The following is a 143754-nucleotide window of genomic DNA, read 5'->3' as shown; positions in this document are numbered from 1 at the left end:
AGGATCATGCTCACTCTCACGGAATGAAAGGAGGCAGAAATTCTTTGATGTCTTGATTACAGACCAGGATTAGAGACTGTGATTCAGCTAGGGTCATCTCAGCCTCACAGGGAGACTCACTCAGTCCCTTCTCCGCTCCCCCACCACCTCTGGAATCTCTCTTTCTAATTCTCCAAGGTCCAAGACTTCAAGTCTTCCACGTGAAGGAGTTAGAAAGCATGGGTGTGTTTGTTTTGTTAAACAGAGACACTTCCTTTTCTGGAAAAAAATATCAATTTTAAGAATCCAATTTTAGATTTGGTTATATGAGAACTGTCAAAACTTGGGGAACAAAATCCTTCAATGTACATCAGCAGGGAAATGAAGAAGTCAAAAATGATGTGTCTGTACTATAGACTACTAATATCATGTATTTTAAAAAAGAATGAAGTACAACTGAATGTTAGAAGTTGGGAATTATTCACAACATTTTCAATTTTTCTTTAAGTATTCAGTAGACACAAAATTATAAATATACATAAAGTATAATGAATAGCCAACTAATGGTCTTGAACTCACTTGACAAGTTAGGAAAACCAGCTGCATCATTACTTTGAGGGGCTCCCTCCTCATCTCATCTCCTATGGTCCTTATGTTCTTTGGAAAATTATTCTTATGTCTCAGCATCTATAAATAATATATTTAAGTTTTATGTCTTTGGACTTTACAGGACTAGAAACAAACCTTTTATATTCTTTGTGACTTGCTTTTTCCATTAAAGAATAAGTTCATGACATTCTTTTACATCAGTGTGTAATGTACAGTTATTTCATTTTAACTACTATGTAGTACATCCTCATAAGCATGTGCCAGTTTTTAAAAATATTCATTAGCCAGTGGACATTCTTGTCTCTTATAGTTTTGTTTTTACAAAGAGTGACACTATTCTTTATATTCTTGAATATTTTAATTTTCCAATCTGGTAATATGATTTTAATTTGCATTTACCTAATTACTAGTGAGGTTGAACATCTTTTCATGTATTCAGTCATTTACGTTCTCTTTTATAAATACCTATTCAAGCCTTTTGTTATTTTGCTACTGTTTTATTATCAACTTTAAAAATCTGAGCTTATGTATATATTTTGAAAATGAGTAGTAAACCATCTTTATATCTTCTGGAAATAACTATGATATGTATTTATATGTACTTGTGAGAAAATCCCTCAGTTTGGAGCTTGTCTTTTTACTCTTTTTATAGAGGTTTTGAATATTTTCCTTTTTGAAATGTGCTTTTTGTGTCAAAACTTCCTGACCTTAAGATTATGAAGAGATTTTTCTATATTGTCTTCTGAAATAAAAGTTTCAATATGCTTCACAATTTGGTTTTTAATGGTTTGATTTGGGGCTTCCCATGTGGCACTAGCGGTAAAGAATGTGCCTGCCAATGCAGGAGGCATGAGAGGCGGGAAGAGCCCCAGTAGGAGGATAGGCCCACTCCAGTGTTCTTGCCTAGAGAATCCCCATGGACAGAGGAGCCTGGGGGGCTACAGTCCATAGGGCTGCACAGTCAGACTCGACTAAAGCAACAGATCACTCACACACGCGCTGTTGGGTTTTAAAAGAATGGATTGAGCCAAGTGTTAACTTTCTTTTTTTTCTTAGTCCTGCTGTAGACAACAAATTATTCTCTGATCATGACTTACTGAAAAATCTTTCCTTCTCCATCATTTTCAATTTTAGCTCCATTATAAATTGTTTCCCCATATGTATGAGTCTATTTCTATACTCTCTATTCTGTTCCATTGATCCATTTGTATCAATATACTAAGACCACATCATATTAGTCACTATATTATTCCTAATAATTCTTGTTAACTGGTCAGGAAAATGGTCCCATAGTTTGGATCAGAATTTTCTTAACTACTCTTAACTTTTGAATCCCTTTCACATAAATCTTAGACTCATCTTTTTTAATTCTTTAAAAAGATACAGATTTGGTTGGGATTGAATTGACCTCCTCAATCAATCTGGAAAATTGACGTCTTTAAAATATTGAGTTATTCAATCCATGAACATGGTACACCACTTTACTTGTTTAAAGCTATGATAGTAAAGGCATCTATTTATCTATTTTAGTCCTATATGTACAATTGTATTGCTAATAATATACTATATTCTATATTAAAATTATTATATTTTTCTGACAGTGATATAGTAACTCTTATTCCCTGTACCTTAAAGTCTCTTTTGATAGGAATATAGCTGCTCTTGCTTATTTGTTTGTTTTTGATCTCTATTTTGGCTACTGTATCTTTTCCCGTAGTTTCATTTTCAATCCTTCTGAAATCTCTGCCTATGTCTATTGTTAAAAGCCCATAGCTTGGTTTATTTTTAAAGTCTACCCTCAAAATCTAGTTTAATCTCAACTAGAAAATTAAGCCAATTAAAATTTACTTTAAGTAATGACATATTGTGATTTATTTCTATCATTTTTCATTTTTTCTTTACTATTTTCTTGTTTGCTTTTGAATTCAGTGCTTTTTCTTTACTAATAGTTTGACAGTTACATACCTTATTCCTGTCTTTGCTTTTTTGTGTGTGTGTGGTCATCATAGAAGTTTTACTATGCACACTTAACACATAAAATTAATAAATATTTTAACCTCAATTCAGAGAATGTTAGGACCTGAAACACCTCAGCATCACATCTTCTTGTTTCTGGTTTACAGGCTAGTGTTGTAGCTGGAGCCCAGCAAAGCCTGGACCAAGGCTTTAGAGGTCATCTGCGTGATGTTTCTTTCTGAAGCTGAAGTTCACTTCTAAGATTTTCTGTTCTCCCAGGATCTTCTATCACCAGTTTTGGATGGAACCAGAGAGCTCATGTATAGACGTTTGTGAAACCAAGGCAAGTGGTGAGAGGAAAACACTTCCAGGGTGAAAATGCACAGGGAATATTCTCCCTATACTTTCCCTCCCCCCAGGTAAATCCAATCCATGTGGACTCAGAGGGTAGAGCAATGAAAGGCTGTGATTATTAGCATCTTCTAGGTTGGGTGAGGGTGGACCTCAATGTAGTTGTACGAATATTAAGTCCTTTTCAGAGAGGGGAACTCTGAGGCTGTGAGAGGAAGTGACTGAGGTCACCCAGGAGTCAGTTGGCAGGACCAGAAATAGACTTCAGGTCTCGCTCAGTTCAGACAAAGCAGCGTGTTCTGCTTTGATGATGCTAGAGAGAGAGGTTCAACAGATACCATAGTTGTGAAGTCAATACAAGAGAATTGTTCACCTGAGAGTGGTCCTTTCTTCCCGCCTCCCACTCAAGCCCATCTAAAAGTCCTCTCCTCCTCAGGTCACTGTTAAGATAGTCCTGATGCAGGAAGCCCTGAGTGGTAAGCCTGCAGCTGCCTCCCCTGACAGCTGTGAGCACGTCTTGTGATTTCCGCAGGCCTCAGCCCGTGCCTCTTGGTTGCTCCTTGCCTTGCTGCTGAGTGTGGGAAAACTCTGCGTGGGAGAAATTCTGTCTTGAACCATGGGGCGTGTGCCACTGCCGGCTTTTTCCTTCCAAGGACACCAGAAGTGTCTGTGTCTGCAGGAGGGGTGGCTGTGAAACAGCTTGAAAGCATAGGGAGGAGGCACACTCATGACTTGCCTCTCACCCAACTCTGAAGTCCCAAAGGCAGGGCCTCAAAGAGCAGAGAGATTCTGGAGACAGATCAGGCTTCCTTTGGTTTCCTCCGCGGCAGGGCAGCTTGAGGCCCTACCTGCCCTCCTCCAAGAGACCAAGGCCCACCCAGCAAGGTAAAGCTTGCCTTCGGATTTTCTCTTCTTCCCAGAAATAAGAGGGTGCAGAGAAAACACAAATGGAATCTAAATCTGGTAAGATTTGCAGAACCATGAGGTTTCGCTGGGTCAGGAAGAGAGTAAAAATAGTCTCTCGGGATGAATCTTGGCCAGAAAAAGAGAGACAAGCGAAGGACAAGAAATGCATAGTAAAATTTCACTTTTTTCCAACTTCCTATTTGGTTTCACTGTTTTTTTCCCCAAACCAGTCATTTCTCCCACCGCCTTCATGCCATTTCTGATGAGCAGACGAGAAAACCAGAATCCACGGGATTGGGGGGGGGGTGAGGGAATTTCACAGATGGGCTCATAAAACCTGTGATGAAGATGGATCCCAGAAGAGGACACTCTACCCACAGAGCCAGCCAGACCAACTGCTGCAACTCAGACCTCAGCCCTCAGCGGCAGTATGGCCACAAAACAAGACTGGAGGGCAGACTCCAGAGGCTGAGGAGGAAGAGCAACTGAGCGTGCTCCCAGCTGTCCCTAACAAGCAACGGCTCTCTCAGTTCTGGAAATCTCCAGGATGGAGACATCCCTGTTTTCCCCAGACAGCTAGTTCCTCTCTGTCTGACATTTACGACCATTTCCTTTGGGGTGATCCAGCCTGCTCTCACGCAGTTCCTCCTTATCTCCAGATGCTCTTGTAATATCCTAGCATCGTGACTTAAAGATCCCATTCACCTCTCATTGCAGTCATAATTTCCTTTTAAAGGACTGTCTAAAGAAACTCAACTGTTCAAGGTCAGCAATCATGAGAATAACTCACACTTTGAGATTCTCTCTTAGGACACTAAGTCAAGTTCTTCAGGTTGCAAGTAACAGAGACCCACTCAAGGAGGGGACATGGGTAAACCTATGGCTGATTCATGTTGATGTTTGGTAGAAAACCAATGCAATACTGTTTCTTGCTCCTTGGAAGAAAAGGTATGACAAACCTAGACAATGTATTACAAAGCAGAGACATTGCCAACAAAGGTCCATCTAGTCTGTCCAGTGGTCATGTATGGATGTGAGAGTTGAACCATAAAGAAGGCTGAGCACCGAAGAATTGATGCTTTTGAACTGTGGTGCTGGGGAAGACTCTTGAGAGTCCCTTGGACTGCAAAGAGATCCAACCAGTCCATCCTAAAGGAGATCAGTCCTGGGTGTTCATTGGAAGCACTGATGTGGAAGCTGAAACTCCAGTACTTTGGCCACCTGATGTGAAGAGCTGACTCATATGAAAACACCCTGATGCTGGGAAAGCTTGAAGGCAGGAGAAGGGGACGACAGAGGATGAGATGATTGGATGGCATCACTGACTCAATGGACATGGGTTTGGGTGGACTCCGGGAGGTGGTGATGGACAGGGAGGCCTGGCGTTCTGTAGTCCATGGGGTCGCAAAGAGTTGAACACGACTGAGCGGCTGAACAACAATGCAATGGTGTAAAGCAATTGTCCTTCAGTTAAATAAATTAAAAAAAAAAAAAAAAAAAAAAAAAAACAAGTAAAAAGAGACCACTCAGGCTTCTTTAAGTAAAAAGTGTGTTCTCATTTTCTTTTCTTTCTTTGTTTCTTTCCTCATAAGGAATAAGGGATATCTTGTGTTACCCAAGGGCAAAGAAGACCCTGGGACTTATCAGAAGTTAGGACGAGGAACAGGGAAGCCCCAGGTGAACCCAGAAAGGTACCTCAGCTGCTCTCTCCTCCATGCCAGGTCTCACCACGTCTTCCCTCTTCCTCCCTGAGTGCCCCCCATTCCCAGGACTTTGCAAAATGCACTTCCCTGTTGAGACGTCTATGTGCACAACCAAACAGAACCACCCTAACCTCAGTCTCACAATCTTTCTTGGATATCAGTCACCATGGCAGGTAACAATTTCAAATTTATGGGGGTGAAAATTGAAGTGGCTTATTTTGGGTTAGGAGACAAACCCGAGTCCAATTAATTATGCCCTGAAAGAGGAGGGACTCATGGTTGAAATAAAGATATGTGCCCACCTTGTGTGGGTGAGAGCCAGGAGAGCCAGATCCCAGCACCTATCTGCTATGGAGTCTAGCAAATGGCTTTCATAGACTTAAAGGAATTAATCAGCTCTGTCCAGGCCACTGTATAAGGAAACAGCACCTCGGGAACCTTGGAGGAGAGATGCACTTGCATTCTTCCCAGACATTCTTTACTTTGTTAGGACTATATTTCCCCAGGGGGAGGCCGTCCTAGAGGGGTGTCCTTGTAGGTAATTGTCTGGTTTGGGGGATTTAGAATCAGAGGGATAGGGAGCTGAATGCCTCCTACCATTTTTTTTTTCCCCAATATCTCACATCAGTCGGGCTTTTCTCTACCCTGATATCACTTATCAGATGCTGGCATCAGTGGTCTGGATGTTTGTTGAAGATTTATGAAGTCCAGAAAAGAAGCAGAAAGTGTTCCCAGGCTTTGTGGACAGAAGGCAAAAGAAGAAATCAAAAATTTTTCTGCCTGTCTGTCATCTCTGTGTAAACTCTGACCCTCCTCTTCCCCAAACTATTGATACAACCACCATCTCCACCTTCCCCAGCCCTCAGTCTCCTTAACTTCTGGAGTTGTATCAGGTTTAATTTGAGGGTAGGGAGCCAAAACTGTTGATATGCCATTTTGTAACCTACCCTGGGAATTATAACTCCATAAGTCTTGAGATCTAATGTTCCAGAACAATTCACCTGTGGCATTCTAAATAATCTACCATGTATAGGCTTCTTGAAATTTGAAGTTTATTTTTTATTAAATTACAGTTGATTTATCATGTTGTGTTAGTTTTAGGTGTACAGAAAACTTATTCTGAAAAGAATATATATATATTCTTTTCCAGATTCTTTTCCATTCAGTCAGTTCAGTTCAGTCGCTCAGTCGTGTCCGACTCTTTGCGACTCCATGGACTGTAGCATGCCAGGCCTCCCTGTCCATCACCAACTCCTGGAGTTTACCCAAACTCATGTCCATTGAGTCAGTAATGCCATCCAACCATCTCATCCTCTGTCGTCCCCTTCTCCTCCTGCCCCCAATCCCTCCCAGCATCAGGGTCTTTTCAAATGAGTCAGCTCTTCGCATGAGGTGGCCAAAGTATTGGAGCTTCAGCTTTAGCATTAGTCCTTCCAAAGAACACCCAGGACTGATCTCCTTTAGAATGGACTGGTTGGATCTCCTTGCAGTCCAAGGGACTCTCAAGAGTCTTCTCCAACACCACAGTTCAAAAGCATCAGTTCTTCGGCGCTCAGCTTTCTTCACAGTCCAACTCTCACATCCATACATGACTACTGGAAAAAGCATAGCCTTGACTAGACGGACCTTTGTTGGCAAAGTAACATTTCTGCTTTTTAATATGCTGCCTAGGTTGGTCATAACTTTTTTCCCAAAGAGTAACTGTCTTTTAATTTCATGGCTGCAGTCACCATCTGCAGTGATTTTGGAGCACCCCAAAAATAAAGTCAACTTCTGTTTCCACTGTTTCCCCATCTATTTCCCATGAAGTGATTGGACTGGATGCCATGATCTTAGTTTTCTGAATGTTGAGCTTTAAGCCAACTTTTTCATTCTCCTCTTTCACTTTCATCAAGAGGCTCTATAGTTCTTCACTTTCTGCCATAAGGGTGGTATTATCTGTGTATCTGAGGTTACTGATATTTCTCCCGGCAACCTTGATTCCAGCTTGTACTTCGTCCAGCCCAGCGTTTCTCATGATGTATTCTGCATATAAGTTAAATAAGCAGGGTGACAATATCCAACCTTGACGTACTCCTCTTCCTATTTGGAACCAGTCTGTTGTTCCATGTCCAGTTCTAACTGTTGCTTCCTGACCTGCATACAGATTCCTCAGGAGGCAGGTCAGGTGGTCTGGTATTCCCATCTCTTTCAGAATTTTCCACAGTTTATTGTGATCCACACAGTCAAAGGCTTTGGCATAGTCAATAAAGCAGAAATGGATGTTTTTCTGGAACTCTCTTGCTTTTTCGATGATCCAGTGGATATTGGCAATTTGGTCTCTGGTTCCTCTGACTTTTCTAAAACCAGCTTGAACATCAGGAAATTCATGGTTCACATATTGTTGAAGCCTGGCTTGGAAAATTTTGAGCATTACTTTACTAGCCTGTGAAACGAGTGCACCTGTGTGGTAGTTTGAGCATTCTTTGGCATTGCCTTTCTTAGGATTGGAATGAAAACGGACCTTTTCCAGTCCTGTGGCCACTGCTGAGTTTTCCAAATTTGCTGGCATATTGAGTGCAGCATTTTACAGCATCATCTTTTAGGATTTGAAATAGCTCAACTGGAATTTCATCACTTCCACTAGCTTTGTTCATAATGATGCTTCCTAAGGCCGACTTGACTTTACATTCCAGGATATCTGGCTCTAGGTGAGTGATCAAAAGACTGTGATTATCTGGCTTGTGAAGATCTTTTTTATATAGTTCTTCTATGTATTCTTGCCACCTCTTCTTAATATCTTCTGCTTCGGTTAGGTCCATGCCACTTCTGTCCTTTATTGAGCCCATCTTTGCATGAAGTGCTCCCTTGGTATCTCTAATTTTCTTGAAGAGATCTCTAGTCTTTCCCTTTCTATTGTTCTCCTCTGTTGTATGTCACTAAAAGATATTGAACACAGTTCCCTGTGCTATACAGTAGGCCTTTATTATTTATCTATTTTATATACAGAAGTGTGTATCTCTTGGCCCCAAACTGCTAATTTATCCCTCTCTCCCCAGCCCAGATCTTACTTTTAAAGCAGTTTTAAGTTGAGCAGAAGGCATCAAGATGCCCTTATCCTTCCTGCTGCATGTGGTCACAGCCTCCCTGGCCATCAACATCTCCAGCAGATGGTACATTTATTACAATCTATGAACCTAGGCTGACACATCATTGTCACCCAGAGTCCGTAGTTTATATTAGCGTTCACTCTTGATGTTGTGTATTTTATGGATTTTGACAAATGTATTGTGACATGTATCCACCATTACATGTTCCGAAGAGTAGTTTCCCTGCCTTAAAGCTCTCTGTGTCCTGTTTATTTCTCCCTGCCCTCTAACCCTTGGTAACCATTGATTTTTTTTTTTTTAACCTCTCTCTGCATTTTTACGTTTTCCAGAAGGTCCTATAGGGACACATACAGTAGCCTTTTCAGATTGGCTTCTTTCACTTAGTAATAACATACATTTAAAATTCTTCTGTGTCTTTACATGGCTTGATAACTTATTCCTTTCTAGTGCTGAGCACTGTCAATGTCTGAATGGACTGCAGTTTATTTAAACACTCCTTTATCAAGGGACACTTTGGTTGCTTCCAAGTTTTGCCAACTATGGATAAAATTGCTGTATATACACACATGCAGGTTTTTGTGTGGACCTTTGATGGACAGGGAGGCCTGGTGTGCTGCGGTTCATGGGGTCGCAATGAGTCGCACATGACAGAGCGATTGAACTGAACTGAACTGAAGATTCCAACTCATTTGGTAAAGGGCACAATGGCTGGATGGTACGCTGAGAGAACCTTTAGGTTTGCCAGAAACCTCCACAGTGGCTGCACCACCTGCGTCTGCACCAGCCGTGGGTGAGTGTTCTTCCTGCTCCATGTCCTCGCCAGCACTTAGTGCTGCTAGTGTTCCAGATTTTGGTCATTTAAATAGATCTGTAGCAGTATCTGTGAAAAGAAGAGAAGCAAAAAGCAAAGGAGAAAAGGAAAGATATAAGCATCTGAATGCAGAGTTCCAAAGAACAGCAAGGAAAGATAAGAAAGCCTTCCTCAGCAATCAATGCAAAGAAATAGAGGAAAACAACAGAATGGGAAAGACTAGAGATCTCTTCAAGAAAATTAGAGATACCAAGGGAACATTTCATGCAAAGATGGGCTCGATAAAGGACAGAAATGGTATGGACCTAACAGAAGCTGAAGATATTAAGAAGAGGTGGCAAAAATACACAGAAGAACTGTACAAAAAAGATCTTCACGACCCAGATAATCACGATGGTGTGATCACTGACCTAGAGCCAGACATTCTGGAATGTAAAGTCAAGTGGGAAAAAATCTTCACGACCAAGATAATCATGATGGTATGATCATTCACCTAGAGCCAGACATCCTGGAATGTAAAGTCAAGTGGTCCTTAGAAAGCATCACTATGAACAAAGCTAGTGGAGGTGATGGAATTCCAGTTGAGCTATTCCGAATCCTGAAAGATGATGCTGTGAAATGCTGCACTCAATATGCCAGCAAATTAGGAAAACTCAGCAGTGGCCACAGGACTGGAAAAAGTCCGTTTTCATTCTAATCCCAAAGAAACGCAAGGCCAAAGAATGCTCCAACTACTGCACAGTTGCACTCATCTCACAGGCTAGAAAGTAATACTCAAAATTCTCCAAGCCAGGCTTCAGCAATAAGTGAACCGTGAACTTCCTGATGTTCAAGTTGGTTTTAGAAAAGGCAGAGGAACCAGAGATCAAATTGCCAACATCCTCTGGATCATCAAAAAAGCAAGAGAGTTCCAGAAAAACATCTATTTCTGCTTTATTGACTATGCCAAAGCCTTTGACTGTGTGGATCACAATAAACTGTGGAAAATTCTGAAAGAGATGGGAATACCAGACCACCTGACCTGCCTCTTGAGAAACCTATATGCAGGTCAGGAAGCAACAGTTAGAACTGGACATGGAACAACAGACTGGTTCCAAATAGGAAAAGGAGTATGCCAAGGCTGTATATTGTCACCCTGCTTATTTAACTTATATGCAGAGTACATCATGAGAAACGCTGGGCTGGAAGAAGCACAAGCTGGAATCAAGATTGCCGGGAGAAATATCAATAACCTCAGATATGCAGATGACATCACCCTTATGGCAGAAAGTGAAGAGGAACTAAAAAGCCTCTTGATGAAGGTGAAAGAGGAGAGTGAAAAAGTTGGCTTAAAGCTCAACATTCAGAAAACAAAGATCATGGCATCTGGTTCCATCACTTCATGGGAAATAGATGGGGAAACAGTGGCAGACTTTATTTTTGGGGGCTCCAAAATCACTGCAGATGGTGACTGCAGCCATGAAATTAAAAGACACTTACTCCTTGGAAGGAAAGTTATGACCAACCTAGGCAGCATATTGAAAAGCAGAGACATTACTTTGCCAACAAAGGTCCGTCTAGTCAAGGCTATGCTTTTTCCAGTAGTCATGTATGGATGTGAGAGTTGGACTGTGAAGAAAGCTGAGCGCCAAAGAATTGATGCTTTTGAACTGTGGTGTTGGAGAAGACTCTTGAGAGTCCCATGGACTGCAAGGAGATCCAACCAGTCCATTCTAAAAGAGATCAGCCTTGGGTGTTCTTTGGAAGGAATGATGCTAAAGCTGAAACTCCAGTACTTTGGCCACCTCATGCGAAGAGTTGACTCATTGGAAAAGACTCTCTAATGCTCGGAGGGATTGGGGGCAGGAGGAGAAGGGGACGACAAGGATGAGATGGCTGGATGGCATCACTGACTCGATGGACGTGAGTCTGAGTGAACTCTGGGGGTTGGTGATGGACAGGGAGGCCTGGCGTGCTGTGATTCATGGGGTCACAAAGAATTGGACACGACTGAATGACTGAACTGAACTGAACTCTAGGGGTATCACATTGTTGTTTCAATTTGCAAATATGTAATGACATATTATATCGAATACATTTATATATGCTTATTTGCTATCTGTATCTCTTCTGCAGTGATGTGTCTGTACTTCCTCACTGTTTATTCTAATAACATTTCTGAGAAGAAATTCCGTAAGGATGTTTCTGCATGGAATTACTGTAAGGCTCCCTTGTTAGCTTTTATTTGGGATCAATTTTCTCCAAAATTAAAATTTCATCCCCATTTTATAGAACTAAAAACAAAATGAACTCAAGTATTGGATTCCTCACCAGTAACATAGCTGATTACTATTTTTAGAGTCCACGAATTGATATTGTTAATCACATTATCATTTTTAGAATCACTTTGAATCCCTTTTTAAAGTTGGAAACAATGTTTATATTTTTCTTTAATGAATAAGTAATGATTCCATACATGCTGCTGCTGCTGCTAAGTTGCTTCAGTCGGGTCTGACTCTGTGTGACTCCATAGACAGCAGCCCTCCAGGCTCCGCCGTCCCTGGGATTCTCCAGGCAAGAACACTGGAGTGGGTTGCCATTTCCTTCTCCAATTCATGAAAGTGAAAAGTGAAAGTGACGGCGCTCAGTCGTGTCCGACTCTTCGTGACCCCATGAACTCCAGCCTACCAGGCTCCTCCGTCTATGGGATTTGCCAGGCAAGAGTACTAGAGTGGGTTGCCACTGCTTCTTTTTTTTTTTTTTTTTTAATTTTATTTTATTTTTAAACTTTACATAATTGTATTAGTTTTGCCAAATATCAAAATGAATCCGCCACAGGTATACATGTGCCATTGCTTCTAATTTCTTAAGTATAAGAAAACAGAAGCCATTGTACTAAACTGCACTGACTAAAATCACATTTTACTTTCAAAAGTACTTTTCAGTTGCTTTCCTTCCACTCATAGCACATACATCTCACCTTTGTAATATAGAAAGCTTTAGCTTTTAGGTCATGGGTTTTTTTTTTTTTTTAAAGAAAACAAGTAAAACCCATGAAAAGCTTCCAACTTCTGAACTTTACACTAAGGTTTTATTTTCACAAACTAGATGAAGAACATGAAATTTTTAAACAACAACAAAAATGGAAACAGACATTTTAATACAAATTGTTCCAGGTAAGAGAATACATTTAAGAAAATAATCATGGATGATAAAACACATCAGTTCAGTTCAGTTCAGTTGCTCAGTCGTGTCCAACTCTTTGCAACCCCATGGACTGCATTGCGCCAGGCCTCCCTGTCCATCACCAACTCCCAGAGTCCACCCAAACCCATGTCCATTGAGTCGGTGATGCCATCCAACCATCTCATTCTCTGTCCTCCCCTTCTCCTCCTGCCCTCAATCTTTCCCAGCATCAGGGTCTTTTCAAATGAGTCAGCTCTTGGCATCAGGTGGCCAAAGTATTGGAGTTTCAGCTTCAAAATCAGTCCTTGCAGTTAACACCCAGGACTGATCTTCTTTAGGATGGACTGGTTGGATCTCCTTGCAGTCCATGGGACTCTCAAAAGTCTTCTCCAACACCACAGTTCAAACGAATCAATTTTTCTGCGCTCAGCTTTCTTCATAGTCCAACTCTCACATCCATACATGACCACTGAAAAAACCATAGCCTTGACTAGTCAGACCTTTGTTGACAAAGTAATGTCTCTGCTTTTTAATATGCTGCCTAGGTTGGTCATAACTTTCCTTCCAAGGAATAAGCATCTTTAAACACATGAGAGTTCCTCTTATGGATAAATTTTAATATCTCAAAATACAATGATATTTGATATCAATAAAAGAAAAAAATAGGTAAGTTGGACTTCATCAAAAATTTAAAGAACAATAAATCAGAACATCAATAAATCAGGACACTATCCAGAGAGTGAAAAGACAACCCACAGGATGGCCCAAAATACTTGAAAATTGTGTATCTAGTATGATTCTGGATACTAGAAAATATGGACAGGTGTATATTCAGAATATCCTGAATGTTCAGAACACCTATAACAACAAAAAGACACACAATTAAATGTTTAAAAATTAATGAAGGCTTTGAATAGACTTTTCTCCAAAGAAGATATACAAATGTCCACCAAGCATATGAAAAGATGCTCGATGTCATTAGTCATCAGGGAAATGAAAATTAAAACCACAATGAGATATCATTTCACAACCAATAAAATAGATATAATCCTCCAAATGGAAATTCATGAGCATCAGTGAGGATGTGAAGAAAATGGAACAGTTATACATTGTTGGTAGGAATTTTAGATGGTACAGCAACTATGGAAAACAGTTTAACAGCTCTCCAATAAGTTAAACATGGAATTACACTATATCCCAGCAATTCCACTCCTGTCTGTACCTGAATAATTCAAAACGGGTGTTCAAACAAAATCTTGTACACGAATGTTCATAACAGTTCTACTCATACTCGCCAAAAAGTACAAACAACCCAAATGTTTACCAACAGATGAATGGATAAGTGAAATACCACACGGGGGACATTGCTCAGCTATAAAAAGGAGTGAAATATAGATACATGCTACAACATAGATGAACACTATTCTCAACAACTTTCTCAGTGAAAGAAACCAGACACAAAAGGCCACATATTATATGATTCCACTTATAGAGAATGTCCACAATAGACAAATCAATGGAGATGGAAGTAGATTAGCAGCTGCCAGGGGCTTTGGGAGTGGTGGATGGGAGCAGCTGCTTAATGGGTTTGGGCTTCCCATGGGGTGATGAGAAAGTTCTAGAGCTGATGGTGGTGATGCCTGCACAGCATTGCCAATATACTTAAACACCCCTGAACTGCACACATTAAACTGCTCATGATGTAAATGTTATGTAGTGCTATGCTTTACCACAGTAAAAAGGGCAAGTGCTGCAAAAGCATCATTTAAGTTTGTTTCATTAGTCAATCTCATGGCAGAAACTAGTGCTTCCACTGTGTAAAAATAGAATTTTTCTGAGTTTAAGCCTCTTTCCATGGGAGAGTTGTAACATTTCAAATGTTTCTTACCTTCATCCCACGTTCTAAAAAGGTATATTATTTGTTACACTGGTTTGAAAAGTATGTCTACTTTTCACAGTTAATTTGGCATCCACAGGTGTGTGTTAAATCTTGGAGATCAAGATGTATGATTTGTTCAGTAGCTCAGTCATGTCTGACTTTTATGACCCCATGGACTGCAGCATGACACGCTTTTCTGTCCTTCACTATCTCCCAGAATTTGCTCAAACTCATGCCCATTGAGTTAATGATCCCATCCAACCATCTCATCCTCTGTCATCCCCTTCTCCTCCTGCCTTCGATCTTTCCCAGCAACAGGGTCTTTTCCAATGAATCAGTTCTTCACCTCAGGTGGCCAAAGTACTGGAGTTTCAGCTTCAGCATCAGTCCTTCCAATGAATAATCAGGGTTGATTTCCTTTAGGATGGACTGGTTGGATCTCCTTGTTTCCCAACAGATTCTCATGAGTCTTCTCCAGCACCACAATTCAAAAGCATCAATTCTTCAACACACAGCCTTCTTTATGGTCCAACTCTCACATCCATACATGACTCCTAGAAAAACTGTAGCTTTGACTATACATATCTTTGTTGACAAAGTAATGTCTCTGCTTTTTAATACGATGTCTAGGTTTGTCATAGCTTTTCTTCCAAGGAGCAAGTGTCTTTTAATTTCATGGCTACAGTCATCATCCCCAGTGATTTTGAAGCCCCCAAAAATAAAGTCTATCACTGTTTCCATTTTTTTCCCATCTATTTGCCATGAAGTGATGGGACTGGATGCCCTGATCTCAGTGCTGTTGGATACAAATAACAAGTGGTGGAGAGGGTGTGGAGGAAAGGTAATCCTTGTATACTGTTGGTGAGAATGCAAGTTGATGCAGCCACTATGGAGAATACTATCTGGGCATATCTCCGACAAAACTTTAATTCAAAAAGATACATGAACCCCAATAGCAGCACTGTTCACAATAGCCAAGACATGGAAGCTATCTAATGCCCATCGACAGATGAGTGGATAAAGAAGAAGTGGTACATATATACAGTGGAATACTATCAGCCATAAAAAAAATGAAATAATGCCATTTTCGGCAACATGGATAGACCTAGAGATTATCATACTAAGTGAAGTCAAAGATAGAATGCCAAATATCACATAATATCACTTACATGTGGAATCTAAAAGAAGATGATACAAATGAAGTTATTTACAAAACAGAAACAGACTCAGACAGAGAGAACAAACCTGTGACTGCCAGGGGGAGAGGGTTGCGGGAAGGGTGGAGTGAATATTTGGGATTAGCAGGTGCAAACTCTTATATAGAGAATGGATAAACAACAAGGTCCTACTTCATAAGCACAGAGAGTTATACTGACTATCCTAAGATAAACCATAATGAAAAAGAATATTTTAAAAATAACGTATGGTTATATATAACTGAATCAATTTGACACAATATTATAAATCAACTATCCTTCTTTAAAAAAAAATAAAAAAATAAGCACTGTTGGAGACATATTTCTGGGTCTTCCTAGATTTTATAGTTTGGGGCTTTATTTCCCAGTGTACAATAAACTATCTTTCATTTTTCCAATAAAGCCGATGATCAAGCTATCAAAATACCTGCATCTAGCACTCTTGGATTCATGGGTATCTTAGATTTAAATTGATTTTCAAAACTATCTTTACTTATTGTATATTTTTTCCTTACAAATGAATCAGTTATCATGATCATTTCCCATATAATTTTGACCCAACTTAGGTTCTTGTTAACACTTTTTAAATTCTATGCTCATGCTCAATCACTCAGTCGTGTCTGACTCTTTGCAACCCCATGGACTGTAGCCCATCAGGCTCCTCCGTCCATGGGATTTTCCAAGCAAGAATACTGGAGTGGGTTGCCATTTCCAACTCCATTTTAATTCTATAAAGTGAGTCAAACGAGGCCTCTTAACTAAAAATTTTTACATGTATTTAGATTAGTTGATAATATTATGTATTATTAATAAATACCACTGTAATACAGTTAAAGAATGTAGAAAATTATCTAGAAGAAAGTATAAGTCACTCAAAAACTTCTCACCCACATGTAATGTTAACATTTTAGTGAAAAGCCATGTAGATATATACATAAAATACCTTTGGAATGCTTAAACTTATGATTTGCCCATTCTTATTGAGTTAGCTTCTTTCTCTTTTTTTATTAATTTGTAACAGTTCTTTGGCCACCTCATGCGAAGAGTTGACTCATTGGAAAAGACCCTGATGCTGGGAAACATTGAAGGCAGGAAGAGAAGGGGACAACACAGGCTGAGATGGTTGGATGGCATCACTGACTCAAAGGACGTGAGTTTGAGCAAGCTCCAGTAGTTGGTGATGGAAAGGGAAGCCAGGCATCCTGCAGCCCATGGAGTCACAGAGAGTCGGACATGACTGAGCCACTGAACTGACTGATATAGAGACCTTTTTCCATATTCATTACAAATACGATCTCAAAATATCATTTGGATTTAAATAGTGGTCTCCTCATCATTTTTCTTCCTTTCTTAAGAAATATTATCACAAAATTTTCAAATATATATGAAAATAATCATACAATGAATCCCTATATATCCATTGCCCTCATCAATAATTATCAAAGATACTACCGACCTGGTTCTATTGCTCAACTGCTTTTATTTATTTATAATTGTTGTTTTGCTGGAGTATTTTAAAGCATGGCTCATCTTACCCATAAATACACCAGTAGCCACCTCTAATTGATAAGGACATTTTGGTACATAACTATAAGCCATTTTCCAATGTGAAATTATTTTGGATGATACATCTCCAGTTCAAAATACCAACCCCAGGTCATTTTCCTTAGCCTGTTTTGCCTATTTCACTGGAGACAATCTCATCTACTTACTTTGCATACTTTCTGGCACATTTCTATCATTGTTATCAGACTCTCCTTTCCTACAAAGAGTTTTTTTCCTACTCAAACGTTCTCTGCGCATTCACCACAATCTCTTTCCTGAGCGTCGAATGACTGTAGGCCTTTGAACCTACAGGGAGCTGTAGTTCTGATCTTCATGGCCTCTCTTCAGTTTCTGCTCAATATTTCTAGTTGTAGTGAGAGCATGTGCTGAGATCTCAGGTCTCCCTGCTAATTTTCCACATTGTAGGCATTTACACAGGCATCTGGGGGAAGTTATGGGTTTTCCCCAAAGCATTTCCTACTTACTGACTGCCTACCTCACAGTAGAGTGTAGAATTCCCCCAGATCAATACACTGACTTTAGTTTGATGTTAACTCATCTTCCTTAAACCTCCCCCTTGCTTATGCGGGAGGAAGCCTTTTCCTGAGAGTTCTGTCTTTACCAGGCACCTCTCTCCTTTTACTCAGAAGGACTTTCCCAGGAAAATCTTGCTGTAAGCAAGAAACACCCAACCTCTCTGTGAGGGCACTGCAAGATCAAAGGTTGGGGGATCTTGCTGTCCAGCACACATCTGTCTTAAAAACATTCCAGGTAGGAGAACTGTCCACTTCTTCACTCCTACTCACACAGTCCTGAAGTCACACCATCCAGGCTGAAGGAGTTCAGTCTGTGTAGGTTAGCAGGTGATGGAGAGAGGGGTTGTGTTTGTGCATGTTTCCGGGTGTGCTAAGTTCTGACTGCTTTTAGCAGTGCTTGCTCTCAATGTCCGGGACCTTCTGGGAAGGCACCGCAAGACAGGGGTGGGGGACAGACTTAGAGATCAGGGGCCAAGAACCTGCAGAGTCATTCTCCTAGGCTCTTCTCAGGTCCGTGCAAGTCCACAGGAAAACTCTCCCAAACCTAAATCAGTCATGGAGGATCATTAAGGGAGACTGAAGATACCATCTTGTCAACCACGCCAATCTTAGGAATGAAGGAACCAGAACTTAGGAAGATGACCTGAATGACTTACCTGAGGCTGGAGAGAGAATCATGGCCAGAGCCAGGTCCCCTGACTCTTATGAGCAACATTCTCCACCTACCCAACCAAACCACTCTGTCCCCAGCTGGTAACACTCTCTACCTACCCAACCTATACCAAAACTCAGAAGACCAGTGATGCTTCTCTCAAGTATCTCTTCTTGTCCTCAGCCTAAAACCACCTTGACAGGGTTGACCACCATGGTCAAGCTAATTCCAAGGGACTTCAAAGATTACTTGTTCCATCTTGGGTCCCATCAACTGCAATTGTAGAAGTCTCTCATCATGGACATCAGGAAGATGGCATCAGATACGGGTCTGTTGGATGAGATAAGGTCTACTGAAACAAAAGAAAATGGTGTGCATAGGATAAGAAGAAAAATACACTTCAGGGGGAATCAATTACTAACCCTGGTATGCTCGGGAGGCCCCAGTCCAACACTTTAATTTCATTCTACCCTTGACCTGCCTTAGTTCTTTAAGTACTCAGTCTTTTGTCTGTGAAAAGGCAACAGTATTGGGTCTTTAAGAGAAGAAATAAATACTAAGTCGTTCTCCAGGTTTTCTGCAGCTATGTCTCATATTTGACAATCTCACACTCACCGACTTGACAGTCTGCTTTCACTAATCCATATGCATATAAGGTGTATATTACCCCCACGTCTACGAGATTCTCACTTAGCCAACGACATCTGTCTGTGAACTGTCATGAAATGCTAGAATGATTCTTTTTCTTTTGTGGTGTCAATTCCTTTTTCTGTCATTATGAACCTTGTTAAATACCCTCTTTCCTCCCCTTATGAAAGGCATGAACTGAGTGCTAAGTTTCAAACATACCCCCTTAGCACATCCAGATGGGGAGAAAAAAAAGCACATCTAGCTATCTACTTAATCAAACATCTACTTTTCCTCCATCAACGGGGAGGAGGCCCTTTTGTACATTTAACAAATTCAAGCAATTTAGCAACTGGGTTAAAGCCTATGTAAAGTACTTCAACAACATGGGGAATAAAGACACTGGTCTTCTGTCTTAGAATTGGTTAATGGAAGACGTGAAGTCTCAAAGCACGCACAACCGTGAGTTCTTACCGAGCTGCCTAATGCACTGCTGGGAAAACCTTGTGAAGTTTTCCATCACGGTGGGGGGAGGGGGGCTGACAGTTTTTGCCTTTGCTGTCAGTTCCACTGTGGGAGGCTCCTAAATTTATTATATCTAGGAAGTAATTCTGCTGCAAGCCTGTCCTGGAGGAAGCTAGGCATGTAGTACACTCTTCTGAATATATTGTCGGTTATCACTTCAAGGCTGTGGGGGCTGAGCTTTGGTAACTCCATAAGCGGTGACCGTGGGTGCGTCTCTGTCCAACTTGGTCAAGGGGACAGACTTCCCTGGTGGTCCAGTAGCTAAGACTCTGAGCTTCCCCTGTAGGGAGCACGGGGTCGATCCCTGATCAGGGAGCTAAGACCCCAAATACTGCAGTCAAAAAATTAAATTTAAAAAAAAGTTGTAACTTGATCAAGAGGAAGCAGAGCAAGAAATAGATCCCATCAGCCTTTCTACGTCAACCAGCTTGCCAAGCCTTAGATGAAAAAATATATTCAGAGAGTAAAATGGTATCATCAGAGTGGGCAGCAGTGTTTTCCACTGGTGTGCATATCTCCACAAGGTACCATTTCTTCCAAGCCTTCAAAATGCTCAACACCACCTGTTAGAAGATTAGATGTCAAATGTCACTTTCAGATCATCTAGAAGGAATTTTGCCTCTTTTTGCAATCTCCTCATTTTGGGAGGCTCCTTCACCTCAGTTTCCTCATCCACAAGATAAGAACAATAACGTGGTCCAGCTTCCTGGGGAGGAGAAGGAAGATGGATGGGAGCTTTTTGCTGACTAGCTGATAAACCATGCAAACATCAATCGCTGAGCACTGCCCATTGCCTCACTGCTGCCATAGGCACCCGTAGCTGGCACCGAAGCTGACGGGCGCTCCAGGAGCCTGCAAGAAATATGGGCTGGAGAGCCGAGGATAGCTGCTGTAGCGGAGGGGCAGATTTAAGTGTATGATTATCGACCACCAGACTTGGACCTGCTCTAAGAACGCTGCTCCATCAGGCTCTCCAGCTCAAAGGACATCAATCATTGAGTGCAACACTGGAATCCAAAGGGCCAGAGGCTGCCCTTGGAAGTGAACAACGCTCACAGACCAGAGGAGTAAGGAGCAAGGTTGACCTCACTTTTGCTTCACAAATCATCTGATAATAAAGGGATTAAACCTACACCCAGTTCCTATTGATCTATAATAGTGATTGAGTGACGATAAATGCACATCTGCACTCTACACCTGAGCCAATGGGGCCATATCTCTCAGTTGCATCCTCAGGTTAGTCACCTAGCTTGCCATCTTTCAATGACTGCGGACTACGTCTCCAACTACCATCAATCGTCTTACAAACATACAAAATCCCCCATCTCAACTTGTACCAACAAGTATTAACAGTGGCTCTTGCTACATTATCTATCAATCAATCAATACAACATTATCCCTTCTCATAAAATGCAGGGACATTTACTACAATGTACTGGAAACACGCTGCTTGGCAGAGAATGTTTATAAGATATAATCATAGAAAATAACGGGATATTGTAATGAGAAGCCAACCCTTCAGTTTAATTGCAAAAGACTGTTTAAGCTAAAGGAAATTGTGTATTTGAGCTCTGAAGTGGAAATAAAGTTGCCAGTTTCTGAGATGCATATCATAGTAAATGAGTTCTTTTTCTTCATTAGGAAACCATAACTGCAAGTAATAAGAATATTGCAAATAAATACTAAAAGAATACATATCCATCAGTCTGTGAGTAGCTATGGAATATATTGTATCTTTAAATAATTCTTAAATCACTGACTTAGATAAATACTGACTCCTGTCCCTGTATTCTGATCCTATAGAAATGAAAGATCATCACCCCACACAACACAACTCGAATAGGATTAGAAAAAGTTCATTATGAATCTGGAGTTGCATTTTTACATTATTCTTTGTCTCCTTTTTGGAAAATAGCTTAAAATGAACAGAATAATATATGCATAAGGCTAGCGTGAAATAAAACGTCAAATTCCCTACAGGCCCAAGAAGGAAAGAAAGGCGGAACTTTCTGTGCTGCGGTTATCACCGCTGAGGAAGCACTAGAACAAGTGAAGATGAAACCCTACGACGTGCATGAGCTTGGTGCCCCAGATGGACTGATGAACAAAGAGAAGGCGGGTCCTTTGCAGTCTAAGGCCAATGAAAAGTAGTTTCTATGCAGACTGGAAAACGAAGATGACAGCTCTTTGTTGTTTGATTTAAATAGAATATTTTTTGCTGAGTTAGAGAAGCCAGATTAAGCCTTCAAAGTTGTACTCATAAATGGAAACAGTGGTTAGCTGTTCTGGTCACTGTTCAGGCACTAAGGGAACAAAGGGGGAAATCTCTGTCTTCCTAGAGAGTGAACAAGAGATGCTGAAGGACAGGGAAGCCTGGTGTGCTGCAGTCCATGGGGTGGCAAAGAGTCAGACACGACTTAGTGACTGAACAAGAAAGCAAGGTAAGTGTTAACTTTACAACACGTTACAGATGATAAGGGCTGTAGGAAAAAAATGTAAAGGAGAGCAGGAGATGTTTGGGCAGGGTGGGGGGAGTGTCGCTATATCTTATAGAGGGTAGAAGTGATGGTCTTTAAGCCAAGATAACATCGGAGCAAAGATCTGAAGGTAGGAGGGCAGGCAGGCAAGTACCCAGAGGATAGTGAGCTGGTCTAGATGCTTGAGGAGCAGCCGAGCAAAGTGGCTGGAGACCAGTGGGCAAGGGGCACGGAGTTGCACGTGAGACACAGAGGAGAGCTGTGAGGATGGAGAGAAAAATCACACATCCTCAGGACTTCCTTCCTCAGAGTCGGCACACCAATCAGCAAAGAAGTGTGACCTCGGAGTTTCCCGGACTCTCCCCAAGTGCTGTTACGGACAAGGACAGAAACAGAGTGACTGGGAGGGACCACAGCTTGCAGATGGAAGGTGACAGTAATTTGGACCAGTGTGGTTGCCATGGAGATGAGAGGGGGTTGGGTTCTGGATGCCTGTCAGAGGCAGAGCTGGCAGAAGGCACTGGTAGATGGCATGGGAAGAGAAGGACACATGTAGGATGCCTTCAAGATTTTTTGGCCCCAGCAGTTTTCATTTGCTATTACATAAGATAAAGCAGGTTTGAGGGGAAAGATCAGGGATTTGGTTTGAGAACATGGTAAATGTGAGAAGCCAATTAGACCAAGCCAATTTGTGCATCCAAGTAAGATGCACAAATTCTGATTTCAGAGGAAGATGTGAGCCTCAGATGTCAAGATACACATTACATTGAAAACTATGTCCAGGGCCTTGTCTGAGGAACTCTGGCATTTCAGTAAGGAGACTGAGAAGCCCTTGACATAGTAAAAAACCTGGCAGACATGGCCTCATGAACTTCTACCTCCTGATATCATCAGGGTCAAAAGAAACGTTTATGGGCATTTTTGCCCATAAACCCTAGATCAGTGCTCACTTACTATTCCTGGAATCAGCCTCACTTTGCACCAATCACTTTGAATTACTTCTTCCCAGATCTTCTCAGATAAAGAAACAATTGATTTGCAGCTTGGTCAAGGTGAGTCCCAGCTATGAATCTGCCAACCCCTCTGGGCACTGGGCCTTCTTTCTCACCTGTTTTCTGCTGGTTATCACCTTCTAAGAAACCTCATGGACCCCTCCATTTAGAGGAAAGGGAACAGGGGGTACTATCACAGATACTTAGGATTAAAGACTTAGATCCAGGCTCTTAATCTTTAAGTCAACTCCATGATGCAGGATTGGCTCTCTGTTGTAGATACAAATGAGAATATGATGCTTAGAGTGGTGACATAATTCAACCAAGATCCCACTGTGGCTTTACATGGGCCTGGGAGAGATACCAAGATTTTCAGGATGGTTTCCTCTGTAGAGTCCCAAAGCTTAATCCCCTCTCCAAAACCAACCCACTTCCTCTACAGACTGGATAGGAAAGATCTATGACTTTTTAACACTGAAAAGGGCAAGTTGCTATACAATACAGAAATAACTAGATTCCTGAGAGTCCCTTGGACAGCAAAGAGATCAGATCAGTCAATGTTAAAGAAAATCAATATTGAATACTCATTGGAAGGACTGATGCTAAGGCTGAAGCTCTAGTATTTTGGTCATCTGATGCAAACAGCCGACTCATTGGAAAAGTCCCTGATGCAGGGAAAGATAGAGGGCAGAAGGAGAAGAGGGTGTCAGAGCATGAGGTGGCTGGATGGCATTACTGATGCAATGAACATGAACTTGGGCAAGCTCCAGGAGATGGTGAGGGACAGAGAAGCCTGGCGTGCTGCAGTCCATGGGGTCGCAAAGAGTCGGACACAACTGGGTGACTGAACAACAACATACTCGATGTCTATGCACTTTACAGATTGGAAAGCCCATTCACAAAACTTCATCTTTTCTGGATATGTTGATCTGATCCCTTTACCAAGACTGGTGCTGCAAAGCACCATGGGTAGACCTAGAGATGATCCTGCTAAGTGAAGTAAGTCAGACAAAGACAAATATCATGTGATGTCATTAAATGTAGAATCTAAAATAATAGTACGAATGAGCTTGCTTACAAAACAGAAACAGATTCACAGACATAGAAAACTATGGTTACCAAAGGGGAAAGGTTTCAGAGGGGAAAGGTTTCAGAGGAGGGATAAGTTAGGAGGCTGGGATTAACATATACAAACCGCTAAATATAAAATAGATAACAGATACAGCACAGGGAACTCTACTCAACATTCAGTGATCATTGTATGAAAAAAGAATCCTAAAAAGAATGGATACGTGTGTGTGTGTGTGTGCATAACTCAGTCACTTTACTGTACACTTGAAACTAGCACAATATTGTAAATCAACTATGCTGCTGCTAAGTCCTTCAGTCGTGTCCGACTCTGTGTGACCCCACAGATGGCAGCCCACCAGGCTCCCCCATCCCTGGGATTCTCCAGGCAAGAACACTGGAGTGGGTTGCCATTTCCTTCTCCAATACATGAAAGTGAAAAGTGAAAGTGAAGTCGCTCAGTCGTGTCTGACTCTTAGCGACCCCATGGACTGCAGCCCACCAGGCTCCTCCGTCCATGGGATTTTCCAGGCAAGAATAATGGAGTGGGGTGCCATTGCCTTCTCCAGAGTAAAATACAAAAAAAAAAAAAAAGGACTCGTGCTGCCAAGATTGGTTATTTGGTCTTGCTGTTGTTGTTCGGTTGCTAAGTCATGTGAGATTCTTTGCAACCCCGTGAACTCCAGCACGCCAGGCTTCACTGTCCTTCACTATCTCCTGGAGCTTGCTCAAACTCATGTCCATTGAGTCAGTCATGCCATCCAGCCATCTCATCCTCTGTTGCCCCCTTCTCCTCCTGCCCTCAATGTTTCCCAGCATCAGTCTTAGAGGAAATAAAACACTGAAAGTTAGCTGGAAAGAAACATTTCCCACCAATGGGAGGAGGATGTCTTAAAGGACCTTAATGAATCCTGGGAGGGATCTTAGTTCTTTGCTGGGAAACAGGGCATAAATTGGGGGAAAGGGGCGACAGGTGCATAGCTGAGAGAGGTGACCAAGATTTGTATTCCAGCCCAAGAACTTAGAAACTGAATACTTCAGAAATATCAAACACTGATTCAGGGTTAAGTATCCACCCAAGGATGCCTAGAAAGCTCTAAATCATTGAGACCACAGATATTACTCATTAAGCTATGACTCTTAGTGGTATTCGGAGAAGGCAATGGCAACCCACTCCAGTACTCTTGCCTGGAAAATCCCATGGACGGAGGAACCTGGTAGGCTGCAGTCCATGGGGTCTCTAAGAGTCGGACACGACTGAGAGACTTCACTTTCACTTTTCACTTTCATGTATTGGAGAAGGCAATGGCAACCCACTCCAGTGTTCTTGCTTGGAGAATCCCAGGGACGGGGAAGCCCGGTGGGCTGCCATCTATGGGGTTGCACAGAGTCAGACACGACTGAAGCAACTTAGCAGCAGCAGCAGTTGGTGGTATTGGTGTATTCCCACATTACAGAAGAGGAAACTGAGGCATGGGGAAGCCTAGGAGTTTGCCAAACTCCCAAACTCAAGTAGATTGGCTCCAGAGTCTGATCATTAATCTTCAACCCCAGGCAAGCCACTCTGTCTGAACTTGAGTGTCTGCATTGCATCGTTAGATGGAAAACAATGTTCTAGCCATGTCCTCCGCAGAGTTAGGCTCAACAGGGCTGTTTTTTAAATATGATTATTAGTCTTTGGCCACCGGGTGCAAATAGCTGACTCCCTGGAAAAGACCCTGATGCTGGGAAAGATTGAGGGTAAAAGGAGAAAGGGGCAGCAAAGGATGAGATGGTTGGATGGCATCACCGACTCAATGGACATGAGTTTGAGCAAACTCCAGGGGGTCACGAAGTGTCAGACATGACTTAGCGATTGAACAACAACATATCAGTTTTTGGCTAATTGAGTTTTTTGAGAAAGCTCTTCTGAAGCCCCCACAGGGAGAGAAGCTCAGCATTTCCTCCACCAGCTCAAGTACCACTGAGCAGCTTCACCCTCTGTGTGTCTGCAGGCTTTGTGTTTGAATTTACCACCACACGTTTCACATTGAAATGCAATTGTTTCTGCTTGTCTGGATTAGCAGCAGGAGGTCCTTTAGGGATAAGATCACATCTGATGTTTTATTGGGACTCCCTGTCTCTCAAATTTTGTCACCCACAATGGTAGGCACTTGATAGATACATGCTCTTTGACTAAATGAATAAACACATCCCAACAGAAGGTGTGATACCTCCAGAAGTAGAGCTTCAACCCTACTACTAAACAATCCACAGTCGGGTGGGGTAGGCGGAATGCGTGACATTCAGCCCTCTGGTGTTCTTTATTCTGGTCTGTTCTGGTCACATCAATATCTACTTTTTTTTTTTACTTATACAGAATATTCACACAAAACATTTTTTTAAAACCTTTTCACCAGAAAGTTTTTGAGTGAATCTATCATCCAAATCATTACATCAGACTCAATTTGTTTTTCAGTTGTTTCTAACCAAACAATATTGATTGAAAGTCACTGTTTTTTATAATCTAAGCATTTTCTCCTTACAATACCAAAGGGAATAAGGTGAAAGAAATATCATAAAGTGAGGAGGATTTGGTTGTCACTTAGTTCACGTCCTTGATTCAAAACTCAGAGTCAGAGTTGTGAATGATCAGCAGAACTACTGAACTTCTCAGGTTTCAAAGCCAGGAGTCATGGAGTCTTCCTTTCCAGGTGGCGCTAGTGGTAAAGAACCCGCCTGCCAATGCAGGAGACATAAGAGATGCGGGCTCAATCCCTGTGTCAGGAAGATCTCCTGTAGGAGGGCCTGGCAATCCACTCCAGCATTCTTGCCTGGAGAATCCCTTGGACAGAGGAGCCTGGTGGGCTACAGGCAATAGGGTTGCACAGAGTCAGACACGATGGAGCAACTGAGCACACACGGAGACTCCGGAGAGGACACAGTGCACCCTGAGGGGCCTCCTTCTGGGTCCCTGCCAGCTGGACAGTCTTGGTTCTGCACGAGCTCCCCGCCCTGCCCCATTTCTGCATCCTGGTTCTTCACTTCCAGAAATAAAGTGAGAACCAGCAGTTGGTGATTACAAAGAGCCAAACTCAAGGAGTGAGCCCTAAGAAAAAGGATTGAGGACCTTGGCCCAGGCTGGAAAGTTTTGGTTTTCAAAAATGGAAGAAGCAGAAGCTGGAGATGATAAAAAACTGAGGAAAAGAAACCAAAGCAGCAGGGCCCTTATTGCAGAAGTTTTATCAAAGTCTTTGGTCTCGTTCCTCAAATCCATGATCCTTTTCAGGCAAAACCATGTGTTCTGTATGAGTTTCACGTTACAGAAAGATAAATAGAATTTCAGGTTTTCTTTTTAACAAAAATCTTTTTCTGTTATTTAACAATATACTTACTGCTACTCAACTGCTGGAGGAAAAAGGATGCTCATTTCATTGCTATTTAACAGATTTTTCTTAAACAAAAAAATGCCATCATTATAATAGCTACTTACATACATCATTTAATTTAATTTCACTATATTCTGGCACCATCATTCGAGAAGTAGGTACGCTCCAAGATGACAAACTGAAACTCAGAGAGGTTAAGAATTTGTGAAGACTCACATAGCTAGTGTGAAACAAAACTATCAATTATATCTTATCACCTCCCCTATCCTTTTCCTCCATAAAACTCACTCTCCTTTAAAATGCCATCCAGGCTCTGCCAGAACAGAAGTGCCTGACTCCATTATTATAGTAAATTCTGAATAAGTAGACTTTGATTAATTCTATAGGTGCTTTTTTTCTTTTGATAAGATTATCTCATAACAAAAACATGGTAATTTGACAATTATTGTCTGAATGAAGGAAGCTATTTTTTAATACTCTAACATTATGGAAACAGCTACATATATGTATTCCTAAAGAAACAAAATTAATTGAGACCTATAAATTTTTAAAGGATCACACCTGTTTCAATTTCCACTGGTATATTTTCTCTCCAGTGTGCTTTTATTTAAAAAAATTATCATTTTAAAATTTTACTTTATATTGAATGATTCTTTAAATTCTATGGTGCTTTGCAATTTTCAAAAGTTTCACACACATGGTTTCATATAATACTATAATAACCTTTTTTTTAAATCCCCTACCCCAATATAGACCCTCTGCTGCTGCTGCTGCTAAGTCGCTTCAGTCATGTCCCATTCTGTGCGACCCCATAGACAGCAGCCCACCAGGCTCCCCCGTCCCTGGGATTCTCCAGGCAAGGACACTGGAGTGGGTTGCCATTTCCTTCTCCAATGCATGAAAGTGAAAAGTGAAAGTAAAGCCGCTCATATATAGACTCTCTAATATGCTTGTATCATTATCTATATCAGTTTTAAGTTTTGATGGAAGGGTTCTCCGTGGCCCCATGGAGTCTATCCACAGACCCAGATTATATACCAGGTTCCTTCTGGTCCACCTCTTTGAGTGGTACACAAGACAGGTCAATAACAGTAGGGTTAATAATAAATATTAATCACTGCTCACAGAGTCCTCCTCTACCTAGGCATATGAAAAAATCCTCCATATAGAGTGAGCTTTATCCACCAACAATTCCAGGAAGTAGCATATATGATTACCATCAATGTATAGATGGGGAAACTGAGGCTCAGAGAGGTTAAGGACCTAGGCCGATATCACAAGGTCAAACCATCTGGGCTCCTAGCCTCATGCTCTATTGCTTCAGAATGTGCTTTGCATTGGTCATATGAGGGTGAGCCTGTCAGTCCTTGACATACAGTCCTGGGGACCACGGCACACATTTAAAGAGATGAGCCTGGGGGCCAGGACTAAGGGTGCCACACTCATTCAAGACCTGGAGGGGTGTCAGGACCCTTTCGCTGCATCATCTGTCTCCTTTGGGGCCCCACAACGTTTATTGTCTCATTTAATCTTGACAAGGACTCTAGGATAAAGTAGATTTCTCTTGCACGTAAAAAGACTATGATCACAGAGTTTCAATAACTTGGCAGAAGTCATATAGGTAAGGGAAGGACTAGGAATTAAATCAATGAACCTTTAAAGCCCACCCCCCGCCCCTGGGCTTTAAGCAGGGAGTTAACTGGCTCCTTTCAGCACAGGGGAATTTCAGGAGGAGCTGAGCAGTGTTCTTGCTGAAGTGGTTGAGGAAGAGTTCGGTAGAACTTGTTTGTAGCTCCAAGACTTCATCCAGGAATGGCAGAGGCCAAGGTGGTCCACAGGGCCCCTAGCGCTGCCACCAGCAGCCTCCTTATATGCTCCTCAGCCTTCCCTGGCCTCACTCAGCTGCACTTTGCCCCACTTGGAAGGCCTGCCCGGCCCCTTTCTTGAGGCCACAACGCCCTTTCTCACTCTTCCCACGGAAAGACCCGGTGTGTCTATCCTGCTGTTAGGGATGCTCCAGCATTTATCTTCGCTTTATGTCCCAGCAAGTCTTGAAGGGCCGAGACCTTGGCTCTTGCAGCTCCGTTCCTAAGGTGGCACCTGGGGGGTGGGGGTGGGGGGGCGGGTGGCACTATCTTCTACTCAAACACTCTCGCCAGGCTCCTGTGGGGGGGTGGGGTGGGGGGGGGCGGTGCTGACTAATCAGAATGATGGATTCTTCGTGGAGGGCGAAGAGGTGAAACTCAGAGCTGCCATTCTTGTTTGAACTGATACACAGCGCCTCACACTCGTGCTTCGGGGCTCTCGGAGGGAGCGGCTGAGGCTCAGAGACACCCGGAGGGGGATTACAGGTCTCCCTTCCGTGTCCCCTCCACCGACGCCGCCCTTTCACACTCGCGTGTGCACACAGGCCAAAACTGAAGGCGCGATCCTAACTTCTGCCTCCAGCGGGTGGGAGGGAAGAGAGACGAGAGGTATTCCATTGGTTGTCTGGGAAAATGAATCGCACCTTCCCCTCACTTGCGAAGGATCAACTTTTCCCACCCCCTCGGGTGGGCACTCATAAACTGGGGTCGCAGCCAGAACCAGGGAGCCAAGTGGGCCCAGCTGGAGGGAAGCGAAGCCGGGCGGGCAGTGGAAAAGGGCATCACTGGGTTCCGAGTCCCGGGGTAGGGCGAGCACGCGGGTGCCCCGACGAGCGGCCCGGGGCGCAAGGCTGCCGGTCGCCGGGAGGACGCCCCAGATCCGGCAGTCCTCCACACGCCATCCGCGCCGGACCCCCAGGGGTTAAGCGCGGGTCCTGCGGCGCGGTGGCGGACCCTCTGGCTATGCCTGGCAGCGGTGGGATGAGGAAGCACGGCGGCGCGGGGAGGGCAGGGGCGCGCAGCGCGCGGGGTGGCGGCGGCGCGCCCAGCGGGCCCAGTGCCGGCGAGCGGGATGCAGCGGGCGGCTGCGCGAGCAGGTACGGCCCGTGCCTGCCGCTTCCCTCGTCGCCTGTGTTGGGGCAGGCCAGGGTCCAGCCCCGCGCGGCGCCAAAGTTTGCGCACGCTGCCCCGGAGTTGCGCTCGGGACGGCGCCGCGTGAGCGGGCGACGGGCGGCTGGGGCGGCGCGCCCCGACCGGAATCCCTCTCCAAGTCCCGCTCGGAGTCCCGCACCGTGCCGGGTTCGGCGTCCAGTCCCGCTCCCCGTCTCAGTCCCTCTGCTAGTCCTGCTCGCGCCACGCCCCGGGCCCCGCTCCTCGCTTCTGTCCTGTTTGGTGCCGGAGCGTGCACGCGGGGCGAGGCAGGGGCGAGGCAGCGGCGGGGCAGGGCGCGCCGGGACCGGTGTGGCGCGCAGCCACAAAGTTTGCGGAGCGCGGGTAACGGGCGCGCGCTCGGGCCCGGGCGCTCGGAGCAAGCGGCCGCAGGTGACTGAGCGCTGGCTCGCGGGGGCGCGGCGCGGGGCACAGGTGCGCAGCCCGTGGGCGGCGCTGTGCACGCGGGACGGGCAGACCGGCCGCGAGCGCGAAAGCCGGGTGGCGGCCGGCTGGGGGTGGGGATCGCGGCGGAGAAATGGGGAACAATGAGAGTGAGCAACTTCAGGAAGTCATTGTGAAAGAAAGCTGGGAAGAGCTGGGCAGCCGAGCAAGCCGGGCGCTCTAACAAGTGCCTGCGCGGCCCGCGCCCCGGCAACCGCTGCGGCGAAGGTCCTGGGTCCCCGCGGAGCGCAGCCGAGCCGGGGCGGGACGATTGACCGCGACAAGGGGGCCCACCGGGCGAGCTCGGATCCGAGGTTACTCTTCGCGCTTGAGGATCAGTCTTGGACCTGCAAAGTGCGACGCACACATCCACGTGAGTGTTTTCAGACTGAATGTCCGTAGAAAAACTTGGATTTGAAAAGAAGGAAAGAAGGAAAAGACGGAGGCGGTCACATTTGTGAGTCCTGGTTTCGCTCGGGTCCACCTCTCCTTTCTGGGGACGGTGGGAGCGCTGACTTTCGTCAAAGCCGTGGCCATTTCGTGCTGTGACCGCAGGTGCAGGGCAGGCCGGCCGTGGGACGCTGTGAGCCGCCCCTCTGTCCCCCGGAGGAGGACGTGATCTTGTTTAAGTCGATCCACGCTTTTATAGTGAGATCACGGAAGTCAGCCTTTATAAAGTCATTCATAACGAGCTTTCTTTTCTTATTTTTGACGCGAGAGCTTTTTGCTTATACTGTAAAATAATTAGGTTGAATCTGAACTTGCTTTCTGCAGAATAGGAATTATTCCGGTTTGAAAAGTTGGTAATACTTTTGCTGAGTGCAGTTTTGGCTCTCGGATTAGGAAACCGCTCGGCCAAAAGGTGTCAGGTTACTTGGGGCTGTCTTTGAAATAGGCTTGAAAAATTAGGATGCTTGGTGATTCCTATGGAATCTCCAGAAGGTGTGATTTTTTTTAATTTTCTTCTGATTTGGAGGCACGGGGTGTGACATCTGGAGAAGTGAAAAGGGTTAGGATTCGATTCGCGTGTCTGATCTGGCACTTCCAAGTGTAGCTTTCAAATGCGGTTTCCTTTCTCCCTGGCTGCAGCCCCCCCGGAGTGAATGTCAAACCTCTGTTCTTCCCTCAATTTCCACACTCAAATTCCCCACCCTACACCCCAACGGGTAGTTCAGTTGTTTAAACTTGGGAAGACACACTGGTGTTGAAGAAATATCTCCTAACCCATCAGATCAACTTCTGTTGAAAGTTTATTTAAAAAAAAAAAAAAGGAAGCTTAAAATATTTAATATGCATAACGTTTAAACTTTCATGGAAATTTAAGTGATTTTAAGACTTGGTTCACTTTGGTTCTGAGGTGAGAGGAGAGTGAGGCATACAGGAAAGGTCCAAGCCTCTTGAATTCATTGCTTTGTTGGAAGATATTTATTTGATGAGATTATTGGGACTCATCTTTTATGTGGGATTTTAAAAGGAACAATTCAAGTATAATGTATATTGTATGTGTCAGAATTGTTTCAGTAAGAAATTAAATTATTGTATACGTGGCTTAAAATTTAAGTAGTCACAAATATCTCTGACCAGAAGACGACTTGCCTACATCATGGTTATACAGAAAGTGTTAAAAAATAATTTGTGTGCACAAATACACATAATGAGGCCGTGTTTAAAAATTCTGTACAGTTTGGGTTTGATGTAGTGTATTCAGTTTCAAAACTTCTCATGATCATACATGTTTATATTTTTTTTACCTGGGAAAAAATGTATTTCCCAGCCTCAAAGTCCCCAGAGCTGAAGACCAAAAGATGTAACTGAGTTAAACCGTCTGGTTTTCTTCCCTTCCCTGCCCTACCTCCCATCCCCATTTCATGGTGATAGTTGAAGGCAGGAGTTTCAGAAACTCCACCAGGCTTCTATAATTCATCAGTATTTTAATTAAAGCACTGCATCTTGGGAAACGACATATCCTCCAAAATTCAGGAGCATCAGGACAATAAAAGCCCATCATCACGGTCTCACAGGAATCGAAGGTCCATGAATACAAGTGTGTGTGTGTGTTATGTTTGGGTCTTTTGAGAAGTTTGTCTAAAGTCTCCGGAGAGAAGGTAACTAGTGGTTTCCTTGCAGCCATTTCCCTTGTTGAAAATTAAGATCACAGCCAATTTCCTGGCCAAGAGGCCTGCAGCCAGTACTGCTAGGGCCACTGCATCTTCCTCACTGGAGCCTTAGAGTCTGAGGATCATGGTTCTGTAGTTTGGGGAGCTTTCCCCTTGGCTTGGATGTGTGTCTGTCATGTTGGGTCAGTGTCGACATAAATGTCAAACTCTGGAAGTTTAAGAGAACCTGATGCATATATACACTGTCTACTACATGTCATTGCTAAGAAACGCTGCCAAGCCGCCCGCACACGTGTTGTGTATATCCTTCACGGTTACGTGTGTATTAATAGATACAGGAAATAAAGACATTATGTGATAGAATGCACACAGACACACAGAGAGCGTACGCATAGCATGGGCAGACACAGAGGCCAGGGGGGAAAGGGTTTTAACAATCAAACACACCTGACCTGAGTAATAAAGACCCTCCTTTCTGGCTTGGTTGGTTGGTTGGTTTGATTTTTACCTTTTAGTAAAACAAAAGAGATTTTCCTAGTTGGAATGGTGAATGTAAGCATCAATGATGCCAGTTCTTTGTGTGTCTGCCTAACATACTTGCAGTTAACCCAGAACTGGTCAAGGGCAGAAGCATTCAGAGGTGGTTTTTATTCCTTTTCCCTCCTCTGATCTTTGTAATTATGAAATAATTTCACTACAACATAACTCTTGGTTTTGTTGTCTTATTTGAATGGGCACTTACGTCAGTGGATCCAGTTCACAGGGAACAGCTGTTTGGGGCAGCCTTTGCTATTTCTTTTTAAAAAATACTATTTTTAAAATTGTATTGAAATATAGTTGATTTACAATGTTGTGTTCATTGCTGCTATTTCTACCTGCGTTTTCGGGTGCTCCTGTACTGTGTGAGTCCCGCCTGTGGCTCTGAGATGCTGCGCCTCCTGCCCCGACGGTTACCGTTAGCCCCTGCCTGGTGTCGGTCTATTTGTGTCTGAAGAGCCCTCAGGCGCGCGTGTGTAACATAGTCCATCTCATGGGAGAAAACACAAGATGTAAAAGCGACAAGTGACCCATTCTTTGTGGCTGACAAGGGGAGAACCGTTGATCCAGTTGACACCTTGAGACCAATCATTTTGGTTTTGCTTAGAAAAGGCACATGTGCACACATGTGATCCAGACCTTGGGCAGATTGTGTTTCAGAGCATAGGCCTTACACACACACACACACACATACACACACTTAAAATCCAGATAAGGAAGGAGACAGGAATGGAGTTCATCAGGGACGTGGGCCCCCCCAAACTAGACTCAAGCAACAGCAACCAAACTGATTTTACTATGGGGTCGACCAGATGCCCATACTGTTGTTTGTTTGTTTGTTTGTTTCCCCACAGAGACTTAGGCATGTTGTTCTGGCAGTTTAATAAGTGATTCCACACCATAGCTTATCTTTCTGCAGCTCCTTCCATCTTCAGTGTTGTTGCTTTAATAGCTTGTGTTTGACACTGTTTTGAAACATTTGATGATATTCTAACAAATATTTGTAAGACATTATGAAACATTAAAAGTGAAATGCTGCATGATTACAAGTGAAACAGAGCAAACAAAAGGAGCTTTGCAGAGCACGCTGGAGAGGAGAGGTGGGTAGGGCCCAGGGCTCACCCTGCTTTGGTTTGTCCTGGGTGAGTGGTGTGTAGGGGGCCCACTGCTGAGGAGGGCCTGGTGGGGAGGCAGCCCAGACTTCTCTGTAGCAAATGGCCTTGTTCCTTCCATCCAGCCTTTTTTCCTTCTCCTATTTTGCTGTGATGAACAGGTGGGTGAATGCTTTGGGTGCCTCCCATTACCTGCCTGGGGATGAACCATGAAAAATGGTGAAAACTCCAAATCCCAGGCCTGGGGGCCCCTTGCCTTCCTGTCACAGCCTGTCTGTGTCTCTCTTCTTCTGGGCTGATTGTCTGCCTCTGGGGAGCCCATCATGCCTGGTGACTCAAAGAGGTCCCTCTCCCACCTACCTCAAGCCCGCCAAGTCAGACGTCCTAATAATCTCTGAACCCATTTTGGTCGGGACAGGAAGCACGGGCTCCCTTTCTGCCTGTGTTTTCCTGAGAGAAAACCATCTTCCCTCCTTTTTTGCATATTTGGCAAATGGGTCCACCTTCCTCTCCGCCCCAGTGGAAGGAGAGGAGGGTGGTGGCGAAGGAGGCAACAGGGTCCCTTCCAGGTGGCTGAGTCCAGGGGGCTCCGAAGGCCCCAGGCCTCCAAGGTAGGACTGGGGGTAAGGCCCGCCCCTCGGGTCTCTGGGGGGCACAGGCTTCTGGGTGAGGTCACTGGTTTCTTTGCTGTTCTGCACAGATGGGTACTTGCAGAGTGCACTCTCCTCCCTCCCCGGGGTAGCCTGTGCCCCCAGCCCCTGCCGGCTTCCCACTGACTGTCTTGGGTGATGGAGAGTCTCATTACCTTCCATGTGCTCTCTCTGCTTTCGGGGTCCCCTGCTCCACCTCCTGATGGCTCACGGAGCAGGGCCACAGCTTAACGAATTGCTGAAAATGGGTCCTAATTAGTGGGAAAGCGCCTTCTTCATCTTTTCTCATTCAAGTGTGCAGTGGTTCGTTTTTCTTCAGCAATCAAGTCACTGCTGAAGGACATCTGACTCTCTTCCTGCCACATTCGCGTCAAAAGTTAGCTCCATTGGACATGCAGTTGGTGCGGGTCTTCTGGGGGCTGTTGAGGATGGGTGCAGTGTGCTGGGGTCCCAGCGTTGTTCCTTAGTCTCTTCCTTTCCCTCTCTCCCTCCTTCCTTTCTGCCTCTGTCTCTCATGTGTGTGGTATTTGCAGAAATAACTATGAACTGCATCAAGAATTTGTAAACGACCTTACACATACTGAAATAGACTTCTGGCCTCCATTATTGAGCTCACATGGTAAAATGACACTCCAAAGCTTTATTGGGTAGTACGAAGCTGGCTAAAACTGAACAAGATGGTTTGGTTTAGAGCCCTCTTCTAAAGCTAGGAGTCCTGTGGTGAATACAGATTCATTGGTTTTGGGTAAATTTTCATTGTTACATCAGATTTTCACTGGCGCACTTGGAGCAAATGAAATAGCATGTAAGATACCTCTTTAGTCCAAATGGAGAAAATGTTGAATCTAGAATCTTTAGGAGAAATGAAAATGAGGGATTGATCTTTTATAAACTGACTTTGGAAGCACTCTGATGAACTCCAGTGCTTTTAATGGAAACTAGAAAGAGCCAGCGACCCCCTGGTGCGAGCCCCACTTTGAGCCTGAAAAAGTGACCTTTTCCTCCTCCTTGTGCTGAGTTTTGTGTCGGGCAGAAAATTAAAGTGATATTCAGAGAGATCCACAGTGAAAACATTGATAAATTGTGTATCCTACTTCATTAAACTAAAACTCATACTGCTAATTATTGCAGGTTGTTAAGAGATAAGGCAATTAATTACCATTTAAAAATGATTGGGGAATTTCTAATGCGTTTCTACCTGCGTTTTCTCACTTCTGTCTGGAGTTTGTGTATGTTTAACCTGAATTTCAAGACTTTTCAGTTTAATATAGAGCAGAGAGGTTTTTGTAAAAGACGATAATTTACTGGGGGGGAAAAAAAAACATTGAAAATAAGCTCATTTAAGGGCTGCAGAAAAATCTGACTGTAGTGTTTAAGAGTTTTCCTGTACTTGGTTCCCTGATGGATATGAACATTTTCTGCCTGATTTTAAATAAAGATGTGCTGATTTTTGTAGGCCGAAAACGAGGAAGTTGTAAGCCTCTGTGAGGTTCTGCTCATGACACCCCCACACCCCCTGGGTTTGCATGAGGACTTCGTGGGCTAAAGGTTGTGGATGACAGGCAGTCCTGGTTGGGCCTGATGCCCACTGGGAGCATGTGTACATATGGACTTTGTTATGTGTGGGGCATTTTTTCCTTGGGAGCCTATGTTGGGTTATAGGACATCTAAGCTGTCTGTCCATCGTCGAATACTATGGAAATCTAGAACTTTTTTTGCTAATTTGGTCCAACTAAAGAGCCTATTCAGAATAGCAAATGTTATTCTTTTCAGTGATTATCATATTTACTGTCCATAGCAATCACTTGCCAAATCATTGATACATTTGTATTCCTTTAACCCTTCTCAGACACAGCTGAACTCACTTCAGCCAACCCGTTTTAGGTTGGGGAAGCCAAAGTAAATTCCCAAAGAGTGCTGAAGTTGCTACAATTTAAGGAGCCAGATTTTTTATTTTTCATTCTGTATGCTCTGAACATGGTTTTGAAACGTGAATAGAGATGATTTTTTAAAGAATCTTTGTAAGAAGTTGCTTCATTTTAACTCATTGCTGCTGATAACCTTAATCATTACAACTGATAATTTGGGGATGTTGTGAACAGAACTGAGCTCAGAATGCAAGTCCTTCAGGGCGAATTTCCAGTAGCTTAGAAACCACGTGGCCATAACACAGAGAGTCAACCATCGATGTTCACACCCGTTCCTCTCTGGAGCCGCCACCCTGTGAGGCTGCCTTAGAACACATTTTCTCTCTCTGTTTCTAGATTTGTAGCTCTAGTCTCCCCACCAGCTTGGTAGGAGTCAGTTTTCTAAATACAAAAAAAAAAAAAGGAAAAAAAGATTGTGCAGCACTGGGATGGTGTCCTCAATAGAAAAATAAAAAATAGCTTTTCAGTTGTTGTTGATAAATAGGTATGTCTGGGCTGTAAACACCAGACCTTCCTGGGGATTAGAGTAATTGTATTTCCCTGGGTCTAAATAACATATAACTTTAAAAAGAAGTCCAGAGGCATTTGTAGAAACCTTGGTATGACAGGTATATTTTGGGGAGTGCTATAGGACTTCCCTGGTGGCTCAGACAATAAAGCGTCTGCCTGCAATGCAAGAGACCCGGGTTTGATCCCTGGGTTGGGAAGATCCCCTGGAGAAGGAAACAGCAACCCACTCCAGTACTCTTGCCTGGAAAATCCCATGGACAGAGGAGCCTGGAGAAGGAAACACCAACCCACTCCAGTACTCTTGCCTGGAAAATCCCATGGACGGAGGAGCCTGATAGGCTACAGTCTGTGGGGTCACAAAGAGTCGGACACAACTAAGCAACTTCACTTTCTTTCTTTCTTTTCTTTATAGGTATATAAGTGGATTTTTTCTACCATGTACAGTATTAAGTTTGAATTTTTCACGTCCACATAAAGTGATACTGGTATGTTAAGATAGCTTCACTACTAAGAAGGCAAGAGGAGATACTGTATGTATTCTTTATGCCAGCATCTTACCTTGCTGAGTGAAAACTGAGTTCGGATTTGTGTTTATCTGTAATTTATGTTACAGTAACTTAGCTATCAGTAACTTTGTGCTTATCTGTTTTATAAAAAACGAGAAAAAAAATCTTTGAAAATAATAGGAACACAAAAGTTCTCCCTGGGCTCCTCTGTCTCTTCACTTCGTGAGGATAAGAGGTCAGCACTTCTGAGAATATCCCTGTAAATCATTATTTGGGCCCAGTTCCTGCTTTTTTTTAAAAAACAGAGGTGTCACTTTCGTTGCACAGTTGCTGGCCAAGCATGAAGGCTTCTAAAATCGGGACGAGGGTAGAAGAAAATGATTCTAAAGTTAGCCTTTTTACTTAAGTGATGAAGTGTAAAAGGCCATTTATATTTGAGGAAGCTACTTAGGAAATGGCCTCTGATGAGGGCCAGCATCAGGAAAAGTCCTCTAAAAGCATATGTAAATTCGGAGTGTCTGCCTCTCCGGGGCTGCTGAATAAACAGCAGTTCCTGTTAGCGGTTTGAGAGCCAGTGTACAGCGGGGCACACGAGCGGACCCGGACACACGATAGGCATGCAGCGCGGGGACCTCTCCTGGGCCGCTCGAAACCCAGCCCCGGAGCTGCTGTGAAAGCACAGATTGTCCCCAGCTCCATTTGCCGTATTATTTTCCGATTTCTAACGTCTCACGTCTTTTTTCTTGGCCTCACTTCTAGGCAGGTGGCCCCGTGATGGCTTTTACAAACAGCCTCGTGGTTCTGTTCGTTCTGTATTCAATCCTTCCTCGCTGAGAATGTTTTCAGACAGCAGGATTTTCAGCTGTATTTTGAAAAGGCTTCCTGAGTTCCCCCTGACCCTTCCTCTTTTGCATATCAGTTCCTGCCCCTCGGGGGGGAAAAAAATGTGAGGACAGAATTGCACATGGGAGCTAATTTGCCCTCAAAAAGCAGGTTCACAGTAGAACAAACCACTGGAGGAAGAGTTCTCTGTGGCTCAGTTAAAAAAAAAAAGTGTCCGTGTGTGTGTGTGTGTGTGTGTGTGTGTGTGTGTGTGTGAATGGCTCAGTTAAATATGGGGGGAGGATGTGAAAGCCAAATTGTATTCCCTGCCATCCTGTTTAAATCTTGTTTTTCATTGTTATTTGTGCCAGCCCTAATCTCTGTGGAATAATCATGAAAACGTGTAGATTGGCAGCTAATTTTGAAAAAATGAAAAGACTCAGAAATGAAATAAGAGGACTCTGAAGTTGTTAGCTTCTCCCAATCTGTTTTGTCAAGTTGTTAGGAAAACCTCTAAGGTCTCCGGAATCAGACACAAAGATCCTGCATATTACCCTTGCTTTCTCGTGGAACATTTCCTTTTTTAAGATATGGTGTAATTCACAGCAATAGGGTAGATTTTCAAAAATAAAATCTACCAGCCTGAAGATGAAAAGACTTTCTCTCAACAGGAAGAATGAGTGTTATTAAAGAGGTCTGTGACCTAACGCATCTTAAATAGATTTTAGGTTTGGCCTGTTTCCCCCTTCAAAATAAGTATTGTTTAAAACATAAGGAAATAACCCCAAAGGTATCTCTAGTGCAACCTCACTCATCAGGGAGGAAAATAATCAATAGCATCCATTTGACCAAATAACCAGAATTTAACTGTATTGTAGAAGTTTTGTCATGGAGTTCGCCTTAATTGCAAAGTATTACCAAGAGCTTGCTTATTTTCTGTGGCGATACGGGTAATACCCATTTCTGGTCCATTTGTACTTTTAAACTTGGGGACCACTGCCTGAGTGGTCCTGGGCTCACATCTCAGCTCTGTTGTCTGTTGAGATGTGAGACCTTGGGCGGGACACTTCTTTCTTAGCCTTGGTTTTCTCGTCTATAAAATAGAAAGAATAATGTGGATCATGTATCAGAAGAACACAGTTTCGATGTAAGGATTAAAGTCGCACACATAGCAGATGGGGATTGAAAACCCGATCGGCCCTGGACGTTCTGCCGGGCGCTCAGATGGAACAGGGGACGAGGTGGCTGCTGTCCACGCCTGTGGGGTTTAGCAGCTAAATGCCAGGCACGTGGTAGTTCCTTCAAGAAGGCTGACTAACACCAACGTCCTTTCCTTTACCTTCTTTTTCTGGCGTTATATAAGGTACTCAAGAAATGCTATGAAATATTACTGGACAGAAACACACAAAAAAGGAAAAACAGTGTATGCTGTTTAAACCCCAAAGAATGGTCTTTTGAAAAGTTTGGAGAAGAACTGTGTGCTCCCAGCAAATGGGCTGACTTTGAGGGACCATCTGTGGTTCATCACAGCTCGTTTGGCGGGCTATGAACTCAACTCTTTAACCGCCCTTAATCGGGGTGCTTTGGGAGGTCACCAAGTCGGGGTTCTTGACCTGGCTTTTACTTCTGACTTCATTAATCCAGACTCAGCTTTCTTGGATTATGGGAAAGTCCTGTCATCTCAGAGCAAGTGCTAGGAAGAGAGAAAAGAAGAGATGGGGTGTGAGGAGGCTAAGAGGGCCTGGGGACCATCCTGGCCTTTCCCCAGAGCAGCAGCCCCCGCAAGATCCCCGGCTCTGGCTGAGCCTTTGTCCAGGCTGCTCGCTCTCTGGCGGGTAGGAATGGGCCAGTTGTCCTGGAGACATGCCCAGAAGCCACAACTGCCCAGGGCTGTTGGATGCTTCTCCTCGGAGGCAGCCAGGCTCCAGCTCCCGTGGGTGGGAAGGAGGAAAGGCAGCTGAGGTCGAGGAGGGGGCTTCCCGAAGGTTTCGCTGTCCCCCGCAGGCTCCATCTCCACTGGCCCTGGGCGCCTGGGCGCAGAGGTGCAGTGGGCCTCTGTGTGTGGTCCCCACCGTCCCCCGTTCTCCAGACTCGTCCTGTGCCAGCTTCAGAGAGGGTGGCTGCTGCGGGGGAGACGGGGCTCCTGGCTTGGGGACCCCGTCCCAGCAGGAGTAGGACGAGTGAGGGGCCTGACTCCTGCTCTGCCTCCTGGAGGGACGGCCTATGACCGGCCTGTCACGCTGGCTGTCCTTTATCTCTGCATCTGTTTCCCCATGTGCGAGATTCAGGACTGCGCGCTCCAGAGGCACAATAAAAGCATTCATGTCTGTAAGAAGCACCCGGTGACAGGTATTTACTGACACTGCTGCGTTCTTTCGTTTGTATGTGAGCTGCAGCCTCGGGTCACTTGGGTTCCCCATACAGAGCAGAAGATGGCAGAGCTCCTTGGTGTCTCCCTGGACAGGCCTGCCGTGCTTGGTTTGGGCTTAGGTGCAGGTTTGTGAAAATGTGGGGTTAAGTCACTCTGGGGATGAGCGCTTCTTCCTGACGGCCAACTTTTGTACTGAGATCGGACCAAGCCTGAATCCCTTTTGCACTCAACACTGGACACTGCTTCCACGTGTCTAAAGAGAAGCACAGTGCCTGGGTGGTGCCTGTTCCCGGCGGTGGGGTTACTTCACTGTCCCCCTTGGTGGCTAGGTCTTGGGGTGGGGGCTGGTGTTTCCTCTCCTTCAGATAGTTCTCCATTGTCAAATTATTTCTTGGTCTTTGCATAAGAGCAAAGTCACCTTTACAAAAAAAAAAAAAAAAAAAAACCTTACTACTTTTTAGTCCCAAGAAATGCAAATTTAGATCTTGAGGAAGTTTGAGGGAGTTTGTCAAACTACCCCACCCTCCCACCTCGTGATGTCAGAAAGACAGGCCATGGAATCACAGGACTGCCATGGACTGTGCCCTAATTCTTAGGAATTTCAAAACGATGGTGACAGCTGAGCATTCGTCCAAGCATGGGGGACCCCCAGGTACAGCTCCAGCCCTGGTGCGGACCACAGGCTGGCTGACTGGGTCCATGCAGGCCTGGTTGAGGAGCTGTTTGAAAGGCTAAGTGAGGCTGATGAGCTAACAGAGTTCCATGCAGACATTCCGTGAAAATGGAGACAGGCCTGCAACACAGATCCTGGGTGCTCTGCTCTCGGGGTCTGCTCTCCACCGTGCCCACTGTCCACTGCCGAGGGGTGCTAAGGCAGGGCGGGGTTCAGGGAGGTGCCCTCACTCTGCCCCGTCGGGACACATGGACACAGCAGAGCCGGGTCTGGGCCTCAGCTGCAGGCCCAGGCATCCTCTCGCTGCTGCGTGACCTGTCCTCACATCTCCCCCCGGAAAGGACTGATCACACGGGGCAGTGTGGTGTGGATAGATCCTGCCCAACAAGAAACCTGGAGGATCCTTGCAGCAGCTGGAAGGCACCTTCTCTGGCAGCACTGGGCTGGGGACCCATCACCTAGCTGGGCTTTAGGAAACATTTTTTCCTTTTATTTATTATATATGATATAATATATAATATAATTATATCATATATAATAATATATATATTATTATATATTATTTATATAATTTCCTTTTCAGAAATTACTTGAAAATACAGTTGGGTGTTGATGAAATCAATCGCTGCCATCAAACACTGCATGAACTTTAAAACGAGAATGTCGGTGCACATTTGTCAATGAAAAAGATACATACAGTATTAGATGAAGAAAATATTTTACAACAGTTTGTTTGCAGTACATTCAGTGTCCTCTTTTTCTAAAAAGTTCTGTGTGTATACACACACACACACAAAAAATGTAGTAGTCTTAAGTAGTGGAAAAGTGTGTTCGTCACTCAATCAGGTACAAGTCTTTGCAACCCCGTAGACTGTAGCCCTCCAGGCTCCTCTGTCCATGGGATTCTTCAGGCAAGAACACTGGAGTGGGTTGCTGTGCCCTCCTCCAGCGGGTCGTACCGACTCAGGTATGGGCATTTACTGGCCTTTATTTAAAAAGTTGTAAAATATAATCACTTGCATAGAAAAAAAGAAGTTCAAAGTCAACATGATAAAAACTGGGAGTTTAGAGTAGTATTTGTTGCAGCAAGATTCGCGTTCTGTCCACAGTCTGCTGCGTGTGCGTGCTCAGTCATGTCTGAGCAACCCCATGGGCTGGGGTCCACCAGGCTCCTCTGTCCAAGGAATTCTCCAGGTAAGAATACTGGAGTAGATTGCCATTTCCCTTTCCAGAGGATCTTCCCAACCCAGGGGTCGAATCCTGGTCTCTTGCGCCTCCTGTGCCTCCTGCATTGGCAGGCAGATTCTTTACCACTGAGCTCCCTGGGAAGCCGTCTGTCTACTATACATTTCCCCTATCAATCCGGGGATACCTTAGAACTGGTTGGTGATGTTTCACCTTAAAATACTACATTTGTCTTCAGAAAACTGAATCTCATATTAATGTTGCAGAGCAAACACAAAGGTTTTTCTCCTTTGAGTCTTATTTCTTTATTAATAGAATTGTTTGGACAGTTTCAGAAAAATCATAGGTGTTTTACGTTTTTTCCTGTAGAAGGATGTGAGACTTTGGACCCGTTGGTTTTTGGCAACACTAAGCACTAGACTGGTAAAGAACCTGCCTGTAATATGGGAGACCTGGGTTCAGTCCCAGGTCTTCAATCCTGGAGAAGGAAATGGCAACCCATTCTAGTATTCTTGGCTGGAGAATCCCATGCACAGAGGAGCCTGGCGGGCTACAGTCCATGAAGTCACAAAGAGTGGGATGTGATTGAAGTGACTGCACGCGTACACACAGACTGGTCTCAGGTTTGCTTCTCGAGCTGGTTTGTCTGCCTTGCTTCTTGGTGAACCCTCATCTTGGGGCTGAAACACATGTGGGCCATGGATCCTTTTGCCCTTCTGTGGTCATGAACTGTACCCCTAAGGCCCACACTGGCCCTGGAAATTCATGTCACAACCCAGAGTCGTGCCATGGCTTGCAGAAAGAGATGCAAACCTATCTGCATCCAGAACAGGGCCGATCATCCATGTCTTCTTTGTGACCAATACCAGCATGACTGAAACTCAGAGTATGTGTGCCAAAGGCACCGTGAGAGCTGTTATACACACACACACACACACACACGCACACACACACGCCTCGTCTGCTCAGACCCGGGGCGGGTCAGGCTGTCTAAGTGTCCATCACAGAGCAGGCATCTGCTGGAAACAGGCCTGAAAGCTCACACTCACACATCTGGACTGGAGGGACAGAGGCGTCCCCCAGAAAGAAGCAACCTGATTTCAAGTCAACACACAGGCTCTGGTGGCTGGTCGGGGAAGATGCTCCTGTGGGTTGTCCAGCAGAGCATAAATGAGCAGACTCCATGGCGCTCACCTGCTGCTGGGCCCCAGCTTTCTTATCCTCAGAGCCTCCAGATGCACCTGGTGGGGAGGGGCGCAGGCCGAGAGACCTGAGAGGTGGAGGCTGGGGCCTTGAGTGAAAAACGCAGCCCACCCCGCCCTCCTGCTTGGCCGAAGTGGCCTCTCCCCGGGGTGTTCATGGTGGCCACAAACAGTGATCCCCACCGCCACCCGCAGGCAGCTCCAAAGGCTAGCTTTCTTTTTTCCCACTGCTCCGAGGAGCCAGCTGTCTGTCTGCCCACAGCAAGGTCTGGGCGCTCTCCGAGCCTGGTGTGGCAGCCACTGTGGGCCTTCCTTCTCCTCGCGTCAGAGTCTGGAGGAGTCAGAGGCAGGGGCCTGAAAAAGTGGGGGACAAAGCCAGCGGCGGCGCGGCCCATCTGCCAGGCTGGAGGTGTATTTATTATTGATGGGGGGAGCGCCGCGGCGGCTCAGCTATGCAGCCCTGCCTGGGTAAATGAGACATTCTTCAGCAAATTGCTTCGTTTTTTGATTGCTGATTGTACGCGTGTCACCAAGCTGACTCAAGGTTCATCGATGCATGCTCAGTAAATTAGAAAGAACATAACTATGGATCAGCCAAGAGAATGAATTCTGTGCCTACAATGACCCAGGGCCATTTAATTTTCTGCTTAATTTTGTTGCAGTCAGTTTGCATTTTGGGTTATTATGCAGTAGGAAATTAACAATAAATAACAAATTTGGTCCTCCTGTGCTTGTAATGATATTTTTATAAATCTTTGTAATGCCGTTTTTAAAAGGATCAAGGTCTGTGCCAGTCTGATACTCCAGAGAGTGTGTGAAGAGGAAAATGCATTCTTCTTGGTAGATAGCCTTGTTGTTAAATAGCTCGGGCCTTCTTTATCTCTCTTTCTCTCTCATATCTTAGGAGTAATTTGCTTTCAACTAAAATCCCTTCCTCTGTTTTCTCAGATAATCCAAGGACCATGGACGCTGACGAGGGTCAAGACATGTCCCAAGTTTCAGGTGAGAACTGGTGATTGACCTATATGGGGAGTCCAGGCTTTGCTAGGTAGCAAAGCCAAGGAGCTTATGGGATGGTGGGCGAGGAAGAAGGCTGTCCTGCTAAAAAGGACAAGATGGACTTGGAGTCAGTGTCTCACTTCAGTGCTGAGAGATTATCCAGGTGTGACAGCCTGCTTAGAAAATTCTCCAAGAGAAAACGAGTTTTCCTGTTACACCCAAAACGACTTGGAAAAGATACAGTCTATGTTGATATTCTTGGGGAGGAAAAAGGACAGATTGACCTCCCCTAGATCCCAAACACAGGCCAACAAACGCGTTTAAAAAGAGAAAGAAAGAGGGAGGGAGGGAGGAGGGGGAAGGGACAAAAGGAAAAAGCAGATTGGAAAACAAAGTTTGGGGAATAATCCCGAATGCTTGTTAAGTGTGGAGACACCACTTCCCATCATCATATGTTTATTCCAAGCCATACTGGACACAGCTCTTACCATCCCAGGAGACCCAGGGCTGGGGACGGTCCACAGCCCTGGGTCTGTGGAGATGGGAGATGAGGCCCACAGCCAGATCACACTGTCCCACCGGGTGAGGCTGGGGAGGGCGGACCTCCAGCCAGTCTAGCCAAGCCTGCCCAGCGCCATATCACAGTCCTAGGAAACCCGTGCTGGCTAGCCCTGAACTTGGACGTGTCGGCAGCAGTCGGGCTCACAGTATTTTATATTTTCCAGTCTCAGGACAGCGGGCAATCCTGGGTAGCCTCTGTACTAGAATGGCCCATGTGGTTCTCTGGGAGTGGCCAGCATGTCGCCACCGATTTCCAAGTTATGACTCAATTCTGGCCCTGGGACTCTGTCCATTCTGGTGATGGAGCCCAGGGCTGAGACTGTGGCTGCAGCCCTGCCTGCTTGCTCTTAGGAGATATGCAGGACTGGGGATTCAAGTTCTCTCAACCTGAAGATGGCCTGCTGCAGACCACGGCACTGTCCCAGCCACGCCTGTCATATAGAGAGTCTGCATTGAACTCTCCAGGCTGTGAGGTAAAGGCCAACGCTTGGCTTTCTGGCTGTGGCATGTAGGCACCTGATGGGCCATTGGTAGACAGCACATCAGTCAGCACGCTTGGCCATATCTGTAGGAAGTGAAGCTGTGTTGGGGGAGTCGGCTGTGGAGACATGCTCTCCCATGGGCATGGGCAGTCTCCAGGGATGCTCCCTGCAGCCTGGTGCTGACACTGGAGAAGTTGGTTCCCGCCATGCCCTTGTTCACACAGCACTGAGCAGGAAGGACCATAGGAACAGAGGTATGTGGAAAGACATCAAAGATGTATGTAAAGGTGAGAAGAATGTGTCTCAGGATGGTTTGCAAAGTGTGAATCCATCCTTTAAAATGAAAACATCACACGCGCATGCGCACACAGACACACACACTTTCCACATGCCTGTGTATCCCTTTAGGAAAATTCTGGAGTGATTATTTTAAATGTGTGCTTCCTCTTAGAAGATTGAGGGTGGAAGGCAGGGATGGGTTAGGGGAGAGGGTGGGGAATTTGGTTTTTCATCTTCTCCCTTTCAGGATTATTTGAATTCATTTCCCTTAAGCACATACTTTTGTTCTGAAATCTGAGTACAATGACAACAATAAAACTATTAAAAAACAAAACTTTGGCCCTTTGAAGCCTGTCCTTTGGCTTGGCCAGGATGTGGTAGCAGCTGGTAGATGAAGCCTGAGCTGAAGGAGAAGTGGGTCCTGCCAGAGGAAGCAGGGTCCCATCCCCAGATTGTAGACCATGGCTGGAGGCGATAAGAGGGTCAGAAACGCTGGATGGTAAACGTCCCAGAAGGTGCAAAGAGACCCCTTCGTTGTCTCTGGTCCTCTGTGTCCCCTCGCTGCATTCCTCTTAGGTGGCTTCTAGAGGGACATCTTACATGATACACTGAGGATCCAGGCATACTCTGCTGTCCCAAAGACAAAGCCGAAAGCCCGACGCCGGGCTGGCATCTCCAAAAAGTTTTGTAGGAGGAACAGCCAGTCAGTACTCTGATCCCCTATGCTGGTAACAAACGTAACAAAAGCCTCGTTTTCTTCTATTCTTTTTGCCCTTAACATTATGTGGAACACTCAATTTGAATAGTGGCTCTTTGAAGACAAAGGTGTCAGGGAGTGGAGATGAGGGTGAAAGTTGGCCTGAAAAAGATTCAAGATTTGTTCTAAAATTTAGTTTTGTATACTCCTAGCAAAGGAAATGGTGCTTCCAGTCCTTTACACGATTATTCCTTTGGTTTATGTTAAACCTGGAGTGTTCCAAACAGAGATTAGGGCATTTAAAGAGTTGTGCCATTTTCTCTAAAGATTTGAAGAATACTTTTTCTGTGTTTTGCTGTTTTTGCAGTAAATACCCAGTCATATCAGTTTTCATTTTCCATTTCTAAAATAGAGAGAAGTTGGCAGTTAGTTGTATTATAAGGATGTGCATTTAGCAAAACAGAAGTTGATGTTCTTGATGCAAAATATGAGGAATGTGTTCTGAATCATCCCCTTTTCCCATGAAACTATTCCTTGTTATGCCCTGTTCCCAAAAAAGAAAAACAGATTTGAGTCAAACTCTATGAAATTGCCATTATCATAGATGAAAAAAAAGTTCCGATATCAGCGATTTCATAGGAGTGCACCTAATCTGTGTGAAATACTCGCTTGAAAAACAGACAAATACTTAATATCTAACTTTCTTTTTTCAAACTACCTGGTTCTTTCTTCCCTGGGATTTATCCTGAATGTGGACTGAGCCCTGGTTTACAGTGTCCTATAGATAAAAACCACTCTATAAATATGTGCCCTCTTAGATCTCCTCTAGTTGGGAATGCTGTTGAATGGGCCTGGAGGAAAGTCTGTCTAAAGCAGGCCGTCCTGTCCTTTAGGGCCCCTCTCCTTCATTCTTTTGCTGAGTTTTTGTTTGTTTGTTTGTTCTTTCTCTCTTCTTCGGCACTCATTCTAAATTATTGGTTATGTACTGTGAATTGTTGTCTGTTTTGGTCTCCACGGGAAGAGTCAGCCTGTGGGAGAGCGGGAGTTGTGAGGCCTGCATCAGCGTCTCCTCTCCGCCTCCATCCCTGGGACCTGAGACGGTTCTCCTTGCCTCCTGGACCACTGTGTGTCCTCTGCAAAATGGGGGACTGGAGCCAGTTGAGCTTATGCGATGTTCAGGCTCCTGGGGCCCTACTGGACGTTTTCTTCCTGATCATCTATAATGTTTGTTGAAGCAGAGAAACAACAAATATCCTCTGTAGACATCCTTTCCCTGCCTGGGAAACGAGGCTCATCCATATCCATGTGTCAGTGCAAATGTCAATCACGGGAAATCACACTGATTGAATGCTTTAAATTTACCCAACACCTCCGTAAGCATTTTTTCTCATTTCAACTTTATAAGACCCCAGTGAGGAAGATACAGGCAAGCATCTTAAGTTCTCAGGGAGCTGAGACTCAGAGAGTTTCAATAACCAAACAGAAGTCCCATGAAAGCCAGACCTGGTGTAGGGTAGGAGCTTCCCCACTGTTCTGGAGAGTGGACAGTCTATATTCTGAGTTTTATTTACACCACCCCCCCCAGAAATTGTTTTTTTCTGAGTAATTGTACACAGTACAAACTCATGCACTGGAGACATGAGGAACCACAGAACTTTGTTGGTTGAATTATAATTTACTTGAGGAATTATTCACTTCCTGTTGATAAGCTAATTAAACAATTTTCTCATCTCAGTTGCCCAAAACACTTTTCATAGGTAAAGCTTTATTTGAAACATAGGCAGTAAGTAGATTAAACAGAAATTGGTGAGAAGTTTCTTTCATTTTTCTAAGTAAAATGACATCACACCTCCTAAATCCTTCCATTTAAATCCTTGCTTGCTCGCTGTCTGCAGTTCTTTATGTTTGTGGGGCGCTATCCATGCCCTTGGCCATATGGGCACTTGGGGCTGTGCACACCTGTTTCTAGAAGATGTTTCAGTTTACAAAATAACACTGTGAGCTTATTTAGCATATTAGATTCCACACACATTGTTATTTTATTCTCACAACAACCTTTTAAGCTAAGCCAAAATCATGTTCTTTAACCTCATTTTACTCCTGAGGAAAGAGTGTAAAGAAGGTGACTTGCTGTGGAAACTGTCTTCTCGTTGGTCAAACCAGAGCTGTACCCTGGGTCAACTGATTTCCAGTCACGGTGTGTTAGTATCTCCTGTGCACTGACTTGGTTTAATAACTTTATTTACTTATCATTTATCATCTTTTCATGGTTTTGTATTTTCAATGGTGAACTAGGTGGGTCTAAATAGGTCTTGTTGCTGTTCAGTCGCTAAGTCATGTCCGACTCTTTGTGGCCCCATGGACTGCAGCACACCAGGCTCCCCTGTTCTTCACCATCTCCCGGAGTTTGCTCAAACTCATGTCCTTTGAATTGGTGATGCCAGACTCTAAATAATCCTAAAATCAACACACAAAGATATGTTTGCTCCTCATGAGGATTTTGACAAAGTGATGGAAGGTCTCTGTGGACATTTCCAGCAGGGAGAGGATCCCAGGGTTGCTGAGTACAGAGGCTCAAGCCAGTGATTGATGGCTCAGCAGCCACTGCTCAAACATGGGGGCTTTTAGGCAAATCAGATGCGCTCTTACGAGCTGTCACAGTGGCGGCAAGGCAAGGCTGCGTTCCAGCAAGCATGTGGGTGGCCATTCCACTCACTCTCTTACAGTCCTGACTTTTTACCTTGTTCCACTGCACACGCCGGGGCTGTGCTTTATTCTCTCATATCTTCACAGGGAGCTCCTACTGATCGACCTGACCCCAGGATATTTACAATCATGGTCCCTACTGTTTCCATTATTCCTTTTTCTGCATCGTATATGAAGCAGTGAAAACTGCTGAGATGCTGGCATGTAGCTCAGCACAGGGACCAGACAGACAGAAGCACACCTAGCATCTCAGCAAGTTCTAGTTGGTCTTGTTCCCAATAGACGGAGCGGATAAATTTGAAGAAAAGTGACTTGGATACATTTTCACATGAACTGAGCAGAGGGATGACAGCCCTTCACTGGACAAGTCCCAATTCTTTCTGACCCTCTCATGGGTCCTGCATACCTGACTGTCTAGATCGATCCCAGAGTTCTCCAAAGTTATCCTCAGGAAGCCCAGAATTAAAAAAAAAAAAAAAAAAAGAAAGAAAGAAACAATAATACAGGAATTCAGTCTAGTTTCTCAACCTTCTGCTTCCACCTGTCACCATGGCAGCTGGTTAATCAGAAAGGTGTACATGCACACCCCTCACTGTGCATCTTTCAGGATCCCATCACTTTGTTAAGCTGGGGTCCCCAGAGTCAGTTCTGTGGGAGCTCCCCGGGGGTCTTCACAGAAGCAAGTGGTCTGAGTCTCTGGCGTTTCAGCCTCCTTACCCTGCAGTGTCCCCACTTCACCTACGAGACAGGTTTCATGTATTAAAGTTCTGTGTAAGAACTAGAGATTTTCATCCATAGTGAAGTCAGACAGAGAAGATAGGTATCATATGATATAACTTATATGTATAATCTAAAAAAAAATGATACAAATGAACTTATTTACAAAACAGAATCAGACCCACAGACTTATGGTTACCAAGTGTTGTTGTTGTTTGGTCACTAAGTTGTGTCCGACTCTTTGCAACCCCATGGACTGTAGCCTGCCAGGCTCCTCTGTCCCTGGGATTTCCCAGGCAAGAATACTGGAGTGGGTTGCCATTTCCTACTCCAGAGGATCTTCCTGACCCAGGGATCAAACCTGTATCTCCTGCATTGGCAGGCAGATTCTTTACCACTGAACCACCTGGGAAAACCATAGTTACCAAAAGGGGGGATAAATTAGGAGTTTGTGATTAACAGATACATGCTACTGTATATAAAATGTATAAACAGCAGGACCCTACTGTACAGCATGGAGAACTATACTCAATACCTTGTAATAACCTATAATGGAAAGGAATCTGTAAAAGAATGTTATGTGTGTGTGTAAGTGAATCACTGTGCTGTACATCTGAAACTAATACAATACTATAAATCAACTATATCTCAATATTAAATGTCGATATTATTGAATATTAATATTAAATGTCAATACAAATATTTTAATTATATATTAAATAATTTAATTAATATTAAAATGTCAATATAATTTAATATGTCAATATTAAAAAGCAGAGACATTACTTTACCAACAAAGGTCCATCTAGTCAAAGCTATGGTTTTTCCAGTAGTCATGTATGGATGTGAGAGTTGGACTATAAAGAAAGCTGAGCGTCAAAGAATTGATGCTTTTGAACTGTGGTGTTGGAGAAGACTCTTGAGAGTCCCTTGGACTGCAAGGAGATCCAACCAGTCAATCCTAAAGGAAATCAACCATGAATATTCACTGGAAGGACTGATGCTGAAGCTCTAATACTTTGGCCACCTGATGTGAAGAACCACTCATTGGAAAAGGCCCTGATGCTGGGAAAGATTGAAGGCAGGAGGAGAAGGGGACGACAGAGGATGAGATGGTTGGATGGCATCACCGACTCAATGGACATGAGTTTGAGTGAACTCTGGGAGTTGGTGATGGACAAGGAGGCCTGGCATGCTGCAGTCCATGGTGTCACAAAGAGTCGGACACAACTGAGCAATTGAAGTAACAATACGTCAATAATTTTAAAAAGATTATTCTTACCTAAAAAGAAAACAAAAAAAGAGTCCTCTGACAAACTCCCTAAAGTCCTCAAGATTTGAAGATGATTACTTTAGGAAATCAGAAGGAGAAAAAAGAGTCATCAGGTGGTTCATAGGCCTCCTGCAGGCTCCTATTCAGAGCTCTTTGCACTTATGAAGTAGGTGAAAGTAACACTGAGTCTTCCTTCAGCTGTTGCTCCTTTTAAAGTGGTCTACTTAGGGCAATGAGATTATTACTGATGTCATGCACATTTAGTGTAACACAAGAACTGCGATCAGTTTCCCTCTGGCTTTTGGTTTTTCCCTGGGAAATTCTTACCACGCTGCCCCCTCTCTAACGCTCCATCTTATATTGGCTATCCAAATATATCCAATAATGCTCTTTCTGAAAATATGCCAGTTGAGGTAATTACAGCTAAGCTGAGATATTAAACTGTGATGTCTCTTTGCCAGAGAATGCTATACTCTTCCCCAAAGCCGAGGTGCCTGGCAGTTTCTGTTTTAATTATTCCCCGAAGGGTCATCTCCTGTGCTGGGAATACTCCCACTGCACCTGCCTGTCCCCTGAAGGGCTGTGTTGGTCTTTCAGGTGGTTTATGCAAAGACGCAATACAGTTTCCCACTCTGCCTCGCCCTGTCTCCCAGACATGCTTTCTTCATCATCAGTACACTTTCCTGCAGGCCTGGGCTTCTGGGTGGGACTATCCTCTGTCTGTGAAGCCAGCTTGCCAGCCCAGCCAGCAGCACACAACCCCAGCCTGTCCCTTTCCCACTAATCTTCTTTGATGCTCCTCATCCCTGTGTGTCTTCCATGGCAGCGCTCATGGGCTATTCTGCCTCTGCTAGGGGCCTCACTAGCTCTTTCCCTGCCTGGGTTTATTGTCTCCTGACTCAATTTTAGGTTACATCTATCTTAGAAGATACAGGGGCTTCAATTTCACAAAAGAGGAGCATTTTCTCCCTGTCTTGGCTTCCCAGTGTTGAATTTCTGGGAGTGGGAGTGAGTTTCCCATTTCTGGAGTTTCTGGTGAAACTTACTAGATACAGGCATCCTGTAAAACCCTATCTCACTGGTAAATCCTACTTTGTGAAGCAACTTCTGGAGTTGCGTGGGTTCTATTTCATTTTCATATTTTGAAGATAAGAATTGCTAGTAGAAGACTCACCATGCACATGGGGTGGGAATTGTGTGAATTCCTTGTCCATCCTTCTTTCGTTTCCCGACCCCACTGAGTTAATCAAATTGGGCAGTTGGCTAAATATTCTCTGGCTCTGGAAAGTGAACAGACCCAGAATGTGTCGCTGTGAGTAGGATGCCCAGTCTGGTGACCTTAATACAGAGGTGTGATGAACAGGCTTGTCGGAGGGTAAGGTGGAACAAACGTACAGGCAAAATTTGGCCTGACACATGAAGAGTCTTAAAAACATTCATGCCTTTTGACCGGGCCATAAAATTCCCCAGGGTTTATACTGTGGTGATTCTTAAGAACATGGGCAAAGGCTGGCTATTAGGAGGTTTACCACTGTGTTGTTTCACTGAAAAAAAAAAAAAAAAAAAAAAAATTGAATACAATCTAGGTTCAAAAGCAGAAAAAGGATTTAAATAAATCCTACTGTGCCAATGCAATCAAGTGTTATACAGACATCACAGATAAGAGTCATGGAAGCAAGGCTATGCTGCTAAGTCGCTTCAGTCATGTCCAACTCTGTGCGACCCCATGGACGGCAGCCCACCAGGCTCCCCCGTCCCTGGGATTCTCCAGGCAAGAACACTGGAGTGGGTTGCCATTTCCTTCTCCAAGCAAGGCCATAAGAATGTCTAAAAACTAGTTTATTTTGATCAAGAAGGTATGTCACCACATATTATCCATAGTATATAAGTGTCTGTGTGTGTATACACACGCACACACATCACAATTTTAATAGTGGGTGATCTCTAGGTGATTGAGGGCTTCCCTGGTGGCTCAGAGGTTAAAGCGCCTGCCTTCAATGCGGGAGACCTGGGTTCGATCCCTGGGTTGGGAAGATCCCCTGGAGAAGGAAATGGTAACCTACTCCATATGCATTTTTCATGTCTCTGTTGTCTCATGTTTTGGTGTGGCAATGATATTCTTTTATAAACAGGATAGCAGGTTCCAATCCCCACAGAGAAGCATAAACTCAGTCCATAACTTGAAGCGAAGCCATGTTGCTGGTGGGTTGCAGTGACCACCACCCTCAGGGCTGACCACGTCCCCAGAAACTCCAGCTCTTGCTTATGTCCTCAGGGAAGGAGAGCCCGCCAGTGAGTGACACCCCAGATGACAGCGATGAACCCATGCCTGTCCCTGAAGACCTCTCTACCACGTCTGGAGGCCAGCAGAGCTCCAAGAGTGAGCGCGGACTGGGTAAGTGGGCCGCCCGCCTCTCACTCACAGGCCGTCACGGGCTCGAGGCCAGCACCCTTGTCTCTCTACGTCCCTCCAAAGACCACAATGAGCGTGTGTGAGTCCCGTCACCTGCGGTTTCCCCTCAGCCCCCATGTGAAGGGAACACGCAGTGCAGGGCGGGGCCCCGTGGTGGGGCTCTCAGCCCCACGTGGGGTGCAGTGTGGCCGAGCTGAAGAGCATCCCTGAAGGCGGGCACGTCACTGGTCCCCCATCCTCAGAGCACTGCAGCAATGTGCAGTTTACGGATTGTACTCACAGATGGGAAATTTATCCACTTCATGTGTTATGGCAGTAGGGCTATTTATTTTCATAGCTTTGATGTAGAAGGAGCCAAACCTGGCCCTTCTGTGTTATCCCTCTCAGACATTCACATACCTTTCCCACAGAACAATGGGTGTGGAGGTATTTGCAGTCTCTCCCCTGGTGAGCCTGCCTAGGCTATGGAGTCCATGGTGAGAAGTCTGAATCCACCCTCTCTAGGAAAACGGAGACCCAGAGAAGTTCAGGGAATTATCCAGGGTCACAGAGCAGAGTCAGAAGCAGACACCATTTCTGACTAAAGACTGGTGTTTATTCCAGTAGACCCTGTTCTCATCAGCTAATGAGTCAGCAGTTCCTTGGAATACCTATTTTCTTTTGCATTTTATAAAGAACCAAGTGTGAAGTTGAGAGCCCCTTATCTGCAGCAAAGAGTGTCCTGAGCGGTGCATAGGTGGCCATGAGACCGGACAGGCAGGAGAGATCTCACAGCATCAGCTTGTAAGACCCACAGCCGAGGAGGGCACTTGTCTGAAGTTCTGAAACTCACAAGTTATTTTCCTGTAGGACATCCTGATGTGATGACAGAGAAATGTATTTTGTATGTTTTCATGTGCCTTGGAAACCAGATAGACTCTGGGTAATTTTTTTTAAACTTAGCTATATAGTTCGCTGAACAAACGGGGATAGTGGCTAAAGTCTTGTGACATAGGTGAACCAAGAAAACAAGGGCATTTCTGAATTCCTTTTCCCTGTTAGATAGTGGCTACTGTATGTGGGCAAGTAGATGAAGAGTGTGCCCTCTTTCTATACACATCCTCTCGGGGTTTCCCAAAGCTAGGACGCAGAAGAGCATGCATTGTTGTAATTGATGTATTTGTGTTTAAGATTGTCTTCTGTTTATTGCAAGAGATACTGGTTTGTCATTCACTTGTACTGCTGCAGTTTCCTTTCAAGACACGTTTACAGAAATTAAAAGATCAAATTTAAATAAAAACATTAGGACAATGAGGGTGTGTATACATGATAAAGACTTCGAAAACCTCAGGGACTGACTGAAAGGCAGAAGAAATTATGTGGATAGGTACAGGTTAACCGTTTAAATGAGCGGAGAGCGCAGACACCAGGGTTAGGACTCTGGGGTCACTATGGAGAAACTGGGGAGACCCCCCCACTCCCCGAAATCCCCGCAGCTGACAGCCAAGGTCACCTGGGGCGTCCAGTAGAGAACTGAAAGTCGGGCTGGTTCCTGGAGAGTGAAGAACAGTCCTCCTGGTGCAGTCAAGCAAGTTTTTGTTATAAATGCCCTCACAGCCTAAATACACCTCCTCCCGTAAACTTCAGGTTGTGGGAGCTCTGCGCTGGTAGGAGGTCACCGAGCCCCTGGCTCCCAGGCTTCGTTCTCTGGGTGAGACGCGGTCTGGGTCCTAAAGGAGTCCCTGCAGGTGTGGCTGGTGGAGCCTGGGTGAGGTGAGGGGTGGGGTCGGGGCGGCCTGAGATCTGCGGGCTCTTCTCTGCCTCCCCACCGCCATGGGACACGACGCTCACTCCTTTCCGCATCCGATTTCTAAACACTGAATTTTAGAGTTGTAAAACTTCAGACATCTGAGAGCCATCTTTCCTTGGCTTGTGAATGGCAGCTGCCACGGGGACAGGCAGGGAAAGAGGTTGGCAGTGGTGGAGGGGACAGGGAAAGAGGTTGGCAGTGGGGGAGGGGACAGAGGAGTGACGGGTCACTCCCGGGAAAGCAGGAAGGACAGAAGCACAGATGGGGAGTGGGGGAGTGGCGGGGGCGGGGGGTGGGGAGTGGGGGGGCGGGGGAAGGTTTGTGGAGACAGGTGAGCGAGGGAGGGAAGCCCTGAGACCAGGGAGCACAGAAAAGCACCAAGGAAATGGGCTCCCCTTCACACTGGGCGCTGAGCTTTAGGCACTCGGCTTTCTGGCTGTTGAAGAGTCAGCCAGCTCAGGTGCGCAGTGAAGGCTGCCTGGGCAGCACTGAGAGCATGAAGTACGTTATGTTGATAGCATTACGGTGATGGTGGTTTAGTTGTTCAGGCGTGTCCGGGTCTTATGATCCCATGAACTGTAGGCCGCCAGGCTCCTCTGTACAGGGGATTCTCCAGGCAGGAATACTGGAGTGGGTTGCCATTTCCTTCTCCAGGGGATCTTCCTGACCCTGGGTTTGAACCCAGGTCTCCTGCATTGCAGGCAGATTGTTTACCAACTGTGCCACGAGGGAAGCCCTTGATAGCATTAGGACTTAAAAGATGAAGGGATTAGTAGCTGAAAGGAAATGCACTTTAAGGCCTATTTCATCAGCACACTGGGAAGAAGGCAAAGAACCCAGGGCCTGAGACCCACAACAGGAAGCAGGGCCCCTCCCTAAGCGGGCCCCTCCCTGCCAGGGCTCCTCCCTGAACGGCAGCAGGAGCAGCGTAGCGGGGAGAGAAGGGCCTCGGGGGAGGCGCAGGGGCTGTAGAGGGCAGGGCTGGGCGGAGGCCGGCCCTGGAGACCCTGCACCTGGGCGAGGAAGGGTGGAGTTGGGCCCCTCCCCTCCAGGTTCTTACCTCCCTCATTTCAAACTGGCCAGAGCATTGGAACTCAGCTCGTCTCACAGGATAGTCTCCAGGGTTAACTGAAAACACGCACACAGGCTTTGCTGAAGACAACAGCAAAGACACAAGTAGAAACACAGTAAGAGGCAGAAAAAGGTCTCTTAAAGATTTTTAAAGGAGTCTGTTGTAGCTTCCCTGGAGAGAAGGAAAGAGAATGTATAAGATTTGCAGAACCAGGAATAGAAGAGGAATTTATTAATTAAAAAAAAAAAAGTGATCCAGAGAATAGGCAAGCTGAAAACAGAGCCAAGAAGATGGGGAGGAATCCGTTAGGAGAGGGCAAGACCAAGAGAGAGACTGAGGTGCCAGCCACTCCTAGACCAAGATCAAGTTGGGGGTGCTGGCTCCTCCATTGGGAACATCAGAGAGAAATGGCGAGAGGGTAAAAGATGGTAAAATATGTGAAAGTCTTTGGTGATAATAGACCACCAGGTGTCTGTTTTAGGAAAAAAAAAAAAGATGCTTTTGAAAAACTCAGAGCCCCCACTCCCAGTCCTAGACAAGTGTGACCTCAACCAGGAGAACAGACGAGAGCAATGAACAAGTTGTTGGGAAAGAGTAGAAACCATCCCCTTAAGATGGGGAGAAGTGTCTCACTCACTGGTGGAGGGTCGTTCTCAGAAATAAGAAGAGTAATGGTTTTGTACCGCAAGACTTCCCTCCGTGTTGACGGAGCTGCTCTAGGACTGTGTGCCAAGGTGAGCTCCTGAATTAAAAAAAAAAAAAGATATGGGAAAGAGGTGTCGAGGCAATAACTTGTCAGGACAAGGGGTCTGAATAAGAGGAAGCGAGGATCTAATGTACAATGTGAAGGATTTAAGCTAGACACAGGAGAGAACTTCCTGGCCCTGAAGGATTCAGTATTTAGTCATCAGGACAGTCTATTCAATCAGATGCTAGCTTGTTCTTCTGAAGTGGTCTCTTTAATAATGAGAGAAATCTCGCCTCTCTGAAGTGGTTGTGTATGAAACTGCTAAAAGGAGGATGTACCCAGTGACCTCCTACGGCAACCCCCAAATTTACCCACTCATCCATGGCAGGTGCCTTCGAGAAGTGGAAAATGGGTCAAGAGTCTTCTGACAGCTGTTGACCAGGGGCAATTAAAAGTGTCTCACATAGAAATGATGCCAAGACTGGCATCTAACAGAGCAGATAAGTGCTGTTAGTGAAGGAATGAAAAACTTTTTTTCTTCCTTTATTCAATAATCTATAGTTTCTTTCTTCCTTTGAGCATGGATTTTTGCCTATCACTGTTTTGTTCTCCTTTTGCTTGTGTGTGGGCTTCCCTTGTGGCTCAGTTGGTAGAGAATCTGCCTGCCATGCCAGAGACCTGGATTCAATCCCCGGGTTGGGAAGATCCCCTGGAGAAGGGAACGGCTACCCACTGCAGTATTCTGGCCTGGAGAATTCCATGGACTGTATAGTCCATGGGGTTGCAAAGAGTCAGACATGACTGAGCGACTTTGACTTTGCTTGTGTGAGTGGCCTTGTCCTAAAATTGGGTAGGGGTCCTCTAGCTCTCTGATGCTGTCAGTGAGCACACAGTCCTGGAGTGGAGGCGGGCTGCAAGCTGGCTGATCCCAGCAGAAAATCAGGCTGTGAATAAGGTGAATCAGGTTGTGAATAAGGTGGGGGGTAGGAGCCCTCACCCCCTTTGACTGTAGATGGTGGGCAGGGGGAGGGGAGGCTTACCTGGCTGGAGCAGGGAGAGGCCATGGGTAGAGAAGAGAGGTTCGGGGCCGGAAAACCAAATGACACCCTGAGAGAGATGCCTGGCAAGTTTAGGATTTAGAATGGAATCACAGGGAAAACCCAGGGGCAGAAGCACAGCAATGCCCTGGGACTGAAAAGGAGAGATGATTGACAGGAGCCACATGGGGTGGTTGAATTAGCAGAGGACCAAAGACTTGCGGTTGAGGAAGACTTTCCAAAAGGCTCAGCTCTGTGGACAGACAGTCAGGATGACCTTGTGTAGTAGTCATTCTAATGCTGAGAGAGATGTGAGGGGTGGATGCCTCTAAATATGGGGTACTAATGTGTGTTTGTACAAGCTCCTCCATGTTCTAGAATGTTCTTCCTTCACCTCTACTCACTTTCATGACCTCATCTCCAAAGAGGGAGGGAGGTGACAGCCAGCCTTTCCTGGTGGTTTATTGTAGGCCCTGATTCCTGCAGGTTGCATCCTCCAGCGTGGGGTTTAGAGCATTCTTGAAGCTGAATTCTCACACCTCGAGTCCTTCGCTTGGAAGGCTTTGACCATGATTTGATTTACCCTGGTAGAAAAAGAAAAGGGAAAAAAAAAGTAGAAAAAAATCTGACTTTCTTCCCTGTGGCATCCAGGAAAATGATTAAGTGTGTCTACACATAAATTTTTTTTTTGATCCATTCACTCAAAATAAGCATTCCTTCACTCCTTCGTGAGTTGCAGGACTGGAGTGTAAATTGTAAGAGGATTCATATGTTTTTCCCTGGTGCTTCTGTTACCAGATCTCTCTTTAGTTCTAGGGAAGACACCAAGCCAGTCCGGAGGGGAAGAGTGGGTGAGGATGGGTGGAGGGCATTAATGCAGCCTGGGAATGAGAGATGCTGGAGAGACCTTTTCATGATGGAAAACCATGGGGCTTGAGTCTAATTGGAGCTGGGGCACTGGCGTCTGAGTACGGATGCTGCACCCGCTTATCTAATCAGCAGTTAGAGGAAGTCGTTTTTATCTGTGCAATGCATCTCCTCTGAACCGAGAAACCCTGCTTGAGCTCAGGAGAATTATTATCTGGCAGCATCTGAGCACTGGCTGCAGCTGAGCTCAAGCTCGCTCTGATGGGATGTGTGCTGTGAGAATCTCACAGAGAAAACCATCCAGGCCCGAGCTCCGTCCAGGGTCCAGGTTTCTCAGTTTCCAGTCTTCTTCTGAGGAACAACTCAAAGTGTGTCATTTCCATTCGTGTTCGCCTCTCTGTTGCAGTTACTTAGTCCTTTTCATAGTTGACACCCTGCTCAGTGCTTTGGGAGCCAAACCCAGAGGAGACCAAAATCCTAATTTTCCTCAGTTTCCCAAAACATGAGACATGGTATCAGAGAAAAATCATTTTGCCTACTCCCAAAATCTTTTAAGTTTGAAAAGAGGGGCTCTTATGATGTAACAGTTTCATTGCTGCCCGTTTAAAACTAAATGTTAAGTTTTTCCTGACCTCGGTTTTGTAGGTCAGTGCCAAACATTTGGAAATCATGGTCTTTGCGGACCATTAGGACACATTGGTACATTAAACTAAACTGGAGACTGTGTGCTGCATGGGGTGCCATCCTATCCTGGGTTTTGGTATAGAAGGTGGGGCCAGATGGCAGAGGCTTAGGAATCTTCCTGGGGGAAAACTGAAACTGGAGTGTGTGTGTGTAATGCCTGTAGTGTGTGTGTGTGTGTCTGTGTGTCCTGAGTGGCAGTTGACAAGACCCCACAGTTGGTCACTCTGGGGAGCATCTCTCTGCTGGGACCCGGCTGCAGGGACTCTGCTGCCCCCTTGCCTTCTGGCCCTGGCAGGTGGCTTCCCGGTTGGGGAAGGCCATCACCTTGCCCATCGCTGTCACATAGGACGAGCGAAGCAGGGTGAGGCAGGCTGCGAGGTGGAGGGCATCTGTGCGGCTGCTGTGGGTGGCACCGTCATTTGCATCAGGCGAGTTCCCTGGGAGACACCCTGGGGATCTGGAGATGGGCTGGCCAGGTGCTGGGGTCACCTCCTGGCTGGTGACTTCAGGGAGAAGCACCGAGGTAGTGACCTCACAGAACGCCTAAAATTCCCAAGAAAGAAAGCAAACTCAGGGAGCAGCGCACGATCAGCGTGGGAAGACAGAAAAGTGTCAGGGTCCTTCCCAGCGGCGGGAGAGACTGGGATGCAAAGAAAGGCCTGGCTGGAGGATGGAGGGGTCGTGATGCCCCCACAGAAGTGAGGGCGGGCCCGCCAGAAGGTCAGGGATGAGGGGTCACACACTGCCCTGTTCTGCCCTGTGGGGGCCGCTGTGTCCTTGCCTGCTTGTCCTTGGAGGTCAGTGACCATAGTGCTGGAAGTTGTCAAGGCATGTGTGGCTCCAAGCAGAGCCTCCTGGAGGTCAGGCTGCCCTGGGCCCTGCCCTGCAGGCACCTCCCCCATAGAGGTCACTGTAGGATTTGGGACCATACCGTTTAGGTTGACTTTGTGCTTTGTTTGGACTTGAGTTTCTCTAACTCTTAAGAAATGAAGAAATTCCATCCAAAAGGAGTAATATTGACCAAGTCCTTCTCCCTGGCAGGCTGATGCAGCCGCTGCCTTGAAGAGCTGAGCAGTTGAAGCCTGAAGCCCAGTGACCATAAGGGACTGCATAGCACATTCATGGGACTTCAGGGCTCCTCCATGGAAAGCACAAAGGCTGGTTCCCAGCTGGGCTGTGGGGGGCTGATGGGGAGACTCAGGGAGCTGAAGGTCTCACAGGGGCGAGGAGGTGTCACGTTTGACCTTAGGAAATGGTGGTAGGTGGGTGAAGGGGACGGGGTGGGCACAGTCCCAGCAAGGCCCCTGGGTTCTGGGAGGGGGGTGTGGGTTTCAGAGGGACCCTGCAAAGTGTTTCCTCCGGAGCTGAGGGCTGGAGTGACCATCGGGGACAGCACACAGCGTGTGTCCACGTGGCGTGGGCATGTGAGGGAAGTGGCTAGGGCTGCCCCGTGGCAGTTAGGGTGGCAGGGATTCTCTTGGAACAGCATGGGAAATGGACACAGAGTTGGCAGTTGGGGTGGACTTGAAGTTCATTGACAGTGTGTGGCCTGTCCAGCTGTGCTGAGGGATGCTGCGCTCCAGGGCTTTGGGAGTAAATGTGTAAGACTGTCTGAGAGAGAGAGAGCAAGGGAGGAGGCAAAGACTGAGCCGTTTGATTCAGATGAAATTTCTGGAAAGAAGCATGGCATGAAAGTCCACGCGGGAGGGAGGAAGACTTTAAGGAAGATGGGGAGAGCTGGCACTAGTGATAAAGAACCAGCCTGCCAATGCCGGAGACCCGGGTTCAGTCCCTGGGTTGGGAAAAACCCCTGGAGAAGAAAATGGCCACCCACTCTGGTATTCTTGCCTGGGAAATCCCATGGACAGAGGAGCCTGATGGGCTACCGTCCATGGGGTCACAAAGAGCTAGACACAGCTTACTGAGTGAGCAAGCAAGCATGGGGAAAGTAGAAGGGTGGGCTTGAAGAGGGGCTGGGAAGGGGCTTCGGGAGGATGGAGCTTCCCCAAGGCAGCTGGGCAGGGGAGGAGGCCCAGGTCAGAATGTAGGGGAGCGCGAGGGGCCGAGGGCTCAGGCAGCCCTGCGCATGAAAGAATACTGGGAGGAGAGCTGGCAGCAGCCCTGGAGGATGCTCAGTGGCCTGTGTGAGACAAGGGGGAGTTTAAGTCTGTTAGAAGGCGGGTAGGATGGAGCGAGAGGAGAGAAAGAACTAGAAAGTCACCGCCCAAGTGGTGTCCCCAGGGAAGGAGGACCAGACATGCAGGAGCTGGGCAGGGGGGCTCTGCCTCAGCCTGCCCACACCCCGGGGACCCTGAGACTGTCCCCCACTGGATTCAGTCTGCATTTGGGAGCCCCACATAAGAGGGGCCGTCCCTGACTCCCACTCCTCACCTGGCCCCGCTTACAGGGAAAGCGTGCCTCTGGGATCTGTTCACTGCCTCCTCGGCATCCGGTAGGTGTCCGAGATGTGTGGACCGAAGGAATGGGATGCTGGCCCCGCTTTCTCAGGGGGAGGGCAAGCAGGACAGTAGAGAGACCTTTTAAATTAAGGTTGAGGGAGAGGAATGTAAGGCTGTATCTGAATTTAAGGTTTGTCCCGTGGATTATTTTAGGCCCCTTTTCTCAAGAGGGACCATTGGTATTTGGGGCCCAGAGGCTTTCCCAGGCTGAGACTGCCCCCAGGGGCTACTGGGCCAGTTGTACCACACCCCAACTCATCATGCCACCCTACATCTTCAAGTTTCTCGGCTGAGAACGATTTGTCCCTGAGAACACAGTCATCCTCACGTGGCTCCGTGTGTCCATTCGCACGAACTTCACAGTCAGATGGGTGTTTTGTGGCTGATTGTTTAAGAGTTTTTAATAGAGTCAGTGGGGGCTTTCCAGGTGCATCGGTGGTAAAGAATCCACCAGCCAGTGCAGGAGGCACAAGAGTCTTGGGTTCAATCCCTGGGTTGGGAAGATCCCTTGGAATAGAAAATAGCAACCCGCTCCAGTATCGTTGCCTGGAAAATTCCACAGACAGAGGAATCTGGTGGGCTACAGTCCATGGGATTGCAAAGAGTCAACCATGACCAAGCCCACACACACACAATGGAGTCAGTAGTGTTCCAGAACTCATAGTAGTCTTTTTCAAAAAGGGAATAGCATGTAGAAAAACAGGGCCCCGGAGAGGCTGGAACAGCTGAGCCTGGCATTTCCAGCCACACTTCTAGCTTTCATTTTGTCACTCCAGAGGAGCAGGTGAACTCAGCAAAGCTGGTAATTTTTTACAAAGAGAAAGCGGCGATCATCTTATCTCCATCTCTTCTGACAACCTAAATTCAGGATCACATTGTACCTAGTTGGTTTACCAAGGGAAGCAACAACAGATTCTTATCTGCGGGAGCAGAGAGATCAACAGTAGTTTCTGTTCTAGGGTTTCTGGTCCCAGTTTTATTCTCCACTTTGTTCCATCTGTGCTGAAAGCATAGTTAGCTCTGGGTATAAAGCAGCCAACCGACATTTCGTTAACTTTCCTTCTACATGGGGTTTCAGAAAGAAATGGAAAAAAAAAAAAAAACTTTTGAGCTGTGGTTGCCAGTTACCACCTGTCCTGTCTGGTTAGGACATTTCTGATTTGGGAAGTGTAAATATAACCCAGAAAAAAAAAAAAAAGCTTCCCCTCCTTTTATGCAAAAGTAGAAAGGCTTAAGCACAGTGAGCCCTAACCATTGCCCTGTGAAGTTTCCACAGCACCAGGTTGATGAGATGAGAACACTTGCCTGGTGGAGCCAGGCCCCAGGAAACTGCCTTCCTGGCTCCCACAGCCTGGGGCGGGGTTGAAGCCGAGCCACTGTGGCCTCCAGATAAGCCCAGCGCCCTGCAAAGTCTTAGCAGGAACTACAGTTCACACGTTACTGCAGAGCCAGCCGCTCAGAATTTTAAGCCCTTTGCCTCCTAGGACTGGAGGGGAACAGGAGCTTACAGGAGCTCAGAGACTGTGTTCAGGTTCTCAGGCTGGAGCCAGAACTGCCAGGACTGGGGAAGTGGGGGCGGAACAGGAGCTCATAGGCAGCTTGGAGACTGTGTTCAGGTTCTCAGGCTGGAGCCAGAACTGCCAGGACTGGCGGGGAACAGGAGCTCATAGGCAGCTTGGAGACTGTGTTCAGGTTCTCAGGCTGGAGCCTGAGAGCTGAGTTCTTGTTATCTGTTGGTAGCTGAAGGCCTACTGCGGTTGGAAGATTTACACTCGAGAAATGGGCAAACACTACAAGTTAGGAGTTTGGGTTTTGTTTCTTTCTGAGAGCTGGTTTACCTGCATACAGGTGCTAATCTATGGTTGTAATGTCTTGACAGCACCAATGGAAAGCAGGAATTTTCTTGCTGATGGGGCTTTGGATGTGTCTGTTTCTGTCGGGGGTGTTAGAAGACCCAGCCTGTCAGGGAGACCGGGGTCAGTGAGGGGTACATGCAGCTTGTCCAACATGACTTGATTGCAAATGACGCTTTGCTGTTGGTATCACACACTAGAAATGACACAGCGACTAGATTCTCTGTATTAACAAGCAGAATGCTGCCTTAGCGATTTAGTTTTGTTGCTGCAGGGAGTGTGATTAGAAAGGATTCTGTATCTTATTTATGACACAGCATTATTATTCTTATTGCCGTTATTTGGAAGAACTGTAAATGCAATGGGAGACTTGTCTGCATCCCATCGATTTGTCACTAAATTACAGTGACTTTTCCAGGAAAGCATTGGCCCGATGCTCTCCTACAAAACACGTGGGACTCCATCTTCTCTTTGTATTGAGTTCCCTGGATGAAAGACAGCTCTGAGATGTGGGCACAGATGTCACAGGAGACCTCTTCAGTGGTCCCTATGTTGTGGCTTCCTTGGGACATTTCCTCAGCCAGGGCCCAGCAGTGTGAGTGGCCCAGGGAGCAATCAGAAAGCTAATCACAGCTGGAAGACCAAAGTGGCACTTTCCAGCATTCGTGCCCCGAAGCACCTGACCGAGACAGCAGCTAGATTAATGAAAGAGTCTTGGTGGCTTAGTGGTAAAGATTCTGCCTGCCAGTGCAGGAGACATGGGTTCAATTCCTGGGTCGCGAAGATTCCCTGGAAGAGGAAATGACAACCATTCCAGTATTCTTGCCTGGGAAATCACGGGGACAGAGGAGCCTGGCAGGCTACAGTCCATGGGGTCGCAAGAGTCAGACATGACTGATCGACTCAACAGCAGCAACTTGGTGTCCTCCGTTCAGGAGTGAGTTTAGCGGCAGGGATCTTTGGGCAGGTCCAGGGCGTGTCTCTGTGAGGCCGCCTGCCAGGAGAGAACTTCCCCTGCAGGGGATGTGGCTGCAGGCTGCTGATTTCCACTGAAATCACCCGGGCCTGATTCTGGTGAAGCCCTGAACGTCCGGTGTCCTCCCCGCAGGGTGGGGTGCGATGGACGGAGCCTGCAGCACACGGCCGCACTGCACTCACAGAGCTCCTGGGGCAGGCGGCCACGCTCCTTTTCAGAGTGAAGGACTGCCACACTAGAGGTGAAACCCTGCTGAAATGAGAAAAGGACTTTTATGACAGCCTTGCAGGCAGCTCTATGATTATTTTTATTATTATTCTTGGAATCCAGCAGCAATTTCCTGCCTTCTTAATATCTCTAAGTCTCTCCAGTTAAACACAGTAACGGTAAAAATATGACTTCGCCAATACCCCCTCAGCACTTCTGACGTCCGTTTTCTCCCCATCATGTGAAATGATGACAATTAACTATTGTCCGGTATAGAGAGCACTTCGGTAACTTCAGCATTATGGTTCACGCGGTCTGGCAAAATTCATGTTCAGTCGACAACGCTGTGGTTTTAAGTGAAGTGGTTTTCATTCTGAGATGAGAACAGAGTGAGTTGGTTACGATCAGCACGGCACTTACAGTTTTACAAAAGGACTATTACTACAAATATGTGGACTCAGGGCTGAGTTTTATACCTGAAGCTGGAGATGCTGGTGTTAACAGTTCTGTTAAGGGTTTGTATTTGTTCATTTGTGTGGCTTTCCCATTTCAGTAACTTTTTTTTCTTTTTTTGTAATTACTGAGGGAGTGTCTCCTAACAACACATCCTTAAAAGCAGCCTGCCCTGTGCATGGACATACACACACACTCTCTGCAGTGTGTGAGAGTGTCCTCCTGGGCAGCTTGGCCACAAGATTCTCAAGCCTCTTGAGCCACAGTGACCTTGAACAGGCCTTGGGTGGGGAAAGGTTTCGTGGATGGAATGACAGCCAGCATTTCTGGAACATATTTGTGAAGTCTGGGAATCCCCTACTCTAGAGTCCACGGAATATAATGAGACACATGTAGGTAATTCTCAATTCTCTAGGAGTCACATTAAAAAAGAAAAATGACACAGGCGGAACGCATTTTCATATATTTTATTTAACCAAGTGTGCCCCAAATTTTATTGTTTAAACATGCACTTATAGAAAATCAGTGACTATTTTACCCTTTTTTTTTTTTTTTATACTGAGTGTTTGAGCCCCTGTGTGTATTTGAGGCTAACAGCGCATCTCAGTTTGAATCACCCACATTTCAAGGCTCAGAAGCCTCCTGTGTCTAGGGGCTACCTGGTGGTTCAGACAGTAAAGAATCTGCCTGCAATGCAGGAGACCTGGGTTCAATCCCTGGGTCAGGGAGCTTCCACTCCAGTTTTCTTGCCTAGAGAATCCCATGGACAGAGGAGCAGCCTGGTGGGCTATAATCCATGGGGTCAGGAAGAGTTGGACATGACCGATCGACTTTCACTTTCACATACTTTTCAGAAGTGTGTCATTATATCATAGCAAAAATTAATTCTTGCAGAAATGAAGCCTTAGACTAGTTATTCATCCACTTTCTAAAGTAGTCTTTAACTCAGTTTTATCTTCAAAACATTTTCCCAATTGTCATCACAAAGGAATTGGAAATTTTGTATTTTAGTTCTTCTGGTTTTGGCCACATTTGATTTAGAGAAAATCTAGGTCCAGTTCAATGTTTTACATCATTTGGATTTATTTAATGTAGTTTGGTTTCAACCATAGATTTTGTAGGTGTTTGATTAAATGTGTAAAACAAAACAGTTTTCCAAAGCATAGAGGCTAAGTTAAACACAGGAATTTATTATTTTTTTAGTTTTCGTTTTCATCCATTCATTTTATTCTCATGCACTTTTTATGGTCACTCGGGTGGTGGGAAATCCCTTTTAATTTTTTGAAGTTTTTTGAAGTTTTTGAAATTTTGAAATTTTTGAAGTTTTCTAGATGGAAAGGATATCCCATGAGAGTGCCAATGAGACTGGCACCACGTGAACTGATCTCCAAAAATGGGCAGCATCACATGGTGGGCTTGTTTGCCAAAATTGTGGAGAAGGAAGCTTCTTGAAAGCTTCCTAGGACTGATATGTATACACTACTGTGTGTAAAGCAGGCAGCTAGTGGGAAGCGCTGTATAACACAGGGATCTCTGCAAACTGTTCTGAAATGACCTAGAGGGTGGAGATGGTGGAAGGGAGGTCCAAGAGGGAAGGGATATATGTATACATATAGCTGATTCACTTCTTTGTACAGTAGAAAATAATGCAACATTATACAGCAATTGTACTCCAAAGGGAAAAAAAAAAAATGCTGCTGCACTGTGCTGAGGCAATGGGGCAGAGGTGGTAAAGGAGAGGCTTTTTTTTTTTTTTTTTCACTGTAATAGGGGAAAGGGAAGCAGCCAGCTGCCTCTACTGCACCCTGAGAAAACAAGCCTGGGGTGTCACCTCGGCACCACGTCCTGATGCCCCTGCTTGAGGCACCCTGGCACCCGGCCAGGCTGAGCTTTTCGCAAGCCAGACCCCAGCCTTCCTGTGCAGGGACGCCTCGTGCTCACTTACTGGCACGCGGCTTGTGCTTCGGGAGACAGCGGTGCCTGTGTGGCTGCGAGGCTTCCTGAGCTCAGCGCCATCCAGGGAGCCGCAGGCAGAGCTGTGGCTTCGATTGTGCTATCTCTCTTTTGGCTGCTTTCTTTCTCTCCTCCTGTCTTTCTTTCCTTCTCTCTCTCTTTTTTCCTTTCCTTTTTCCTTTCTCTGTCTTTCTCTTTTCTTTCTTTTCCTCCCTCCTCCACTCCCTCTCCTCACCTCCCTCCCTCCCCTCTTCCTTCTTTCCTACCTGCGTTTTTTTCCTTCTTTACTCTTTTTATTGAATCAGTTTCAGAGTGTGAGGAAGGGTAGCAGCCTTTAGTTCAGGAACAAGGGGGCCTCAATGAGAGGCTGCCCCAGTGCCCTAGGTGCCACCCGCCTGTGTGATGGGTAACCTCACTTAGTAGTATGGTTGGCAGTGAGGGAAAGACTCAGAGCCGCCGAAGTCCATGGTCACTAGCTCTTGCTTTTTGCTGCTTGTTAAAGGGAACAAACGGGGGCTATCTGGTTCATGATTTTTTGACAAGAGCTACATCTTTGTGCAAAAGGGTTGTAGCAGGAAGAAATCACCGTGAGGAAAGGTTGCCATCTGGAACCGAAGAAAACAGCTTTCCCAGGTGTGCGGGGAGAGATGCTAGTGTGCAGGGTGGTGCACCCAAGCGAAGGCACCAGGACTTGTTCCGAGGGATCCAGATATTTACATCAGTCACACAGACGTTGCAGCTTCTCTGCTGGCATCCCCTGCCGAGCCCCAAGACTTACTTTCGAATATTTGAGGGGAGACTTTCTTTTTTACTTTAGGAATAGTTAAAAGTGCATCTGGAGCCTTAGACCTTGGTGTGAAAATGTTGAGTTCATCTGGGAAGAGCTGTTGTTTGGTTCAAAAACAAGGTTTAATTGTAACGTAGTGAGAAGTGTTTTCTGGGTTGATTTGTAAGTTCACCCTGAGAAATCACCCCTGGCAGATGACGAGCCCGAGTGTTGTAGGATCTGAGGCGGAGCGCCCTGCCTGCACTCCTTTGCCTGCAGATGCACTGAATCAGATGCTTCTCCTGGTTCATTCCGTGTACAGTGGTCTTTCAAACAGTCTTTAAGTTCTTAGCTGGCTTGGGAAGGATGACCAGTCTGTTTGCTTCGCGCGGCTCCTCGTGCCTGTGGTATGGACAGGCTACATCCTTTGTTATTCTAAGTTAATCTCTTTGTCCCTCCCTGTGAGTCCCTGATGAAGCCCTGTGGAGCCTGTCTCCCTCCTTCTCCTTCCAAGTAGGTGCCATAAGGACCCATCACCCACGTCTCAGCTCTGTATCCACTGTGCTCAAGGAAATGTGTTTCCCAGCTTCCACACTATGCACCTCAGCTCACCTGCGCACACATGCCTCCCTCTGCGCCACCGGTACCGCAGGTGCAAGACCAGCATGCAGATGTCGTGAGGCGCGTGCGCGGGTGACGGGCCGCCCGAGGCACCGGGTGTCCTGTGCCCGTGTGCTGCAGCCGGCTAGAAGGAGGGGTTCTCGCAGGCTGCCCCTCTCCCACTGCTTCAGCTTCTGCTCCAGCCTGAAACACAGTATGAGGAAAAGCAAACCGTCGTGAACAGCCTGCCACTGGGAAGTAACGAAGCGCAGTGTCTTGTGAAAATTGTCTTTACTGTGTCTCTTCCTGAGACTGGCTGTAGAAATAGAAAATCATCTCAGTTGAAAGTTTGGAATAACTATTTTAAGTATTGAAGGAAAATAATGAACACAAACGGGAAGGAAGCAATGCTTAACACGGTCGACGGGAAATATCTATAAAATGTGTCATCTAAAACTTTAAATAAAATATATATGGGAAGAAAATGGGAAATGAGTATTTTCACTTTTGCTGTGTAGTTAGGATTTATTTTGCTGCCTAGAGTCTGAAGGTCACTCCCTCTGAACTTCTCCCAACCTTCAGAGAGACAAAGAATCCACATTAACAGCATCCTGGGATCTCAGAAATTATCAATGTGCCTTACGTGGAAGTGCCACCTTTTTAAATGTTTACCGGCATAGACTATGGGTTCGTTTGATCCTCTTCAGTCTTGAAAATTGAAAAGAAGTCAGATGGCTCATTGACATGTTACTGAAAACCATATCTTCAGAGTGTGTCACTGCATCTAGACAGGCTGCTAGACTAGTTGTAGTGGGAAGTCAAAGCCTGGGAGAAGTGGTGTCCACAGGGGTTAAGTGCACAGCAGGGACCTACAGGGTCCCTGGTAGGTTTGCGGCTAAGTGACCAGCCTCAGTTCTAAGTGGTGTCAGCATTCCAGAGTGCAAGGGAGCAGGCTGGAGGTGGGATTAACAGAGGATCAGTTGAGGAGACAAATGCTTGTAACATACTTGCTCTGTCCCAGCACCCTGCTAGGCAAAGGGTGACCAAGAAAGGTGAGATTCTGGGGCCCAAAGTGAGAGAAAGGATGCTGCCGAGCAGAGAGAGAAAAATAGTAAAAAGGGAAAAGATAGAAATAAAATAGACAACAAACTGTCTTCTTGTCCAGCAGACAATTCTGCCTGGTTATAAACCTCAGCTCCCTAGACATGAAAACATTTAGCTTGATTCACTGAAGTCCATGGCAGCTCCTATTGATGGCACGGACCGCAATGTGACTAGTCCCCAGGGGAGAAGGTGAATGAGCATCTCCATCTGCACGTTGTTGAAGCCAGAACAGTTTAGGAAAGCTTCTGAGGCCGACACCTTCCCCCACCCCAGCACCCACTGAACCAGCCATGCACACAAGTTGTTTTCCCTGTGCTTGGTGGCTGAATTTGGATGGGTTCCCAACCCTCTAAAGCACTCCAGACCAGGACCCCTGAGCAGCCCTGAGCCCAAGACTCTGCAGCCTTAATAGGGAATAGCCAGCCTGTTTGGATACCTTATAAGACAACCTGCATGAGGTTTAAAGAGGCCCTGAACATTAGAAAAGACTCAAAAGAATCCTCTGTCCAGAGCCAACTCTGCAGCTGTCTGCTATAGCCATACTTTTTCCTAAGCATGGGAGCCCCTCCAGTCATGGAGACAGTAAGTAGACCAGGCCCTCTCAGCATCCCCTTCTCCTAGCCAACATGTCCTGGCTCCTTCCAAGTGTGATGAAGTAAACAGAATCCTGTATTTGCACTCCATCTCCCTACTACTCTCACGGTCCCCGGGCATGTGCAGTGTGCCCAAGCCTCCTGAACCCAGCACTGAAGGACCTTGCTGGCTTTGGACCAGGATGCAGGTGAGAGAGAAAGCCCAGTCCCTGCCGGGATGTCTAGGCCTGTCTCTGCCCTTGGAGTGCGCAGGGAGACCACGTGACAAAGCCAGTTTCATAACCACATAGGACTCTCCACTGTTAGTTTATAAACGCATGGGCATCAAACATATCTTCCGTGCTTTTGGACTTTAATGTTCTACTTCTTAAGGGCAGGGAGCCAATGTGATTAAGGTCTTCCTTGCTTTGGCATGGACTCCTCCTGGATGCACTGTAGGGTCAGCAGAGGCCCAGGTTGAGGGCCAACTAAGAACTCAGCATCAGTTTTCAGAGCAGTTCTGAAGACTGTCTCCCTCCTGTTGCATCTCCGCCTTTGGTGTTTGGAGTCTCACGTGCTGCTGGGTGCAGTGTTTCCCTGCAACCTGTCAGTGTCCTTCTGGAAGCACTGTGGGTGCCTCCTGCAAGTACAGTGGAAAAGAAGAGGGTGTTTCCCTTGACACGTTGGTTCCACAGCAACTTTGTGAGATGTCTGCTGAAAACGTAGCCTTTAAAAAAAAAATTTCAGATAATCTAGTGCTTTTTTTTTAAGATGAAACTAGCATACATGTGCTGCTAAGGACTCCACTGTGTCTGATCCCTGATTCCCTTAGCACCCCTGGCCTTGCTGTCAGGACAAACTGGTACAAAAGCGTGCAGTTCATGATCGTTTGTCAGCAAACCAGGCCTAAGGTGAAAGTCTTGCTTTTAAGCCAGAATTTGCAAATTTCTTAAGAGGGGCAAAGGGCACGCTGTGCATCAAAGCAGAAGCAGAAAAATATGCTATTGTTCCCACGGGCACACTCCCTCCATCCTACTTGATTCTACATAAAGCTAGACTTGCAAACAGCTGGGTCTATCAGAGCGTTCATTGGGTCTGTTTTACTTTTGTAAATGGAAACGTTATCTTACAACAGATCGGTCCGTTCCTTCGATCCAGAATTTTCCACGGCTCAGTTGAAAGGTCCTGTGTCCTGCCCCGTGATTCTGTGAGTCACTCACGTGCGGGTGGCACACCATGGAGACAGAAAGATTTCTCAGGAAGTTTTAAGCGAAAGGGAAGTCGGGTAGAAAGAGTTGCTTTGCAACACTTGTCCTCTTAGTGACACTTTGTGCAGTCCTCACGGCGTTGCTGCTGGGATCAGAGTCAGGAAGGCTCACATGCTAAGACGTCAGAGAGACAGGGGGAGTCTGGAGGGAGGGTGGGATGCTTTACTGTCCTCAAAGGATAAATTCAACCCATTCCTTCGTTTAAGAATGAAGAAAATGCCAAGATTTCCCTATGAGGTCCCAGAGGCACTTCGGGGAGAATTCCCTTCAGAGGGACACACCTGTTGATGCCCGTCAATTGACTATATCTTGCAAATTGTCAATAGGAAAAGACACTCATTTGTTGAGTCTGCCAGAAAATTTTAATTCTTCTTTTAGTATTGTATTTTATTTGCGTGTTTGGCTGCCCTGAGTCCTGGTTGCGGCACACAGGATGTTCATTGCATCATGCGGGACCTTTCATTGTGGTACGTGGGCTTCTCTCTAGTCATGGTGTGCGGGCTTAGTTACCCTGCAGCATGCAGGATCTTAGTTACCCAACCAGGGATCAAACCTGTGTCCCCCACATTGCAAGGTGGATCCCTAATCCCTGGACCACCAAGGAAGTCCCAAAATTTCATTCTTTGAAGTCTTCCAGGGCTGCCCCTGGGAATGACAGCCCTGACTTTTCAGAGTCCACGGAAAGAGCATGTGATTCCTACAGGAAACAGAAAAAGAAGAGGCAGGGTGGCTGATGAGGGTGGCTGTAAGACATCAGGAGATGTCTTAGAAACTGACTGTTAGCAAATGTTCTCGCCTCAAAAAAAAAAAAAAAAAAAGGAGTGGGGTATGTACACGAGAAACAGATATTTTTGGCACATTCTTTGAGGTCAAACACCTCTGTGAGGGGCTGCTTCCTCACTACTATGGCACCAAGGTCAGAACTAGAACGAGGTGTCTCTGAAACCATCGGTGGCGATGAGACCAGCTGGAGAGGACCCGGCCTCCTGCGCAAGGAGCCGGCCCCCGTGTTGGTTCAGAGAGACCTGCGCCTGGTGTGACCAAAGCAGGCAGTTCCTCCGAAGACACACCAAGGGAAACATAAAGAAAGCACTTCTTGAGATGGTGCAAAAGAATTTCAGTAAGTGGACTGTTATCTTGCACATCATACCCACTCACTCCATAAAACACCCCGGAATCATGCCCTGCAAGACCCTGCTCTTGGATGACGCACCATCATTGGAGGGAGATGGAGTGCGCATCGTGGAGACAGGTGGGCAGGTGGGCATCATGCAGTTTTACAGAGGAGAGTGTTCCCAGCACCTGCCCGGACCCTAACACTGCTTAGAAGGGTGGTTGGTACTTGCAGTCTTCACCTTGGGTAGGTAGTTTGTTATACAGTTAATGAGGTTAATTAACTGATCTTCAAATCAGACAACCCATGTGAACCCAAGTTTGTTGATTTTAAATCTTTTCATTCTTTTGACTTTCACCTTTTTTTTAATTTTACATTTTTAAGCCTGCATGTTTATGATATTTGTCACCATTCAGAACACAAGCGTTAGCTGCGTGACATTAAACAGTACTGTCTTAGATTCTCAGTGGGACTGAGCTGGTGGGAGAAAGTGGTCCCGATGGCTGTGCTCCGACCGGCGTCACTGTGCAGCATTCACAGAGCCCAGAGGGGAGAAGAGGACGGCACACGGGCTGCAGGAGGGTCACTGTGCAGCGTTCACAGAGCCCAGAGGGGAGAAGAGGGCGGCGCAAGGGCTGCAGGAGGGTCACTGTGCAGCGTTCACAGAGCCCAGAGGGGAGAAGAGGGCGGCGCACGGGCTGCAGGAGGGTCACTGTGCAGTGTTCACAGAGCCCAGAGGGGAGAAGAGGGCGGCGCACGGGCTGCAGGAGGGTGCGGAACACGTGCAGTGCTGCCGGAGCCAGAAACCCCGCAGCAGGCCAGGAGGGGGCCAACTGTGAAGAGAGCAGTGCAGGACATGACATACACTCTGTCCCTTCAAGAATGGGTAGAGTTTTCAGAGCTTGATGGGAGAGGGGATCAGTGGGGGGCAGACAGCACTGCAGCTGTGGGGTCTGCGTGGGCCGAGGGGGGTCTTGATCTGACCTCAGAGGAGGCGCTCGGAAATGTATTCCCTGGGCAGACACAGTTGTGGTGATACCCGCTGGGGTGGGTGTGGGGTCACTGGCTTACCTTAGTCCCCAGATGATTGCAAATTTGGATCTTTTATTCCATTGCCTTTCACCAAGAGATCTTGTAGCCTGGATCACCCTAATTAAAACCCTACCAATTCAAGGCATTCATTCTTCTGTGTTATGTCATGTTCTCGAAGCTGTGGGAAAGGAGTTGTGGGCAGTTTGGGACCCCACCCCCCTCCCCACCACCATGCAGTTTGAGTCAAGGCTTTGGAAACCAGACAACTTATCTTATCTCTCTTACAGATTCATCCAGAAAGCTGTCGGTTTGAGAATACCAAAGTTAGGGATGAGAACCCATGTGAGAAACCCCCAAGGTCATTTCATGAGAAATGACCCCCAACTCGGACTGAGGTGTCAGAGCAGAGCTTACTGGGTGCAGTGGCAGTGAGGAGGGGGTGGCCCTGGGTGGGCCCTGCGGATGGGCGGGCCTGGGTATGACTCACCATCGCCGTGGCAACGGCATGGCTTTAAGGCAGCTCCTCCCTCCTCCTCCGTCCCCCTACACCAAGCGCCTGGCACTGCTGCCCTTGGCTCCAGAGGGCACAGCGGGAAATTCTGGGACATGGAAGCCCCTTTGGGGGTCCCAGTGGTCGTGGCCACGCTGTGTTTCTCAGGAAGACAGCACAGACCTCTTCCTTTCCCTGTTGCCACCTCCATGGGTTTTCCCGATGTGGATGCCAGTCGACTCTCAGGGCCCATTTGGAAATTGAGTGAGCTGAGCAGGTCAGCCAAGTAAAGTCTCTGAACCCATCGTAACCCAGGCTGTGGTCCATCCTGCGACCTCGAGACAGCGCGCAGGTGATTCTGCAGGTGGGGAGAGACCCGCCCAGGATGTGGAGGCAGACAAATGAACAGGAGGATGATTCTGAGTGCTTGTGTCCCTAGCAGACTCTAACATGGGTGCACACCACGCACAGAGAACCGCCCTGACCTGGGCCATTGGAAGTGTGTCACTGAAGTGTAAAAACACTTATGCTGTTCGGTTTCCCGTCATTTTCTCTTCTTTCACTTCCTCTCGTTTGCATTGGTTACTCACAGGTGGAAACTGACAGTGTGATTTGTACAACTGCTCCGTGTGCCAGGCTGTAAAAAAAATCTTGGGGCCAGCCGAGCCGTCGGGGCCACTCTGCCCCTTATGCCAAGTGCCAGTGGGGTCACAGTGGGCGGCCCCATCAGCACACGGAGGACATGGCTGCTGGCTCACCCACTCACCGTGGAGGAGCTGCTTTGGAGCATTGAGCTGGGTCTTTTAGCAGGAGCGTCTGGAGTTTTCACACAGTGGCTCTAGTCGTTTAATTCAATTTGTGGATTACACCTCTGAGCAAACCCAGTGATTATAAACTTTATATGTTCTGATTTGAGATCATTGAAACACTCATTGTGTCACAGTTGCCCATTAGATACTTTCCCTTTTTTTATTATCTAGTAATAAGAAAATACCCAAGCATCCAGTACCTTAACCATTGTATAGTTGTTTTAAGTTTAAAAAGTCATTAATCATGATGAGATATCGTATGCCTTAACCTTGATAAACCATGTTTTGCATGATTACACCTTAAGGTTGAAACACATTTCATTTCATCATTTCCCAGAAGGGGCACCGAATTCACCCATTTCCTGTTTTTAATCTCAGAATGTTCTGTATTTCCTCCATACCTGCTTTCCTGGCAGCAAGACCCTGGAAGCAGCTGACACCAAATGCATTTACCTCAGGTGTTTGCACTTTGTATGAAGTTGCAGTCAGATACACAAGACTTTTGCACAGAAATGGAGGCATGAGGCCAATTCACTCTCCCCACCAGGCATTAATCATTCAGTGAACTGGTCCCTGAGTGCCTGTGATGTGGGTCTGACCCTCACAGCCAACAGTTCACAGCCACAGGCCGCCTCAGCCAGCAGCACATTCACACATTTGGGGAGGGAACATTTCTTCAGTATGTTCCAAACTACTCAAGTCTACTCCATTTTACTTTCAGTGTGTTTTAACCCTTCTGACTAAGGAATCTTTCTGGAGTTGCTAAACCACCCCCCTGCCCAAGATCCTTTGAAGAATATCTTGAAAATGCTTTAGCCTTTTTATTTTCAGTCCAGCTCACTGTAGTAAATGCTTAGACCCAGTATGATGGACAGAGGATTGCATGCATACACCTGGCAAAGCCTGCCAGCAGGGAGGTTTGTATTGTCGGGGCGTTCGTCATTCATTTATTCAGGCCCTCAGGAGACATTTCCCATGCCTGCGATGTACCGTGCAGACCACAGGTGTGTATTTTTCTTGCGTCTGGTGGCCAGAAAACTCACTTGTACATGTCTGACCCCTGGGTCTTGAACATGGCTTCAGAAACAGTCACTGTGTGTATGGAGCTTATCATTCACCGCTCCTTAAATGACCCCGGCTGTGAATTCTCTTATCTGTTTGCATAGTATTTTCAGTCTCTTCCTCAACTTTCTAATTTGCAGCTTTGAATCTGCTGAAGATAAGAAAGAACCATTTAATCGTTTTCACGACAGTGAAGGGCAGATGCCCCCGGCAGGTGTGGAGGGGCTCACCCACGAGTAGACAAGTGGATTTTAGTTCAGAGGTTTCTCAGTTCCCTTTCATTGGTTGTCTCAGAGGCCAGTCTTGCTTTGCTTTCTCATTCCTGACCTGCTGCCGTGGGTCATTGTGGACAATAGCTTCGCCTCTGAGTGAGGGTAATGTCACTGGCGTGAGGTCAGCTATGGACAGTGATGCTCTTGAGTTCCCCAAGCTTATATTTTTATGTTTTCATTCTCTCTCTCCTTTTCTGTGGCTGTGCTGTGAGGCATCTTAGTTCCCCGACCAGGGATTGAGCCTGCTCCCTGCTGCACCAGGAGCACAGATTCCTAACCACTGGATCACTAGGGAAGCCCAGTCAATCTCTTTAATCTATATTTCCATCCTTCCAGCTTTTGTTGCACTTCTTCCAATCACTTAAATCAGAAGCCTCCAATCGAAATGAATGGCTCATAACAATTCTTTATCTCAAGGGCAAATGTGTCTTCTTAGTTTTTTCACTGGAAATGTTATTTTACTTGGCTCTCAACCATGACATACGTGGGAATAATTGGCAACCTAAATGTGAGTGTTCTGTCTTTACAGGGAGTAAAACTTTCTGTGAATTCCAAGGAGTGTCTATTTTTCCATCTTATGTATTTAGACTTTTTGAATACTTAGTTGTCTGAAAATAAACTTTTGCTCCTCAGCAAGGTTTGTCTTGCTCTTGTGCTTAGTCACTCAGTCATGTCAGATCCTTTGCAACCCTTTGGACTGTAGCCCTCCAGGCTCCTCTGTCCGTGGAATTTTCCTGGCAAGTATACTGGAGCGGGTTGCCATTTCCTTCCCTAGGGGCTCTTCCCAACCCAGGGCTTGAACCCACATCCCCTGTGTCCCCGGCATTACAGGTGGATTGCTTATCTGCTGAGCCATCGGGGAAGCCGCTGAGTCCCCTTTTCTTGCCTCGATGGCAGAATCTCCTCACGGGAGTTGAGCTGGAGAGCCGGAGTCCAGAGGGGAGATAGGAGGGGCCGGCAGGAATGTCACCCCGTGGGAGGAGCCTGGGCTCTCCACTTTCCCGCATCCCATGGAAGTTGTGGTTTCACTCTTCCCAGACTTCCAAGGCACTCGGCAGAAGAACTTGCCTTTCTGCCCCCTCACCTCTGCTGATCACACCTCTGTGCATAACGTGCTGTCCTTGTCTGCAGACCTTTGACCACCACTGCCCCTCCCCAGGGTGGGGGCTGATGTCAGTCACCCACCCGCTGCACAGACGTCTGTTACTCTTTGCTTTGTCCTTGGCCTGTGAACTTAAGGCTGGATTCCTGCAAGGCTTGCCTGTGAGGGAGAAAAGCACCCTGCCCCCTCCCTGCTCAGGCCACAGCGCTCGGGCTCTCTGATGTCACCAGATGCTGCAACTGACCCTCGAAGCCATTCCTCTGGTGGGGACACCGAGTCTCCTTTGGCCCACAGAGGCTGCAGAAACCTGACTGCCCGGGTTCGGGGGCTGCAGCTCTGGCTCCATGATCCGTCGCATGTGTATGCTCAGTTATTCAGTCATGTCCGACCCTTTGCGACCCCATGGACTGTAGCCTTTAGTGAGTCTCTAAGTTTCTTCATCTGTTGAAAAGTGTCAAAAACCCTTTTCCCTGTTTCTCCCTGGGCCTCTGTTACAAGGAGGGAGACCCATTCATCCCAGGGACCCAGCCTGTCCCAGAACCAGGATGCGGAGCTGTATGAAAACTCTGAATGAAAAGATGATCCAGGGAAGGGGAAATTCCCTCCCCTCTGGGAGCTGGTGGGTTCTGCCCGTGCTTATCTGTAACGCAGAACTCACATCCCCATGGCGACTGTGTGCAGATGAGCTGCTTCTGGGCTAGAGCCCCTCATCTGGAAGAGCTCAGTGGCCCTCCCAGCCCAGGTTCCCTCTGGGGCCGCCCAGCATGAGTGCTGTGAGCAGGCATTTCATTTCACTTAAAAGATGAGCCTGGGGAGGGGGCACAGAGGAAGGCGCTGGGCAAACGGAGAAGAGAGAACCTGCACACAGGCAACCACCGTGCCTCCAGGGTGCTCTGGGTGCCAGGCTGGGTGCGGGAGGGGTGTGTGAGGTGCCTGCCGAGGGCTGCCCTGCGGGAGGCGGGGGGGGGAGCGGGGAGCCTCCCGTTACCGATATCAGAAACCAAAGCACCAAAATACAGGGTTGAAAAAGGACTCAGACTCCAGGAGTCCTGAGCCTTAAGTGGCCCTCTAGCCTTTCTGCTCGTTGTCCTTGACTTGGAAGGGACTTAAAAGTCAACAGTGCCCTTGATGATAGGCTGTGGTCCCTGGTGGCTGTGGCATCCTGGGTGACGCAGAGAGTTGGCTCAGCGGGTGTTCGGTGAGAGCTGGTTGAGCAAGTTTGCCTAGCACTGAGTCTTGGTTTGAGGTGAACACTTGGCCAGTGTCAGGATGAAAGCATCATGTGGGGGTAGGAATGATGGGTGATGCACAGAGTCATCTAGAATGTTCACCCAGAAGGCCTGGAGGTGGAGTCCTGGGGTCCTGCACCCCAGGGGGCATGCCCAGGAGTGAGGTGATGCCTGCAGGTTAATTGGCCACCATGTCCTTGGGACGTGGCCTGTCTTGTTTTAGATTCGTGGTTACAGCTTGCAGGGTTGTGAAGAATAACTGGGAAGATGCTCCTCAAACGTAGTCTCAGGAGATAACCAGTAGTTTTCTGGAAGAACAATCATAGTTCCTGGAAAATAAGGAAGATGAAAGACAGTATGTTCATTTTAAAACCTGTGCCTGGAAGGGAACTTTCCATCTGAATTCAGAGACCTCAGAGACTGGCGGACAGGGCTCCCCACCTCCACCCTGGAGCCGCACACGTTGGAAACTCTAGATAAGCAGCCTCCAGGCTCCTCCGGTGGGAATGCCTGGTGCAGGGCTCATCCGCTGCTTATCTCCACGCACAGAAGATGCCGCAAACGGGTTCATTCCGTCTCTTTCTCAGTTTTCCCTAGATTTCATGCTTTTCTCTCTCAGCCTGTTCTCATCTCTTAAATGCTATTTGGGGGTCCCAGAGGGGAGCTGCCTACATATGCTTTCTATACCTTTGGTCCACTGTTTTGGTCTCAACTCCAAAATTATGTGTGTGATGATGCAAGGCAGTGTGACCATGTTTTACTCCTGCTTTTTAAATACAAGAGAAAAAAAGATTGTCCCCCACTAATTTGTGGGGGTTTCTGAATCTAGAACAATATAGGGCAGACATGCAGGTACCCTGGACCACCCCCCTAAACACTGGGTGCAGGACAGACGGCTCCTTCCCACCAGGGCTCAGAACTAGGAGACGGCCCTGCCTGCAAGCTTGACTGGAATGCAGTGAAGTGTGTGAGCCTTTGTGTCTGGGGTGTGTGCATATGTCTGTGTGTGTGTATGTGTGCACCTGTGTGTATGTGAGTGTATAGCTGTGTGTGTGTGTGTGTGTGTATGTATGTCTGTGGGTTGGGTGTCTTTGTAGCTGTGTGTGTGTGTGTATGGTGTATGTGAGTGTGTTTTCGTATGTGTGTGTGTGTGTGTATGGAGATGTCTGTGTCTATGTCAATGTGAGTCTGTCTGTTTGTGTATGTGCAGGGGGCATGCGTGTGTATGTGAGTGTATCTGGCTCTTTGTGTGTATGTGTGTATGTCTGTGTGAAGGGGGGCGTGTGTGTGTGTCTATATATGTGAGTGTGAGTATGTGTATGTGTGTCTGTGTATCTATGGGGTATGTAGGCATGTTTGTGTGTGAGTGTGTATATGTGTATCTGTGTGTATGGGGTATGTGGGCATGTGTGTGTGTCTGTGTGTGTATGGGGTATGTTGGCGTGTGTGTGTATATGTATGTCTGTGTGTGTGTGTGGGGTATGTCAGCATGTGTGTGTGAGTGTGTGTCTGTGTGTGGGGGTATGTCGGTGTGTGGGTGTGTGTGAGTGTGTATATGTGTGTCTGTGTGTATGGGGTATGTCGGCATGTGTGTCTGTGTGTGTGAGTGTGTGTCTGTGTGTGTGTGAGTGTGTGTCTGTGTGTGTATGGGGTATGTCGGTGTGTGTGTGTGTGTCTGTGTGTGTATGGGGTGTGTCGGCATGTGTGTGTGTGTGTGTGTCTGTGTGTATGGGGTGTGTCGGTGTGTGTGTGTGTGTGTGTGTGTCTGTGTGTGTATGGGGTGTATCGGCATGTGTGTGTGTGTCTGTGTGTATGGGGTATGTTGGCGTGTGTGTGTGTGTGCATGTGTGTCTGTGTGTATATGGGGTATGTCGGCGTGTGTGTCTGTGAGTGTATATATATGTGTCTGTGTACGGGGTATGTCGGCATGTATGTGTGTGTATATGTGTGTCTGTGTGTATGGGGTATGTTGGCATGTGTGTCTGTGAGTATATATGTGTGCGTGTATAGGGTATGTCGGTATGTGTGTGTGAGTGTGTGTCTGTGTGTGTATGGGGTATGTCGGTGTGTGTGTGTGTGTGTGTGTGTCTGCGTGTGTATGGGGTATGTCAGTATGTGTGTGTGAGTGTGTGTCTGTGTGTGGGGGTATGTCGGTGTGTGGGTGTGTGTGAGTGTGTATATGTGTGTCTGTGTGTATGGGGTATGTCGGCATGTGTGTCTGTGTGTGTGAGTGTGTGTCTGTGTGTGTATGGGGTATGTCGGTGTGTGTGTGTGTGTGTGTGTCTGTGTGTGTATGGGGTGTGTTGGCATGTGTGTGTGTGTGTGTCTGTGTGTGTATGGGGTGTGTCGGCATGTGTGTGTGTGTGTGTGTCTGTGTGTATGGGGTGTGTTGGTGTGTGTGTGTGTGTGTGTCTGTGTGTGTATGGGGTGTATCGGCATGTGTGTGTGTGTCTGTGTGTATGGGGTATGTTGGCATGTGTGTGTGTGCATGTGTGTCTGTGTGTATATGGGGTATGTCGGCGTGTGTGTCTGTGAGTGTATATATATGTGTCTGTGTGTGTATGGGGTATGTCGGCATGTGTGTCTGTGAGTGTATATATATGTGTCTGTGTGTGTACGGGGTATGTCGGCATGTATGTGTGTGTATATGTGTGTCTGTGTGTATGGGGTATGTTGGCATGTGTGTCTGTGAGTATATATATATGTGTGTGTGTATAGGGTATGTTGGTATGTGTGTGTGAGTGTGTGTCTGTGTGTGTATGGGGTATGTCGGTGTGTGTGTGTGTGTGTGTGTGTGTGTGTGTGTGTGTATGGGGTATGTCAGTATGTGTGTGTGAGTGTGTGTCTGTGTGTGTATGGGGTGTGTTGGCATGTGTGTGTGTGTGCACAGGCTCCACCCGGCCGCCCCCCCATGCAATTCCTGCTCTGCTTCCCTTTCTGTCACTTCTCCATAACTCTCTGCTTTTCGGTTGGGCTGCTGTCCCCGGCTTCCTCTTTTCCTGCATTCCTATATTTCATTATTCGCCCTTGTTCCTCTTCTCGGGCTTGTACAACACAGCCAGGAGGATGTGGAAACGCAGTTACAATATGACACCCGAGCCACGGTGTCACAATCGTGCTTGGTGGGGCCTGCGTCCCGGCGGCTTCGGGATGAGGCGGGAGAGGGGAGCTGGCAGAATGCAGAAGTCCTGGCGATGCTGGGATGATTTTCCCCTAAAGCCCCGCGTTTCCGATTAGCCGAGGCCGTGGAAGCCGTTGGCCACCGTTTTTGCCTCGGGAGCCTGAGGCACCTCAGAAATGCCTTCCTGAGTCACCCCCTCCTCGCCCTGGGCCACCGCTGAATCCCAGCTTCACTGTCTGTCTGTCTGTAGGCTTTTTGTCTCCTCAGCATCCCGTCTGCCCAGCCCACGGCTGCAGCCCCTCATTCTCACACCTACCAAGGCCCCCCCCCATGACGTGGCCTCCTGAGCAGGGACCTCGATGGCCCCCTCTGGCCTGGGAGCCTCATCTCAGCTTCCAGAAGCCTCCATAGCCTCATCTCCCCCATCCCCCACTGTCCGGAGGACCCCCGCCCTGCGTGTCCTCTGGGAATGCCTTCCTTCTGCTTCGTGTTTTGAACATGATCCTCCGAGGCGGCCAGGCCCCGTGTCACTCACCCAGCTCCAAGCAGGAGGATTCCCCGGTGCTGGACCACCTGAGGTGGGGGGCTCCCTCCTCTTGCCCCTCTTAGACTGAACCCTCTTGCCCTCAGAGACCCTATTCCCCACTCAGGGCTCTGCACGCACGCTCTGCACGGCCTGAGCATAAACCATCTTGGAGTGCTAGATGCCACATCTCCTCCGAGGACTCCCTCCACAGCCTCCTTCCCTACTGGCCCCGGAGGGTCTGCAGAGGCTGGTGCAGCCCTGGGGCCTCAGGGAGGATGGCGTGCAGTGGCCCTGCCCAGTGACCCCCGATCTCAGGCACCGCGGTTCAGTCCCTTTCACCATCGTGCAGGCATGAGCTGAGTCAGGTGAGCTGCCGAAAGCAGGCATGGGGTGGGAAGAGGCAGGCTCTGCTCCGCCCCATCCGTATCACCGCTGGCGGCCCTGGGCAGGGCAGGGGTACTGTCTGAGGCTCATTTCTCGGTTTGTAAAGTGGGTTTGTAGGGCTCCAGGATAGTTCCCAGCTGGGAAATGGAGGGGGCAGTTTCCTCGTGTGATTTCCTCACAGGACTGCTTCAGAAAGGAAAGAAATGGGTGCCCAGAAAGTATTTCACGTGTTCGCTGCCCCTAGTGACAAGCACAGAGCAGAGGGGACTCTGGGCGGTGGCCGGGCCACCTTTGGATTTTACACGGGAGGAACGTGTGACCTGAACTGGTCCTTTTCACACGGTTCTCAGTAAATGGCGTTGAATCATAAAGCTAGGAGGGGCGGACAAAGGGGGAAGGAGAAACCTTCCTTATTTCAGAGAAACGTTGCCTGAGGGAAGGACAGGACTTTTTGAGAGATCCTAGTCCTAAGAAACAGCTGAAACCTACTAGGAAAAATGTGATGCTTCAGGTTCTTCCCGCGAGATGTGAGATGTGGGCTCAGCTGCCAGGAAGCTGAGCTGTGAGTAACTGGTGGTCCCTTGGCAGGGCATGAGGTGCCCATGCCCTGTGGCTGCCAGGCCCTCACCCCACCCCCCTGAGGGTCTGGACCCCTGGCCCGGCCTTGTACACTGGTGTCCCATTCGACGGTACCTAGCCTGAGGCCCGATGACCCTCTCAGGCCCTGGAGGCCCTGAGGCAGAGCTTTCTCCAGCACCTCCATGGACCAGAGCACAGAGTCACAGCCCGGAGCTTCATTGCCAGGGCTGGGTTACTGGCCTTGTGTTGGGCATGGAGCTGAAAGTGGGAGAGTGATGAGAGAGGGGAGAGGGGAAAAGGGAAAAGTTTTAGAGTTCCCTAAGAGAACTGTCGGAGAAGGCAGTGGCACCCCACTCCAGCACTCTTGTCTGGAAAATCCATGGACAGAGGAGCCTGGTAGGCTGCAGTTCATGGGGTCGCTAAGAGTCGGGCATGACTGAGTGACTTCACTTTCACTTTTCACTTTCATGCATTGGAGAAGGAAATGGCAACCCACTCCAATGTTCTTGCCTGGAGAATTCCAGGGGTGGGGGAAGTCTGGTGGGCTGCCGTCTATGGGGTCGCACAGAGTCGGACATGACTGAAGCAACTTAGCAGCAGCAGCAGCAAGAGAACTGTAGACTGCAGAGTATTCAGGCTACTTTCACCATGGTTCGCAGTAAGTCCACCTTGGACACTGAAGAGCTTGCAGGAGTTGTGTCTCCAGCCTGTGTCTCCCCTGTGTGTGAGTTTACTGTCAAGATGGTAGGGTTCCTCACCCAGGAATCCCTGCAGGATAGTTCCCAGCTGAGAAACAGAGGGAGCAGGAACCTCACCGTGACTTCTGGGTGGTGGAGACTCTCTGATGGTGAGATGTCATCTGCTCGTGGGGCTGGGGAGTGGGGTGAGAGGAGTGGGACCCATCTGTGCTCAGGGCCCCGGGGACTCTGCCCTTCACTGTAAGAGTCACTGTTGCAAACGGGCCCTCTGCCTCTGAGATTATTTTTCTAAGCTGACTTTGTAAATATGTGGGCAGGAAGACTGGGCTTTGCCATTGACACGTGCATGCACACACGTGTAAGCCCTGGCACACTGACCAGGAGCACCCACCCCCCGCATGTGTATCCCAGCCTCCAACCTCAGCCCTGCCCGTCCCCAGACCCAGGTTGCATCCTACTTTCTGCCGGGTCCTCCCCCATCCTAGCCTCTGCTGCCAGTGCTTTTGGGTGGAGAACAGGAAGAAGTGGGAAAAGTAGGGTGAAGGCTTGTCTCCTCCCTGGGCCTCCAGGTAGGAGTGTTGCCCAAGGTCTCAGCCCCAGAACCCACCCCAAGCAGCCTCTGCTTACAGACCCGCACCCTTGAGACAGCGCGCTGCTGTACCCGCGGGCTCAGGACAGCGGGCCAGGGGGCAGAACCCTCCTTCCAGACCCCCGCCTCCCCTGCTGAGTCACCTCGTGCTTGGAATTCCGTCAGGGACCCCTCCGAGCTTCTGGAAGGGAGGGACAGCCAGGGACCCGCCCTCCTGTGTCCTGGAGGAGATTACTTTATCTCTGGCCTCCCCGAGGCGGGGCCCTGGCTCCTGGGATCTGCGGGGCTTGACACGGTGCCAGCTGGGGAGCCGGAGGGAATGGCCCGGAGCATCTGCAGAGCCCCACAGGAGCCCCCTCTAAGCCCCTCTGCCCCCTCTGTGATGGAGCAGCCTGTCCTGTGCCTCCTCCGTATGCCAAAAGTGCACACAGCGACCGAGCCTCGGAGGCCAGGCACAGCTGACAGTCAGGACTCTCCCAGCCTTCAGCGCTCCATTCCCTCAGCAGTGCATTCCGCCTGCTGTTTCAGTAGGAACGAGCCCTGGGAGAACCGCATCAGAAACACGCTTAGAGTCACGTCGGCTAAAGCACTTGTGCGGACCCCGGGCAGCAGTAAGCTGCCTGTGCCCGCCCCCACCCCCGCCTGGGTGCTCAGGGACCCCGCACCCAAGGCCTGCTCGCCCCTGTCTTCACGGGGCCCCGATGCTGCAAGCTGGCCCCTGCACCTGTGCCGGCCCGCCCGTCAACACCACCCACAGCCCCGCGTGCGGCCTGAGCAGAGTGTCCATCTCGGACTGCTTCGGCCTGTCTGATCCAGTGTAAATTCCCCTCCCTGGAACAAGATTTGGGATGGAGAGAAAAAATAAGTCAAGGTCTCCGTACACCCAGGCCCTCACGCTCTCTCAGCCTCCCCCCACCAGTCCATGCTGACACTTTTAGGGCTTCTCAGGGCTTCCCCAGTTGTCTGAATTTTCTTCAGTCCTTATTTATTGCCTGAAAATGTCCATTTCCTTCTGTCTTTTTAAAGCTTGAGCTAAACTCTCTCACTCTGTTTATTATTATTATGTTCCTATTTTCTCTTTTTCATAGTTTTCTTTAGATTCCAGGAGTTGGAGGTGAATTTTAGAAACTTCATCTTGGTATTTACGTATACTTGCTGTCTTTGAAGAGGCAAATACTAGTTTTACCAATCGGAGAAGGCAATGGCACCCCACTCCAGTACTCTTGCCTGGAAAATCCCATGGACGGAGGAGCCTGGTAGACTGCAGTCCATGGGGTTGCTCGAGTCGGACATGACTGAGCGACTTCACTTTCACTTTTCACTTTCATGCATTGGAGAAGGAAATGGCAACCCACTCCAGTGTTCTTGCCTGGAGAATCCCAGGGACGGGGGAGCCTGGTGGGCTGCCGTCTATAGGGTTGCACAGAGTCGGGCATGACTTAAGCGACTTAGCAGCAGCAGCAGTTTTACCAATGCGGCTTCCCAGGTGGCTCAGTGGTAAAGAATCTGCCTGCAATGCAGGAGACTCAGGAGACCCCGGTTCGATCCCTGGATGGGGAATTTCCCCTGGAGAAGGAAATGGCAACCTGCTCCAGTATTCTTGCCTGGACAATTCCATGGACAGAGGAGCCTAGCGGGCTACAGTCTGTGGAGGCAGTCCATGGGGTCTCAAAGAATCAGACGTGACTGAGCAACTACATGTGCACATTCTTACCAATAAAAATGTAATTTCCATAAAAAAAAAAAAAAAAAACAACTAGAAGGACATAACTTTCTGAAAATATCCCTAAACATATCCTTTAACCAGTTCACCCCGAGTGGTGGTGAACTCTGTCTCAGAGGGTGAGTTAAGAACACCAGAACAATGGCTGCAGAGGCACTCCCATGAACAGAATCCTCATTTTTGAAACACTTTGCTCAGATGTACTCTTTAGAAGAAGAATCTTTGCTTATCCTGGTTTCTCTTTCTACATGATAGGTTTGTCAATCAGAGCTTTTCCACGCTATTGAGTTCACTGTGAACAATTCAATTGTACTAATAAAATATAAACAAAAATAGGGCTGGTCCCCAGCTGTGCTACACGGAGAGATCAGGAGTTGGTTTATCCCCATCAGATCATCAGGTCCTGGGTTAGTTGTTATGGGAAGGAGGGCAGAGTTCACTTTGGCCATTTTTGTCACTTTTCACTTCAAACAACCGCTATTGTTCCATGACCTGGCGTCACCTGGAAACCCTGTCAGGGCAAGTGATGGCCTTAAAAGGTCACCCCAGTCCCAAGTGGAGGTGAAGATCTGCCGGGGTTTTGGAATGGAAGGGAAGTCTGCGTAGACTTGGGTTTCCAGGCACCGAGGGCAGCTGTCCTCCGAACCACATGGTCTTACAAAGCCCCGCCCTGTTGTTTTTCCTGCTTATGAAAAATTTGGTGGGTGCCATTCGGCTGTGGCTAATCCCTTCAGCCTGAAGCCTTTGCTGACGAGAAGGTAGGTGGTATGTTAGCCGTGATTGTCTGCCTGCTCCTTCCCACTGAGGGGAGGGCTGGCCGAGAGAGAGGCCTGAGGAGCGTTGCCATGAATCTGCGCATGAGTCTGACAGACGGACGCGGTGGTTCCCATTCTGTGGATGAGGCAGTTGGGGCTCAGGGCGGCTGGCGCCTCACTGAGTGCACAGCCCCGGGGGAGGCAAAGCCAAGGGGCCGGCCCTGCGGTCCTTGCACCCGGCTCTCTGACGCTGCCCCATCCTTCCTAGAAGTCAGCGAGGCTGCAGATTCAGGGACATCTGGGATGTGACGTCCCGGGACTCAGGTAGGAGCAGCCAAAGGACTCATTCCAGCAGAAATCCTGGGCCTGTGTGCTCAGTTCTCTAAACTGAAGTCAAGTCCAGCACTTTCCCCATGACTTACTTGATCTAAACACACCCCACTGCTTGGGAGTCACACTCAGACATAAGCAGCACGGTGCCTTCTGTCTTCCAGCTTCTCCTGGAATGTATGTGGGTTTCTGAAAATGTTCAAGTCGGATGGTTATGTCCAAAAGGAATAGTGAGGAGTTTGATTCAAGGCCCCTGTGGTGAGCCCTTCACGTTCCAGGTCTTGTGCCGCAGGAGAGGAAATGCAGAGAAGGGAGCCACGGCCTGCAGCCCTTTATCTGAGCACAGGATTGAGCTCCAGACACACCAGGTTCCAGAACTCGGCGTGCATCCTAAGGGCTCTGGAGTGGAGTTGGCAAGGGCTGTGTAGCTGAGAGAGAGGGTGGGTTCCAAGAGGGTGTCACAAGGATGGGAAAGCAGAGGGGCCTTGCAGTGGGTGGGGAGTCTTTGCTAGCTGAGCAGGTCAGGGGACGAGGCTTGGGGGAAGAGTCCTTGACATCTGCACAGGATGCAGATCTGCTGGAACAGGGACAGCTTCACACCAGCTGCAAGGCATTTCCAAAGAGGTGAGGATGGCGGTTTGCTTCCTCTAGCGTTTGGTTGTCTGAATGGTGTTACCAGCTGGAGAATCATTGTCATTGCTGATCAGGATTTGACAGGACCTGGGGTTTTGTCTTGTTATAACAGCGCATGCTACATCACTTAGTCATGTCTGACTCTTTGGCAGCCTATGGACTGTAGCCCACAGGCTCTGCTGTCCGTGGGATACTCCAGATCAGAATAGTGGAGTGGGTTGCCAGCCCTTCCTCTGGGGCATCTTCCCAACCCAGGGACTGAACCTGTGTCTCTTATGTCTCCTGCATTGGCAGGTGGCTTGTTTACCACTAGCTCCACCTGGGAAGCCCTCATTATAACAGAACAGACTAGTGGAGACCTTAGAAGTAGGTGCCCTGACAAAGTCAGCCCTGAGGATGAGGGTCTCAGGCCCAGGGGTCAGATGGTTTGAGAGGGGAGCCAGTGCCGGGTGGGGGTAGGAAGCCCTGGAAGGAGGTGAAGCAGGTAGAGGCAGCCCCGCCAGACAGCATGGCAGCTTCACACATGTGCTGGAAGCGATGTGATTGGAAAAGGTCAGAAAGAAACAACTCAAGAGAATTGGCCATCGAAGGCCAGGGGTAGGGGTGTGGCCATGAGGTCAGAGAGAGGACCACAGGCACGTGGGACGGGAGGAGGAGAGCAGGGTGTGGAGGAAGACCTGGAGTTTGGATTCCACCTGCTTGTCTGCAGCATGAAGGGACAGAAGGGCGGGCAGGCAGGCGGGCTGGAGCCCCGGAGAATCCCGCCATCAGCAGGTGCTGGCACGTCATTGCTTCCTGTGTCCACCCAGGACACAGGGCTGAGTGGACACTGGGGCCCTGGGGTCTGAGGAAGGATCTGGAGTGGGAAGGGGGTGCTGCAGGAGGAGCCTCTTAGGGATCACTCAGCTGAGATGTGAGCCAGCGCTCATGGGATCCGTGTTCAGGGTCAGACTATAGCTTCCTCTTCCATCAGTCTGGAAGGACACCCCTTTCTCGGCATAACAGTCAGGAGTGTCAGAATTCTCTCCCCTGGTAGGACGAGGCACTCCCTCCACGTAGAGGGTGGTCTGAGCACAAAGGTCCACCCCAAAAACATCTGGTGTGGGGGAATCTCAAGAGAGTCTAGATCTGGTACTTCTGCAGGACGTAACTAGCTCTCCTGCAGGAATGTGGTCTTGGAGTTTCGGCTCTGACGGTCCCTGGTCCTCTCCTTTGCCCACTGGCCCATGCAGGGACCCTTTCACTAGGGCCGTGACAGGACAAGAATGCCCATCCCTGAAATGTGAGATCTGCAGGCATGGGAGAAGTCACTGCAAACCATACTCAAATGAGTTACTGAGACTAAGGATCTAATCGTGACCAACATTAATATGATTTGAAGAATATGTATAAAAGTCATATGACAGCACATTTCTAAATTCTTCTAAATACAAATCTGAATGTATTTACACTAAAATCATCCATCTTTCTTTGACTTGAGAGGGACAGACTTCTTCTCTCACAGTTTGAAAATCCCAAGTACATCTTCATCTCTTCCAAAGGTACCAGCAGTGTGAGAAGCGTAGAATTATATTCTTGATAATTTGCACAAATAAAGGGACCTGAAGAGTGTGGTTTCTGGGCCTTTCACCTTTTTTTCTCAGAATGGTCACCAATGTGCAATCTGAATAGGGTTCAGAATCTGAGGCATTCCCAGCATTTTATACAGAAATGTTCATAACAACTCAGGGAATAAAAATTCCTACCAAGTGAGCTCAATTTGCTCTTGGCGACAAGAATGCATCCTGTGAAATTTAGGAAACTTAGCAAGGTTCACTAAATCTGCTTCTGTCTGCACCCTTTTATGAAGCAACAGCCTGAAATTTAGGGTGGAATTTACAAAAGAAATGAAGAGGCTGGGAGTCAGTTGAGACATCACTCCTGTTCCCATGGTGGAGCTTCAGGACCAGCCAGGACTGTGACCAGAACACATCGACTCTGCACCTGTAACACAGCCCCCCAAGTGCCCAGGAAGAATGGGGGTGCGGCCAATGTCATGTTCATCAGACACGGGGACACCATGGGCGCATGGGGCGCTGGTGTCAATGGCTGGGGAGAGTGAGAGCCTCTGCGACATGGTGCCCGCTGTGCATGCTTACTGCCCGTGGGCATGGGGACCGGTGGCCCTGGAGAAGGCAGCTCTGGGGCAGGGGTGGGGGGGGCTCTCACTTTCCAGACCGCTTGTTTGTAGTCATTTTAATGATGTGGGGGATTCTTTATTTTAGTAAACATATGTATTCTTTATTTTATTATCTTTAAATGAAATACAATTGATATACAGAATTATATTAGTTTCCAGTGTACAGCTTAGTGATTCAGTGTTTTTACAATTTAGACTCCTTTAAACCTTGTTACAAAATAATGGCTGTAATTCCGTGTGCCACACAATACATGCTTGTTGCTTATCCATTTCAAAATTTTATACTGGAGTACAGTTGCTTTACGATGTTATGCTTTGGGTGCACAGCAAAGTGATTCGGTTATACATGTACATGTATCCACTCCTTTTAGGTTCCTTTCCCATATAGATTATTGCAGAGTACTGGGTGGATTTCCTTGTACTACGCAGGATGTCCTTATTAGTTATCTATTTCACATACAGTGGTGTGTGTGTGTTAACTGTGTGGGGAATTCTGTTGGTAAACACTCTGTAACTCCCATGCGTGGTGAGTGTGTGTTAACTGTGTGGGGAATTCTGTTGATAAATGCTCTGTAACTCCCATGCATGGTGAGTGTGTGTGCACACATCTCAGTGTGTGCTTGTGTTCAGCCGCAGTAACTTTTAAGCTCTCCAGCTTCATAGTGGAGAAAGCACAGCTCCCAAAGCCCCATCCTGCAGGCAGAGTGTGTATTTGGAGTAGTGAGTTTCTGTGTTAATTACATATGGTCTCAGATTCACCTGGGCCCCCGCTCATCATTAAGAGGACCAACTCCAGGGCTTCCTGGAAGCCCCAGCCCCTCCCTGATGCCTTAGTGATGGTTCCTGCCTTGTAGGACCATGTGGGGACTAAAGGCAGTTTGTGGAAAGAGCTTATAAAGAAGTCCCTGTTGTTTGTAGAGTTCCTGGTGCCTGCCTTCCACGAGGTACTGGACTGATGAGAGTAAAATGGGATGAGATGGGACAGAGCAGGACAGGAGAGTGTTCACGCTTCCCTACTGTGTGCTTGTTCCCTGCAGGAAGAGAGGAGCTTTCCTTTTTCTGAACTCAAAAGTTGGTACTTGCAGGAACATAGGTGGTGCCCAAGCAAGAGTGAATTTCTTCTGCTTTCCTTGGAGAAGCAGAACATTATAGCTACAGAGGATAAGCAGAGAACTGATGCCCTTGGTGAATGGGTAACGTTCGCTGTCTGATGATGTGCGGTGCTGTTACTTATATTCAATGCAAGGTGTGCTGATGGGCTTCGGCGTTTTAAGATCTATGCTCTCATCATCCAGGACCTGTGCGAGTACACATCTTCTCCCAGGGAGGCAGCTTTTAGATGAACACTGTTCATCTCCTTCACTCATCCACTCTATTCATCCTCCACCTTAACCTCCCCTTCCTCATTGTCATACCTGGCCTCTAGCTGAAGGGGTACCAGGAGGTCGACTTTCAAATCAAGCCGTGCTCAAGCCCCTGTCAGAAGTCCCAGTCATTTCTCAGAGAATCAAGGCAGTGATGTCATTTAATCAGAAAATTTTATATTATGTCATGTATTCTGATGTCCTTGATTTTAAAAGGTAATACTGACCTTTCAAAACATCTTGGCCTTTTCTCCCTCATCTAAGATGGTAGCACCCTGTGATATGGAGGGCTTCAGAAGTTGGAGCTCATTGAAGATGACAGAATTGCAAAGGTCATTGTGAAATCAGTGTCCCTGGTTGACTGTCTGCTGACCGTGGAGCACGGGTGGACCAGGCAGACCAGCTGATGCCAGCCCTGCTGGGCAGGGGGATGGGAACACCAGTGCTGACTGTTAGATTCAGATGATCAGAAGGAAGGAGCATCCGAGAAACAGGAGGAAGACAGGAAGGCTGAGGGTTTACTAAGAAATGATTCAGGTAGCAACTTCAAGGAATAGCTTTGGCGGTGTCTCTGAAACTGTTTCCCATTCTCCCAATATTTTCATGGGGAAGAGGGGAGGGCCTGTGGGCACATAAGTTTGGAAAACACTGGCTTAAGCCAAGTTCAGTAGGTCTGTTTCCTGCAGGAAACTCTGCTCTTCAGTAGTTCAGCAACATGTTTAATTTAGCAGCTACTCTATGGATGTAACTCAGACTGCCACTGGGGTGTCACTTCAGCAGACAAAACTAATGTGTGTGTACCTGTGTGTGTGTGTGTGTGTGATGTGCAGTGTCTGTTAAGTTCCAAGACATAGGCACACACTGGAAAGCGCTAACCTATAAAACAAAACAAAACAAAACAAAAAAAAACCAAAGAAACAAAAAACTTGGCAATTTGAGGTGGTGATAGTCTTTATGAGGGCAGCTGATAAGGAATACCCACGGAAATTGGTAGTTCACTTTGAGGTAGGGGAAAACACAAATTTTTCCCCACCCAGTGTGTTGCATGAACATTTTCTAATTTTCTGTGAGGACTTTCTAAGAAAAAGCCAAAGGAAGAACATTTGCAACGCAGTCAGCCCGTTAAGAGTCACACTGCTGCTGTGAAGATCAGCACTTTCCCAGGGGAAGCTCGGCTATGATGAGCAGATCCTGGGCCTGTCTGTACCCACTCTGCTGAAGGGTTTCTCACTGTTCTAGAATGTTCCAGAAGCAGTGCCTAAGATGCTCAGCACACCAGAGGTTACTCTATAGCATCTGTGCGATTTGGTGCCATGAGCTCAGACCTCTGGGAAGTGGGATCCCGTTTCGAAGTAAGCACTGTGTTGCCATTTCAGCCCTTGGTTTGAAGGCTGACAGTACCAGACTGGTAGCTAAATAATGGCATGGAGTAATATTACTTTCCTTTTTTAAAACAACAACAACAATAGTTTCTTTTCAACTCTTACTCTGTCTCTTGGATGGTGTTACAGCCCAGCTTTCTTTTTGCCTTCTTTGTTGCAGCGGCTTATGGGGCTGACGGCTTTAGGGATTTCCATGCAATAATTCCCAATTCTTTCTCTCGTAAGTATACACTTTGCTTCTAGAAAACGATAACGCATGTTCATTTCATACTCAGTTTCCATAGTGTAAATATTGTGAATGCATGATTTTTCATCCCCTTCCTCCATACTTGAAGCATTGAGATAAGTATCAGTCATGCTGTGGATGAAGCATCTGCCACCGAGAACTCCACTTAAACACTTGCGGTGTGGGCGCCTGGTTTTACCACAGACTGTTGGGTGCACTATGGCGCGTGCCTTCCATGCTGGCAGCGCAGTAACAGTGAGGGTAGAAGTAATAATAGTTTAACGGAATTATTGCTCTACTAATGCTGTTAAATAGTTTCGTTATGAATGTTACCAGTATCTCCTCTTTGGTTGAGTATAATGATACTGACCAGACTTTCTGTCACCGTTAAATAACCCAACAAACTTTCAAGATGCCTTGTACAATTCTGTAGGACAAAGAAGGATGCGCGCTGTCCTTCTGTAGCTCGGAAGTATTAATTTCAGAACTGAGAGGAGAAAAGTCGCAGGGCATCAAGGCCGTTAGTTCGTGGTCCTCACTTCCTGAGCAGACACGCCGAGTGCTTCTGTGTGCAGGGCGTTCCTGGTCTGAGCTGTCAAACCCAACGCAGATGTTAATTTCATTTTTCTTTTTTAGGTATTGAGAGATGATGAACGATAAATATATTTGGGCGACATCCTTAAAGGAGTATTTTAAGAAGTGGAAAGGGCTTTTTTAAAATGTCCAGAGAGTTGAATACTAAAAGTGATGCAAGTTGGTTGCCCCCTTAGGATGTAGTCTTCAGAGCCTATATTAGTAAATGTTCTAAGGTTATAAACAATATCATAAGATAAGTCATGCTTAATCCTGTAACAAGTATTAACACAAACTCTAAGCTCAAAGGTGTCAGTAGCAGTTAAAGGTTTATGACATCCTGGCTATGAAAAACCCTTGGCAGCAAAAGGGCTTAGCACTTATCAACCTAGGGTTACCCCTTTTCTTGCAACCTACACTGACCAGCTTATAAAAGTTACAGAGATCTTTCTCTTTCTTACTAATGTTCCTTTGAATTGACTTTAAAACAGCTTGATATTTATTTCTGTGAGATCTATATGCATGTACATATAAATGTTTATACGTGTGTATATATGTATTTATATGTGTGCTTATGTGATTACATAAAACACTTTTAAGGTACTAGCACAGAGAACTAATATTAATTTTGAGGTGAAATATGGAAATATTTGTTGAAATATTAAAAAGTAAAATGCACTTAAGAGTAAGATAGTACATTCTGACATGTTTTCATTAAATCTGAGAAGGTTTAGGATCAAGCACGTTGCAGTGTTGGAGAAGATCCTTTGGTGAAGACTTCAGTATGTAAAAACTGCTGCCTATAAAGATACACAATACTTGCAGATACTGTAAGACAGATGATACATGTTTCAGTGCCCTTCCTGTCTTTACTTTTATACAGTTGGGTTCACAGGTTTTAGTATCTCTTCTCTCCTCCTTCCCCACCCCCTCCCACATACCCAAGTTGCAACTGTTGATCTTGCCAGGTCCCCACCCAAGCAAGCAACCCAACTGTTCTGGGCCAACATCACCACCTAGTGGTCATGATAGAGGATTGTCCTCATCATTTACCTCTTTCTTGTCCCTTGTTGAAAATTAAAAACAAACTGTTTGACCCTATTCTATCTCAATTTGTGTCCCCTGCTACCTGAGAAAAATGTAAATAAATGCTAGTAACTCATTCTGTTTTTCATACTCTTCCTCTTTTATCTCTCCCTGATTTTATTCCTTTTAAAACCCAAAACATCGAATAAGGATAAACATATTTCTAGTTGAGGCTCCCCTAGTGGCTCAGATGGTAAGGAATCTGCCTGCAACGCAGGAGACCTGGGTTCAGTCACTGGTTTGGGAAGATCTCCTGGAGAAGGGAATGGCTACCTTCCCATTAGGGGAGTAAAGAAAGTAATCCTGCCTCCTTGCAATGAAAAATCCTGCATTTTTAATGGTATAAGCTCTAATCAGTGGTTTCATTAACCTTAAAGTGCTTAAAAGTTTTCATAAACCCTTAGAGGCAGCACAGAAACTTCTACACATCTTTCTTCATCTAAAATTTTTAATTACCTTCATTCAAGATACACCTTAAATATATTTGATCTTTCCTAGCTAGTCACCAGTTGCAGGAATATTTCTGTCTCCTGATTTTTCATTTAAAATATTGAGCATTTTGAGCTTACCTGGTCTAAACTCATAGTTTAGGGAATATCTGTTCAGTGGAACAATGCCATCTGAGTACCAATGCTTTACCTCACCTATAAATATATAGACACATTCTAAAGGGAAAGGAAAGTGATGGGGAAACAGAATCTATCTGTGAGGCAAGGCTGCCAGTGCGCTATATCCCTTTGCATTAACATGTTTTAATCTTTCATGAGGCATACAATGGTTGGCAGCAGGTCCAGGCCTCCTGGCCCCCGTGACCCCGAGTTCTCTGGATTCTCTCAGGGCTAACCTTGTCTGTGTGCTAATGACCAGGCACCCAGGGTCACTCTAAGGACTGTCCTGTTGCTAATAACATAGAAAGCCTCTGAGATGTGTAAAAACGAGACTTTCATTTCCCCAAATTTTAAATTGCATCTTGGAAAGAAAGTGGCTTTTGGCTCAGGGTTTGAAGGCACATCCACTCTGCAGGCAGCCATGCTTATTAAATAATGACACTGCGGCCTCGTCCATCAGCTCCTGGGACTCGGTGGAAAAGTTAGCTGCACGGTTAGGCCTGAACCAATGTGTTCCAGGGTCAAGAAACACAAAGTCTCCATTTCATGTTCTATATTTAATCAGTTCCATTCAGCACCATACTGAGTTTGACATTTTTCTAAGCGGTGGAAGGACAGAGTTACAAAATATTTATAAGTATAATCCCCATATTCAAGGAGAGTATAACATTTCATAGAAGCAGTAGTGCAACTAAGCAGCTTGGGGTCCAAAGAAACAGAACTGATGGAATGGTTTAGGAATTTAGAGAGGGGATGACCACAGAGACAGCATCCGTGGGAACACTAAATGCAAGTTAGGAAGGATGACTGGTTCCTGGAATCGATGACAGGATGGGCCTGAGGAAGAAAATAAGAGAGGGCTGATCACATGGCCTTCTCACACAGGATGCAGGGGCCCCGCTTGTCTCTGGGTGGGCTCTGGAGTGTTTGGGTGTGAACCTGCGAATGGCCGAAGTTGGTCCCAGTCTCCTCCTTCACTAGTTTGAGCAAAGGCTGGTGCCCTTGAGTGCCCCGGGGTGTGCAGTTCAAAACCACGGACCCACCAGCTCTCAGACCCAAGAGCCTTCCTGGGAAGGCCTACAAGATGCAGGGGCAGGCCCTCCACACCCACACCTGCCCTCTGGTGCCTTGAGTGGAAGCCTGGCTGCCAGAGCCGCCCACCACCACCACGCTCCAGGCATTGCCTTCTGTCCTCCAGCAGTGTGGAGGGCTCCCAGAGCAGGGGTCCCCCTCAGGAGGACCTCCAGTCCCCCTTTTGTCTTCCTCCTGCTTCCCTTCGTTCAGGAACCTGGGGTCAGGGGGCACTTCTGCTCTCAGCCCGAGGCTTGTGTCTGAGCCCAGCGCATCCGGGCCCCTTGACATCTAGGAATGGGCTTCCTTCTCACCCGCTCCGGACTGTGTGCCCCTGTTTAAAGGGGGCTCCAGCCTGTGCGGCAGGGAGACTCTGTAGGCCAGTGACATGGGCCCCCAGGCCTGCAGCATCTACTGTCCTTGGGCCACGTCACTAGTCAAGCTCACCATCACGTAAAACCCCTGAAGCCACTTTCCCATTTACAGAAGTGAACCTGTCTGAGCTTGTGTTTCTCCAATGTGTTTTTTGCCTTATGTGGACATGATTCATGGGGTCGCAAAGAGTCAGACACAACTGAGCGACTGAACTGAACTGAACATGGATGTACGTTAGATTTCAACTCTTGAGATTGGATCTGTGTTTGCCACATATTAAGACAGTTCCCTGCCCTGATTTCCGTCATGTACAAGAATAATATGACCGCCACTTGTATTCACCTCCCCGTGAGACGAGAGCCCTTTCTCGTGGACACCCGCCTTGGGTTGGGGGCGTCTCTGCACCTTTCCCACGCAGCTGGCACCTAGGGTGCATTTGTCCACAGAGAGATAGGAACTTCCCCCTCACACGGAGAGAAAATTCACACATGCTTGAATCTGCTGAGCCAGTGGCTGATGTGTGGCCCACTGGGTCTCACCTCCACCCCCGGCTCCCCTCTCACTTGCCACAGACCTTTCTGTGACCGTCTGGCCTTGAATTCCTCCCCCTTCCCTCCTCCCCCAAGTGCAGGCAGCTTCCAGCTCTGCATCCCCAGCATGTGCCTGCTGGCTCCTGTGACTCCATGTGTCTCCATGTGACTCCAACCCTCTGTCCAGTCCCCGTGATTTACGCTCCCCTGACCTTGCTCAGGGATCTGGGGACCCCCAAATTGGGGGGCTTCCTATTTTTTTTCATAAAACTAGAATATCACACGATACTGAATTTTCTTCTTTGCACTTAGCCTGTTGTGGTGCTGAATACATCTACATAAAACCATACCAGAGGATCCACAATGATCGGAGGGTAATTTACAAAAAGGATCTCAGGCCTTTTCAGCCTCCTGGTTTCTTGAGTCTATGAATACAGTTCTCAGAGAACATGTCACTTGGCAGAAAATGACAAAGTCCCGCCTTCATGGACTGCTGTCAGATGAGTGTCAAGACTTCTGGCGTCAGGGCATCTGTGAGATTTAAGATGACATCCGTCCCTCACTTTCCATTCCCTCTGTTCTCATCCTGTTCACTCCTGACATGCTTTACCTGTGCCGCCCACAGCCTGCCTCCAGGACCGGGTGTGGGTCCGGATGGCAGAAAGCCATCTCTTTACCCCCTCAATTCTCTCAAAGCTCCAGTTGGGCCGGTGCTGACAATCTCCAGTTTTACAGATGAGGAAACCGAGGTACAGAGCAGGTACATGCATTGTACCAGATCTCAGCATTTATAAAGAATGGAGTTGAGATTCCAAACCGGGAATTCTGATTTCAGAGTCCCAGCTCTGAGCTTGCCAATCACAAGAACTGTGTTGAGTCCAACCAGCTTGTTCCTGGCACAGGCTTTCTCAGACTCCAGTGGAAGTGGATGTGTCCAAGGGGTGGGTCTGAGATGGGTCTCATTCAGTGGATCTGAGGTGGACCCCAAAGTCTGCTCTTGCCAGCGCATTCTCAGGGACTTGCTTTTGGTCCAGGGACCATAATGGGAGAACCACTGATTCACAACGCCAATCAAAAACTTTGTAGTCATGGTTGCTGTCTATCTCATTGATAATATTACTTGGCACAATTTACCTCCTTCCTCTTGTTCATCCATAGAGACTGTGATAAACATGAGGGCTTTCAGTGTAACCACGGTTTCTCCTGGTCATCACAGTGTTGGACTCAGCCATCCCTTATCAGTCGGTGTTTCAGAAGAGTGCAAACCAAATATCTGTTTTCTTTACCAAGAAAAACACATGAATGACAGAAATAATGACCCTAAATGTGATGCTGAGGAAGCAACAATGCAAAGTGGACAGTGGTTATTGTATCATAACCGAGAGCCCTTCACCTCCCCTGCTCCCCCTCCCCATGCCCACACATGAGTCTTTCTTTCTGAAAAGCTAGTACAGATCTGTTTACATTCACAGACCATCCCAGTCAACCCTTGAGCAACTGGAAGAACCCTCAGGCTCGTGGCCCTACTTTAGGATACAGGTTTTATTATCACTACAGAATAAGAAGGGTTTAGAGTGGTCATGTGCCAAAGAAACAGACAAAATTCTTTCAGGAATCTGCAGACAGAAATCTGAGGGTGTGTTTGCTGAGTTTTGTCCCCACGTTTATTAACACATGAATGAATGAAGGAAAAGAAGCTTATGGTTATCCTTATTCTTAAGGGGACTTTCTCAGCTAGATAAGCACTTCTCAGGGGGTTTTGCCAAACAAGGGCCCCCACCCGTGGGGGCTGGATTACTTGACGATCACTTATCTTCTGGGATCAGGGGTTCTGCTGGCTCACAGGGTGTTGGACTTGGCTTCGGGTCACTCCAGAGGAGCTGTCACGGTGAACCTGGTGACCTTACCCTGTGAGAGCCCCCCATCCCCCCCCCAATCTAAAGTGAGAATTTATAAATAGCTTTCCCACGCATCTTCACCCTCTGCCATTTGGACCTACAGAAAGGGCAGGCAATTGACCCAGCCCCGAGATGCCGACTGCCAGCATCACAGCCCACTGTGGGCAGACGGGTCCAGGCTGGGCTGCTGTCCCCCGGGATAAGGTGCTGAGAACCTGTGTTTGGAAGCTGTCGCTCTCACTGGGTCGCTTTGCTGCTGGGCGGTGCTGTTCTGTTTTTGCCTGACACTGAGCGGCCCCTGTGTTGTATTGTCTCTTTCAGCCGGTAATGTTAAAGTAGAGACTCAGAGTGATGAAGAGAATGGGCGTGCCTGTGAAGTGAATGGGGAAGAGTGTGCGGAGGACTTGCGGATGCTCGATGCCTCCGGAGAGAAAATGAATGGCTCGCACAGTGTCCAAGGCAGCAAAGCTTTGTCAGGAGCTGGAGGCATTCGACTTCCTAACGGCAAACTAAAGTGTGATGTCTGTGGGATCATTTGCATCGGCCCCAATGTGCTCATGGTCCACAAGAGAAGCCACACTGGTAAGGCCTGGCGTAGCTCCTCCTTCGGTGGCCCGGAGGGGCCCGCGGTGTGTCGCAGAGGACAAGGCCCCTCCCGGCCTAGTGTCCTGAGCGAGGTGTAGCCTCCCTGTTCATCCAGAAGGATTTCTAAACATGTACCAATTCGATCCTCTAAACTAAAGCTATAAACAGAAAGGTAAAGGTAACAGGTGTGCCAGTTCTGACAAGGGCCTGAGGTTCTGCTCGCTAAATAGGGGCGGCGGGGCTGTGCTAGATGGTTCACCCATAAGAAAACCAAACAGAGTAAGAGACTGATGCCCTGAAATCCACTCCTCAGATTGTCCACCGAGAAACCAGGAGTGGGAGATGCATGTTGGGGGTATTCGTACTAATAGGACTTGATTCTTAGAAACACTCATTGAATCCTGATGGAATAGCAGCGAAGTGTAGTCTTTCAGAAAAACTTTGTTTTCAGAAGGCTTCTCCTCCCAGGCGACACTCCCACCGAGATGGTTTGGTTGCCACCAGCTCCCATATGAGCGCTTCCCTGGTGGCTCAGACCGTAATGACTCTGCCTGCAATGCAGGAGACCCTCTCAAACTGGTAAAGAATTTAATACCTAAACCCCCGACCTAGCGGATGTGGGGGATGGAGGCTTTGGCAGCAGAAGAGAAAGTATTCTGGATCCAGAAATGAAGGAGTGCAAACTGAAGGCTGCACCCAAGCTCCTGACATGTTCCCACACCGGGGGCTGGAGACAAAAGGTCTGCATTCTGCCCCCTCCGTGTGCCCCGAGTGCAGTCATGGCGGACGACCAGTCACGTGCTTACCCACCGGAAGTGTCGCGAGTGGCCCTAAAGAGTCTTCAAAATAAAATATTAACAGGGCACACCTTACCTTTAACGGCATGCATAGTCTTTAGAACTGAATAGAAACCTTACTCTTCTGCTCTAAAGGTGGAAAAAACATAATAAATGTGCCAACTCCAGTGATCACTGAAAGTTTGGACATAAACATACCCTAGCCCCTGCTGCCCAGGCGAGGGGCTGTGGTTAGGGTTAGGACTAGGCTATCTTAAAGCCAGGGTCTTCCACTGTTCTCCACAAGAGGAGACTAGCAAACTGGCAAAACAGCAGACTGAGAAGGCAAAGTGGGTTTCGTAATCTAGCTCGGGGAAGTGAGGAAGAAGATGAACATCGCGACCTCATGTGATTCTTCCCTGGGCCACACGCTTATCTGATTATCAAAAATGAAGCAGGAACTCAGAAAATTCGTGGAGCAAAACAGCTGGGTTGTAAGGAAATGCGGATCTTTGTAGAGCTGTCATTTTTATATTTGAATCAGGCAGTTCCCAAAATGATTTTTGGTTGTCATCCATCTGGAAAAACCGTATCATATGTCTACTTTCAATGAACATTCATTTTTGATAAACACTTAACTTTTACAGTTTAGCAAACTTTGTTTTCCCTACTGTGCCTGGCAATCCCCCAATTATCCCATGAACAATCCCCAGCATATCTAGCCCTAAGGGAAGCTCACAGGAGAGTAGTCGGGAGGTGGAAATTAAAGTGAACGGAAGTTATGTGGTGAGAGACCCCTTACAGGATGCACTGGGACCCATGTTAATTCATTCCTGGCAGAGAAATAGACCTCACAAATGAATTACTTTCCTGTTAATTCATGTAAAACCTCACTATACAGTGAAAGTTCTCTTCAATAAATATTTGATAACTGAATGAAATGCTGGCATACTAAATGGCCAGATTATAATGACTGCCTGCCCTGATAAAAAGAATAATTGCATTTAATGATAAACCTGCCAAGTATAGATATGCAGAGTAGACTGGCTGTTTGCTGCCCACTTCTGCCCACGAATAATGGCTACGTGCCAGATAAGCACCAACACATGGAGTGTTTCGCTAACGGAACAGTTCATTCCAGAAAGAGGGACTTAGAGACCATCAGCTGTATGATTCCAGCTTGATTTCTATTAAAAAAGAAAAAACAAAAAAACCTGAAACAAGGAACTCCTGGATTGCCTTCATGATGCTTTTCTGCTTTGCATAGATAGAGTGGTAGGTTGGTATGTATAGAAATAGCAACATGTTGGCCAAACTAGGTTTGAGTAGACACACTACAAAGTATCCGCATTTGTGGGGTCAGAGGGGAATGTATCAGAAAGGCAGGCTTTGCTAATCCCCAGCCCTGCTCCGAATTCCCTAAAAGCAGCATTTCCCAAAGGTAAAGTTCCCATTACTCACCGGAGGTCCTGTGAAAATGCAGACAGGAGTCCAGATCCAGAGGATGCTGGGAGCTGGAGCAGGGACCCAGACTGTCTGTAGGTGGCGCAAGGTGCAGCTTATAGTGAACCGGAAACTGCCAGGAGCCTGGACTTGCACCTGCTGTCACCCAGTGGGCTGGGCACACCGGGGTTTCCTTCTGAAAGACTCGCCTGCCCGGGGCCACCTCCCTCATCACCAGCACCACAAGGGCTGTGGCTGCCTTCATCTGAGTGGTCCGTTGATGCCATCATTTCACTTCCCCAGTTTTGCTGCTCAATTTCATTTTTTTAACTCAAACATCATAGTAACACCTTCCTGCCAACCTCAGAGGGCTCCCTGGAGAATCAGAGGGAGGCTGTTAGGAGAAGAGCATGTAATGCAGGGAGAACTCCACCATGCAGATGTGTAGCATCCTGGTTCTAAATGATAGGGTTTTTAATAGGAAGCATCAATAAAAATGTCTGAATTGTGGTTATCCTGTCCAGCCCTGTGCCCGCTCTGTGCCCATCTGTAAGGTGAAAAGGTGCAACCATTAGGCTTTGTAAACAGCCTCACATTGGCTGCTGGGCTTCCCAGGTGGCTCAATGGCAAAGAATCCACCTGCCAAGCAGGAGACTTGGCTCAGTCCCCAGATCGGGAAGATGCCCTGGAGAAGGAAATGGCAACCACTCCAGTATCCTCGCCTGGAAAAATCCCATGAACAGAGGAGCCTGGTGGACTGGAGTCCATGGGGTTGTCCATGGCTCAATGACTAAACAGCGGTAGCAGCAGCATGCTGATTGCTGATCCAAGGCATGACTGCAATAAGCCCAGGCAAATCCTTGTGGTTCAATATATTTATAAATTCACTTTCTTCGGATACAGGATCAGAAATTTTATGATGTAGGTGTCCATGGACTTTCTTTTTTACCCAATCAAATTATGAAAAGAAGCTTAGGCATTCTTCAGAGAGTCCCTGAAATGAAAGATTACAGAGTCACTGAGATTACAGACTAAATTTTGAATTAATGATACAAAACTCCTCATCCCAATTAACTAAAAGGGAGCACAGCCTTGGAGGAGCTTGGGCTCACTCGCCATCAGCTGCATGCTGTGGGGCCAGCAGCTGGCAGTAGCAGCAGAAGGACCAGGGATCATGCGCTGAGTTCTGCCCTCTGGCTCTGGGGCCCTTTCCTGCTAACACCTCCAAAGGGAAGCCACATTGAGTTGAATTCCGTGTCATGGCTTCAGGGAATGCTCTCTTCCAGGCCCCAGGCCCCATGTTACATATTCATGCTGGCACAACAATCAGAAACAAATAGATTTCCAGGAAAGCTTGCCAGTGGAATTAAGACACCAGGCCCAGCAGGCTACATGAGAGCAAATTAGAAGACAAATTTCACTCTCGAAGTCATGGCCCCTGTCTTTCCTGCCTGCCCTGTTCTGCTGGAGGGATTCATGACTGTAACCATCTGTCCTTTCTCTGCTGATAACACTGGCTGGATGGCAGTGTTCCCTGCATCCTTTCAGACCTCAGGAGAAGCCAGGCGCCCAGCACCTCATCAGCATAGAGGGGGCATGTCACATGGGCACGGGTCACACCGAGGCATGTTGGTCACCAGGAACGGTCCACATCCTTGTCATGATCATATTCATGGCATTGGACTGCCTAGCTCTCCAGAACACTCACCCTAAGGGTCCGCCCTGCCGGTCACCCTGACTCTTCTTCCTTCTTCCATCTGCTTAGAGCTAAAGACTGCAGTCACACACACACGTGTAGGGGGAGGCCCTGAAGTGTTTCTAGTAGAAAATTAACAATGTCTATTAGATGCTCCTTTGTTCTGCCGGCTACTAGCTGTTGTAACCCCCTCATCTAGTGTGGGCTTGTAGCTCAGAGATTGAGGAAGTGTTACTTTTACCATCGCCTTTCCACCTGCTGGACTTCCTCTGCTCAGTCAGATCCAATCTAGATACAGACTTTGGAAAATTACAAATATATTGTTATTGTTAGGATTCCAAATGGTCTATAACTGAATATCATTGTAGGTTTGCTTCAGTTTTTCTAGTAGCACATCTATCCTTCCCACTTAAGAATGATGATAATCTTGAAATTCAGATGCCAACACAGGCTTCTAAATTTAATCTGGTGTAGATTTAGTAGTACCAGATGCACTTCTGATCGCCCTTGATAAGTGCTGTCTTGTTCACCAAAATCATGCAGATCGATTGGGAAAATTGTTAAAATACATTTTAACACATTTCTTCTTCCCTAAGGTAAAGTTGTTACTAGGAAGTGCATTTTCATGGTATCTCAATACCAGATATCATGGTCATACAAAGCCTTTCGTCTAAAAGAAAAAAAAAAGCACTTTTTAAAGAGTTTTGATGTTTACTTAAACATGACAAATGTATCCCTGTTTTAAGTGAGAGTTAAATATTCACTGATTTTAGATTCTGAGACCTGTGACTAGTCAATAGCATATTTCTTGACCGCAGCGGCCTGTCCATCCCGTTGTTGGACCAGAGTCTGGGGACATGAGCTGACACACAGCAGAGAGCTCAGTGGGTTTTTTGTTTTGTTCTGTTGTTTTTGTGACCACTCCAGCGGTTCCACTCCCGAAAGAGTTCCCAATAATAATTGAATTTCATCTCTTAGAATATCTGTACTGAAAATATAACTGACTTCAATAGATATGGATAGACGTCATACTGGCTTCAAGGTTGCAGGATTAGGAGGCAAAGGAAAAAGCCAGAACCCTCAGTGCAGCTCAGATTTTGACAGAGATTCAGGACTTCTCTTTGGATGATGGAAACCATCCCTCCAGTTTCTCAATTTCTCATTTTATTCAGTCTTTCTCCTTCTCTCCCTCCCACCCTCACACTCTGTCTGTCTCTTTCCTGATTTGCCTGCATAGGGACAGACAGGTAATGGAGAAGAAATTGAAAGGGAAAATACAGGGAAAATGTAAATGAAAAGAAGTTATTATAACTGTTATAATGAAGTGCCTTTCATTTAAATATAAGAATGTAACGCTGAAATGAACTTGTGATCCTGAAATGCATTTTTAATGAGTTTCCTTTTTATTTTGCTGCTTCAGTGGCATATTTTAAAGACCCTTTGAAAAAAGCCACATTAAAACCCCCACCAAATGCCACAACACGCAAAATTGGATATTGGTTTATTCCAAAACTGCTGATCAGGAAGAGTGGCTCTTCATCACAAAATGTTGCAGTCACTTTATTTAAATGAGTTTGAATTTGCATTGTGATGTGCCATTCTGATTTAGGGAAAAAAAATTAGATTTTCAGATCAAATTGACCCAACCAGTGAAGCGTTAAGGAACTGGCAGGTTTAGTCTGAAAGCCTCATGTTCTATCAAACCTGCAGCCGGTGGAAGTCACCGGGCCCGTGGGAAACAACTTTCTCGCCGTGTCCTCCTCTGTCCCCGCCGAGTTCCGCTCTCACCGCTCTGCCTCTTGTCCCCCCAGGAGAGAGACCGTTCCAGTGCAACCAGTGTGGGGCCTCCTTCACGCAGAAAGGCAACTTGCTCCGGCATATCAAGCTGCACTCGGGGGAGAAGCCCTTCAAGTGCCACCTCTGCAACTACGCGTGTCGCCGGCGGGACGCCCTCACTGGCCACCTGAGGACACACTCCGGTAGGTCCCCTGGGTGGGCACAGGCGGCTCAGCTCAGGGGCGCCCGGCTCCCTCTGGGGCAGCCCTGTTCCCAGGGCCAGTCGCCTGGGCATTGGCTGCACCCAGTCAGAGCATCAGCTCCCTCCCACCGTGTGCTCTGGTCTCCCAACAAACCAGAAGAGAAGGGTGGGGAAATATTACACACGCTCGTGCACGCACCCACACACACACACGTCTCCTCTTAGAATATTTTAAGAGAGTCCTCCTCATCCCATTTTTCAGGTAAGTGGGTTTTTCTTTGCAAAGATTTTACCAGCTTGCCCTTGTCCTGAGTCTGCAGCCAATGCCCCGAAGTTTCCAAACACACATCTCCGTGATCGTTGTGAAGCCACCCTCATGGCTGTTTAAGGCTGAGCATGTCGGGGGTCATCATGGGGATAGTTTTCTTTGCAAAGATGTCGCCTGGCGCACCACCAAATGGGCCCAAAGGGACCGAGTGTAGCAGTCACACCAGAGGCTGACTGAGGCCCCGGTGGGAGAGGCCAGTTTGGAGCTGTTACCAGAATGTAGCAAGCCCATCCAGGTAATTGGGTCTCGGTGAGATGATGGTATCTGTGAATGCTCCACAGTATTTGGAGCGCTCCAGCCTGGGAGCCCAGATCCACCTCTGATTATACTAGATCTCCTGCCTCTATAGAAAATTCCTTGGTGTTCCATGATCCAGTGGCCCTGTGTTCTTCCAGGTCAGAGGAAGACAGGGTGAGACCTGTGTGCTGTCCCTGGGGGCATCTGACATCACGCCCTTCCCCTGCCCTCAGGGAGCTCACCGCCTAGACCAGCAGCTCCCCATCACCCCCAGGGCAGCACCTCAAAGAGGCCCCTGGCCCGGAGGAAGGGGTGCATGTCCTTGGAGAAGGTTGGCCTGGACTCAGGTGGTCTCTCCCCCATAGGAAGCAAGTGTAGTTAAGGCCAGGGTTTGAAGCCTTCACACATTTGTCGAGCTCCCCAGGGAAGAGACAGCAAAGCCCCAGTGTGCACCAGGTGCCACGGTGCGTGTGAAGGGATGGGAGGGGCACAGGGAGGAGGCGGCGGGTCTCCAGGGAGAGGTTTCTGGGTTCACCTTTGGAAAAGTTCCCAGTGAATGTGTGGCTCTGTGAGTGGTCCTAGAAAGGGGCCTGGCGGGCATTTATGAGTATGGTGGGGATGTCCTCCCCAAGGGGCTCATCGGGAGGCCATGGGGACAGTTGTGGGGGGGCAGGCTGCTGGTCTGGTTCTCAAGTGCTCGGCCCAGCCATCTCCCCTTGTTCTGACCTCCTTCCTGACCATCAGCATAGAGGAGGCTCCTAGGTGCTCTTAGAAATCCAGGATGGTGTGGTGTGGGCGAGCATCCTAAAATCTCCTGAGAAAGGAGCCACTTGAAGCCAATGGCTCCTCCCACAGCAGGAGATCAGTGGGTGACCCGGGGCCAGGGCCCTGCTGAGGGCTGGGAGGACTTTGCTGCAGGGGACAGGAAGACAGCATTTCCCCAAAGTGGGACGATGACACCGTGACAGTGAGCATTCTTGGATGCTTGCAACATGGGCAATGAGGAGTGCATGTGTTGTCCCCTGAGAGGTGAAGGTTTACAGGGTCCCTATAGGCTTCAGATGTGACGGTTACACCGTCTGTTTACAGAGCCCACCAGGAAGTCTGGGACAGAGCCACTTCACCATACCCTTCTGGTAGAGTCAAGCCAACACCATCAAAGTTGGTAGTGATGCTGCACTGGAGTTGGTAGGATACACAGCACCCCTTTGGTAGACAAAGCAAAGACTCAGTCTTAGCTTGACACCTACCCTTGTCATCCCAGGTCACTCTGGCTTGCAAGAGAAATCTCTTCTGTGTATCAGTCATGTGGTGAAATTAGAAACATCTAGTGCCGTGTTTTAGGTTATTCTGGCTCCATTCCTGCTTATTTCATTTGTGGCATGATGGTGTCCTGCTCCAAGTATGGCTAACAATATAGATAGTCATAGGCTTTGGACAGTTTATTTCCATTAAGGCTTCACTGATGAGCGAGTAGATAAAATTATAGGGAGAGAACCATCATTGATCCAGGGCTGCTGGTGATTCTGCCATCAGAAAATGCCACTGACACGCAGCTTCTGGGGGAAGAAAGAAAACAACAGCGATTTAGGTTCTACAAGATGATTTCGTAGGAACAAAATGAAGACATCAGCCTTTGTCTATAAACCTAAGCATGGTTGTGTTCCATTCCATTGTGAAGTGGCCACACTCCCGTTCCACTAAAAACTGCCATCAACTTGGTAGCTTTCCCTGGCAACTGGTGTTGGCCTGAGATTCCAGCTATAGGACTTGTCCCATACTAATAAGAGGGTGGTCTGGAGTGGTGGGGGAGGGTCCCCCTCCCTTCTTCTCTGCTTTCTTTGGAAGTTGCAAGCTTGGCTAGTGACCTTCCTTCCTACAAAATAGTGGGCTACACTTTAAGATACACTGTAGTTCAGTTGCTTCCAAGAACTGAAGTGTGTTCCAGAGTTAAAGTCAATCATATACTCAGACAGAAATGGGTATTCAGATAGAAATGGGTTTTCAGGCCACATGTACAGGAATTTGCTAAAGTTACAGTGTTTCCAGGAAAGGACATGGAGTGAGTTATCTTTATTCTATTAGTTTCTAAAGGGCATACTCAACAAAAAGTGCAGTTTTAAGCAACATTGTATATTTCAGTGTTGTTTCTCTGGTGTTAGGGATACAGCACTTTCTCCAGATAAAGAATTATTCTTTTTCCCCACTAGTAAATGTTCCAGAAGTCAAATTTTGGTTTTCATCCTGGTTGTCTTAAACTGCAGCTTCTGTTCACCTAAGTAAGAGATTTAACCAATACAAGCTTTGGTTAAGCCATTTCACCAAACAGTCCTATGTGGATGGCATAGATTTTGACATAATACTGTCAAATATGTGCAATCTAACAATATGAGCAGGGAAGAATGAGAAGATTCTGGCTTTAGGATGGAAATTAATAGAATATCCTTTATCCATTTCATCTCCTAAAATGCTATCTATTATAATCTTTAAGTGTAGATATGATACGGATTTGTGCTAGTCTTTTCCTAAAATATCACTCAATAAAATTCGTGGAGAACTAAACTGTGTATAGAAGTACACTACTCAATACAGTAGCCACAAGCCATAGGTGTGATTTACTTTTCAATTACTTAAAATTAGAGTTCAAATTTCTGTTCTTAGTGGCACAGACCATACTTCGATCAGTGTTCACACATGGCTCATGGCTGCTGCATTGGACAGCTCAGGGGGAGAGCACTTCCTCTTTCACAGTGAATTCTGTTGGACAGGGTGCTCTATTTAAGAGAAGCCACACTATTCTAAGGGTCTTTGAAGGGAGAAAATAGAGCTTTTCCAAGTTAGAACCAGAAAATACATTTTGGGAGCAGAATGCTTATTTCATTAAAGTCTGTTTATCCACTGTGGTTTCTTCCAGACCTCAGATTATTAGTTTTACACTAATTTAGCAGTTGAATTCACTTTGGTTGCATTAAATCCGGCACCAATGTCATGCCAGACCTGGCCCATGGTGTAGAAGTGGACAAGAGGCTGACTTGTGTATAGTATCCTGCCAGCGTGGGTACATCTTCCGCACATCTCTGCCTTGGTGTTGGGCATCCCTGGTATCACACTGCAGTGGTTTGTTTTCTTCAGTTAAAAGACAGACTTCATGGTTTAAGTAGGAGAGAATTTGGTAGGCTGGAGAGTGAACAAGTTAAAAAGAAAAAAAGGTGACAGGAGTTCTTGGTACAATCAGGAAACCCCTGATCACTCACATTTTTAAATTCAGTCATCTTAACTGAGTCCATAATACTTTTAGCTCTCAAGAATAGAGGGGTTGTGTTTTTTTTTTATTATTATTTTTTTACCTTTTTGATAAGAAGTGTATTGCATGCCTTCCCACGACACGTATGGCCGCTATTTAATCGGGGTCTCGAACTCCATTGTGTCTCCCGCAGTTGGTAAGCCTCACAAATGTGGATATTGTGGCCGAAGCTATAAACAGCGAAGCTCTTTAGAGGAACACAAAGAGCGCTGCCACAACTACTTGCAAAGCATGGGCCTCCCAGGCACGCTGTACCCAGGTAAGCACCGAGGGCACAGGCTGCCTGCTGCGCGCCCCCGCCCGCCGCGGGCGCAGCCCCGGAGCCGCCGCAGCGGGGATGGAGGGGCGGCTCTGGCCACTAAAGTCTCGCTAGCACTGCCTCCTGCTCCCCAGCTTTCCCAGACTTCCTCTCGCCAGGGAGCACGTGCTCATGAAACCCCTCCCTCCCAAAATCTGGATCAGCTTCTAAGATCATGAAATCAGATCAGTCGCTCAGTCGTGTCCGACTCTTTGCGACTCCATGAATCGCAGCATGCCAGGCCTCCCTGTCCATCACCATAGCGACCCTTGAAAGTCTCAGGTTTTTACTTTTCTGTTTTTTGTTTTTTTTTTTTCTTTTTGATGGTTTTTTTTAACCTAGGAGTATAGATTGCTTCTTTGTGCTAAGATGTGAAATCTGGCTATAAAAATGATTTTTTTTCATACAGTGGATCAAATGAAAGTGTTCAGGTCAAGTTTTGATTTATCGGTGTTGGCACCTGCCTGGCACATGGGGAATTGAAAGACCCTGACTGTCTGTGGTCCTGCAGCTGGCACGGGATTCGAGGGAAGCTTCTTTTTTCCCTCGTGCTCTGATGCTTTGCTGTGTATCTGTTGCATCTCAAGATGTTTGGCTCTGATCTGAGACAAGCTGAAGTGAAAGGTGTTAACAGACAGAGTATGGGAAGGGCTGAATTTACTCAAGGGTCCAGCAGTATTGTCAAAAGTACCTTTCTGATTTTCTAAGACATGAAATTTATGGATAGATCAGCTCAAGTTCACCTCTTTCAAAACACTGCTCATTTAGCATGACTGCTGGAAAAATCCTCGTTGGATGGAGGTGTGAGTACATGTAAAGTCACTTCAGTCGTGTCTGACTCTGCGACCCTATGGACTGTAGCCCAGCAGACTCCTCTGTCCATGGGATTCTCCAGGCAGCAATACTGACGTGGGCTGCCATGCCCTCCTCCAGGGGATCTTCCCAACCCAGGGACTGAACTCTCATCTCTTACATCTCCTGCATTGGCAGGCAAGTTCTTTACCTTAGCACCAGATGGAGGAGTAGATGTTAAATGAATAGTTGAGATTTTATCAAGCCTCATTCAGCTTTCTGACTTTAATAAATGGCTCATAAAGAAAAATCCACCAGGGAACTCTCAGGTTATTAGTTTTAAATGTTAACATTTATTTTATTTTGTTATTGGGATTAGATACATAGAACATGAGGCTTACTATCCTGTTTTTAAGTGGGGTGGTGGTTTTAGTTGCTAAGTCATGTCCGATTCTTGTGACACTGTGGACTGGAGCCCACCAGGCTCCTCTGTCCGTGGGATTCTCCAGGCAAGAATACCGGAGTGGGTTGCCATTTCCTTCTCCAGGGGGTCTTCCCGACCCAGGGATCAAACCCAGGCCTCCGGCACTGCTGGCAGATTCTTTACTGACTGAAAGGGAAGCCCCCTTTTTAAGTGTGCTTCAGTGCTATTAAGTGCATTCAGTAATGCTCAGATTACTAATGGCAGCTGAGATCAGAGGAAAGAGTAGTCAGCGTCAGAATAAAGTCCTAAAAATTGAGTAGTCTTGGCATCAAGGAGTAGGATGCTGTGGTCCTAGTACCATGTCCTCTGCTGATCTGGGGTCAATCTGGGCCCAACATTTGATTTCACTGGGCCTTAATCTCACCTGTAAAATGGGGAGACTGCATCAAGTTATCTTTTAGCTTCCTTCAAAGTCTAAGGTCTATTTCTAGAACATAAAGGCATTGTAGCTTAGTGGAAGAGAGGAAAGTAGATATTAATAATAGTAATAATAATTTATCAATTTGTGGCCAAACCCTCGAGTAGGAGATTAAGGGACGAGAAGATGATTATAGTCCTTTAAAATAAAATGTAAATACTTGATATTGCATTTTTTGGTTAAAAAATGGGTATTGGAAGTCAGTGCTTTTAATGAATGATTAAATAAGTCATTTATCTACTCAACAAATATTTACTGAGGACATATTATATACCATGCCAAGTCTACTGAAGATCAGTTCAGTTCAGTCACTCAGTCATCTCAGACTCTTTTCAACTTCATGGACTGAAGCATACAAGGTTTCTGTGTCCATCACCAACTCCCAGAGCTTGCTCAAACTCATGTCCATCAAGTCGGTGATACCATCCAACCATCTCATCCTCTGTTGTCCCCTTCTCCTCCTGCCTTCAGTCTTTCCCGGCATCAGGATCTTTTCCAATGAGTCAGTTCTTCGAATCAGGTGGCCAAAGTATTGGAGCTTCAGCTTCAGCATCAGTCCTTCCAGTGAATATTCAGGACTTTTTTCCTTTAGGATGGACTGGTTTGATCTTGCAGTCCAGGGGACTCTACTGAGATAGTAATCTGAATTTCCCTCCAAAACTGCACACGTGAATTGGGATGGCAAGATGATCCAGAGGCCCTGCAGAGCTCACAGGTTGCCTCCACTGTTTTCATGACTAAGCAGACAAGCCCTAATGTCCAGTGGGCTTCAAGGAGCTTCTCCTTCCCCGAGACCCGGATGCAAGCTTTTTTTCTGACTCTGTTTCCGAATGCCTCTTAGGCTTGTCTCTTAGGTGGGAGTTAGGCAATTCCTGCCTGTCTGATCTCATGCAAAGGCTCTGAGCAGAGATCTGCATCATGCCCTCACCCGAATGCACACATTAGGAACTCCCTGGAGCTGGCGTCTCCTGTGTCCATGTCAACATACTTCTACGTCAGGGATATATATATTACATAGTACCCTACGGTCAGAATTCATTTAGTCCTAAGATGTGAACTAATCCCCTTTGGGGGTCAGATGGTTTGAAATTCCACACGTGGCTTTTAGTCCTATTCTCAGGAGATGAGAAGGCTTCTCGTGTGAACTTCATGCTGGTGGAGGATCCATAGAAGCCCTTTGAAGAAGGTCCTTCAAGGCTGCATCAAGGCGCAGGCAGGCAGTGGGTGAGGGCCTCACTGGGCTGTGGCCGGTTGATCTATACTTTCTGTGCATTTCTCATGTGCATCCCTCCCACGCCTCCTAGGACCAGGCCTCACAAGCATGCACATGGGCCCTGAAACAGGCTTGAATCCCTCCAGTCCACCTTAGGTTGAGGCCATTCTTTGGGCTTAGGTAAAGACAAAGCCAAGTTTATGAAACACGGCCAAGACTTAATTTTTCTGAATATTTTATTTATGAAGAAGCTTTCTGGTCATCCACTATAATTTCCTAATGTCTTTATAGAAAACATAAGTTTCTCTTGAGCCTTTAGGTGCACAGATTGTGTTAGACGCTTAGAAAGAAATGTATCAGTGGTCTGGGAGCTCTGGACTTGTGGTCCGTCACTGTGGTGGCTCGGAGGGTCTCAGGAGGCCCCAGGTCTGGCAGAAGGGAAACCCAGCTCAAGGTGCTGTAGGCACTCTGGGCAGGCTACAGAGTCTGTGTTTGCAGAAAAGGATGAGCACATCAGGAAGCATATTAGCTTGATCAGAAAGACAACCAGTGCAATTGACTTCTGTGGGTTTTATTCATACCCCTCCTGTAAATCAGGATGTGGGCTATTATGTTTACCTATTTAATAAAAAACCCACATTTCCAAGGCTAAAAAACCACATTTACCGGTGGTAATAACTGATTTGAAATATATTTTTTCAACGTGGCATTGATTGTGAAGCAATGAAAACATAAAATTTAGAAATAGGGATTTTCCTGGCAGTCCAGTGGTTAAGACTCTGAACTAACAGTGAAGGGGGCACAGATTCGATCCCTGGGCAGGGAACTAAGATCTCATTAAGCTTCATGGTACTGCAAAAAAAAAAAAAAAAGCTAAAGAAAAAAATGCTTAGAAATGCTCAGAATTGCTTCTGGCCTCACAAGCTGTGCTGGGGCCAGAAAACACAGGGGAGCCATGGGGGAGAAAGGCCTGGATGCTACATGTGTGTCTTCTGGGGTCATGGGATGTTTTTAGCACAAAATTGGTGTCAAATTTTGTCAATTTGTCAATCTTGTTGGAATAATATAAAGTGTATGTGGAAAAATAAAAGAGGAATTGGCATTTTTTAAGAAGAAAAGTAATGTCCAATGTTATATTAGAACATTGCTGTCAGCTGGACCTCTTTGAAGAACAGACAGATAAATCAATAATCCTATCCTATCCTAAGTCACTTCAGTCGTGTCCAACTCTGTGTGACCCCATAGACGGTAGCCCACCAGACTCCCCCGTCCCTGGGATTCTCCAGGCAAGAACACTGAAGTGGGTTGCCATTTCCTTCTCCTAAATCAATAATAGAAATGGATAAACCTTCCAGAGACCCAGTGATCAATCAGCATGTCCTATCTAAGAAAGGAAGGCACACAGAGGACTGGGATTTCAATGAACTCTGCAGAACTGGTTTGGGAAGAATTGATTAGCCATTAGGAAGAAAATCAGTTTAGATTTTTAGCTTCTTGTGTATTAAGAGAAATTGCAAGGAGGTGAAAAATTGATATTTCCAAAAGTCCAACCATAAAAACTAGTACACAGAGAGGCCATGCAGAATATATAGCTGTATCTTCAACTATGGAAAGAAAGGGATGATGTAGCAAAGCAACGATCAACTAGAAGTACTCCCTAGATCACCTCTTATCTCCACAATTTCTAGACTTCCTACAGTGCTTGTTCGTTGACTTTCTGGGTTGCTGTGTTCAGGGCCCAGGAACTCCCGAGTTCTTTCCCCCTCTCACCAGGGTTGGCTGCAGCATTCTTGTGACCAGGTTTCTCCTACATCTCTGTTCAGTGTGACAGAGTCAGACCCTTAGATCATTTCTAGCTGAGAATTCTTTCATTCTCAAGAGGGCTGTTGTCAGGAGTGACTGAGTGAGTGTACTGGGGAGTATTTGAAACATTAAGAGGACTTGTCAACGGGACACAATTGTAAAATCACAGTCCAGCTTCTGGGGAGAGTGGTGGTGGTTGTTCCCTGATCTTAGGGGATAAGGCAGGTGTCATCAGCTCTGATCCTCCTCTGTGTGGCTGGCAGGGTTGCTGGGAAGATTAGAAATAATCTCCGCAAAGATCCTGGCTCTTGTAGGCACTTAACACATGTCAGATTTAACGCTGGAAGATGAGACTGAATCCTTTGACTATAAGCGTTTCTAAACTGGTCTCTCTAACTGTCTTTGACTTTAGTCATTAAAGAAGAAACTAATCACAGTGAAATGGCAGAAGATCTGTGCAAGATAGGATCAGATCGCTCCCTCGTACTGGACAGACTAGCAAGTAACGTCGCCAAACGTAAGAGCTCTATGCCTCAGAAATTTGTTGGTAAGAGTTAAACGTTTCCTGTCTCTTAAAAGAACAACCATGTGGGTGCCTTAGACGGTGATTAGTTGAGGGAAAAAGAAAGGAAACATATCTTGTTTTTTTTAAAAAAAAAAAAAAAAGCAAAAATTAGCAAGCTTAATATTTCTCAAGTCTCTCGGAATGGTTTTCTGATAGGCTTCTTAAAAATAATACCAGATCTTCTCCCAGGGGCTGTTCTTAGAGGTGGTTTTGCAAGGTCTGGGGCACCTGGTGAGATCTGCTCTGTGTCTATTGGGGATGGCTGATCAGTGAGCCCAGGGCAGAGGGCACACCGCTCAGACCCCCAGCCTCAGCAGCCTTGCTGAGCCTCAATGGCTCCTTTGTCCAAAGTTCATAATACTCCCCACGAGGGCTACTTCAAAGTCTGAAAGGACAGAATTACAGGGCAACTGGTCCGCGAGCTGCGCAGCAAGGAGTAGGCACGGCCTCAATTGCTGTTTTCCCTGCTTGGTATCTGTGCAGTGCTGCCAGAGTGGGGTAACCCTCTCCTCCAGTGTAGACGGTGGGCTCACTCACAGCCGCTTCGTCCAGCCCCGATGCTGGAAGTGTAACTAGGGTAACACCTGGGCAGGTGGGAGGGTAGAGAGGCGCTAGGCTGGGGCTCAGCCTGAGGCTGTGAGCTCACAGCCAGGTGTGAGCTGTCACGTGAAATGACTCTCCTCTGCAGCCCAAGTTCCATCCTTTACGTATCTCCCAGGCTTTTATGGGCTTCTCTGGTGACTCAGACAGTACAGAATCTGCCTGCAATGCTGGATACCTGGGTTTGATCCCTGGGTTGGGAAGATCCCCTGGAGGAGGGCATGGCAACCCACTCCAGTATTCTTGCCTGGAGAATCCCCATGGACAGAGGAGCCTGGTGGGCTGCAGTCCATGGGGTCACGAAGAGTCAGACACGACTGGGTGGCTAAGCACACACACAGGGTTTTATGAAAATAGGGTAACACCAGGATGTGAAAACATTTAAAACCCTCAATGTGAAGATGGTATCTGGAAAGAGGATGGGGGCAGGGAGGGTCACGTCCAGGGAATATGGATCAGTAAAAGTTTGTGAAGTTGACAGTGACCTTGAGATAGGAAGAGGATTCCTACACATTTTTCACAGTGGAAGAATGGAGGATTCTAGGCAGATCAGAACAAATACAGAGCAATGGTGATGCTGGTTGGGGACTTGAGGGGAACATGTGGACAGGCTCGAGAAGCAGATTCCAGGGTGAGTCACGGACCCTCAGGGAATCCCCTGAGTAGCAAAGCCCCAGTCAGCTCTGGTCACAGGTGAATGGCCTTTGAATGCCAAGGTGAGAAATGCAGCCTTAACCCAGCAGGCAGAAGAGAGCACTGGCACGTCTTTAACTGGAGTCACCTCTTGGAAAATAGAGACCTCTGGTGCCAAAAATTGATTGGAAATGGGAGAACGTGGGGCCTTGGTGGCCTGGAAAGAGGAAGATATGGGGCAGAGGCTGGTGAAAGAGGAAGGTGGGGGCCACACGGCTGATGGAAACCGCAAGTCATGGGGATTCGGGGACACGTGTGCCATTGACAGGTTCTGGGAATCAACAGTCTGGGTTTGGTCTGTCCGTTTTGAAGGACTTTCTGAATGATGCCCCGTGGGAACCTGGGGAATGTGTGTTAGGAGAGAGGATGGTGCTAGAATGGAGTCAGTAGTTAGTGAGGCCTGGGGTGGGTGCTGACCTGCAGGAGGGAACAGGACCCAAGGGGAGGCCAGGTTCTTGGGTTCCAGCCTCTCTCCGACACTGAAGAAAAGGCTCCATTTAGAGGTTTTTTTGTAGGCCTGGAGTTGGGAGGGGTGATGGGAGGAAGGAATCAGTTAAAAAACACTTTTCAAAGAACCAGCCGGAGACAGAGTGTGGGGAGTCGCCCACAGGAGTGTGAGCCTTTAGACTGTGTGAAATGGGGAGGCCACTCACTTCCTGCGCGGAAGGGGTGAGGTGACTCAGAGCACTGACTTCTGGGGGTGGGACTTCAAGCGGCAGCAGGTGGGAGTGAGAGCAGGGCCCCCCACCCCTCCCAGGAGGCCGTGTGTGGTGGAGGGGGGATGGGGGCCCCCGTAACCAGGGGAGATGGAGCAGCAAGTGTGTCTGAGGATGGTTGGACCGTCATGGGCCCTGGGGAGCTGGGTACCACTTCCTTCTTCAGATCAGAAAACTGGAGGATGCCAAAAAAAAGTCAGTCATGTCCGACTCTTTGCGACCCCATGGACTGCATTGTCCATGGAATTCTCCAGGCCAGAACACTGGAGTGGGTAGCCTTTCCCTTCTCCGGGGGATCTTCCCAACCCATGGATCGAACCCAGGTCTTCCTCATTGCAGGCGGATTCTTTACCAGCTGAGCCACAGGGTGCCAAGGGCTTTGTGAATGGGTGTTTCAGCCCCTGTGGCTGATGGAGACTTCAGACCAAATTACCATTGGTGAAACTCTGCTGTAGCTACCTCCAGTGAGAGCACAGTTTAGGTGTTGTATTGAGATTTAGATAGTTTTTGTGTTGAAAAATATATATATATAAAGAATAAAAAAAAAAAAAACAGAACCCCTCTCTCTGATCAAACAAAACTAAGGTTAAAAGAAGTCCCTGGGGAGAGGTGGACCACACAGGAGAAGCGGGGTGGGGACCGAGGTAGAGGGCGCCAGAGTGGAGACTGGAAAGAGGGGCTCTGAGCCAGCAGTGTGCTCTGCTAGATGTTTCCCCAAGAGTTCGGTGCTTGGCAGTTTATTTCTAGAATAATGTCTCTTGCCCTCACATCAGCTTGATAGGGTTTTCATCAACGACTCCTCCCTTGTCATGGTTTCTCCACACCAAAAATCAACAAGGAAATGGACCTCTAAGACCTCTCTTTACCTCTAGAAGCTGAGTTTATCTTCTTATATAATTTCAGAAAGAGTGGGTAGGAACCCAGCTGTTACTGTACAAGCTGGCCCAGTAGTGGTGGGGTTGAAAGAGCGCCAAGTTTTCATTCAAGAGAGGCTCAGACCCAGCCCTCTTACTATCATGCTTGGTCACTGAGCCGTGTCCAACTCTTTGTAACCCCATGGACTGTAGCCTGCCAGGCTCCTCTGTCCATGGGATTCTCCAGGCAAGAATACTGGAGGGAGTTGCTGTTTCCTTCTCTAGGGGATTTCCCCAACCTGGGGATCAAACCTGCATCTCCTGTGTCTCCTGTATTGTAGGCAGATTCTTCCCCATTGAGCCTCTGGGGAAGACCCTTACTACCATTTGTATTTATTTTGAATGATCTCTTAATTGATCGGACTTTGCATGCAAGCAGCTGTGTTCAAGAAGCTTCTGCAGGGGTTCTGTTTCCATATACTTTTCTGTGTTTGAGGAGGCCTGCCTGCTGCCTTTCTTCTTGAAGAACATTGTGACAAGTGAGGTTGGTCACTGTCTTTGTTCCCCCAGTCTAGAACTTTCTAGATTTTGCCATCATGACTGAAGGCAAGAGTTCCATTTTCTGTCTGAGTGCCTGAAGAGTTTTTTCTTTAACGTAAAAGTTGAATACAACCAGGTTGTGTCTTGCTGTTTTGCATTCTGAACAAAAATTTCCTGACATTTTAATCTGGGGATTCCCTTCTTTTCCATTTCTTGGAAATTCTCTTTTTTATGAATATGTATTTTGTTCCCTCTGTTATGATCTCTGTTCAGAGATACCGGTCGTCCTTTTATTGGAGAGTTTGTCTTCCATATCGGAGAAGGTGATGACACCCCAGTCCAGCACTCTTGCCTGGAGAATCCCAGGGATGGGGGAGCCTGGTGGGCTGCAGTCCATGGGGTCGCTGAGAGTCGGACATGACTGAGCGACTTCACTTTCACTTTTCACTTTCATGCATTGGAGAAGGAAATGGCAACCCACTCCAGTGTTCTTGCCTGGAGAATCCCAGGGACGGGGGAGCCTGGTGGGCTTCCATCTATGGGGTCGCACAGAGTCAGACATGACTGAAGCGACTTAGCAGCAGTCTCCCATATCTGTTAGCATTTCTATAAGTTGGTTTTTTTTTTTTTTTTGCCCTTTTCACATTTATTCACTGTTTCTATCTTGTGTTTTTCCTCTAGGTCGGTGATTCCATTTTCAGGAGTTTATGTTCTATTACTTGCTATTTCTAATCCCTGTATTATCTGTAAATAACACTGTTTGGACCTCATTTTGCTTCCTGAGATCTAAAATCTCCTTTTTCATCTTCTTGTGTTGTTCTAGCCTGCCATGTTTCAGTATCTTTTTAATTGAATTCATGTCACAAAGCAGTTATGAGATATTCTTCTCTTCCTTGAATTAGGCTTTTTCCAAGGATGGGCTTATTGTTCTATGTTTAACTTTCTTCCCTTATCTGGCTAGAAAATATATTCACAGTAACCATGACCTTTTCTTTTCATCTTGCTTATTTGACTTGGGCTGATAGAGCTTGACTGATGTCTGCTACGTTCTTCCCATTGTATCTGAGATGTGGTTTTTTTGTTTGTTTGTTTGTTTTCTGAGCGAGCTCAGCTTTTCTCAATGCTGAAGGAATGCCAGAGATGAGGTTGGAGGAGTTCAAGGAAGGCAAAGTGCAGTCTTTGTTAAAAGACTTCCTCTCTGCCCTTTCTCCCTCATTCTGAGATTTGGTTAAATGCCCTAAATCAGTTATCACTGAACCTGATTGGGAAGTATTTCTAGCTGCCCCAGGATGCTCTGGCCCTTGGGGTGTTTCCTCCCAGTGCACAGCATCGAGGACTTAACTCGCATCTCCCACCTAGTGAATCAACCTCAGCACTCACTCATCCAGTGTCACCTGGTCTCATTAGGAGAGGCTTCAACTGCTTTTTGATCAGAAGTGAAAAAAGACAGCTATTTGAATTGATTCTCTATGGATATGAGGATGTTAGGGAAACTGCTGAGGATTTTGTTGCTTCATAGTTAAGGTTTTATAAGTAAAATCAGCTGTCAAGCTTAGCCATGTATCTCATGCCAGAATTTTCTTTCCTTGATTTTTATAAATATGTATTTCCTTAGACTATGTACCTTTCTTTAGCATTCTGCCAAAGTGAATGTTGTGGGATTTTCTTACTCTGTGGAGTATTAAGGGAAGAAAAATTCTGTGGGTGGTTTTAATATACCACGTGGGTCTTCCCCCTACATCCTTTGATTGTTGATACCCGGTTTTAAAGAACAGTTGCTCAGGAAAGCACAGAATGATGACTCTGGGAGAAACGGGATCATTACTGGGAAAGCACCATTTTGGGTGGAGCTATAAGCACTTTATATGTATCAGAATTGTGAAGCCCACTCCCTTCCCCACCCTGCCAGGCTTTAATGGAGTGATAGACCAGGCTAAAGGGATTCATTCTCCTTTGGGGTTAATGTAACCAGACATTTATCACCTCGATACAAAAATAGGGCGGAAAAAATCACATGGCTTCTGTATTGCTGTTCAGTTAACTTAATGGGGAGAAACACCACCTCTATGATCACTGCCACCCAACTTCCATAGAGATTCTAATATGTCCTGGTTCTGCAGAGGGTGTGGCTGGCCACAGACAAGTATCTGTGTGTCATGTAAGGGTCATGTATACCATTGTCAGGGCATGTGCCACTCCTGACTACCAGCAGATTGAGATGAAAGGGAGCCAGGCTGCTGTATGATACACTTCCCAACAAAGCAAGAAGCAGGACCTAAGGATGCTTTCTAGTCTGATGCAGCATACTTCTGGATAGCTATCACTGGCCTCAGATTTGTTAAGGATTGTTAGTAAGTCTAGGAACTCTGGAGCAGTTTACCCTTCTGTTGCTGGAACTGGCTTCAGGCCATGATGTCAGGTGTCAGTGTGGGAGGTGTGGGGGTCTTCACCATGATCGGTCTCGCCAGCCACCGTCAGCCATAACCTGGGCCCCTGGGCTGCCAGAGGCATCCTCACTTCTGCCTTCCACCAGTAGGGCTGCCCAGGTGGCGTGAGTGGTAAAGAACCCAGCTACCAGTGCAGGAGACATAAGAGATTCAACCCCTGGTTTGGGAAGATCCCCTAGAGGAGGGCTTGGCAACCCACTCCAGTATTCTTGCCTGGAGAATCCCATGGACAGAGGAACCTGACAGGCTCCAAGGCCATAACGTTGCACAGATCTGGATTCGACTGAAGCAATTTAGCACGCATGCACACACGTGATGGAGAAGGACCCTTCTTCCTTCAAAGCCTTCCAGCTTCCTTTGATATAGTCTTCCCCGGGTCTACCCTTCCCGTATATCTGCTCAGGGCTCTGGCTCCACTCACTCGTCCATCTCAGCTTCCTAGCTCCCTCTCCCCTTAGTTTCTTCTTGCTGCTCCCTGTGTGGGACACATATCACGGTCTGCAGCTGGTGCTTAGCAGCTGAAGGATGAACTACTCCATAGTTCCCAGACTTATTAATAATCCTTAAACAATCTGTGACATTAACCATCCAGAAATATGCCTCATCATACTAGAAAGCAGAATTAAGTCCCCATAGCAAACCTTCATTTTCCTTCACAGAACTTCTCAGACAGGAATGCGCCCTATATGACCCTGCACTAACATCTGTCTCCCCTGTGGGCTGTGAAGGATGTTACTTGTTGGCCATTCTGTCCCTCCTGTCTGGTCCAGGGTGGACACTCGGTGGACATGTGTTGAGAGAAGGAAAGAGAGTGAGGGTTGAAACGTAAACAGCTTAGACCTGCCTCTGAATGCCCCTCTGCCCATGACTTATTAACTAACCACCACAGAAAGGAAAGTGGATCAACAGACCTTAACAATGAGGCAGACCGTTCACTCATGAATTTGCTAATGAAGCCAAGGTTTCCTACTGAGCTTAGAACCTGTACATCAAGAAGGTGTTATCTTCAAGGATATTCATTTTATTTCTTTATGAAAACTTGTACTCAAAAGCTAATTACAAGAAGTCAAATCTTTTCTCAAATTTCCCCTTTCCAGGGGAAGCGAGCTCGCTGCCTCCTACCAACCATGATATTAGATCTTAGGCTTCTTGAGGCCAAACTCGCTGACAAGTCATTGACGGTAATTTCTTGCAAATCATTCCTGCTCAGTAATTGTTTGAAGGAACAAGTAAATGTCACCCCTGGAACTTGCTCCGTCTGCTCTCAACTTTCTACCAACTTTCCACCAAATAACTGCAGCACAGGCTCCTTGCTGCTAAGAACTGAGAAGCAGGCATGGAATTAAGAGGCCAGGGAAGATGTGGAGGCTGGTACATATGATGGTGCTTTTCACTCTCACGCAAGTCAGAGCCAGATTTTTGTTGTTGACAAGACTGATATCATTTCACTATGAAGAATATAAAGTTTCTGTATTTTTGATTAAGCTTTATTCTAGAGTATTATAGTTATGAACTTAAAATATATGATATATCACACATTGTTATAATCATATAACTGCTTGAATTAAATAGTGATGTTAACCAGCCATTGTGAATTACTTAGAACTCTATATGAAAACATATCATTTCAATATTAATTTTAAATTACATATAAAAATCTTTAGAGCTTCCCAGGTGGCGCTAGTGGTAAAGAGACATAAGAGAAATGTCAGGAGACATAAGAGAAATGGGTTCAATCTCTGGGTCAGGAAGATCCCCTGCAGGAGGGCACGGAAACCCACTCCAGTATTCTTGTCTGGAGAATCCCATGAACAGAGGAGGCTGGCAGTCTATAGTCCATAGGGTCGCAAAAACTCGGACACAACTGAAGTGATTAGCACACTCAGCGAACTCAAAATGTTTATTAACACCCAGAGTAAATACAAGTATTGGTTTGGTGTTTGAATATGTGCTGTTTAAATTGGCACACCATCCTTGGTTCACCTGTTCGTTTATTGATTTGTGTAGACAAATTGGTTTAAATGCCACCCCGAGGCAGGGCACCATGCCAGGTACAGGGCAGGCAGAGACGTGTCAGCTTTGCCCATTTTGCTGATGTCCATATTGTGTGTCTGCCCGAGATCGTTGCCCCCATGGGTGTAAATGTCAGCTGTTGCTGCCGGGCACAGAGGTAACCTGGGCCTCTCTGACTGTCACCTGCTTCCCACAGGGGACAAGTGCCTGTCGGAACTGCCCTACGACGGCAGTGCCAGCTACGAGAAGGAGAACGAGATGATGCAGACACATGTGATGGACCAGGCCATCAACAACGCCATCAGCTACCTGGGGGCCGAGTCCCTGCGCCCCCTGGTGCAGACACCCCCTGGCAGCTCCGACGTGGTCCCAGTGCTCAGCCCCATATACCAGCTCCACAAGCCGCACGCCGAGGGCCCCACGCGCTCCAACCACTCAGCCCAGGACGGCGCCGTGGAGAACCTGCTGCTGCTCTCAAAGGCCAAGTCCGTGTCCTCTGAGCGCGAGGCGTCCCCGAGCAACAGCTGCCAAGACTCCACGGACACCGAGAGCAACACGGAGGAGCAGCGGGGCGGCCTCATCTACCTGACCAACCACATCAACCCCCACGCGCGCAACGGCCTGTCCATCAAGGAGGAGCACGCGGCCTACGACGTGCTGCGCGCGGCCTCCGAGGGCCCCCCGGACGCGCTGCGCGTGATCGGCACGAGCGGGGAAGCCCTCAAGGTGTACAGGTGTGAACACTGCCGCGTGCTCTTCCTGGACCACGTCATGTACACCATCCACATGGGCTGCCACGGCTTCCGAGACCCCTTCGAGTGCAACATGTGCGGCTACCACAGCCAGGACCGCTACGAGTTCTCGTCCCACATCACGCGCGGGGAGCACCGCTTCCACATGAGCTAAACCTGGACTGCGGGAGCCCGCGGGAAGAGCATACGCGCCCTGCACGCACCCCTCGGCAGGCAGCCGGGGTTGGACTGGGCCGCTGTGCTTTGTCCTCTAGGTGGTACTTCGTTTTGTTCTGAGTTGGTTGATTTGCTTTTGAAAACAGGACGTTTTTCTTGTTAGAAACGGGGTTCCATTTACAGCCCCTGGAATGCTCTCTTACTAGACGATTCTGTAGACCGCAGGCTGAAATCCCCTCCCCTGTTGCTTCCTAGAAATCGCCAGCCTCCAAGTGATAGGTCATGTTCGGAGAGAATTGTATCGAAACAGGCGGAAGCCCGGAAAGGAATGAGCTGGTTCCGTGCTGAGCGTGGTTTCGCGCACCAGATGGGGTTTGCAGGGTCCCGGGAGCCCTGCGCACAGCCCCCGCGCTGTGGCCGTGACTGTGACCCTGGGGTGAAATGCCCTCCTCTCAGGGCCGGTAACTGCATCCGGCACCGACAGGCCACAGGTTCCAAAGGAAGAAAATTATTCTGAGTCAAATTCTGCACACTGCTGGGAAAAGTAACTATTGGACAGAGGGTAGGGGAGGACTTGCAGAGCCTTTTGGATTCATTCTCCCTTTCCAAACTTTGTCATGACGTTGCCCAGCCCAGAAACCTCCAGAGGCCTGTTGTCCCATGGAATGAACTCTATTTCCGTGGGGCACCTGGGCCCACTGTTCTCTGCTCTCTCATCTCCTAAGGGCCCCCAGAGTCTATCACTACATTGTTAACACCAGCCCTGAAATTTAGACGTTAATTCTTTTTGAAATGTTCAGATGATAAAATCCCTCAGAAACCAAACCTGTATTCTAAATTCCACACTCATGTCTGGTTCTGTTCTCCTTCCTGCCCGGTTCCGCCTGTGACCAGAAGCCTATTTTCCCGCAGAAAGTCTGTCCTAAACTTCATTTAATGTTGTGTTTGTAGCTCCAAGCAGGGGTTCTTATTGTGGGTATAATTCTCTCCCTGCCTTCTGTGTATAGTATTCTCATTTTAATATCCATTAAAGGATTCAGAATGACCATTTTCAGGTCAGGGAAATTTGGCAGGTGAAGTCCAGAGGCTGCTGCTTACACACAGCACCTGTTGGTTTGAAATCACACTTTCAAACCATCTGACATGCTTTTCCTCCAAGGGCAGAGCTGCACCCTTGTGTCCACCTAGGCAGGGTGCACCTGTCTGACCGGGGGCATGTCCAGGATCATCTCGTCACCAGAACTCGAGGTCCAGCTGGACAGAGGGAGGAGGCCCTGGAGGTGAAGACTGCTCATGCCCTCAAAGGCCCACAGAGACGTCCATGGGTTCCAGTCCTAACCTGGAAAGCAATAGGATAGGTGCAAGCTATCGTTAAGAACATTCATCTCAACCACCTGGCAGGAAGGGCATACAGTTGCCAGTATTTTTCATCACCAAAAATGTGCAAGGAACATAAGGAAACAGCAAAAATTGTGCAAAGCATCTCTGCATTTCAGCCAACTCCAGAGATCCTGGGCTCAGCACTCTTGACATTTGGGGCTGGATACTGGGTTGCAGGGGATTTCCCCAGGCATCCTAGGCTGTTTAACAGCATGAGGTCAACCCCTGGGTTGGGAAGATCCCCTGGAGGAGGGAATGGCAACCCACTCCAGTATTCTTGCCTGGAGAATCCCATGGACAGAGGAGCCTGGTGGGCTACAGTCCATGTGGTCACAAAGAGTTGGACACAACTGAGTGACTATCATTTCACTGGTCACTTACCCAATAAGTGCCAGTAGACCCCCCCAGTTGACAACCAGAAATGTCCCTGGGAATAAAAAGGTGTCCCTAGTGGAGGACCACTGCTCTAATTGAATTGTAAGCCAATCAAGGGTATGGAAGCCTTCCAGAGATGAAAAAGCCCTGCCATGAATGTCCCCAGTCAGCAGTCTCGAGCGTGACTCCTGTTCCTTTGGATTTATTTTAATTCTCTCAATGAACTGTCCCACCTTCAGTCTTCAGAAGCTTACCTTCCCAAGTGCACTTGAATTTTGTGGAAAGGGTGGCAACCTAGCATCCCTGAGTCATGGGATTCTTTGCTTATGGAACTGTGTGATGTTTTGAACCTGGAAATAGGCAAACGTGTAGTAACTTGGTCAGTGACACGCTGAGGCACTGGGTGAGGGGCAGAGGGGGACTCTGGGCTGTGGACAGCATTCGTTCAACATGAAGTTAAAAGACAGACCCAGCTTATCCCCCTGCATGCATATTCAGGGTGAGAGACTGCTCATACGTCCAGTTTGCAGGCCAGTTTCATCTGCCACATCTGTTCCATGGGGCCCATTGGCTGGACAGAGCTATCTTTTCCCCTGTGGCTTCAGATGGACCTCAACCCACCACTGTAGATAGTGGCTGAGGAGTTGTTTTCCCCAGGACTTTCCCCTCCCTCTCTCCACCTTTTGTATCCAATATAACCTTATTTACACACCTTTTGTTGTGGTTTTCTAATGTAACACCATTTTTCTCTGAAAATATTGTATTTAAAGTAAGGTTTCATTAATGCCAACAAGTAATGAAATTATGCCTGAAAGATGGCCATGTTCTGTACCCAAAGCTGTTGACGTTTTCCTTCTAGCTGGTAAAAGTAGCATTTTGCATGACCTTACCCCGTTTCACTCTGTGGTTTGTTCGGCTACTGATGATGTGAGTGTGTGTCTCGGGGACAACTGTCGAGGCACTAGGCTTCATGCACTCTCGTTGTGTTGAAAATAAATATCAACCAAAGGAGGGGCACCAGGAGCAGGTGGGTTCCATTGATCGTGAGAAGTCCCTGCTTGGCATTCTGGCCCATCCCGGTCACCCAGCTCCCCTCCACTCAGAACACCTGGACCCTATTCCTCACCCAGGTCCTCCTGCATCACGTATCTTAGAGCGTGGGCTTGTCCTTGTAGAAAAGACATTACAAAGAATCATGTTACTATCGCTGTGTCACCCAAGGGCATGTCCCAGCGCCTAGCATTTCAGATACCAGCACGTTTCACTGCCAGTTTAGAATCAACCAAAAATGAGATCTCAGACTCTTCATCAAGAAAGACAGCTATCTCTCAATGCAATGTGAGTTCTTCTTTTTTTTTTTTTTTTTTTTCTATTTTTGTGCCTTTCCTTGTTTTGTTTTCAGTGGAACCTTCTTAGCATCGTCTTTTTGCCAAAGCAAAAGCAAGATGCCATGGACTGCTGTAGGCCAGTCGTGAAGTAAATCTATTTCTCTCGTGCACTTATGTTCCAGCAATAATGAAGGGGCAGCGCTACTCGGAATCCAGATCTCTCTCCTTCAATTAAGTGTTTTTTTTTGTTTTACTTTAAAAGAAACCAAAATTAGACTTATTTAAGATATACAGACATCAGAAATTAAAGGAAAAACAAGCACATATGCTGTTGGTGCCATAGCATTCACTGTGAACAAGTGTGACCAGAAATGAATATGCAATCTTGTTTCCAATACTTTCTAATACACTTTTTTACAATGTTGTGTGTGGTGACTGTTCAGGGTTCAGTTTATGTGTATCTATCTAATACATCTTTAGGTCTGCCGCTGCCATTCTGGCAGATACTTGTACAGGACTGTAAATGAGAAAATGCAGTTGTATTTCCAATCTGCCTCTATGATGATGTTAAATTATTTCTGTTTTGCTGTGAACAGGGGCGTGGCCTTGGAGGAATAGAGTATCCTTTTGTACACATTTTCAAATGCTTACTCTGTGGTGATAGAACTAATAAATGCAGTGAATACTCTGTCTGCCCCATGCTGTGAAGCCCACGCTGGTCTTGAGAGAATCGCCGTGCAGACCTGCCACCTGCTACAGACTCCCTCTAGGTCGGAGGAGGAAGACGGGCTTGGGGGCGGGTGCAAGACAAGGTGGGATCATCTGTGATCATATGCATTCGCCGTTGCTGCCGGTGCATCAGTTCACTTCGGCAGGCTGAGCACCTCCTGTTCAAGCTATGCTGGGCTTGGAGTACTTGTGGGTTGGAGGGTGAGTGGAGGTCATGGGCAATATGACACACATTCCCCAGCTCTTCTTAGAGCAGTGATTAATGCCATGTGCAGCGATGGGCGGCAGAGGAGGAGCACAGAGGCAAGTGCTGACCACAGTGGCCACCCTGGGGGCAGTCTCCCTGCTGAGCTGCATGTTTAGGGCAGGGCGCGCAGGGCTGGGAGGTCTCAACTCTGTCTGTCACAGACGCGCACTGCTCGAGACGCTCGGTGGTTAAAACCCTCTGGCCCTTTGGGAGAACCAGCCAGACACGGTGTGGGCTCAAATCTAGTAAATAAGATGAAGTGATCAAGTTTACACGGTTCAACATTTGATCCAAATGGGGTGAAACTTGAATGAAATCCACAGACTGTTCAGTTTCACATCAGGCTTTGGCATCAGGGGTTTTTCATAAGTGTCAGTGGCGGGGCAGCATCCTTCAAAGAAGTTTTCAGCACCCTTAAGTTACTGCACTGAATGAACGCATGGCTTAGAGAGAGATAATGACACAACCATTGCCAGATCCGCTGTTTCACAGTTACACTGAGAAGTGGTCATGGGTTCAAGAAATAAAGGATGTCTGCATTAACTCAGAAATGACCTAGGCTCAATTTAAGGCAGAAAAATGACTCCAAAGTGGTGGTGGTGGAGGGCTGGGTCTGTTTGTGAGAGTGAGGAATGTGTTTGTGTGCACCTTACCAAGGCTAATGAGTGTGTCTAGAAGCGGGCTTCTTTGGTGACTCAGATGGTAAAGAATCTGCCTGCAACACAGGAGACCTGGGTTCAATCCCTGGGTTGGGAAGATCCCTTGGAGAAGGAAATGGCAACCCAATCCAGTATTCTTTCCTGGAGAATTCCACAGACAGAGGAGCCTGGTGGGGGGTTGCAAAGAGTCAGACACAACTGAACGACCAACACTCAACTAGAAGAGATCTGAGGAGGGCAGTGGCCTGCCCTCATCTCTCAAGCTCATCGACTGAGCTTGGGAAGGGGTTGAGGAGCAATCCATCCTGGAACCCAGGACGTGGTAACAAGTGAGGGTGAAGTTCAAAACCCTCACTTTTAAGAGCATTCCACAGGATGATAGACTCCATTTCTTGGTTTTCACTACCTTTTATATTATTGAAGTCATGCTAAGAATGATTATCCTCAGCATCTTTTTGGTGCTGTAAGCCATTAAGCTTCCTCTGGTCCCCTTGCAAACCCTCAGTGAGTCAGGGGTGCACTCACCCCATGTGCCCAACCTGGTGAGCCCCACTCTGGGAAGTCGGCCCTGGAGGGTGTTTCCTTCATGGTAATGAGCAGAGGTGATGGAGAGGAGCAGAACAGCTCACATTCACGCCTGGGAGGGGTAAGAGTCAGGGACAGTCTGCCTGGTCAGCCCCAGGATGACTGCAACTGCTTCCAGGTGGATGCACCAAGGTTCAAAGAGCCTGGTTGCCTGCACAGAGGGCCTGGAAGATGCTGAGTGAAGGAGGCGAGGTGTGGCTGCAGCTGTCAGACAGACACTGTTCCCTGCACACCTGGAACAGCCTGGCATGTTCTGGACAGCTCCCCCTCTGCTGTTCCCCCTGGGGCAGCTCTGGCAGTTTCCCGAGTGCAGTTTTTTATCCTCCCTTAAGACAGCTGCTCATCCAATTTTATTCCTGATGAGTGCTGTAAATTTACAAAACATGCTGTGTTTTATATATTAGTGTGAAATCTGAGGAGCTAAACATCAGAATTGGGGGCTCAGGTGCCAACAATTTCTGATCACATTTCCAATTAATTGGTCATATTTTCTATCAAAATAAAACATCTTGGAGGTTTTGTGACTCCTTGGTGAAGTTCTGCATTTCCCCTAAAAGTACGTGCACTCTAAGGAACAGGATTGCTCAGCTGTTGCCAAAAGTCTCATTTTTTTCATATGGCCAGCCTCTCAACTCCAAATCCTGAGCAGGGCTCGAAACAGACATCTAGGAGCTAGACAATCAGTACAAGACTTGGAAGAAGTGCTCAGACCACCAAGGCAGGGGTCCCCTGTTGCTCAGAAGCCCAGGCATCACTCTGAACCCCACTGGTCTTTCTCTGCACTGGAACCCAGAGAGCAGCCCAGCACAGCTGCCAGGCAGGGCTGGAGCTCAGGTGCGGCCGACGCAGCCTGGATCTTCTCTGCCTTCCCCAAGAGCCTGGCCCTTGCGACCTCTGACGAGGGGGAGATGGAGCCGCTCGGCTCCTAGAATAGCACTTCGGCCTCATGGCCAGGCTCCTGTCCTCCCATTGGCCTCTTCCAGCATTAACCCAAATTCCCAGCTCCCAGCTCAAGACCACCTCCAGATTTCCTCACCCACACCACCTTCCCCGGGCCCTGGGGCATCCAGAAATCCCCCATGACCCTGGTTCTCAAATGCAGCTCAGAATCACCTGGCTGGTTCTCATACATGGAGTTTCCAGAGACCCACTCCTGACCTTTCTGGAGCAGGAGGTCTGGGTGGAGTCTACCTGCCTCATATGGGACCAGTTCCTCAAGTCCAGATAAGCTGACCCCACCCACCTGGTCCCCATCAAGGCAGATACAACCTTAACCCTCTCCTCCAGCCCTGCCACCTCCCTCTCTTTTTTGACAGAGGAAGAAACTTAATAATTGATTATTAATGAAATTAATAATTATTCAAAATTAATAATGTCTCTCTCTTCCCCTCTTAAATTTAAAACAACTCATGCACGTGTGCTAAGTCACTTCAGTCATGTCCAACTCTGTGATATTATGGACTGCAGCCCGCCAGGCTCCTCTGTCCATGGGATTCTCCAGGCAAGAACACTGCAGTGGGTTTGCCATGACAAGAGAGTCAGAGAGTGGAAAACCAAAATACTAGCTGTGCTACCTGTGAAACCTAGATTAGAGGAACCAGCTTCAGTGCCTGACCACGGTGGGCTTGCTGACTCCAGGCAGACTTGCCCCGCCGGATGCAGGTAGGATTTAAACTCAGGCACCACCTGAGGGGGCTGAGCCCACACCCTGCAGGAAAGGGGAGGGGGAGCAGAACCCTCATCCTGCAGGCAGCAGAGCCCAGGAAAGCAAGAGAAAGCAAGCTCAGTTCCTGCAGCCAGAGGAGTGTGAAGAGGAGAGAAGCAGGTGCAGGGGAGCCACCGGAGGCAGAGAAGAGAGTGGCGTGATGAGAAGCAGGCGAGCGACGAGAGGAGCCGGCAGGAGGCCTGGCAAGGGGGAAAAGGCATAACCTTCCAGCAGCGGGCTGCAGAAGACTTGACTCTCTCTTACTGGGGTGTGGTCTCCAGGAGCAGGGTTTTTTTTTTGTTTTTTTGTTTTTTTTTTTTTCTGCCATATCTTCAGTGTCAAGAAGAGTTACCTGGCACATAGTAGGTGCTTGGTATGGTCTGAATGTTTGTGTCTCCCCAGAAATCATATGTGGAAATCCTGCCTCCCAAAGGTATTTGGAGGTGGACGTTTGGCAGGTGACTGAGTCAGGATGGAGTCCTTGTGGTGGGATTGCTGTGTACTAAGTCACTTCAGTCGTGTCCGACTCTTTAAAACCCCATGGACTGTAGCCCGCCAGATTCCTCTATCCATGGGATTCTCCAGGCAAGAATACTGGAGTATGTTCCCACGCCCTCCTCCAGGGCATCTTCCCAATCCGGGGATGGAACCCACATCTCAGGTCTCCTGCGTTGGCAGGCTGGTTCTTTGCCACTAGCGCCACCTGCTGGGACTGGTGTCCTAATAAAGAGGCTTCCAGGAGCTCCCTCACCCTTGTCTCCTGTGAGGACAGTGAGAAATCCACCACCGGGAGGGGGCCTCACCTGGCCCTGACCTCAAGACTTCCAGCTTCCGGAACTGTGGGAAATAAAGTTCTGTTGTTCACAAGCCACCCGGTATCTGGCGTTTTGTGACAGCAACCGGCAGACTGAGATGCGGGTCAGTAAACATGGACGCATGTAATTGTCTACTGAAGATGACTGAGATGATTGTGTGCGGAGCACTTGTGAGGTGCTGAGCCCAGATCTCAGGTCCTGTGTGAGCGGTTAGTGAGGGGCAGGGGCAGCGTGGGCTGGGCAGAGGGATTGAGCAGGGAAGCTGGGGAGGCACTAGGTGACGAGAATGGGTCAGCTGTGAAGACAGGTCACAGTTTGAGAGTCAGGTGGTCAAGAGCGAGAAAGCAGGATGGACCCACGAGGCGCCCGAGGGCAGAGCGAGCTGGGAGGGCGGCAGAGCTCTGTTCCCACGGAGAAGAGGGCCATGGTCCCAGACAGGAGGGAAGCCCGCGGAGCCCGGCACCCAAACTCCCTCCACGAAGGAGAGGCCGAAAAGCAGGCCCAGTAAAGCAGCTGAGACCAGGAGCGGGCTGTAAAGAAGCTGCCAGCTGAGCACCCGGACACTGGCCGTGGCAGTTGGCAGGGGGCCCGGGGAGGGAGATGCAGGAGGCGGGGATGGGCTGGGGACCCCTGAGGCTGATGCTGGCAGGAAGGAAATGGGGAACTTGGTGCAGCCCGGATCTCAGGCCTCAGCTGGGACCAGATGCTTCAAAACATGCCAAGTTCTGGGCTGTTTTTTCCTAAGGAGGAAGGTGAAAACCTCAGTGTGAAGTCCCCTCGCTTTTTCCGCTTTTTGGCAAAGCCAAGGACAGGAACAAGGCATGATCCCTGTGTGATGTCTGCTCTCGGCACCCCCCACCCCGCTCCCCCAACACAGGCCGCCCGCGCCCCCTCCCTGGCAGCGGGGTGCTGTGCCGGCCCAGCAGGTGGGCTGTGGCTACGGGGATCGCAGGACGGGAAGCAGATGTGGCCCCCGCAGTCCCCAGGCACAACTGGAGGCTGGCCGCTTGGGGAGGAGATTTGCATAACAAGGATAATTTGGTACCAAAGCTGTCCCCTGAAGTGAACTGCCTGGATCTCGGTGCAGTTGACAAATTTCACTTCTTCTTTCCCATGTTTTGTCAAACCAACTAGATGTGACGTTGAGTGTGTGAATTGTCCAAAGATACTTTCTTTCTCCCTGCATGATTCCGGCCTCCCTCCCTCTGCTCTGCCTGATCCAGGGCCTCCCGTGCCCACTCCCAGGGTCTCTGGCCCCCGAAGGCACTGCAGCAGTGCCTGCCCCACTCAAAGCCTTGCTCCCTCTTGGAGAGATGCCACGGCGGGACTCCAGGCCTCCGGGCACCTTGCCTCTGCTCCCCGCACCTGCCGCTGCGTCCCTGTCAGCTTCCTCCCTCCTGCTTCCTGTGGGCAAGGGCGGGCCAAGGCCCCACCGTGAGGAGGGCATGTGGTCTCGGGCCCTTGGTTTGATTCCCCTTTCAGGGCCCTCCTCCCTCCTGGGCACTGCCCTTCACAAAACCGGCTTGGCTCCCCTTCCCACACCCAGATCCCACTCCTTAAAGCATCACGATTCTTTGAAGCTGCCTTTATACCATCCTACAGGAAAACAATCATGTGTTACTGTTCAAAAATAAAATAGGTAGAGTATATTCTTGGGGGGCCCCCCTGGTGGTTCAGTGGTAACGAAACCACCTGCAGTGTAGGAGCTGCAGGTTCGATCCCTGGGTTGGGAAGATCCCCTGGAGGAGGGCATGGCAACCCACCCTAGTATTCTTGCCTGGAGAATCCCATGGACAGAGGAACCTGGCGGGCTACAGTCCATGGGGTCACAGAAGAATCAGACTCGACTTAGTGGCTGAACAACAACCATGTGCTTGAGGGTCTGTGAGCCTTGGAGTCAGGGAGCCTAATTTGGGGTCCAAGGAGCCTTGGAGTCAGGGAGCCTAGTTTGGGGTCCAAGTTCACCCCTTGCAGATGTCATCTGGTCTGATCAGGACCTGATTCTCCACATTGCTCCAGGCTCCTTCTAACCTTGGGCAGCCTGGCACCATGATGAGCCCGCAGGCCCTGGAATGCTCCCCAAGCCATGCCAGCTGCTGAGCTAGGCATGTAACAAGGCTGAACCTTTGTTCTTAACTAATCTTTGGAGCTGTCTCAAGGCCAGATCTCCAGGCTTCCGAGCTGTCTAAGTCTGTCTCAGGCCTCACATGGTGCTCTGTTAAGTGGCTGCCTCCTCCATTGGACTATGAGGCTGAGGTCTTGACTCAGCATCCCCAAACTTCCACTCCAAGTTTGGGGTGAGGCCCTAGAGGGCACATGGCATATAGGATGGACACTTGTCCCCTGCTCCTTGGGGTCTGTGAAGTCTTATCCCACCGAGATGATGGCCTGGACCCCCCACCCCCGGGCAGGGCTCTTCCTCCTGAACCCCCCTCCCATCTTTCCACATACTTCAGGGCCAGCATTGTCTCCCCAGAGAAAGACAGGAGACAATGGGACACAGGCCTCAGGCTCCCGAGGTCTCCAGGAGGGCCCTCTCCTGTGGGTCCTGGTGGTCAGACCCTGGCAGGGCGCCGCATCCAGGGGATAGGCTGGGCAGTCCTGGGGGACACAGCTGATGGGGAGGAGGAGGGTTGAGAGACTGGGTAGCCAGGCTCCACCAGACACAGCTAGTCTGAGCCAGAGGCAGAGAGAGAGGAGACAGGAACCTGTTTACAAAACAATTAAAACTAGAGAAGTCAGGACAAGTGGAAGACAGTGAAAACAAGCAAACAAAAGGGGGTAAGAAGAGAAAATAGTAACGAGTGTGGTGGCTTCCAATCCAGCTGTATCAGTCTTCATTTTAAACATCATTGGTCTAAATGCACCACTTGAAACATAGACACTGTCAGAGTGGATCTACAGACAAGACCCAACTACACATGGTCCATGAAGAAGTCACTTTAAATGTAAGACATGTGGGGCTTCCCTGGTAGCTCAGACTGTACAGAATCTGCCTGCAATGCAGGAGACACAGGAAATGTAGGTTTGATCCCTGGGTCAGGAAGATTTCCGGGAGAAGGAAATGGCAACCCACTCCAGTATTCTTGCCTGGACAATTCGGCTACAGTCCATGGGGTTGCAAAGAGCTGGACGCCACTCAGCGACTGAGCACACATAGATTGAAGAAATGAAGAAGGGCAACCTTTGCTAATACCAGTCAGGAGAAAGCAGGAGTTGTTGTAAGTTTAGACACAGCAGACTTCAGAGCCAGGGAGGTTATCCAGGATAGAGGGACTTTGCCTGATGACAAAGGGGTCCGTTCTCTGGGAGAACATAGCAATTCTTAACATGCGTGTGCCTAACAACAGAGCACCCAAACATGCCCTAGAACCACAAGAAGAGACAGACAAACCCACTCACTGTTGCACATGTCAGCCCCTTCCATCAGAAACAGATCCCACAGACAGAAAACCAGGAAGGACAGACTTGAGTGGAAAGACAGAAGGAGGTATTTGGGTGAAGAAGGTTGGCCCAGGGAAATTTGGGCCAGAGGGATAGTGAGCACCAGCCCACCAGAGGCCTGAACCTGGAAACACGTTTGGGGACAGCCATGCCATTAACAGACTTTATGTTTCTGGGCTCCAAAGTCACTGCAGATGGTGACTGCAGCCATGAAATTAAAAGACGCTTGCTCCTTGGAAGAAAAGCTATGACAAACCTAGAGGGAATATTAAAAAGCAGAGACATCACTTTGCTGACAAAGGTTCATATAGTCAAAGCTGTGGTTTTTCCAATAGTCATGTACAGATGTGAGAGTTGGACCGTAAAGAAGGCTGAGCATCAAAGAATTGATGCTTTTGAACTGTGGTGCTGGAGAAGAGTCCTGAGAGTCCCTTGGAAGCAAAGAGATCAAACCAGTAAATCCTAAAGGAAATCAATCCTGACTATTCACTGGAAGGACTGATGCTGAAGCTGAAGCTCTAATTCTTTGGCCACCTGATGGTAAGAGCAAGCTCACTGGAAAATGCTGGGAAAGATTGAGGGGAGGAAGAGAAGGGGGTGACAGAGGATGAGATGGTTGGACACCATCACCGATTCAATGGACATGAATTTGAGCAAACTCCGGGAGATGGTGAAGGACAGGGAAGCCTGTCATGCTGCAGTCCATGGGGTCACAAAGAGTCAGACACAATTGAACAACAGCAATGCCATTGATTTTAGCCAGAAGGTCCCAGGAGGGCTTTGGGGGCTCTGCAGCTTCTGTGGTCCTGAGGGCCAGCCACCCGGGGAGTCCAGCAGGAAGAGCGGCATGCACACTGAGCTGGAGAAGGGCCTTCTCAGCATCAAGGCTAAGCAAGGGCCTGGGGGGAGAAGCAGGAAATGAGACCCCATCCTGGTCCTGGAACACCCGGCTGTCAAGGGACAGCCGGGCTTTTAGAGGAAGGGTGGGGATGGGAGTGAACAGCCGCTTCAGGTAGTGAAACCAGTGCCCAGGACACAGAATGACTTCTTCAAGGTCACAGGGAGTCACCCTGAGGCACACTTCCTAACGCCCGCCCATTTCACGCAAGAGCCACAGTCACTGAATGAACACTTCTCTGGGTCACACACGTGGAAAAAGCATAAGACTACAGGGCCGTGCGGACAGCAATACTGCAACAAAGGCCATACCCTTGAGACAATGTCAAAGAGGCTTAAATGGTCCCCACTCTCACCTTGCACCCCCAGCTGGGGGGGTCAGCCCACATTTATGGGGCCATGGGGCAGCTCAGACTCCCAGTGATCTGGACCGGAACTCGTGTGCAACAGAATCGTGTTAACCAAAAAGGAAAACAATAGCAGTGTCTTACCCTGAGGATTACCTGGTCACTCCAACACACTCTGGGTGCACACCCAGCCCATGCTGTGCCTCGCAGCAGCAAAGACCAATTCTGCTTCTTGCCTGTTTGCTTCGAGAAACGGGGCACCCGTTCCCACACCTGCAGCATGGAAATTCCAGGACAGAGCATTTGTTTTCATCCGCAAATAGGACTTATGCAAAGAGCGATGCTGATCCACACAAAGGCCACTAGCCACAACATTCAGAAAACGAAGATCATGGCATCCAGTCCCATCACTTCATGGCAAATAGATGGGGAAACAGTGGAAACAGAGACTTTATTTTTGGGGGTCCAAAATCACTGCAGATGGTGATTTCAGCCATAAAATTAAAAGACGCTTACTCCTTGGAAGGAAAGTTATGACCAACCTAGATAGCATATTAAAAAGAAGAGACATTACCTTGTCAACAAAGGTCCATCTAGTCAAGGTTATGGCTTTTCCAGTGGTCATGTATGGATGTGAGAGTTGGACTATAAAGAAAGCTGAAGAATTGATGCTTTTGAACAGTGGTGTTGGAGACGACTCTTGAGAGTCCCTTGGACTGCAAGGAGATCCAACCAGTCCATCCTAAAGGAGATCAGTCCTGGGTATTCATTGGAAGGACTGATACTGAAGCTGAAACTCCAATACTTTGGCCACCTGATGTGAAGAACTGACTCATTGGAAAAGACCCTGATGCTGGGAAAGACTGTAGGGCAGGAGGAGAAGGGGATGACAGAGGATAAGATGGTTGGATGGCATCACCGACTCAGTGGACATGGGTTTGGGTAAATTCCAGGAGTTGGTGATGGACAGGGAGGACTGGCGTGCTGCAGGCCATGGGGTCGCAAAGAGTCGGACATGACTGAGGGACTGAACTGAATTGAACTCAACAGCGAGTGATCTAAACTTAAAGTCATCAAAACTAAATAAATGAGAAAATTCAGCCTGCCCGCCGCAGCAGCCTCATTCTAAGAGTGCCATGAGCCGCGTGGGGCTGTGGCTGCCACACTGGACAGAGCAGACAGGAGAGCTTTGCCTTGTGCATCGTGGGGCAGCTCTGCTGAGCTGGAGCAGAGCAGCACTGTTGCCAGGATCTCGGCTCTCTCTGCACCAAAAATGACTCCATGGAGTCATGGAGGAGAAAGATAGAGGGCCTTCATTACTCAGCCAGGCAAAGGGGGAACACAGCAGGCCTGCGCCTCAAGAACTGTGCCCCCCTCCCCGGTGAGTAGGGGAAGGTTATATAGTCGGGCCAGAGGATGTGACTGTCTTGTAGTCCTTTTTATTCTGCAGTTTCAAAAGGGTGGGGTTGCCGAGAAGCTGAAGGTGTGTGCAGGGCCCTAGGTGGCGCCTCTTCTAATGTGGCTGCGCCTCTGCCTCAGGTGGTTTCGTGGCTGCTTCTCCTTTGTGGAGCTGCTGTCCTGCCCTTTGGAACTCAGAGAAGGTGGTGAGGCCAGAGTTCTGGCTGCAAGGGATGGGGGACAAAACGGCCTCCCTGCCCTGGAGTCCCGCAGCCACTGTCAGCATCAATACCCCACAAACGCCCTTCCTCCCGCCTCCGAAAACAACCGTGGGTTCCCAGCTTGTTCCTGAGGAAGCCTGCCTGGGGTACTGAATCCTGGAGGCTGCCCTCGATATTCAAATTACGGAGCAACTTTCACTTCCACTTGGGGACCGAGGCTTCCACTCTGCCAGCAGGGAGATAGCATTTGCCCGAGGCCATGTGCCTTCAGTACAGCAGGTTCACTGGCCCTTCAAGGTGTCTCCGGGGTGGGACTGCTCTTCCCTGATGCTCCCCGCACCTCCCAGACTTTCACCGCACTTCCCCTGGGTCTGTGCCCCAGGCCCTCTGCTCCCTTGACCGCCAGTCCCCTCCAGGCAGCGGTGACCTGCAGGAACTGCTGAGAAGCCTCGGAGGGTGGGATTTCCAGCAAATAGGGAAGGAGTCTGACGCCCTGCTGGTAGATTCTTGCAGGATCACTCTCCTCCCAGGAGAAAAAGAGGAAAAAAAGGCAAATCACTTTCCTCTTGCTTCTGCTTCTCCCCAATAAACTGCTTGCCTCACTTCCTTTTGCAGTTAGAGAAATGTTCCTTGTGAAAGTGATTTCCACACATCCACACGCCATGCTGCCCCAGCCTCCAGGAGGGATTTGTGTGGTGCTTTGCTCGCTGGCTCCCTGGACTTTGACTAAGAAAGTCCTGTCAGAAAATAGGAGCTGACTTGAACCATCCAGCTCTTCCATCAATGGCGAATGCCTATCTCCAGGTGTGAGACAGGGTGCAGATCTAGAAGGTTCCACCTGAGAATCAGGGTCCTTCAAGCATGGCCTGTGACCACGTCAGCCAGCAACAGCCTCCCAAGGGTCCAGGCCTCTCTGTGGCCCTGCTGCACATGGACAAAGTCAAGGGCTCTGTGTGTGCTGGGGGCTGAAGGAGACCCCTTAAACAGGAACTCTGACTGCCTCTTCTGTTACAACAGAGATTGAAAGTGCTTGTTCTGAGAGCAGAGGGAAGGATTCAGGAAGATGCTCTGTATCAAGGGTTGTTGTTCAGTCCCTCAGTCATGTCCGACTCTGTGACCCCATGGACTGAAGCACGCCAGGCTTCCCTGTCCTTCATTATCTCCCGGAGTTTGCTCAAATTCATGTTCATTGAGTTGGTGATGCCACCCAACCATCTCATACTTTGTCATCCCCTTCTGCTGCAGCCCTCAGTCTTCCCCAGCATGAGGGTCTTTTCCAATGAGTTAGCTGTTCGCATTAGCTGGTCAAGGTGTTGGAGTTTCAGCCTCAGCATCAGTCCTTTCAGTGAACACTATGTCAAGGGAACAGGTGCAAAGCGCCCTCCCAGGGAACCATTCCCTGTGTGTTTAGTCTGTGCTGATGACTTGAAACCAGAAAACACGGAGGCTTGGAAGGACCAAGGACCAGCCCACCACCATGTACATCCACCAGTTCACATGTCTGGTTGGCCCTGGAAAGGACAGGTCCCTTAGAGGGAATTTAAGGCCCTTCCTGGGTCAGGAACATCCCCTGTAGAAGGACAGGCTACCCACTCCAGTATCCTCAGGCTTCCCTTGTGTCCCACCTGGTAAAGAATCCGCCTGCAATGTGGGAGACCTGAGCTCAATCCCTGGGTTGGGAAGATCCCCTGGAGAAGGGGAAAGGCTACCCACTCCAGTATTCTGGCCTAGAAAATTCCATGGACATCCATGGCATTGCAAAGAGTCAGACACGACTGAGTGACTTTGACTTTCACTTTCCCGTGTACACAGGAGTGAGTGCCAGTAAAGCAATTTAGCTGGAAACCTCCCAGCAACACTATAGGCCAAAGCATTTTTAAAAGCTGCTCCATTAAGCGTAATATTTTAATTTAAATACAAAAGTGAAGAAACTAAAAGTTTGAGCTTTGTGGCAAATTAGCTAAACATTCTCTAACATCTAAATTGGAATTTTAAGGTAAAATGGTACCAAAATTCAAAAGGCTGAGAAAGACAAATATCTTATGATATCATCACTTATGTGTGGTATCTTAAAAAAATGATAAGAACTTGTTTACAAGACAGAAACAGACTCACAGACTTAGAAAATAAACTTACGGTTACCAAAGGGGAAAAGAGGGAGCACAGAGTAAATGAGATTGAGACTGACATATACACACTGCTATATGAAGATTAGGTAACTGTTAAGAACCTGCTGTATAGCACGGGGAGCTCTGCTCAGTTCACTATAATGTCCTATATGGAAAAAGAACCTGAAAAAGAATGGATATATGTATATGTATAACTGATTCACTTTGCTGTACAGCAAAAACTAACATGACATTGTAAAACAACCATACTCCAATAAAAATTTAAAAATAAAGAGCTCACTAAATGAAATTAAAAAAAAAAAAAAAAATTTAAAAAGGCCAAACACAGCCACCTCCAGGGAACTGCTGAAGCCCCAGGCAAAGCAAGGCATGCGCCCCCCCTAGTGGTGAAGGCAGAGAGTGCAGCTGTCCACCCCTTGCTTCCAGGACAGGGTCTCCCAGCGCATGCTTGGAGAGCGCGTTTCTGCACCCCTAGCCCAGCGCCCCACTGACACAGGGGAAAATGGAGCTCTGCGGCAGTGAAAACTGACCCGCTGACTTAGCAAGTTAAGGCTGGAAACAGGCTTGTCAGCAGGTAAACGTGTTCTTACACATGAGCTTATAGTTTGATGTTCAATAGGTGGCACTCGGAGAAGGCGATGGCACCCCACTCCAGTACTCTTGTCTGGAAAATTCCATGGACGGAGGAGCCTGATAGGCTGCAGTCCATGGGGTCGCGAAGAGTCGGACGCTACTGAGCGACTTCCCTTTCACTTTTCACTTTCATGAATTGGAGAAGGAAATGGTAGCCCACTCCAGTGTTCTTGCCTGGAGAATCCCAGGGACGGGAGAGACTGGTGGGCTGCCGTCTATGGGGTCGCACAGAGTCGGACACGACTGAAGCGACTTAGCAGCAGCAGCAGCAGGTGGCACTAGTGGTAAAGAATGTGCCCGCCAGTGCAGGAGACACAAGAGACGCGGGTTCAGTCCCTGGGTTGGGAAGATCTCCTGGAGAAGGAAGTGGCAACCCACTCCAGTATTCTTGCTGGGAGAATCCCATGGACAGAGGAGCCTGATGGGCTGCAGTGCATGGGGTTACAAAGAGTCAGACATGCCTGAGGAATTGAGCATGAACACACCCTAAAAATTTGTTATTCAGCTCTTACACCCGCTGAAGTCAATTCTGGCAAAAATTCAGTTAATAAGCATAGGGACCTCCCCCCACCCAAAGAAGTGTCCTCACTCTGGCCCAGAACTCTTCTAACCTTGCTGGAAACTCCTATTCGACCCCTTCCTAGGGTCCCAGCTCGACCTCTGTGGACCTTCACCCTGGTCTGAGCAAGGAGTCTCAAGAGCTCACCTTCTTAGAACATGATCCTTCACCCTGGACCTCCAGGTCCCTGCAGCTGAGATCTCTGGTGTCTGTAGGGGAGGGAAACTTGGCTTCTACTCATGCAAGTTCAGTGGATAAGCCTGTGAAATAAGGTAATAATAGGTCAAAGGGAGAAAAGGCACACAATTTTATTTGGTGTTAAATGTTTTACGTGGCATGGGGGACTTCATGGGTAGGAAAGAAACTGCCCCCTGTCCCCCATTGCTGAACCTCCAGCAAGGCTTGGAAGCTGTCGAGCCATCTGAACAAAGAAAGATCAATTTAAAGAGAAGGATCCTTTCCTAAAGAGAGGCCCTTGGAAAGGGCCTCAGTGTCCAGGACTGGCAGTTTGTGGGAAGGCAGTTCTGGGGGGAACACAAGGGCTAGCTAGTGAGGCTGGTGTGGGCATGCAGTATTGTGATTTATAAGAAGCACACATATACATATGGTCATTCACCTGGTCACTCACATGTGGTTGGTCTTCACGCACCCTTCCTAGCCCACAGCTCCCAAAAGCCCCTCTTCTGTCCTGAGTGATAACAGCACTGGGATCAGTGCCTGAAAACCCCTCAGGGAAGGAGCCTTAGGGGTTCCACCCAAGGATGGGGATGGTTACCAGGAGAATCAGCCGTGTGGTTCGACAGTAGGAATTTTCAGTTCCACCTCCCACCCCACCCCACCCCCGATTTCCCAGGAGGGAAGAGGGGCTGGAGGTTGGATCTATCACAATAAC

General features: G+C 47.4%; 1 protein-coding gene across 2 annotated transcripts; it reads left to right on the top strand.

Moving 5' to 3' along the window:
• Positions 1 to 31025: 31025 nt before the first annotated feature.
• Positions 31026 to 129169, top strand: IKZF1 (IKAROS family zinc finger 1). Of its 2 annotated transcripts, XM_055589663.1 has the most exons (8): positions 31026 to 31265; positions 45454 to 45507; positions 54495 to 54614; positions 101042 to 101302; positions 107032 to 107199; positions 111201 to 111326; positions 116488 to 116622; positions 124700 to 129169. In XM_055589663.1, the coding sequence occupies exons 2-8, from the start codon at positions 45468 to 45470 to the stop codon at positions 125407 to 125409; spliced, it is 1560 nt and encodes a 519-aa protein (XP_055445638.1). In that variant the 5' UTR covers positions 31026 to 31265; positions 45454 to 45467; the 3' UTR covers positions 125410 to 129169. The 2 variants fall into 2 exon arrangements, with proteins under 2 accessions (XP_055445638.1, XP_055445639.1); XM_055589664.1 differs by lacking the exon at positions 101042 to 101302.
• Positions 129170 to 143754: the final 14585 nt, after the last annotated feature.

This window comes from Bubalus kerabau, chromosome 8, assembly GCF_029407905.1.
Source record: "Bubalus kerabau isolate K-KA32 ecotype Philippines breed swamp buffalo chromosome 8, PCC_UOA_SB_1v2, whole genome shotgun sequence".
Classification (NCBI taxonomy): domain Eukaryota; kingdom Metazoa; phylum Chordata; class Mammalia; order Artiodactyla; family Bovidae; genus Bubalus; species Bubalus kerabau.
The sequence above is the reverse complement of the archived record's forward strand: the minus strand, read 5'-3'. Positions and strand labels throughout refer to the sequence as shown.

What these genes read in the sequence shown, in the direction of transcription:
- IKZF1 (XM_055589663.1), top strand. Translation starts at nt 45,468, where the DNA reads ATGGACGCTGACGAGGGTCAAGACATGTCCCAAGTTTCAG. An exon ending in CAAGAGTGAGCGCGGACTGG is followed by an intron (nt 54,615 to 101,041) that starts GTAAGTGGGCCG and finishes TGTCTCTTTCAG; the next exon opens with CCGGTAATGTTAAAGTAGAG. An exon ending in CCCAGGCACGCTGTACCCAG is followed by an intron (nt 111,327 to 116,487) that starts GTAAGCACCGAG and finishes CTTTGACTTTAG; the next exon opens with TCATTAAAGAAGAAACTAAT.